The sequence below is a fragment of the Cervus canadensis genome, chromosome 19 (genome assembly GCF_019320065.1).
Source record: "Cervus canadensis isolate Bull #8, Minnesota chromosome 19, ASM1932006v1, whole genome shotgun sequence".
NCBI lineage: Eukaryota > Metazoa > Chordata > Mammalia > Artiodactyla > Cervidae > Cervus > Cervus canadensis.
The window spans coordinates 55,911,225-56,055,403 of NC_057404.1; the positions used below are offsets into that span (position 1 = coordinate 55,911,225).

The window sequence follows — 144,179 nt, forward strand, 5'->3', positions numbered from 1 at the left end:
CCCAGCCTGGAGATCCAGCAAAGGGACTGAGAATTCCCAGGGAACTTGACTTTGAAGGCCAGTGGGATTTTATTACAGAACATCCACAGGACTGAGGAAACAGACTCTTGGAGGGCACAGATAAAACTTTGTGTGCCCCAGGACCCAGGAGAAAGGAGCAGTGACCCCAGGAGAGACTGAGCCAGACTTGCCTGTGAGTTTCCAGAAATCTCTGGTGGAGGTGTGGGTCGACAGTGGCCTGCTGCGGGGTCAGGAGCACTGGATACAACAGCGCTGTCATAAGTCCTTTTGAAGGAGGTCACCATCACTGCCATTACCCCTACCATAGTTTGGCCTCTGGACAAACTACAGGGAGGGAACATCAGCTGAAAATTGGGTTACAGATTTACTGAGCATGGCCCTGCCCAGCAGAGCAAGACCCAGTTTTCCCCACAGCCAGTCCCTTCCACCAGGAAGCCTTCACAGTCCTCTTATCCTTCCCCATCAGAGAGCAGATAGAATGAAAAACACAACCACAGAAAACTAACCAAGTTGATCACATGGGCCACAGCTTTATCTAACTCAACTGAAACAATGAGCCATGCTGTGTAGGGCCACCCAAGATGGATAGGTAATTGTGGAGAGTTCTGACAAAACGTGATCCACTGGAGAAGGGAATGGCAAACTACTCCAGTATTCTTGCCTTGAGAACCCCATGAACAGTATGAAAAGGCAAGAAGATATGACACTGAAAGATGAACTCCCCAGTTGAGGAGGTCGAAGCCTAGCTTGAAGAATTTTGAACATTACTCTGCTAGCGTGTGAGATGAGTGCAATTGGGCGGTAGTTTGAACATTCTTAGTCATTGCTCTTCAGGATTGGAATGAAAACTGACCTTTTCCAGTCCTGTGACCACTGCTGAGTTTTCCAAATTTGCTGGAATATTGAGTGCAGCACTTTCACAGCCTCATCTTTTAGGATTTGAAATAGCTTGACTGGAATTCCATCACCTCCACTAGCTTTGTTCATAGTAGTGCTTCCTAAGGCCCACTTGATTTCACACTCCAGAAGTTCTGGCTCTAGGTGAGTGATCACACCATCGTGGTTATCTCAGTCATTAAGACCTTTCTCCTACAGTTCTTCTGTGTATTCTTGCCACCTCTTCTTAATATATTCTACTTCTGTTAGGTCCACACTGTTTCTGTCCTTTACTGGGCCCATCTTTGCATGAAATGTTCCCTTGGTATCTCTAATTTTCTTGAGATCTCTAGTCTTTTCCATTCTATTGTTTTTCTCTTATTTCTTTGCATTGATCGCTGAGGAAGGCTTTCTTACCTCTCCTTGCTATTCTTTGGAACTCTGCATTCGGATGGGTTTATCTTTCCTTTTTTCCTTTGCCTTTTGCTTCTCTTCTTTTCTTAGCTATTTGTAAGGCCTCCTCAAACAACCATTTTGCCTTGTTGCATTTCTTTTTCTTGGAGATGGTTTTAACCACTGCCTCCCTATATAGTGTTAGGAACTTCCGTCCACAGTTCTTTACACTGTATCAGATCTGATCCCTTAAATGTCTTTTTCACTTCCATTGTATACTGGATTTGATTTGGGTCATACCTGAATGGCTGAGTAGTTTTCCCTAATTTCTTTAGTTTAAGTCTGAATTTTGCAATAAGGAGTTCATGATCTGAACCACAGTCAGCTCCTGGTCTTGTTTTTGCTGATTGTATAGAGCTTTTCCATCTTCGGCTGCAAAGACTATAATTAGGCTGATTTCAGTCTTGACCATCTGGTGATGTCCATGTGTAGAGTCATCTCTTGTGTTGTTGGAAGATGGTGTTTGCTATGACCAGTACATTCTCTTGGCAAAACTGTTTGCCTTTGCCCTGCTCATTTTGTACTCGAAGGCCAAACTTGCCTTTTTCTGCAGGTTGTCTCTTGACTTCCTGCTTTTGCATCCCAGTGTCTTATAGCTGTCTTAGTTTTTCAAGCACAGGTTTTTTTTTTTTTTTTATTTCCTTAGGTAGTTTATTCCCAGGAATTTTATTCTTTTTGATTATAAGTGGGATTTTCTTAATTTCTTTTTGTTAGTTTGTTTTAGTATGTAGAAACGCAACAAATTTCTCTATGTTAATTTTGTACCCTTTACTGAATTAATTGATAAGCTCTAGTAGTTTTTTGGTGGCATCTTTAGGATTTTCTTTATATAGTATGATACCTGCAAGTAGTGTTAATATATTTTTTTTAACTGCTGCTTTTCCAATTTAGATTTCTTTTATTTCCTGTTTGATTGCTGTAGCTATGACTTCCAACACTGTTGAATGAAAGTGGTGAGAGTGGGCATCATTGTCTTGTTTCTGATCTTAGAGGAAATGCTTTCAGTTTTCATAGTTGAGTATGATGTTAGCTGTGGGTTATCATGTATGACCTAGCTGTGGGTTGCCATGTATGACCTTTATTATGTTGAGGTATATTCCCTTTGCCCACTTCCTGAAGATTTTTTATAAGTAGATGCTGAATTTTATCAAAAGATTTTTATTTATCTTTTGAGATAATCATGTGTTCTTTATCAGTTTGTTCCTGTGGTGTATCATATTAATTCTGTGGATATTGAAAACTCTTTGTATCCTTGGGTTAAATCCCACTTGATTGTGGTATATGGCCCTTTTGTTTTGTGTGGCTTGCTAGTGGTTGGTCAGCTCTCAGAGCTGCAGTTTTCTTTTGGCTGGTGTCTGCTCCTTGGTGGGTGGAGGGGGTTGGGGGCTGGGTCCTAGGGTCTTTGGCTTGAAAGCCCTGGGGGTTACAGGTCTATTGCCTGCCCCCCGATATCTACAAATTTTAAAGCATACCTTGTTAGGCTTGTTGTTGTTATTCAGTTGCTAAGTCATGACCAAATCCTGCGACCCCATGGACTGCAGCACGCCAGGCTTCCCTGTCCTTCAGTGTCTCCCAGTTTGCTCAAACGCATGACCATAGAGTCAATAATGGTATCTGACCATCTCATCCTCTGCTGCCCCCTTCTCCTCCTGCCCTCCATCTTTCCCAGCATCAGGGTCTCTTCCAGTGAGTTGACTCTCTGCATCAGGTGGCCAAAGTATTGAAGCTTCAGCTTCAGCATCCATCCTTCCAGTGAATATTCAGGGTTGATTTCCTTTAGGATAGATTGATTTGATCTCTTTGCAGTCCAAGGGACTGTCTAGAGACTTCTCCAACACCACAGTTCGAAAGCATCAGTTCTTCGGTGCTCAGCCTTCTTTCTGGTCTGGCTCTCACATCCATACATGACTACTGGAAAAGCCATAGCTTTGACTCATACGAACCTTTCTTGCCAAAATGATGTCTCTGTTTTTTAATACACTTAGTTTTGTCATAGCTTTCTTTCCAAGGGACAAGTGTCTTTTAATTTCATGGCTGCAGTCAGACTATCTACAGTTAATTTTTGAGCCCAAGAAAAAAAAGTCTGTTACTGTTTCCATTTTTTTCCCCATCTATCTGCTATGAAGTGATGGGACTGTATGCCATGATCTTAGTGTTTTGAAAGTTCAGTTTTAAGCCAGATTTTTCACTCTCCTCTTTCACCTTCATCAAAAGGATCTTTAGTTTCTCTTTGCTTTCTGCCATTAGGCAGAAATGCTTATCTGCATATCTCAGCTTGTTGATACTTCTCTCAGCAGGCTTGATTCCAGCTTGTGATTCATCCAGCCTGGCATTTCACATGATGTACAAACTCCAGGAAATGGTGAAGGACAGGGAGGCCAAGTGTGCTGCAGTCCATGGGGTCGCAAAGAGTCAGACGTGACTGGGCGACTGAACAACAGCTCTGCATAGAAGTTAAATAAACAGGGTGATGCCGGGAGCCGGCACACAAGATCCCACCCATGACAAGGTCATGAGGAGAAAACCTGACAGGCAAGGCGGATCAGGTTTTCAGGGATTCCGAAAAGCTGCCCCCAGCACTCACCTTAAAGATGATATCTCTTTCTGATGCTTGCTTCAATAGACTACTCCCTAATATCTGTGACACAGGCAGAAGGCCTTCCCCGATCTCTTCCCAAATAAGAATCAATTTAGAACTTTAATCAATAAGTTTCCCAGGTGGTGGTATTTTATGAGATTATCTAGGGTGAAAGGAATGTTTTAATTTAAACTCCTTTGCTGGTAGTTTGTTTGCCAAATGCATTTATGCTCTTGGTACTAATATGCATGATTGCTTATAATACCCTAATCATAAAATAGCATAAAGAACTTGATTATATAAGAGCCCTAACAGACATAGAGTCTTTTTGGGGGGTGAAGGAGTCCTATTGGAAAACATAAGAAAAATTATTCTAAAGGTGGTTATTGGGTTAACATTTGCTTGCTGTGTTTTTGCTCTTAATGTGCTAAGGTTGTGTTATAGAAACCATTGTTAATATAGTTATAGATCTAGAAAAATAAGAGCTTAGCCCTACTGTGGTAACAATGAAATGGTTGTTAATTGTCAGCCAGGAGTGCTAGGCAGAAGCTGCCTCACTGAAGCCACAGAGTCTTTGTGGGGTAAACTTCTTAGATAAACGCAACTGACAACTTCTGCAGAAGGATTAATTTTTGTGTTAACAAGGTTATACTTCTACTCTGTACTGCTGCCCTATGAGACTGCTACCTTTCAGTTAAGGTCACCACAGAAACAGAAAATAGGTTTACATTCCCCTGACTTGCATAAAATGTTAATAGGCCCCAAGGCCAGATAATGTACAAGACCTTCATAAGCAAAGAATATGCAGAAAACACCCTGGTTTTGTGAAGGACAAGCTGATGTAATGTTAAACTATCTTCCCCTTAGAGATGTACTAACTTAGGGTATAAAAGCCATGGTAAAAAATAAAGCATTGCCAAACCCTGCCAGTCCCTGCTGCACCCCCCGTCTGGTCTCTCTCTCTCTCTCTCCCTCTCTCCCTCGCAGACTTGGCCCTATCAAGGCTGGTCTCACATCTCTCTCTCTCGCCGATGCCGTTCATCCCGAGGGTACCCCCTGGATCCTGCCGAGGCTGGACCCCGGCAGGGTGACAGTATACAGCCTTGACATACTCTTTGCCCAATTTTGAACCAGTGTGTTGTTCCCTGTCCAGTTCTAACTTTTGCTTCTTGACCTTCATACAGGTTTCTCAGGAGATAAGTAAGGTGGTCTGGTATTCCCATCTCTTTTAAAGAATTTTCTACAGTTCATTGTGATCCACAGAGTCAAAGGCTTTAGTGTAATGAATGAAGCAGAAATAGATGTTTTTCTGGAACTCCCTTGCTTTCTCCGTGATCCAACAAATGTTGGCATCTTGATCTCTGGTTCCCCTGCTTCTTTGAAACCCAGCTTGTATTATATACATCTGGGAGTTCTTGGTTCACATGCTGCTGAGGGATTTTGAGCATAACTTCACTAGCATGTGAAGTAAGTACAACTCTGTGGTAATTTTATCATTCTTTGGCATTGCCTTTCTTTGGGATTAGAATGAAAACTGACCTTTTCTAGTCCTGTGGCCACTGCTGAGTTTTCCAAATTTGCTGACATATTGAGTGCAGCACTTTAACAACATCATCTCCTAGGATTTTAAATAGCTCAGCTGGAATTCCATCACCTCCACTAGCTTTGTTCATACTAATGATTTCTAAGGCCCACTTGACTTCATACTCCTGGACGTCTGGCTCTAAGGAGTGACATGTAATCACAGATGAAATCCTTAGCCATTTCAAGCTTGTTTCTTCATCTGTGAATGGGGCTAATAAGATGATTATGGTTACTGTGAGGAATGAATGTGGAGATGTTCACAGAGCAGCCAGTGCAGTTCTTGGGACCTTGTATGTATTCAGTGTACTTTCAGTTCAGTTCAGTCCAGTCGCTCAGTCGTGTCCAACTCTTTGCGACCCCATGAATCGCAGCACGCCAGGCCTCCCTGTCCATCACCAGCTCCTGGAGTTTACTCAAACTCATGCCCATCGAGTCAGTGATGCCATCCTGTCATCTCATCCTCTGTCGTCCCTTCCTCCTCCTGCCTCCAATCCCTCCCAGCATCAGGGTCTTTTCCAATGAGTCAACTCTTCGCATGAGGTGGCCAAAGCATTGGAGTTTCAGCTTCAGCATCAGTCCTTCCAATGACCACTCAGGACTGATCTCCTTTAGGATGGACTGGTTGGATCTCCCTGCAATCCAAGGGACTCTCAAGAGTCTTCTCCAACACCACAATTCAAAAGCATCAATTTTTCGGCGCTCAGCTTTCTTCACAGTCCAACTCTCACATCCATACATGACCACTGGAAAAACCATAGCCTTGACCAGATGGACCTTTGTTGGCAAAGTAATGTCTCTGCTTTTTAATATGCTATGTAGGTTGGTCATACTTTCCTTCCAAGGAGTAAGCGTCTTTTAATTTAGCTCTTATTAATTACTCACGTCACTGACATCAGAGTTGAAGAGGAGAGAGAAGGATACCTGTGTCACACCACTCAAAGCTACTCTCCTAGGTTTATGTATATTCATTAATAATGGTCCTGTTTTATTTATTTTGCTCACCAAGACACACTGGAGAACTTTTAAATTGCTTTTCTTGAGTACACTGTCTGACATGGCTTTATTTATTTACCTAATTCTTCCCAACTCACCCCCAAAACTTAGTTTTTTAGTGATCCATCCATCCAACTTTTTCCAAGACACTTTAACTACCACTCTCATTTCTTTTAAAACCTCAAAATACCTAAATAATGAATTCTACCTGGTAGGTAAGAGCATATGAAGTAATTTATTGATACTGGTTAAGATCCGTTATATACAGGTAGAAACCATCAAAATTGTACAGGGAACCATGAAGAATATTGATAAAGACAGTTTTACAGACAAAACAACTGGAAAATAGTCTTAACATACACAACATGTAATTATGAAAAAAACGTAGAACACAAATTGTTCCACAAAATAGATTCCAAGGTTATTTAAAAGTCTGCTATGCAAACCTTAAGTTGAAAAATGTTCAATGGGGTTATACTGTTTTTAAAAAATTAAGAATAATGTAAAAATTAAGTTTTTTTTTATCCCTTACTGTAAATGGGAGAGGAACTGAGACAACTTTTTACCCCAAATCTATACATTTTGAAAAATAATTTATATGTCCAGCACAAAGAAAGAAAATTGAGAATGTTTACAGTTTTGTAAACTATGCCTTTCATGAAATGCAAACTGCATAATTTTTTTAAAATTGTGCAATCAGAAATAGACTGTTCCCTTTAAGGTACAATTGTACCTCAATTGGCTTTATACCTGAGCACCAAAGCTGAAGTTCTAAAATGCCGTCTTGGAAAGCTATTCTGAAAATGAGCAAGAAATCAAAACTAGACTGTTACTATCCGGAGAATTAGGCACCAAGAAGGAGAGTGTCTCCTTAGAAATGCAGTATTAACAATAGAGCAGTTTCCGTTAATTAAGCAGCTGACAGATCTCTTTGTGAACACAACAAAGGAAATCCACGTAGGATGATCCTCCATAAAGTCCTTTGTCTTCTACCAGGAACTGTCGGAAAACCATTTCTGGCTGTTCTCGCTGCTTTACTATCGTCAGCTAAAGAAGAAAACAACAAGGCAGCCGGTTATAAACATTTTCCAAATGTGGCTCAATTTTGTATGCTTTGGTTCCACCAGAATTACATGTCTGTCTATGAGGCCTTGGAGGAGGATAGGAAAGTGCCTGTTACCCAGGGTGGAGAGAGGCGTTGAGCACAAAGCCACAAAAATCAAGACATGTGAGTGGCAACAATGAAACACAAGCAGAATGCCATGGAAATGGCTTCACAATGGCAGTGACTCGCTGAACTTTAGAGGACAGGGTAGGATTTCCTTAAGGATGTGGGAGTATGGTGTTAGGGAGCAATCTACTGGGGAACCGCGTGCCAAATACACAGTCCTGGATGGCAGGTAAATTAGCACACACTTCTAGAAGTCAGTGGGAGGTAACGAGTTTGGGTTTTTGTAGGAAATGTGATTCAGTGAAGGTGATGAAGGTGCATAGTGTTCATTAAGGGGATGAGGGAAACGAGACAGGAAGCAGCTAGAAGCATCTAATGTGGGAGACAGTCAAGACCTGAATGAGGCAGTGTAGCTGCAAAGGAGACAGATGAAAAAGATAATGTTCTTAAACTGAAATTAATCTTAAAATATTCAAAATAATTTTACACCGATTACATGTGGAAATGGTAATATTTTGGATAAGTTAATAAAACCTTATCAAAATTGTCATTTATCATTTTAATTGTGGCTGCTACAAAGCATAGGATTAATGTGCAGCTTGCATTATCGGACAGTGCTGCTCTAGAGGGAGAGACCTGTGGGGAGGAAGCCCAGAAAAAGGTAGTTTGTCATGAATACTCTCAGCTCTTCTGTTGACCCACTTACTCACTTCTACTTCAAGAAGTTAAAGCAGACAATCAGAATGGTCAGAATTTGATATCTATTGAGCTGTGTGTGTGGTTAATGGAGACAGATGTGCAAAACATTGTCTCCATCTACCACCTGTATAATTAAGAAGAACCAGGGCATCTTCTCTCACTTCCTTCTGCCTGGTGAAACCACCCAAAGTGCCTGCTGCTACCAGCTTCACACCAGCGAGGAAGGCACGTTCCATATCGTCTGGGTGCAGCTACCGTTTTGAGCCGGCTAGTCCCATGTGGATACGGACACACGTGACGTCTTGGCCGGTCCGTGCCAGGCCCTGGGAGCTGACACTGGAACAGCGGTGTGCAGTCATATCCCATCTGACGGGGGGAAAGAAACTAGCCCCTCTCGTGGGAACATGGCCATGGAGTTTAAAGCGTGCATCCTGGTGAGTCTGAAACCAAAGTAGTTTTCTCGAAAAGAGAAATTTACACAAGTAAATTGTCTTCTCCACCTTTTCCCAGGTGCCGCTAAGACTCTACCATTGTCTGTTATGGGAACACCAATGTGGGTTTGGCCTCAGACAGCTCAGGCTGAGACTGGGCAGAATAAAAACACCATGGAGGGAAGGATTTGAGGCCCTAATTTCCTTAGAATTTAATTGTTCTATGGAAATTAATGGAAGTTCATATTGCTCATCTGGGGGGTACTGCCATTCATGTATTTATTTTTTGGTTTAAATGTAGTGGTCACTGTAAAACCTCCTCTGATGTGTGCATCTGGCCATAATCTGAAGTAGGAAATAGAAGAGGGAATGAATTTCAACCTTGGAAGGAACTCATCTTTAAGGTAAAGGAATTAATATCCTGCTCTTGCATTTGAGTCTCTACAAAGCTAGATCATCCAGGACGTGGTGGAAAGTCTCTGCATTTAGAGAAGTGGTGGATGTGGCGTCTTGATGCACTGGTAGTCTCATGGGTACACCACACACGTCAGAGGAGAAAGTATATTGGGAGGGACTGGGAATCTGTGTGTTATTCCCTCCGATTCCATAGGGAGGGAAGCAGCTCTGGGGTGCAGGGGTGGGGAGGGGAGAGGACTGTAAACCGGTCACTGCTGGTCTGCACCCCAGGTTCCTGTGTGCCCTCTCTGTGGAAGGACTGGTCAACCCAACTGGTCTACATGGGATATTCTCTGGGCCATGTTACCAGTGCTTACAGAACTATTGTACTTCAAAATGCATTTTCATCTCTCACATTGCCTGTTTCACAGGGCACAGATAAATGACGGCAGTGATCAGCAGTATGCTGAAGGACGGGAGAGCGCCGGGGGTATAACTCAGGAGAACGCAGCTCGTCCTAAGGGGCAGATGAATGAAGAGAAGCCAAATGAAAAAGGTCAGTGAGAAAGAATCAGGAGAGTATGATGTCTTGAAAGCGGACAGAAGAGAAAAACTGAGGAAAGCAGTAGTACTCGGTCCTGCAAAGGGGTGGAGAATAAAATGTCTTTAGCAGTTTGGCAGTTCAGAGAACACTGGAGATGGGAAGAAGGAAATTACAAGCAGTTACTAACATTTCAGGAGGCATGGTGGTGTAATGCCTGCTATGCTTCTAGTGTTCAGTACAAACTTGGGGGATAAAAAGGGAAAGCAAGCAGCGTCTTGGAGAAGCAGCAGCTTCAAAGAAGGAAGATGTGAAAACAGCTTGTAAACTGGAAAGGAGCCAGTGGGGAGGGAGGATTCTAGGAAACACAAGAGGAAGAAGAGATACTTTGGAGCTTGGAGAACCATGAGCAGAGCAGGACTAGAATTTCAGTAAAGCATTTGGTTTAGGTAATCTGGGAATACACTGATAGAAATCTTTTTTTTTTTGTTCTCCCACAAATGTCAGACTGCCAACAGTGAGGTCTAAGAGGGCTGATTCTCTGAAAAACTAACTAGCATAATCGAGAAGGTAGCAATGCCTTCTGGTTTGATTTTGCTATCCTTGTCCCTTTTCTCCTCCTAGTCAGTCTGGACTCTTTCAAAGATACAAAGACTCTTTAAATGCGTTTTCATTTCCTTTGTGTGATCCATTTTCAAAGGCTGGAGAAAAAGATGTAAAACCAAGTGCACTGGACTGAACAGCCAGGACAGGCCTGTGTCTGTCGTGACCTAGCTGTGCGCCCTGACCTAGAGTGCACTCCTCCTCACGTCTGCTAAGCAGCAGGGGCAGCTGAGAGGCTGTGGGGGACCAGGCATCTCCTGGTTAGGCATTTCCTAACTTCTACTAAAGTTGACGTTTGCATGCATGCCTATCATGGTAAAGAACGTTGATATAAACTGACATAATATTTATGTTTCGGGGGAACAAGAGCCCCACAGTACCCTGGTTCTTGTAGAGGCCTGCCTGTAGCTGAGAGTTCTGCACCTCTGCAGGAAGTAGTATAGTAATAGACCACCGTCATCTGTACATTCCAGGCAACACTACTGTTGAGCTTGAAAAGGAAGACAGGGGTGAGTACTTGGCACTTAGCAACAAGGCATAATTTTCCTGACTTAACAGACATTTTAAATTCTTTTACTCACACTCAAAAAAAGCTTGGAAAGACTAAGATAACATAATTTTTCAGAGATAATAAATCAAAAGCTATAAAAGTCAAATGTAACAAATTATTTTATACTTCTATAATTTTAAGCATTGAAGGAAAAGTCATTTCAAAGACTTAATAATATCAATTGTTTCTAAGTTAATACTTAGTAAGATAACCCTTAGTTAATGCATGGTGATAGTTATTTTTGTATGTGTGTGGTTGACAGGTAGGTAGGTATACTCAGAGATTGTGAGTTTTCTTCAGAAGTCATGTTATAAAAATATAGGCCACGCGTTTTAAAGTCTGTAAGGAAATCAGAACACTTGAAGAAAGAAGAAAATCTCATTCTTACCTTCATTGAATATGGCCGCTTTTGTTGGATAATACCCATTATCATTCTGAGTGTTTGTGAGTATGGATTTCCCACCTCAGGCAATAATGTCTAAATTTAAGGAAAATAAAATTTAAGTTTCAGTACAACATTTAGCTAGAAGCAGAATGAGATTATTAGAATGTTAAAGTTAAAAAACATCCTTCCAAGCTGTTGGCTTAGTTCATTTACCTAAAAACAAAACATGTGAAATAAAAATGCGTTAAAAATGATTCAGCATAATTTGACACAAACAGTATATGATTTTTGCAAAGAATGTCAACTCACCATGGTTTTAATTCCTTTGCAAGATAGATATTTCAAGGCTGTGTTATGAGAGAAGGATGTAGTTCACTCCTTTAGTGGGTCAGCGGCAGGACCCTGAGGCATTACCCCACGTGGAAAATGCCATCCAAATACCACTGTGCCAACATTCAAACAAACCACCAAATGCTAACTTCTCAGAGGGAATGTAGCCTTTTAGATTTCCCTGAAATCAGGGTGATGGTATATAAGAGAGAGTACCCATTGCATGTGGCCCCTGGGGGCCATGAGAGGTCTGGACTTAGATTTCTCTCATTAAGACAGTAAATGTTAATGCGTACTTCTAAGCAAGGAGATACCAAGAGCTAAGACAACATCTGTGAGTTAGCCACTGGAAAAGTGAACTGGAACATTTTACCAAAAAGTCACACATCTCAGGAAAAGATCATAGCCAGTATTTTTCACAGGAGTTGTTAAAAAAAAATGGCAAGAAATTCATTATTTATATTCACATTCCACACCCTCTATGTATTCTCTTGACATTTAAGACTATTTTTTTTTATTTTCATTAAAAAAAAACCATAAAGTAAGTATACTTTATGTATATGTCTCAAAGCGCCAACTGCCTCTAAAAAGAAAGCAATATTTGTTTTTTTGTCTTACTTTTTGAAGAAGGTTGAGAAGAAATATGATGACATAAGCACAAAACTAGCAATCTGTTGCTTTGTGGTGGACAGACTTTGGCTACTTCATACGTATGTTCAACAAACATGCATTAACAGTTATTTTATATGTGAAATTTAAATTTAATATGTGAAACTTATATTTCATATATGAAATAAGAAGAGGCTTCCTTAAATTTTATATAAACCTTCGTCACACTCATAGTTCTTTGACCGTTGAATTTTAATTTTTAAGAAATTGCCTTTCTAATCATTCTTAATTTCAACCACATGCAAACATATTACTATTTCTAAATCTTCATCTTAAAACTAACCTCTTAATGGATACCTTTAACTTCTTTAAAAATATATTTTATTTTTTTTTTAAATATATTTTTACATTCATAATAGATATGCAGCTCTCTAAACTGATCACATATCTATTTAACCTGAAATTTTAATCTAAACTCCTCCTCCAGATGCTATGTGTCTTCCTTCATACCAGAAACTAAAGCCTTAAGCCATCTGCCAAAACGTGAGTGAGGACTCAGGGAACAAATTCTCTGCTGCATTCTGCATCTGAATTCATAAGGAATCCAGTCGAGCAGAAGAAGACAACCATCACAGCAATGGCGCTCACACGATGGTCTGCAAATGAGGTATGCAGTCAGTGTGATTCCCAAAGTATACTAGGAAAAGCAGCAATTATAGTTTAAGAGCATCATTTGTGTTCATTCCATATCAAATCTAAAATCTCTCCTGAAATAAATGAAACAGAAGGGCGCATAATTCGTTTTTGTGGGGTGGTCATATCTGTAGCTGAACGTGTATGACAGATTCTGCATCCTTGTGAATATGCAGTTCAGCACCAGGGATGAGCCCAGAGCCTGAGACCAAACTCACTTCCCACCTCTGCCACTTACTACTGAGAGAACCTGTCTCTACACCTCACTGGAGCTGTCTAGAAAATGGAAATGGCAACCCACTCCAGTGTTCTTGCCTGGAGAATCCCAGGGACAGGGGAGCCTGGTGGGCTGCCATCTCTGGGGTCGCACAGAGTCGGACAGGACTGAAGCGACTTAGCAGCAGCAGTATCTGTCTCACCGATTTGTTACAAGAATTAAATGAAACAGTGTATTTAAAGTATTTGGAGCACAGTGATTAACAAATAGGAAATGGTCTGGTAGTGTTGGCAGTCTCTATTAAAATCATATAATTTGGCTGTTGGATAATACTTTATACAAACAACTTTATGCTAGCTAATTGTTATTCATTAAAACATGAAATTCTCTTATATATAACTACAGACCTTATTGTTTTCTCTGTAATACATGGTTGCACATGAACAAAAAGCATTTAAGAATTTATTACTGCAAAACAAAGAAAAAAATATACCTACCATATCTGTGTTGACATGTGCAAGAGATGGCACGTTAAAGATCCCTTGAATCAGTTCTGGTGGGCTACTTACTCCCAACCATAAGAACATGTTTAGACCGTTCGCCAAGAGGAATATCCCTTCTTCTGAAAGACGGGTCTCAGAGCAGCGAATAGCAGCAGGTAATGTTGTGCTCTTGACATCCAGGGTGTGCTGCGAGGCAGAGGCCAGAGTCAGAGGCCCTCCTGCTCCCCCTCCTCTCACCCCCTCCCCCTCCTCCCTCGAAGTTCACATTCAACGCGTCCTTGCCCTGCGCCAGGCATCCTAGTCATCAGACAGCTATCCCCGCCTTGTATAGCTATACAGCCATTTTTTGGAGGAAAGAAAACACAGCAGGTAAATCTAAGTGTCTAGAAACTTAGACGGTGCTAAGTGCTGTGAAGCAGGGCAGCGGGATAGAGCCCTCTGGTGGTACAGTTTTACACAGGGGAGGCCAGGAGGTTTGCTAAGAAGGTAACGTCTGAGCCGGGCCGTGCGCACTCCGGATGGGGGCCTCGGGGGCAGAGGGCCTGAGGCGCAGGGCTTTCTCGGCCGTTCAGGGCTCCGCGAGGAGCCCGGTGTGGCTGGAGCAGAGAGTGAGAGAGAAATAAGCTGAGTCAGCCAGAAGGCAGGGGGGCTTCTCCGGAAAGGGGAAATCCTCAAGTGTTCTGAGGGGCGGAGGGCCATGAACCGACAGTGACTTGAGCAGCGTTAATCTAACTTCCGTGCCAAAAAGGGACTGCAGGGCCACAGGAGCCAGCGAGCAGGCTCGTCAGCAGAGGCGGCTCTGCTGGAGGCGGGGTGGTGGCAGTGGGCGTGGAAGTCTGCGTGTTCTCGGAAAGAAGAGCTGGCACGTGCTGACGGCTGCGATGTGGTGGGTGAGGACGGAGACAGCCAAAGGGTGAGCGTGGGCCTTGGGTCCTGAGGACCCGGAAGGAGAGAGGAAGACTGCCGGAGAGGAGGCCCAGCGCGCTCGGGGCGGTGCCTGGCACAGCCCACGGGGACGGGCTCCAGGCGCGCCAGCGCCGCGGAGCTCAGGGCGGTGCCGGCTGCAGACGGGAACTCGAGCGTCGGCGCAGACGGTGGCTGCCGGCCTGACTTAGGTCAGACCCCCGCAGGGCTGTGTACACAGACAGAAGCGTCCTGGGGCCTGAGACCCGGGGCCCGCACGGGAAAACGGTAAACCAGCAAAGGCGGCAGCAGGAGAGGCCGGGGAAGCAGAGAAACCGGGGAAAGAGGGCGCTCTAGAGGGAGAAGCTGTCAGATGCCGTGCCCATAGCAGAGGACTGCGAGCAGCCCACTGGGTTTATTAACATGTTGACCACCGGGACCTCGGCAAGGCGATCTTAGTAAGACCGTCATGTCCGTGTCCCCGAGGGTCCTAGCTTCTCTGGCAGAGTCCAGTTTTATCTGAACATCAACTATTTGAACGTACGTTAACTCTTCCTAACTGCACTACCAGTGAGAGCCTGGGCGTGAGCTTTGATCCAGGAGTCAGAAACCAGCCCTCGGCTGTCCCCTCTCTGATCCCGCAGTTATAACCTGCTTGCTAGGTCTCGGGGGGAAGGAGCCGAGGCAGAGAGCACGTCAGGGCTGTCTTCAGTAAAGAAGCAGAATGCATCACCAGGTAAACTCTGAGGGCATCTGCACAAGGCTCGTCAGAGCCATTCCGATTCAATGTGGTGACTATCAGGTAATTAATACACTGTCTAAAAACAAACACATGTGTGTTTATAAAAGTCCATACAGATACAGCAGTTGCCTTTCATGCCATAAAGTAGATTTCCTCAACTGAGGCTGGACTTCCTGACCATTCAGTGCCTAATCCGTCAAAGAATCCTAACCCGTCTGGGAATGAGGGCAGAGACACGGTCACCCAGCTGGAGCTGGAGCGCCCCGCCCCGAGGCCGTCTCAGGCCTGCGCGGCACGTGACACCAAAGTTTCTGGTTTAGAACAAACTAGGACTCTCTCCCAGACGTCTCTAGGAAACGCGCCACCATAACGCGCTTCCTACTTACTATGGGCAGAAGCTGCGGGTAAAAGAAGAGCTGCGAGTCAGCCACGCCCATGGTCATGACCAGCTGCCTCTGGTAGGCCCGCTCGTCCGTGGAGATCTCGGGTCTGCCGAGCAGCACGCAGTTCTTCAACAGGCTGTTCATGTACACCGGCAGGACTTTCATGGAATCCGGTAAGATCAGCTGGAAGAGAGAGACACCAGGTTCAGATGCTTGCTCTTTACTGAGAATCAAGACCCACTGCACTTTACCTGTAAAAGAGAAACATCTGCTTTCTGAGGTTGCAGAGAGGACGAAATGGCAACCCACATACATCCCCTAGAGCAGGGAAAGCAGCGCAGCTCACCGCGGGGCATGTGGTTCGGGCTATGCGTCTTACCAGCTGTACGCCTCGCGAAAATTCCGTACCCTCTCTGTTCCTCCATTTTCTCTTCTAAAATAATAGCACCTCTACTTCATGATCCTGGGGTGGTTAGGATTAAATTATTTCTAATTTGTGGAGCACTTATAGTACGGCCCATCACACAGTGTCATATACACGTTTATTAAATGAAATGTATAAATTATTTCCTAATCTGTATTACCAGCTTCTTTCTAGCTCTTGATTTCAAGAACAGCATTTCCAGCTGCCCCTGAGATCGCTCTTCCTCTGTGCTCTTCCTGCAGCTTACAGTCACAGACTCAGACACCGGAGGAGGGCTGTGTCACAGGTTCTACCCAAGCATCAAGGCCTCTGCAGAGGAATGAGCATAGTCCACGTGCAAGATGTCTAATGTGCACTGGGGATGATATGCATATAGACAGATAAACCATAATAAGGAAAATTCAAATTATAATACTGTTCAATATATATAGCAATTAAAACAGGAAATGTATTGTGACTTTATTAGGTATGTCACTAAATGATAATAGGAAAAAATCAAACTCCTACAATTCCACAAACATGTTTTTCCTCTTATGTTTCCTGTTTTAGATACTAGAGCTACTAGATGAACCCTAATTTCATTTTTTCTTTACCTTCAATTAGAACACAAATTCTCTCCATTCCTTTATAATCCACCTTTATAACCTTTAAAATCCACCTGTACCTGCTTCCTCTCCATCCTCTCTTTGGCTCATGTGACCCTCTGACTTCATTCTAACTGCCTCCAAGTACATACCATAATATGATGCTCCAAATAGTAACACAATGAAGCAATTCTAGAAACATGAGTAAAAAAATTACAAATAATTTGCCTTTTTGTTTAACCTTACCAACACAGTTTTACAAATATGGCTAAGAATCAGGAGAGATTGAGTGTCAGTTCTTTCATTTAACAGTAGGTCAATGAACAACAAAACATCCAAAAGAAAAGCATATACAGGAGATAGGTAACCTGCAAATATAAATATCTGGTCTATAAATTCATGATTTCTTTTTAGCTTTCTATTTTAACGAAGAAAAAAAAATATACACTTAACAGAACACATGCTGAAAAGAAAATTTCCCTTACGGCTCTGTTATTAATAGGATTTATTCCTCAAATCTCTTTATTATTGCTTCCCATGATCTTCTAAGTAAGAAATATGTAAGACAGAACTTTCTAACTGAGTAAGGAAAATATATTTTAGAACAATTCTACTTTGCAGTTTGTTTTTCCTCTCAACTTTTATCTCCTTTCAAAAAAACCAAAGACAGTTAGATAAATGCATGTTTCCTCATGTGAGGAAACGCTCTTAGAATTTCTTCTCTAGCATAAGCTTTTTTTTTTTAATTGAGAAATAATGTTTAACATTATATTAGTTTCAGGTATATAATATAATAATTGATACTTGTATATATTGTGAAATGAAAACAATTCTAGTTAACATCATCACCATAAAAGTTACAGAATTTTCCTGTGATGAGAACTTTTTAATATTTACTCTTGGCAACTTTCACACATGCAATACAGTATCATTAACTAGAGCAGCTATGCTGTGCATCATATCTCCGTTACTTGCTTATTTTATAACTGGAAGTTTGTACCTTTTGAGCCCCTTCACCCATTTTGCCCACCCTCCACACCTTCCTGCAGCCACCAATCTCTTTTCAGTATTTGAACTTGGTTTTTGTCTTTTAGATTCCCCATATAAGTGAGACCATATGGTATTTATCTTTCTATGACTTATTTCACTTATTTAGCAAAAAGTATTTTTATTTGACAGCATTTGGTACTGGAATATGTTTTAAGCCAAGGAAAATTAGGATTAAAAAAAAAAAATTACGATCTAAGGACACAAACCATGGTCATTGGAGCCAAGTGGCTCCAGGGCTATTTCTGGGCTAATTACCACCAGTTAGGCATCTTACCTGTTATGGATTAAAAATGTTCTTAGATCCCCATAGAGAAGCATGTATGTACAGTTTTTAAATATTATCTTGCAATTCACTGGCTGTTTCTTATTAATAAGGTCATATTAAGACAGTTTAGAAATTTGTTGCCCTAAATACCACAAAGAGCTGGGCCTGGCCCGTGATGACACTTTCAGGACTAAAAAGTCTGATTAGAGGAGACTATGGAGGGCAGAAGGAATAGAACAGAGAATGAAAGTAAGAAGGAAATTTTGTGATGAAGAAAAATGAGTTAAAGTGAAAGAAAACAGATAGTCAATGTTTTTGAGGTAGGGAAGAAAATGTGGTAACAGAGCAGTACTTAAAACCTTTCCTTGCCTCCCTGATCCTCTCCATAAATAGTGAAATTACTCCTGGGAAGAAAAGGTGTGAGTGAGGAGGGAGTGCAAATTCACATGAGTCCAGTTTGTCTGAATTTGGAGAACTCTGTGCTTTGGGTTTTGAAGTAACTGGTGTGGTAATGGAAAAAAAAAAACACTGTTACTTTCCAGTTAAGGTGATGCGACTCACCTCCTGCAGTCAGTGTACTCCCATATGATGTCATGTATTTAAGTTTGGGACAGTGCGTTGTTATATTTAATGAAAAAGGGAGCTACATTGCTTATGTAAGCTTAAAAAATTGTTTTAATGTTGTTTTAAATTATATGTCTTAACTCAGCATCTATCCTATGACCTGCAGAATGGGTGCCTCCTTAAATTTTGCACCTTAAGCTCCTCTTTTGCAACATCTTGTGCTGGCTCTGGCAATTCAGTAAAAGCATATCTCCTGAGGTCCAGTACATATAATGCAAGTACACAGCTCCTTAACAGTCTTGCTTGGATCAAGGAAACTTTGGGCTCTGTAGTATTGAATAAAACAGTGGAATTCCTTTACAGATTTCTCCATGGAAATTATTTCTTGCAAATGAACTATGGAAAGACCATCAAATTTGAAGTTACATTCTTTGAGAAGAACCTCAAGTCTAGCCATTCTGTTAAATAATGGTGTATTTTAATATATCATTGTTACTAACAGTATTATCATCTCTACATTTCCCCTATTCCCTGATGGAAAAAGGTATAGCTGAAATGTGCTAATGGAGAAAGAAAAATCTCCAAAAGAACAGGACTAATCTTTATCTACTTTTTTCAGAAACAGACTGGCATCAGAATGCTGTCACTCCAGAAATAAACTGTGCAAACAGATGATCTAGTAAGTAAAGGCAAAGCTTATAACTTTAAACCAGAAGGAACCGACCAGTTTTATTTCTTCCCTTAAGTAGGCAACAGATTTGTTTTTAACGTAAGGTTTTTTTGAATCCAGTTGTTTTAGCAAATAGACTTCCTTAGAGCTCACTAACTGTACCTGTTCTTCTTCAGCAAGTCCTCCTGACATGTGAGACACTCCAGACACAGAGCAATGTTTCCAGAGCTCCAAAACAGTGAGACTGGGGGGTACAGTGGTCCTGGCTGGACTGTACCCAGGAGCTCCTGGGGGGCTCTGTGTAGGATGCTCCAAAATGGGACTGACGCTGAGTTTACTGAAGAGGCAAATCCTCTGAATAACAAAGAGGGCTGACTCACACAGATCTAAGAGTTGCTTCTGTGATATCAGCAGGAGATGAAGAATGGATGGCTACTTTAATCCCTCTGGACAACAAAGGAATTTCTGTAAAAAGTCCAAACTAATAATGATCTTTTAATTTCCTGCATTACCCAGATTATGAATTTGGCCCCCAGATGTATCTCTACTATTGTTGTTGCTGAAGGGTTGCGTTAGGTGGACTTTCAAGTGTCACTGTGAACACGAATTAACCAGAAAGTCTCCCACCTGTTGCCATCTTCTTTGATTCTGTGTTCAGATGTTCAATACAGCTATGAAAAATGGCATCTAGCTATGATGGGAAAGATTACGAAAAAGAGAACAGATACAAAAATAAATGTGGGCCTGAGGTTCTGCGTTTTTTTTTCTTTTGTTTTTATGAGTCAGATTTATTTAAAAGACCTTCTAAAATTTCAAGTTATTAGCCAACTTTTTTCAAAACTCTTCATACCTATTACTAATTTTTTGTTTTTTGGCTGTGCAGCATGGGGATCTTAGTTACCCAGCCAGGGACCAAACCTGTGCCCCCTGCAGTGAAAGCATGGAGTCCTAACCACTGGACTGCCAGGGAGTTCCCTATTATTAACTATTAAATACAAAGAACTTTAGAATTTGTAAATTGTGTTTATAAAATATAGATAAGTCATTTCTGCCATTAGCTCGTGTCAACTTTGATTGTTAATATATCCAAAAAGTATTTAAGCTTCCCCATTTCACAATGTAATATTCATCTTCATATGCAAAAGAAAGCCTGATTTATATTGACATTTCTTACATATAACATTCTTTCGTTTTACATAATGTAGTGACTGTCAGCACAACATGCACACACATTTTGAGGTTCATGCATGTTGTAAGGCCACTAAGTTGTTTAATGTTGGCTGTAAAAATACCATGGGCTTCCCTGGTGGCTCAGCTGGTAAAGAATCCACCTGCAATGCAGGAGACCTGGGTTCGATCCCTGGGTTGGGAGCATCCCCTGGAAAAGGGAACGGCTGCCCACTCCGGTATTTTTGCCTGGAGAATCCCATGAACAGAGGAGCTGGGTGAGCTACAGTCCATGGGGCTGCAGAGTCTGACATACCTGAGCGACTTTCACACATAAAACACCATGGTCCCCCCAGTGGCATCCTCAGTCTTCTTGGTTACAGTTCACTGGGCAGCATCTCAGTGCCCAGACGACAGAGGCAGCAGAGCGCGGCATGAGCAAGTCCCGGAAGACAGCAGGTGACTTACCTGGCTGGCTGCAGACGGACTAGCACAGTTCTTCCGGTAACAGGCCAACATGTGGGCAGTCTGGTTAACCAGAATTTCCCGAATGACCTTCAAGGGTTGGTGTAGAACTGCTTTAAAAGCTGTTTGCACAAAACAATGAAAAGGGCGCAAAAAGTTTAGCTCAGAAATGGAGCCCTCCAAATAATAAAAGAACAAATTGCTATTATCTTCAGACCCCTCAGCTAGGAATAACAGCATTTTTAAATGTTAAAGTCATTGGATAAGGCTCTCCTCTTGATAAATATGGTTTAGCCAATGGAAAACAACAGCCTACCTATAACAAAAGGCAGGAAATCAGTCCAGATTCTTCCTCAGAATATTAGAAATAGGACTCTACTCAGAGAAAAGCAAGACCAGTTCACCATCTCAGATGCTCTGAACTCCTACAGGCTGGACTGCTCTTCTGAAGCTCAGTGTAGAATTTCAGCTGGGGTTTGGGGCAAGGAGGGGAGAAGGAGCCAGAAAACACCTCGGGCCCCTACCATTTCCTAATTATCTCGGTAAGGGTAATCCAGTTCAGTCTCATGTGAGGGACCCTATTTTTCCATTATCTCCCTGTGCCAGAGGGCACAGCACACCATCCTGAGTCTCAGGATCACCTTTGTCAATTTCAACTCTGTCGCCCTGGGAAGGACTCAGTGTTCTGCTTATTTGTCTAGAGCTAGAAATGCTGACTCTTATTCTTTACCCTCTGTTTTTATAAATTCTGAATTTACCCACCAGAAGGCTACACAATCCCAAGACCTGTTAGCTACTAACTTGGTTTAACCCACAAGGCTGCCTGAACCACTAAGCAAGGTACTCTGCACCCCAGGATTGGCAAAGAGTTACCTGACTTGGCGAAAAAGTTGACGAGGGCATCTGTCTCGCAGCTCTTATAGAGATCCGCCAGCTGGGAGCTGCAGTTCAAGGCCAGGTTGTGAATCCGAAGTCGTCTCTGACCGCCGACGGTTGTGTAGAGCACGGCGCACTGCAGAGGCAACATTGCGGGCGCGTGTTTCCTGGTGAGCACGTCCACCCAAGCTAGCCTGCTCTTCCTTACGTGCACATTTCGCTGGTTTAAGCTTAGGTTTTAATGGGGCTGTTCACATGTAAATACCTGTTTGCGTTTCCACAGCTAGGCTACACTTCCTAGCTTTGATTTTATTGCCAGGGATTCAGGTCCAGAAATAATACCTTCACATTATCATAGTCCTACTCCAGGCTCACTTCACCCAGAAAGAAACAGCAAGCTCTGGTGACAGGTTTTATACTAATGATAAATATATACATTTTGATAATGTGAACAAGTAACCATTTCCCCATTTCTGTGATTTTAAAATACATATTAATTACTAGAGTTCTTCCTCAATTTGATGTCAACCTCTCCCTTCTTTGAGGGTGATACTGTTGTCTGAAAACTGACCATTAGGATTTCTCCTGTTTTATGTCACAGTCTCCGTGGCTTCTAGTTAATCTTACTTGCTACAAAGCCATGTCCTGTGGACACTTGCTTCTGCCATGATGACCCGTCTCAGCACAGTGTCCGGCGCATGGCAGGGGTGCTGCAAACCCGGGGACTGGGGGCCAATGCCTGTCATCTGACCTCAAGTTTGTGGGCTCTCATGCAAACACTCCATTGACATCATTACTTCCAAGAAACAGCACAGGAATCAGAGTGTGCAGAATAAGCCACAGAGCCCTCCAATCTAGTGCCTTCCACCTTTGGACTTCCTTCTGGAAAGACTGGCACAGCCGATGGTCCTGGGAGTCTCCCCAGTGATCACTGTCAGTAACAAACTAAGCAAAAGCCAGGTGTCCACTCTGAGTCACCTGAATCAAGGCCCCGGTGTCTTCACTGAGCTTGTCATCATGCTTGAACTCCACGGTCACGGCTTTGTCACAGTCGATGGCTGCCATCTCTACGTCGGTGGTGTTGTTCATATAAATGCCGCCAAAGAAGTCAGTGGCTCTGAAACCTGAGGAGGAGGAAGGAAAATGAAAATTTTGTTTCTCCTTATTTTACTGTCGTTTTCTTTGTTGGCCTGTTGTTAGTTTCAAGAGGAAGCACTTATACATCAGAGACCAGAAAACCAGTATAAACGGAAAGTACCTGTGCTGGTACGAACCCGCATGATAGCATCAAATCCTATTTTCTTCTCAATATCGTTTCTGAGGTCATTCAAAAACTGCTGGCTGTCCAAGTGCATCTAAAAAATAAAGGACAATCATGTCCACCAGGTGGCGGTAAAATACTGAAAACAATTCTATTAAAAAAAAAAATCTTGATTAAAACCTAGTTTATCCAGAAATCTTAGGGTTCAGAAAGCCCTTTCAATGTTATTTCATTTGTGATCTTTGATCTTATCAAATCCCTTAGCTAGTTAACAATATAAGTACGTAGCTATGCAATTAAAAATAATTGCATTCATCAAAATAAAGATGATGAACATTTGTGACATTTGTTGGGGGAACACTCGTTCCTACTCCATGTTTCCATGTGGGGGTACACACACCAGAGGCGCCTCCTCACCCTTTCTCAGGTGAGGGCAGGTGACCTCTGAGTTTGGGACAAGGAGCCGGGCGGGCAGAGGTTAGCCTCTTCTGCAGCCTCTGGGGTGGGGGGCAGCCTGCAGGAGGCACGCACAGCCTGGCCCTCAATATTGGAGCTTGCAAGGGCCAGGGGTCCAGGAGACGCTTCTATCTGCGCCCACCCTGTGTCTGGTGGTCTCTGTCTCTCCGAGGGGAAAAGAGCAGCAAGTCCCACAGACCTGGGTCCCTTCCAGTGCTGACATTTCTGACCATCTCTTGACTCTCAGTTCAGGCTTGGAAGAGAGGGGGTACAATGAACTGACCCCTTCAAACCATAGCAATTTAAAACCAACACATGGTCACTTTAAAAAGCAATCTTAAATATACTGAATATAAACTTTTGCATAACATATAAACATTTTATAGAAAATATTATTTCCCTTCAACAGGGAAGCTTACACAGTGATATTCAAACCTGAGGCTGAATGAGCTCAATCTGTTGCCATACCTTAGGACGCAGGAGAGCAATTTTTTTTCTGTAATTTTAAAAAAAACTTCTTTGATTGGAGGATGATTGCTTTACGATACCGCACAACACCGTGAATCAGCCGTCAGTATGCTTACACCCCCTCGGACCTGAGCCCCCACCCACCCCGCGTCTCCCCCTCCAGGCCATCAGAGCCCGGGCTGAGCGCGCTGGGCCCCACAGCAGGCCCCGCCGGCCGCGTGTTTCACGCGCGCTCGTGTGTCTATGCCAGTGGCACTCCCCCATTTCGTCCCGCCCTCTCCTTCCCCTGAAAGCAATTCTCAGCCACCGGTCCGTCCTCTGCCCTCGGCTCGAGAGTTCACGTTTGTCGGTTGCCCACGAGGGGGCGCAGCTTTGAGGTCCAAGCGGCAGGAGGAACCCGGGGAACAGACGGCGGGCATTTACCTGGAAGCCGTTGTATTTGTAGAGCGTGCCCCCCGTGAGCTGGGGCACGAGCCCCAGGGAGGCCACGTCCACGTACTGGCTGGGGAAGAGGAAGAGGGTCACGCAGCAGCCGTGAGCCACGCAGTCTTTGGCCAGAGAGTCGTAGACGTTGGTCTGAGGCTGGAAAAGGATCTGAAGGAAAGGGCGCACAGAGGGGGAATGAAGCCCGCAGAACGTTTCTGCTGTTAGCGTCCACTGCGTCCTCCGGGCTGAGGAAGCGGGCCGCGGTGTGCCCAGGGGGGCGGCTGTCAGCGCCCCGTGTGCCAGGCGTGCGCCACGTCAAGTGCACGCACGTGCGTGGGTCATCGGACCCCGACTCCAGGGACGCTGACGCCGCTGCCCTCCCTGCACAGGCCGAGACAGGCGCCTGTCCGGGGTCGCGGGGCCCCGGCTGGATGCCCGTCTCACAGTTCACCCTGCGCCCTGACTGGGTCCCAGGGCAACAGCTCAGAGGGTTTGAGCAAAGCGTATTCTGAGCCCCGGGCACGCCAGGACTGCCGTCCGAGGGGGCTGTCCATCACACTCACCCTCTACCTGACCTTTCTGCATTTCCCCCCATTTCTCCCCTCCTCTTAACAGTCTTACCAAGCAGTGTCTTACATGAGTTATACATGAAAAAGCTTGAGATTTTATCTTAATGTAGATCAGATATCCCTTTCCCTAGGAATATACAGTTTCCTAAAGTATTTACAATTCACAGTCTTCCTTACAATGTACAGTACCCCGGATTTATACATTTAACTTTGCCCCCTTTCCTACACAAATCACACATGCCCTATCTCTTTATTCCCTTGTAAGAACTGACATATGGACATTTCAAAGGGCAGCTGTTTACATATACCTTTTCTTTGTCCGTATTAATCATTTTTTTGTCATCTCTATTTTTGAGTTTCCCTGGTGCTTCTGCAGTTGGCAAAGAGGAATGGAAGATGAACAGCTTCCCAGGACAGTCTGCTGCCTTTAAAAAAAAAAAAAAAAAGACTTCGGTAGGAAAGTTTTATAGTAAGGGACTCTGAAAAATAAAATATAAGTCCTTTCTATGAGCTGAGCACTGTATACATCTCATTAATCCTCACAATAACCTTGTGCCTTATATAGACTGGGAAACAGGCTCAGGGAGGCTGAGAGATCTGCTTCAAGTCAAACAACCTGTAAATGAAAGAGACTATAAATATGCATACATCGGCTGCACTGCAGGGCTTGCAGAATCTGACTTCCCCAGCCGGGGACGGAACCCAGGCCCCAAACGGTGACAGCATGCAGTACCAACCCGTGGACCACCGGGAATCCCCGAAGAGCCAATATTTAAGTGTAGGTCTCTGTACCATGTTTTAAACACCTATTAAAATGATGTGTCCCAGTAAAAATACTTTCTCCTTTAGCCAACAGAAGTCTTTCAGAACCAGGTGAATCCCAAAAGTAGAAGTAAATAATAAGATTCCCAGGATCCTGACGGAATAGAAGCTCTTCTTTGAAACCGTCAGTAAACAGATGAAATCTGAACTGGTGCCCCGAGGAGGAATGCACAAGAATGCAGCGGTGCTGCAGCGGCGTGAGACCCAAGGAGCAGCTTTCAGGCAAGAGGACAAAAGGAAAGAACGTGGGATCACGATGACCCTGCGACCTGTAGTCCTTGGGAAGTAACAGAGAGCCCAGGTGGGCGCTGTGAATGTCGCCTCAGCATCAAGATTTAAAATCTTATTTAGGGAGCTGAGAAGTAACCTGTGAGCAAAACTTACTGCAAGTAAGTAACGCGGGATCCTGCCCCTCTGCGGTCCTGCCTTTCTCCAAGTCACCTGGGCACATCGCTGCCTTGAAATGAAGGCAACCGTTCTGATCACAGAGGTGGCTTTTCTCCCTGTGACGCCTGAAGGCTTTCCATTACAGGGTAAAGTCCCCATCCCTTTATCTGGGCAGGAAAGCCAGGAAACAGTGGGATGTGTTGCCACCAATATTTGCTGTGTGCAGCTCTGCCCCAGACCTTTGCACACATTTCTTATTTCATGCGGACAACCTGGGGAAGAAGGTAGTGTGGGCTGCATGTTAAGGTCCGGAGAACCGAGGCCCATCCAGCCTGGCCCAGGTCACAGAGCATGTAAAAACAGTTCCCAGGCCCTTTGGAGCTGAGGCTGAGTCTGTTTTCCAGCCTAATCTTGCCCTGACCATCCCCTCCACTGGAAGTTCTAGCCCTCCCTGCTTTCCTGGAGTATACCATATGCTTTACACACCTCTTTATCTTTGCACATTCTGTTCCCTCTGGCTGGAGCACATCTCTCCCTCTCTGTGACCTGGAGCGGTGTGTGCAAAGATGGGGTTCAGTGGCACACGCGTTGGGCTGGGTCAGCTGCAAAATGTGTTGTGAACTTATTGCTAATAATAAGGTATGTGGGTTTGTGACTAACTTCCTCAAAAAGCAAATGAAGAGAACTCACGGTGAGCCCGGTCCTATGTGTCTGACCACGTGACTCTGATGCGCTTTGTGGACGGGTCCCAGGGGGTGGGTCCCAGCTGACACCCTGGGAGGGGGTAACCCATGCCCCGTCCCATCTTCGCTGTGTGACTCAGTATGAGCAGCAGCTTTACTGTTGCCCGAGACTTCTATTGAAAATTACTGACAGACACAGCATTAATGCGGAGGAGGGAAGGCTGCCTTCTTCTCATGGACAGTGGCCTCCACATGCAGACACCACACAGGAGAAGCAGGCGGTCAACACTCTGGCCAAGAGACACACGTTAGCTCCAATAACCAAAGCCTAGAAGAATTTCCAGTGATACTGATAACAACACATTAAAGGCTTTGAAATTCTATGACTAAAGTTTTTTCATTTTTATCACTTTTACAAAAGTGTTTTTTTGTCTTAATGCAAGTAGCAGAAAAGGTATAAAACTTTTCTTAAAGGTCTGTCTTCTCCCTGACTTTTCTTGCCTCACCTGCCCAATTTCCCTAAGGAATTTATTGTCAAAAATTCTTCTATCCGTCTAGATCTTTGCTACTCATGGAAGGATTATAATTTTATACCACAGGAGTTAACAGCATGGGTATGGTTCCTGTCTGCAAGGGTTTAGAATTCCAGCCATTTTATTAGCTAAATGACACTGGGCAAAATATTTAATATGTTGAGGCATATTCTCTATGCCTCAACAGGGCTTCCCTTGTGGCTCAGCTATCAAACAGCTGCCTCCAATGCAGGAGACCTGGGTTGGATCCCTGGGTTGGGAAGATCCCCTGGAGAAGGGAAAGGCTACCCACTCCAGTATTCTGGCCTGGAGAATTCCATGGACTGTATAGACCATGGGGTTGCAAAGAGCTGGACATGACTGATCCAGCTTTCACTTTCATGCCTTAATTACCTAATTATATGACATAGGAAACATCATAACTGTTATACAAAAATACTGAGAGAATTCAATTATCCAGGACATGGTATTAATCGTAATTACACATACATGATTGCCTAGTTAATACTACCCATTGAGTAAAACTCTGAAGGAAAAAAGATAAAGTATAATATTAGGGAAAAAAATTAAGAAGCCATATTTATCTTTTTATTTATATATAATGGCTATTAATTTCAGACATAATTTCATTAATCACATCCTTAAAAAAATCTTTTATAGGTAGCAACAAAAGAAAGAGCTCCTATGGCTTTATACGCTTTATGTCCCTACAAAATGTTATGTTTCTACCAGAATCTGGTTGTGCCCACATGAGGGTATCATACAGGATTAGACGAGTGACATGCCATTCTCGTTATGATGGAAACAGGCTGACCTGGAGAACCCATTGTTCAAAGTTCAGCTCCAACGTCCTTTCTTCCGAGAGAGGTGTTATCGTCGCCCTTGGCAGAGCTGCTTGCCTCTACCTCTGCCCCACTCTGCTCTATAGATGAGACTTTTCTAGAATTCATGAGCCTTTATGATTCTGCTGTCTTCCAGGATCTCCGGTCCATGAGCAAGGCAGGCCTGTGACTTTCCTACCACGGGTTTCTCCAGCCACACCGCCGCCCTGCCCCTGCCTCAGGTCTGGCCCCTCACCCTACAGGTGCCCCATGAATTCCCGTGGAGGGAACGTGGTGACAGCATCTTGAAACCAAACGGAAGCTTTATGAAGACGACTGAGAGATGGACTCCCCGCATCTAATGGTGTACTTGAAGCATAACCGCTCAAGGCCATTTCCCTCCAACTTTTTTGGCAAACTCTGTTTATCTCGTTTTATGGGAAAGTGAAAGCTAACTCAGAAAACTGCTCTGAGGCCAACTTGAAAGACGGTGCCAGCAATTCACATACAGTTGGATTATGAGTGTCAGATTTTAAAATAGATGCAGATTTTGAAAGACTATATATATTAAAAAAAGACACTACGAGTACAAGGTGCTGTCGACACGGAAGCGTGTACAACAGAAAATAGAGAACTGAAGACTCTGGCTGGAAAGTGTGTGTAAGAACGTCCCAAACAGTCCCTTTTTATCTTTGTGACAAACCTGCACATGTTTTATGTCCATTTTTGTCTTCCGTCTCTGCTTCAAAAAGTTTATTACAACTAATTATATATAGCTTTGACTTGGCATCTATCTGATAGAAGGTAAAGCTATAATTCAAGTGGGGGAGTCTGGTTCTGCGGCGTCTCCGCTCGGACACAAAGAACAAACGGTGTGCTTTGCTGTCCTCTCAGCTTCTCCTCCTGCGCAGGGGGGATGAGACCCTGGGCCCCGGCCTCCGGGGAAGAATACTCTGAGCTGCTCACTGACCTGCCGCAGACCTGGACACTCCAGAGGCACTCTTTGCTCTCCTCCCCACAGCTTTTTGGGAACATCAGCAATAAACATCATGTCTTGTATTACAGAGTTACATCTCTTCCACACACTGTAAGCAACTTAGAAACAGGGACAGTAGTCCTAACACTGTCTCATAAAACACAGGCATTTGGTCAATCTTTGCTGATTGAAAGAACAAGTGAACGAATGATGTGGTCTCTTCAATATTTAGATACTACCCTGCAGATTCTCAAAACTGTTAGCCTTCAGCCTGATAATGACTTCAGGCAAGATTTTAGTACCCTTGTATATGTATATACAAATTTAAGTCTGACTGATTTTTAGTCACACAGAAGCTGAAAGATGATGAGAGAGTATGACTGTCAGGGGCAGCTGAACTATCATACACACATTAGACATTTACACACTTTTACACAAACACACATTTACGCTATTTTTTCTTCATCCGAACCTGATAAAGTTGCTTGAGGCAGACAGTATAACCCACAGACAAGCTCCAACTGTACTATAGTAGTTTCTGCTCTTATACAACAAATTATAATCACCTGGTATCTTCCTGGGAGATGCAGAAGAAATATTTTTCATTAGTTTGTTATTTATAGCAATAATCTATTTGTAAAAAAACTTTTGATGAAACAATTAAAGGCACATAATAACAGAATTCCTAAGGCAAATGTAAGGAACTAGAAATCAGTAGAAAGGTCAGGGAAACCGGAACATCCACCCTAAGCAGTATTAGCAGTTTTATTGTAGTCAAGGCTAAAACAAACTATGAATTAGAACGCTTATCACAACTGACTCTAGGAAACCAGCTAGTGAATCTTTTCTACATGTTAGAGACTGAATCATTCAATAATGTCTCCACTTAATGTTCTACACAAGAAAGAAACTGTCTTCATTGTGTTCTTTCTTAATTTAACCATTAGTTTAAAGCATAGAAGAGCTTCCCTGGTGTCTCAGTGGTAAAGAACCTGCCTATTAATATAGGAGACACGGGCTCGATTCCTGGTCAGGGAATATCTTCCTGTGCCACGGGGCAACTAAGCCCCTGAGCCCGGGATCCAGAGCCCATGTGCCACAGCTGCCGAAACTTGGGGTCTGCAACAAGAAAAGCCACTACAGTGAGAAGCCTGCACCCTGCAACGAGAGTAGCCCCTGCTCCCTGCAACTAGGGCAGCAAAGACCTGGCACAGCTAAAGACATAAATTAAAAGTAAATAAAAGCAGAGACTAAGACATTAAATCATAGTTAAATGAAAAGCACTCTTAGTCCAAGTGTAATGTGAAGCTGGAAGGGTCAGGTATGCAATTTTCTGCAGAGTTAACTTAATGTGAGGATATTCTGAGAGACTGCAGAATGAGTAGCAATTCTTGATGCTGGTGGTTCCGAAATACAGATAGTCAGTAAACTGTGGAGCTGATGAATCAGGATCTCTGGAAGTGGGGCCAAAAGTTGTAGTTTTAAAAAGCACTTGCCCTTTAAACACGTGACTGCACTGACATTAGCTGGGGCGTGGCCGCCTCCTCGTCCTTCTGCAGCCAAGGGGCCTGTGCAGGGTTGGGGCTGGGGGAACCTGGCAGCAGGCAGGGGCAGGAACTGCCACCGACAGCATGTCCAGCTCTGTCGTTTTGTAAAGGCAGCTCCTCATCTTCACAGAAGGACAGTTCTTTACCTTCTCCAAAAGGAGTTCATTCTACTTTGTAAGAATAGTGTACTTATTAACTTTGATTTCTGATTAGTTATATTTAGAGGTTCGTTTCTTCTCTTTAAACGTCAGTGGAAAGGCATATGTTACTCTAACATTAAAACTGCAAGCATAATATAAAAATAAAAAGGAGATGGGCTGAAATGAAGTGGCCTCTGGTAACGGACGGGCAGCTGAGAACATAGTGCAGTCGGTGTGGTGCTGAGTGGCCTCCAGAACACCCTGCTCACTAGGGACACAGTGGTTTCCGTCCTGCACACTCTGGACACTCTGCACACTCTGGACACTGGAAAGCACGCACACAAACTGCTCCCTACATTTTTTTCTTTCTAGGAAGCTTAGCAGCCTCTAGACCTCGTGTGGACTGCCAGTGCAGAAGCCACTGTGACAAGACAGTACTGCTCCCTTTTAGAAATGATATATGGGGTTGAACTGGGATTCTGTATGCATATTTTAATGACGCCTGTATTTTCTTTTATGGATGAAACTTCCTGTGTGTGTGCACGCCTGTCTTTTTAAAAAAATTATTTACTAGCAACTACAGAACTAAGATCATGCTAAGATCTGGTCCCATCACCTCATGGGAAATAGATGGGGAGACAGTGGAAACAGTGTCAGACTTTATTTTGGGGGGCTCCAAAATCACTGCAGATGGTGACTGCAGCCATGAAATTAAAAGACGCTTACTCCTTGGAAGGAAAGTTATGACCAACCTACATAGCATATTAAAAAGCAGAGACATTATTTTGCCTACAAAGGTCTGTCTGGTCAAGGCTATGGTTTTTCCAGTGGTCATGTCTGGATGTGAAAGTTGGTCTGTGAAGAAAGCTGAGTGCCGAAAAATTGATGCTTTTGAGCTATGGTGTTGGAGAAGATTCTTGAGAGTCCCTTGGACTGCAAGGAGATCCAACCAGTCCATCCTAAAGGAGATCAGTCCTGGGTGTTCATTGGAAGGACTGATGCTGAAGCTGAAACTCCAGTACTCTGGCCACCTCATGAGAAGAGTTGACTCATTGGAAAAGACCCTGATGCTGGGAGGGCTTGGGGGCAAGAGGAGAAGGGGGTGACAGAGGATGAGATGGCTGGATGGCATCACTGACTCGATGGGCATGGGTTTGAGTAAACTCCGGGAGTTGGTGATGGACAGGGAGGCCTGGCGTGCTGCGATTCATGGGGTCACAAAGAGTCAGACACGACTGAGTGAATGAACTGAACTGAACTGAACTGAACTAAAAGAAGAGCCCTTGTGGCTCAGCTGGTAAAGAATCCACCTGCAATGCGGGAGATCTGGATTCGATCCCTGGGTTGGGAAGATCCCCTGGAGAAGGGAAAGGCTACTGACTCCAGTATTCTGGCCTGGAGAATTCCATGGACTCTGTAGTCCATGGAGTCACAAAGAGTCAGACATGACTGAGCGACTTTCACTTCACTTAAAGAAGAGCCACTCTGTGGTCTTAACTAATGATTTACTGGCTTGCGATTCTCCACTCATCTTTCCTCTCAGGCACGTGCACGTGAATATACTGTTACTCCCAGGATGAACTCATTAGGGTAGAAAGACCTGTAGCATCATGTATAACTTATCACATATCAGGAAATTTACATATGAATTTCTAGACACCTTATCGGAGGACAGAATAACAACAACTGCAGAACTTTCAAACTGAAACAGATATTTGTCTTTAGCACTGTGGAATAAAATAGGAATTCCTAAAGTCTTTCTGTAGTCCCAACAATGATCACTGCTGGCTTCCACGGGATGAAAATTAACATTTCCAAATCGCTTTCGGATATAAACTTTATCTTTAATTTTATGTTAAATTAACATGTATTGAGGCTTTTTGAGGGATATCTGCAAGTCTTTGATCTCATCACTAAATACTCTGAAGATCAAAAAACCCAGGCAAGCATCTATACTGGAACCAGACTAAAACGTCTGGTCACAAAATTTATGTGGAAGTAGTTCATAAACTTAATTCCGTAGGGTTGTTGTTGCTGTTTGTTATTATTGCTAGCCATTTATCTTAAAAATTAATTTAAATGTAGCTTTAATAATAAGATTAAAAAACCAATTTCAGGAACTAGCTGTCTAGACCAAAGGTGACTCCTGTGCTAAGGTAATAATGATTAAGAGTGAAGCACTTTCCAACCATTCTGCCTTCCTCAAATCACTGTCTTTATTACGACGACAATGACCAGAGTCACTTTGGCCCAGCTTCCCAAGCAGAGACATGCCAACCCCACACCCACGACGCGTTCGGGAGGCCCAGCAGCATCTGCTTCTGCCACTGACTAGTCACGACTTTGCCCCTGCATGTTTGAAAACCCCAAGGAAGGAGAGAAATGGGGGTTTTCCTCTTCATATCTGGTAGTTCAGATGTTGCTGCAATAATTTAAAAATAGATCACATAAAGTTCATATGAAAGCCAAAGGGAGGAGCTAAACTGGAAACCCTGACAGAATCAGTTGCTCGGATGCTAACAGCGCTGGAATGTAAACGCTGGGAGCGAGCTGCGGTCTGGCCATTTCCTCCTGAGATTTGCGGGGAAGTGGGGAACAGCCTCCAGCAAGCTGCATGCTTTAATGAAGGCTGTATTTTTTTCATGGATGAAACTTCCCGTGTGTGTGTCATTTCTAAAGTTCACTTACTACCAACCACAAGAGGCTTCTGCTCACCTTTAGGGCTTCCATGCCAGCCTGGATGACAGGGGCAAAGACGGTCTCATTCTCGTTAGAGTCTGCAAACATCTCTGGAATCTGATCCAATAAACTGTAAGAAATGAATGAGCAAAAGGCTTTAAATACTCAGCATATTTATAACACACATCAAGAAGTAACTCACGAGCACATCGAGGCTAAATACATGTGGTGTTTATTTTACACTGAACGCCTGTGCGTGAATCTCACAGGTCCCTCCTCAGGGAACGATACCCTGGCGTGGTTTGGCACCAAAATTCATGATTTGGTTGGAACATTTACAAAAATCATGCTCTTTATAAATGGTACTTTTCTATTTACCACATTTCTGATCTCTTAGACTATGAATTATACAACAGTGGCTACATCATCAGTGAAAATGCTGATCCACGCACAGGAAATAACTCCTGTGCTGCCTCTCCAGCAAAGAGAAGGGATGGACAGGGCTGAGTGTGAGTACTAAATCATTCCTCGTTTTAGACACTGGTCTACGCTGAGAAGAGACAGACCTAACATAGAGTTTTATAATCCATGTGTTAAAACCCCCTTGTTAATGACAAAGCAAGACATATGTGATTGAATCAAGACATGAACAGACAGACAAGTGGCCTGGGTCTCAGTTATAAAGCACTTGGTACTTGCTTGTGGATCACAGACTGAGATTCTTGATAGTTGACAAGGAAACCATCCAACAGAGGAACAAAGACCTCGCTGACGTCGGTCACCACCATCATCTGAGGCTGGGCCAGGTTACTCTTCACATTGAAGAAATGCAGAACTTTGTTATATGTGATGAAACCAACTCGAATTGCAGAAGTTTCTTCTTGATCTTCCCTGTGAGAGGGGTGGGGGGAAAAGTTTGAGGCTCTTTCATAAATTTATGAGAGAGGTCTCTATGAGAAATCCAGTCAGGAATTTAAGTTAAAAAAATTCAGTAAGGAATTCCATAAGCCATATGGAAGATATGTTTTAAAGTTTTGTTATCATTTACCAGATGTAGATAATACTGATTCACAGTGGTGGGGTGGGGGATATTTCAAAACTAAGCAAGTTGATAAAAAAAATTCTCAAAAATCTAGGTAAGAAAACAAATAGATATTATGAATTTGTTTGTATTTTTCTAACATATTTATTCTCAAGCCATAGCAATTACGAAGTACTCCACCCCCGCCCCCACCACCATAAACAAGCTAGGCTTATTACATTCTTTATAAACAAAGCTCTGAGAAGTCACCAGAAGGTCACAGTAACAGATGGCGTATCTGAAGAGAAACACACGTTCAGATCACAAACGGGACAGCTATTTTATCAAGAAGGGACCTGCTCCTCCCGTGACTTGTCTTACACATTCTCAAGACTCAACAGGAGATGGGCTAGGTTTTGAAAGTTATATACCATATAATGGAGAAGGAAATGGCAACCCGCTCCACTGTTCTTGCCTGGAGAATCCCACGGACAGAGAAGACCGGCGGCTACAGTCCACAGGGTTACAAGAGTCGGACACGACGTGGCGACTAAACCACCAAACCATATAAACAAACATACAGGGCAAATACGTGAAACAACCACATCTACGAATTGACAATGAAATTATTAGGTAACCATTTGTGCTACTCACAAGTAGACAGTAAAAGCAATAAGGACTACAGAATTGTAACAGAGCATTTAAAACTTTTTGCAAAATTCCAGGACAAGGCTCTACTCTTCCTGAAAGGAGTATACAGGCACGAATCTTCTTACTCAAGTCTGTATTGAGTAAATTTATAGCTGAGCGGTCTGGACTCCCATGTTTTCCCTCTTCCTCCCTCCCCCTGCTGCTTCCACACCCCTTTCTAAAATAGCACACCCGGACACCAGTGATGCTCTTCCAGATAATCAGCAGTCGACATAACAGCGCTTAAGGACTGTGTTAAAGCCACAGGTGCCAGTGTCTCTGACCCTCAGACGTCAGCAAACATTCTGCTCAGGGAGAACTTTTTTGAAAAAGAACCTAGCGTGCTTGCTTTCTGAACCTTGCACGTGGCCTAGAGAGCTACCTGAGTACAAGAGGAAGGAAAATGGAATGACGTGAAGTTCCAACCGCTGGTTCCACCACAGACATCCCAGTTTCCTTGATGTTCCAGCAGAGTACAGGCTGACCCCTGACTTTAATATTCTCTTTTATTTTTCTGTTTACTTTGCTGATGGCATTGGCTCTTCACTGTGGCCTTGATAAATGAGTGGGCAGTTTAAGTAGATCCTTATAATCTCTTTCACAAGCACTTGGTAAATGTTTGTATTTTGGACTCGCAAAATTTTTGGAAACAGGAATCCTTCTCTTTTGTAACTACACACACACAGACTCTCACGCACATGCACACCCCTCCACATCCTAAACTGCGTGACATCAGGCAACCAGTGACGACACTCTACTGCATCCATGTGTTCCCTCTTCCTTCCCTTTTCGTTAGACTTTTACTCCTCGAAGCCAAGCACAAGTCCTCCTTCTGTGAAACTTCCCCTGATGCCACCAACCAGAAGTTATTTCCTTTTCCCAACTTCCTACAACTCCTTCTCAGTTGGCTCTTGGTAGAGAGTGTCTTTCAGCTAACATTTCCTGAATCCTTGCCTATAATCCAATAAAGGTCAGGGCTCAAGGCTTCTGCTCTCTGCTCTCAGAGGGCCTAGCACAACGTGGGGAATTAGAGGTCTTGTTGAGGACGATTATCATGATGGTGAAACACGTGTTTGGGATGGCAGGTTAGAGCCCAGACTGATAAACTGATTGTATCTTTTCCCAGCTCCAGGTGAGTGATGTTGCATTGGTAGCTTAAAATCAGCCTCCTGGAAGTGTTTACACCACAGGAATGAGCAAACAATGCAAATAAAGGCTTTGCTTATTTCAGAGCAGTTTTCCAGCACATCATTGGTTAAGCTCCTATTTCCCAGTAAACCTTGTATTACATAAGAGAAAAATGTCCAGCAAATCATGAAGGGCATTTATTCTCTTTTAATAGTTAACTCGGAGTCAGCCAAGGCAAAAGACACAAAAACTATAGAGAAGAATCTGAATTGCTATTCCCCATTGGCCTTGGACGTTTTTAGTGACGGGAAAAGAGTATCCTGGGATTCATAGGGTTCACTTAAATTCTAATTAACATTTTTTATAAATATCTAATCAGGACATCTCACATTATTACAAAATATTAGGAGCAGTGTTTTCATTGGAACAGTTGTTTTTAAATTTAAGAAAGAACTATGCTAAAATTTTCTTTTTCAACAGGATAGCTGCCTTGATAAACCATATCCAGAAGAAAATGGAATCTGTCTCTCCTTCATGTTAATTCTATACCAATTCTGTAAAGTTATAGACAGGATATCATAAAGAACAACGTGGTTTGTTCCCTTTTTCAGTGACCCTTTCCCTCAACACTCGCCGCTATTATAATGGAATGAATCTGACAGAGCAACACCAGAGATATCAAGTAACCTGAAGAACTAGAATATTCCAAAATCAAACATTCTGAACAGATTAGCTACACCAGCATTAGACACAAACAACTCAGAAAGAAAGCCAAGAGTCTGGTCTGAATAACAAGCAAAACACTTCAATCTTTTCTGTCCTTTTCCGGAAAAGTCACACAGAGAGGGCTGCCACCCTGGCCACACCAAAGATGCAAATTCAAAGTTCAAGAGTAAGGAACGGGCTTTCCCTTCTCAAAAGACTAGCTGAGAGATGGACATACTTTAGACACTCGTGGTCGTGGTGGATTAGTCGCTCAGTCGTGTCTGACTCTTGCGATCCTTTGGACTGCAGCCACCAGGCTCCTCTGTCCATAGGATTCCCAGACAAGAACACTGGACTAGGTTGCCACTCCCTCCTCCAGGGGATCTTCCTGACCCAGGGACTGAACCATGTCTCCTGCATTGCAGGCAGATTCTTTACCACTGAGCCACCAGGGAAGACCCGACTTAGACATTAACCAAGACTTATACTGTGCTTTAGAAATGCTCTTGGGCATATTACCTGCTTTAATTCAAAGAATTAAATCAAATTGATGGCAATCATACCATCAAAAATATAGTTATACACATGCACACTTACATACAGCCCAAAATAGATTTCATGGAAGAAAAGAAAAAATAGATTTGTTTTAATCTAAGAGATGTGCTCAGTCATGTCTGACTCTTTGCAACCCCACAGACTGTAGCCCTCCAGGCTCCTCTGTCCATGGAATTCTCCAGGCCAGAATACTGGAGTGGGGTACCATTTCCTTCTCCAGGGGATCTTCCTGACCCAGGGATCGAACCCACATTTCTTGCGTCTCCTGCACTGGAATGGTCGCTCAGTCGTGTCTGACTCTTTGCGACCCAATGAATTATACAGTACATGGAATTCTCCAGACTAGAATACTGGAGTGGATAGCCATTCCCTTCTCCAGGGGATCTTCCCAACCCAGATATCGAACCCAGGTCTTCCACATTGAAGGTGGATTCTTTACCAGCTGAGCCACCAGGGAAGCTCATTTTAAAAGATAAAGAGAAGGTATTCTGGCTTGAATAAGAACTTTTACGAGAAATATTTGAGAAGTGGCAGGGAATAGCCAGCAGTATCTTTTTATTTGTATTTTTCTCCTATCTTTTGCCAAAGTCATATGTCTGCTCCAATGGTATATAAAAGTTATGATGACACCTAATAGTGTGATTTTATAATTTTCATCAATAGGTTACAAGCTTCATATCAGCAGTGTGCTGAAAAGGCACATGGTGAAGGGACTAGTCATGTGAGAAAGGAATCTGAAGCAGTCTGAGAGAAGGGGAGAGACTGTTTCCAGAAATCAGTAGCTTCACACTTAAAGCAAGCAGAGAAGAAGCATACCTCAACATAATAAAAGCCATATATGACAAACCCACAGCAAGCATTACCCTCAGTGGTGAAAAATTGAAAGCATTTCCCCTGAAATCAGGAACAAGACAAGGGTGCCCACTCTCACCACTACTATTCAACATAGTGTTGGAAGTTTTGGCCACAGCAATCAGAGCAGAAAAAGAAGTAAAAGGAATCCAGATAGGAAAAGAAGAAGTGAAACTCTCGCTGTTTGCAGATGACATGATCCTCTACACAGAAAACCCTAAAGACTCTACCAGAAAATTACTAGAGCTAATCAATGAATATAGTAAAGTTGCAGGATATAAAATTAACACACATAAATCCCCTGCATTCCTATACATTAACAATGAGAAAACAGAAAGAGAAATTAAGGAAACAATACCATTCACCATTGCAACAAAAAGAATAAAATACTTAGGAGTATATCTACCTAAAGAAACAAAAGACCTATACATAGAACACTATAAAACACTGATGAAAGAAATCAAAGAGGACACAAACAGATGGAGAAATATACCGTGTTCATGGATTGGAAGAATCCATATTGTCAAAATGACTATACTACCCAAAGCCATCTATAGATTCAATGCAATTCCTATCAAGCTACCAACAGTATTCTTCACAGAACTAGAAAAAAATAATTTCACAATTTGTATGGAAATACAAAAAACCTCGAATAGCCAAAGCAATCTTGAGAAAGAAGAATGGAACTGGAAGAATCAACCTGCCTGACTTCAGGCTCTACTACAAAGCCACAGTCATCAAGACAGTATGGTACTGGCACAAAGACAGAAATATAGATCAATGGAACAGAATAGAAAGCCCAGAGATAAATCCACATACCTATGGACACGTTATCTTCGACAAAGGAGGCAAAGATATACAATGGAAAAAAGACAACCTCTTTAACAAGTGGTGCTGGGGAAACTGGTCAACCACTTGTAAAAGAATGAAACTAGAACACTTTCTAACTCCTCAAGTGTGAAATTGAGATGTAGTATATTAAAGCAGCCCTGTGAGAGGTCTGTGAACAAAGACGTCATTTTCGGCAGAAAGCCCATCCTTGTCAAATGTCCCTGAGAACGAGGTAACAGAAACTGTAATCAGAACCGCTGGCAGGCAGCAAGGCCTTTTTTTTTTGGCCCCATCTTCATCTTGCTCCCAGCTCATTCTTCACTGCAAGCTTCAGTTTGAAATCACCTCAGTGTTTTCTTAAACATCCCCACTGCTTTTCCAAACCATCTCCTTGAGAATACGATGACTTCAGCTTCACGGATACAAACAGAACGGCTCCTGGGAGGTCCGGCAGCAGCGCTCACTCAGCTGAGCCTCACTCACAGGCACCACAGCCCCAGCCACACGTGGGGCAGAGAGAGGAGGGGGCGCCCGAGCGCTCATGGAGCCCCGCGGGCTGTGGGCAGCCCACCCCGCAGAGCACCCCTTCCGGGACAGAGGCTGCTGGTGTTCAGGGTGGGGGGAGGGGCGAAGAGATTAAGGCTGGTGCACACACTAGGTTTCAGACGGTCTTCCACAGCCGCCTTTTGTCCTTAAGCGCGCCTTCCTCCCATAAAAAAGGCTTTCTCCCTGCTCCAAGTCTCCTTCCTAGATGCTAGTTCCAATCCTAAACAAGCTAGTTTGCAGTCGATAAAACATAGTCATGTGTGCTAACACACTTTCCATCTTTCCTTTTATGCACTCCCCCTGCAATGACAAGACAAGTGATGTACGCAATGCCCTTAAGTCACAGGTCACAGAGGCAGGAAGGCTGCCGAGGGGCCAGACGGGGAATCAGAAGGACAGAAGGAAATTTGGCCAAAGAGCCGCGATGGCTGCCATGAGATGGCAGTCAGTTTTCCCGTGTCCCTTAGAAATCCTACTGCACCAGCAACTACCTGTTTCCACTGGAAAATCAGTGTTTTTGAAAAGGGAAAACTGACTGCCAAGGCTTTTCCCACCACACTGCTGAGATTTTCCTTACAACTTAGAATGCACTTTTTAAGATCAGCTTTTGCTTAATTATTTGTTTGTTTGTTTTGGCTGCACCAGGTCTTAGCGACAACATGCAGGATCTTCGCTCTCGGTTGGGACACATAAGGTCTTGATTTTCAGTTGCGGCATGCAAACTCTTAGTTGCGACATGTAGTTCCCGGACCAGGGGCTGAACCCGCGCCCCCTGCATTGGGAACACAGAGTCTTAGTCACTGAGCCACCAGGGAAGTCCCTGGAATGTGTTTTGAATGTTGCTTACTGTGGCATTATTTCTTATCAGTTTTGTCTCTTTTTCTTCGTATAAAAGAGCACTCTGACTCTCTAAGGATTATTTGGCGCTGTTTAAATAATTATCTAATGTCCCCATTAGCAAAAAATCTCAATGGGCCATTCAGCACTTGTTTTCTGGCCAACAAATTAATTCAGCAATATTGTGTAAGCTACAGAAAAAATGGAAGTTCCCTTACTTCGGAAGTCTCTCCAGCACGGTTTTCAGTTCTTCACATATGAGCTTCACAAGTCCATTCTTGATATTACTATACGACACGTCAATCATGAAGATGAAGGCTGGTGGGTTGGGAGGCTTATTCTTCTACATGAAAGCAAGCAAATCACACACACTTTATAAAGTACATGCGTTTCATAATCAAATTAAAGCCCCCAGGAACTCTAGAAGGTCATCAGACCTCTCCTTTAATATTTTATGATATGACATCTGTGGAATCAAATCACTTTCTAGAACAGTCTCTGACACTATAAAAAAGGTAAAGGCTGTTTATTTTCCAGGCTGTGACCTGAGTCCCACTACTGAAGTAGACAGGATTATGACAGCTAAAAGAGAAGGTTCACTTTTGCAGGGCTCAGAAGGCCTTATGACCACAACTGCCCAAAGGTGAGTACAGTCTTGTGGGGGCCTTGCTTACAACCCTCTGCCTCAGGGGAAGAAATGTGTCTGGAACCCTGGCAGACTGTGCCCTCAAACAGTACAAAACTACAATTAGTGTTTGTTTTTGAAACTGAGGTTAAACTTCATAAACTTGATATCATCATGTTCAACTCTTCCTTTATAAGCTCTTTAAGGATATAAAATTACATACAAAAATATAATTGTATACTTGAAAATTTATACTGTATTATTAAATACTTACCTGTCCCTTACGTACTTATGGTAAAAAAAAAGTTGAATACTGGGTCTTTTTTCTATTTGCTTGAAATAATCACTGTAACATAAAGCAGCTGCTAAATATGTTTTGTAGCTTTTGGTCCCTTTACTGGTGGGTGTTCAAACAGCTCTTAGCAAGGGATTCATCAGTTGGATTGTACAAAATATTTAGAAAATATTTAGAACCACAGGCAAACATCTTTTGTGACACTAGAGAATAAAGTATTAAGGCTAATTAAATCTTAACTTTAGGATAAATGAAAAATGTTCTAAATTATATTTTAATTGCTACACTTATAAAATTAGGTGATAATATCTCCCAATTATCTTAGTAACTCATCCTATATCCACTATAGGGTTAGATGTAACATTTCTCTAATAAAAGTCATTTGTTTAAAAAAAAAAAAAAGAAAAAAAATTGCAGGACTTAAAAACTACCAACCTGATTATTTCATAGTTTTGCCACATCCAGAATCAGACCAACAAAGAAATATAAGAACTCTACTGGACTTCCCTGGTTGTGGAGTGGTTAAGAATCTGCCTTGCAGTGCAGATGAGACCAGTTCAATCCCTGGTCGAGGAAGATCCCACCTGCCTCGGAGCAACTAAGGTCATGCACCACCATTGCTGAGCCCAGGCTCCACAATGAGAAGCCCGCTCACCGCAACCAGAGAAAGCCGGATGCAGCAACAAAGACCCAGTATGGCCCAAAACACAACAAGTCAGAAAAAGAAAGTAACTCTACTGCTGTCTACGCGAGCAATTTTTATTGCAAATTTCTCGATTTCCACATAATCTAATTCCTAACATACTTATGCTGATTTACACAGAATTAAAACCATCATTCCCACTGATTAGACCAAAACCTGTGACCAAGCCAAATATGCCCTACCATTTTTACCTTCTCTCCCAAGTTCAGCATCACCAGTTCCCCACTGAATATCTTCCATTATCTCCAATCTACACATTTCTATGTAATGCATCCCTCTAACTTGTTTTTTGCATCTTCTTCATCCTCATAACTTTGTGTGTTAGACACTTCAGTCACGTCTGACTCTTTGCAAACGCATAGACTGTAGCCCACCAGGCTCCTCTATCCATGGGATTCTCCAGGCAAGAATACTGGAATGGGTTGCCATGCCCTCCTCCAGGGAATCTTCCCAACCCAGGGATCAAACCCAGTCTCCCACATTGCAGGCAGATTCTTTACCATCTGAGCCACCTACACAAAATTAATATGTCACTCCTTTAAAGTACATTGCCTTCCAACAGCTGTTATCAATAACATCACTACACATCAACCCAAAGGCTTGGAAACATGAAATTAGATGTGACACTTCCTTTTCTTTCCATCAAGTTCCATCGATTTATTCTTTCAAAATGCTTCTTTCACATGTTTTACCCCATCGCCCTCTTAGCCACTGGGAAGCTTCTCACCTCTGGCCTTAACACCTATACTGGCTCCATCACTGGCCGCCTCCACCCACCACTCCACCCAGTCACTCCAGTGTGCTTTGCCCAGCCAAGCTTGGCAATGGATGGACTCTATACTGGATCATCTCACTAAAAGTGCTCTCTTGAAGCTCACAGACCTCCTGGCTGCAAACCACAGTGACCTGAAACAAAATCCAGCTCTCATCCTCATTCTCTGTCTCTGGCAGACCACCTTCCCTTTTTCAGCTGCTGAGGCACAAGGTCTCACTTCCTCTCCCACTTGTCCGATCTCTTCCTCTGTTTCTCACTGTCTTACCTTTTCCAAAGGATAGCTTCTTCGCTCTCCTTACCACATGATCCAGCATAGAATCTCATTTGCTCATTTTTAACCAGCACCTCTCTATCGGCGACTCCTCAGGTTCTCTCCTCAAGGTCTGTTTCCTGAGCTCCCAACCAGCCTTCCAGTCAACTACAGTCCAGCCCGCCTCCAGGGCAAGGCCCCACCAGCATCTTACACTCAGAAGTGTAGACAATGCTTCTCCCACTCTGGCTGGCCTTCTATAAGGAACTTACAGAAAGCATGATCCTCTTAAATAATCTGGGCTTCACACCCTCTTTCTCTCTGGAACTGTCCATCTCCCTTACTAGCCACATGGAGTTAACTGTGAAGCCCTCTGAGGCTCCTTCTAGTTCCAGTAACCAAATTTGGACCCTCATTTTCTTTCCTTTTAAAATTATTTTCAATAGTAGTAAAACACAGAAAATAATCTACCATCTTAACCATTTGGGCTTCCTTGGTGGCTCCGTGGTAAAGAATCTGCCTGCTAGTGCAAGAGATGCTGGAGACTTGGGTTTGACCCCTGGGTTGGGAAGACCCCCTGGAGAAGGAAATGGCAACCCACTCCAGTATTCTTGCCTGGCAAATCCCATGCACAGAAGAGCCTGGCAGAATACAGTCGATGGGGTCACAAAAGAGTTGGACACAACTTATCGACTAAACAAGAACCACCGTTTCTAAGTGTAAACTCTGTGCTATCAAGTACACTCACATTGTTGTGCAACTGTAACCACTATCCACCTCTAGCACACAAAACGGAAACTTCATCCCCATCAAACAATCATTTACCATCCCCTCCCCCCCCTTGTCCCTGTGAACCACTTTTCTACATTTCTAATTTCTGTCTCTATGAGTTGAATTACTCTAGGTACTTCATATAAGTAAAATCATACAGTATTTGTCATTTATGCGGCTGGCTTCTCTAAGCATAATGTCCTAACAGTCATCCATGTTAAAGCATGTGTCAGAATTCCCTTCCTTTCTAAGGCTCACTAATACTGCATGTTATGTACATACCACATTTGTTCATCCATTCATCCATCTATGGATACCTGGGTTGCTTCCACCTTTTGGCTATTGTGATTAACGCTGTTAAGAACACAGATGTACAGATCTCTCTCTGAGACTCTCTTTTAAATTATTTTGGGACTATACCCAGAAGTGGAATTGCTGGACCATTTGGCAATTTTTTTTTTTTTTTGAGGAATTCCTAAATGACCCTCATTTTCTCTTGCATGTTAACTGGTTAACTACTGTATTAACCAATCTCCCTCCTCTCAGGACATGGACTGCTGTCAGAATAAACTACCCAAGGCACAGTACAGACCCCAACACTGCTCCTCTGAGGACAGGCAGCTGACCAAGTCCCCAGAGTTAGCACAGAGCCTGGTCAGAAGAGCGCCCAGTACTGTGCCACACTTGAACGAACGTGTAGATGGGTGGGTGGATTAACACCAACAATTCCCTCTTAGCCTTTAAATGTCCTCATGGCCTACTGAATTAATAAAATTCTTCAATGGCCTGGCATTTGAAACTCCCCATAATATTCATTCAGCAAACATGCATAAAAGCCTAAGAGATCAAAGCTATGCCAAGACTAGTGGAACATAAAAGGATGGTCTGGTCTCAAAACAACTTCCCAGCTTTACTTCCTATCATGCCCCAAAACACATTCCTCCAATTTAAGTGTTTGCCATTTTCAAAACATTTTCTATCCAGAAGTCACAATCTAGTGGGCCTGGGCCAAGAAAAATATTTCCTTGGCTGGAAAAACTATTTTGTGTGGCATAGTGTTTTTAAAAAATATTTGAATGTGCCTGTGTTTTGGGGGAAAGAGGAATATACTCTCCAATTATTCCAGTCCCTCTTCCAGGGCCCCATCACTCACCTGCAACGCCCACCTCACCCCCAAAAGTGCTAACTCGCACTGTTACAATAGCTAACTCGCACACGACTGAAGTCGTGTGGACTCTGTGCGACCCTACGGACCGTTGCCTGCCAGGCTCCTCTGTCTGTGGGATTCTCCCAGCAGGAATGCTGCAGTGGGCTGCCAAAAGGAACTGGATAAGCTGCAAATACACCTGAGAAACTGCTTCTGCTCACCGCCTAGTTTCCCCTTCCGTCTTCACATGTCCATCCTCTGCTCAGATGTCACTTACTTTCTAAAGCCCTTCTTCAATCCTCGCCAAATCAGACATGATTGCTCATCTGTCTTCTCATGGCACTCTGATTATTCTACTCTCACAGCATTTCCATTTGGATTTATAATGATGTACTTTTCTTATCAGGATTCTACGCATGGTAAGGACTGAGATCGGGTTCATATCCTTGCTAGTTTTGGAATTACAACCAATGAGCCTTGGACATACTAGGTATAAAATAAATGTGAAAGTGAACCAAAATTAAATGGGGAAACTACATTTAAAAAAAAAATGAGTAGTTTGGAATGAAAGTTTACCTTCCAGGTACATTATATGTGTACATAGATATATTCCGTAAACTTCGAACTAAAAAACTTTCAGTTATGAGACAGAGCTGGGTCTTTTTTTTCTAGGAAAACTCCACGGTGATTTTGTAAATACATGCCAACATATCCACAGCACACAGATAGGGAACAGGGGCTGTGTGGTCACGCAGACGTGGTTTCCGCTCTGGCCCCATCATTTTCTATATGTAGGGCCTGAGGTTGGCACTTAAGGTCTCTAGGCCTCAGTTTCCCCACATCATGGTGGTAACTCACCACATGAGTTCACTGGAGAACTACATGATACGATACAGAGAAGGCACTTAGCACACAGCATCACACACAGTGAATGCTCATGAGTGTTGATTTTAGCATCTAAAGTTGGCATTAAGATAAACTAACATGAATAGTAAAAATGTGATTTTGTAATTCTCCTTTAAGTGCGTATGGTGTTAAAAAATACACATACAAATTAAAGATTTTTTTTAAAATGTGGACCATTTTTTAACATCTTTATTAACTTTGTTACAATATTGCTTCTGTTTTTTTATGTTTTGGTTTTGGGCCATGAGGCATGGAGAATCTTTAGCCCCCTTACCAGGAACAGACTCAAACCTCCTGCATTGGAAGGCAAAGTCTTAACCACTGAACCACCAGGGAAGTCACATACAAATTAAATACACTCTTTTTCATCATCCAAATCCCTAAGGCAATTCATTATTATACTTCATTTACATTTTAAGTTATACTTAAATTTTAAGATATTAAGAGTATCTTTTTATTATGAACCTTATTTGGAATAATGAACAGAACATTAAGCTTACTAAAAAAAACTCTTCGAAACGTACAGTTTTTATTTGGTTCCTTGCCTGCTGTGTGAGATTTCCCATCAATTAGACGTCTGGAGCATTTCCACATAGCAGAGTTTGAAGATACTGAGACTTTTGTTCCCAGAAATAGATTTGACTCCCTGCCTAGGTTTCTACTAAAAAAGCAGAAAATAAAGATAATCTGGCCTTTTTGGCAGAGAACTGGAAACTCGGAGCATAGTTAGATTTATACTCCAGTTGCAAAGATCAGTGAATAAATTTTCTGGCACTAGGTTACAATAGCTTTAGTATATTTAATTAGAACTTCAAATGTTTATGTTCTACCTAGTCCTTTTCCTTCAGTCAGTAACAGTTAAAGGACAAATAAACTGTCCAAAAGCAATTGGTACTATAGGACATCTTTTTTGTGTGAAATAAATCATCTGTACCAAAAAATGTTTTTATGTTTTCCCTAAATATGTTCAAATGCTACACTTAAAACTACTAAACTATTAACTCTTCTCTGATAACTAGGTCTATGTCATGTAGTTAAAACCTCATATTGCACACTAAAATGAATGAAAAAGGTATATTCATTGGAAAACATTTTTAAATTCACTCAGTTGAAAAAGCTTCTAATTAGGAACAATGTTCTTTGTAATTTTTACTAAACACAACATAGGCTGGCCCCCTAGGGAACATCTAGGGAAGACACCTGTGGGTCAGAGGCTGCTTCCTGAGGACTGGGCACTCAGGAGCACTCATTTTTGGAAGGGGAAGTAAGTCAGAATGACTGTGTGTCTTCAAGTCTACACACAGCACTTCAGATACAAGCTGCAACTTGAAGTGACATCCAAGATGTTTTCAAATCACTAAAGAATTTTAAAGACCTGCAAGATACCCATCATGATGTCACTATCACTAGGAGGTTGGGGAAGGGAAACAGCTGGTCCTGGGAGTAGTGACACCCTTGCAAGTTCATTTCCTCGTCCACTGACTCACTATCCATCCATCCACACACACTCATCAGCTGCCTACCCTGCAGCAGGAACTGTGGTAGATGCCGTAAAGACGGCTAGGACAGGGCTGGTCTGGCGGTCCAGTGGTTAAGAGTCCACCTGCCAGAGCAGGGAACCCGGGCTCAATCCCTGGTCTGGGAAGATCCCACGAGCCACAAAGCAACTGAACCCGAGGGCCGCAGCTGCTGCCTGGGCCCCCAGCAGAGAAGCCAGCACAGTGAGGAACCCTCACATCCCAACTGGAGAGCAGCGCCCACTCGCCGCAACTAGAGAAAGCCCTGTGAGCAACGAAGACTCAGAGCAGCCAAAAGTGAATTAATTAAATTAAAAATGTTAGTATATTAAAAAAAAAACATAGCTAGGACAAGATTCTTGTTCCCAATGATATCAGAATCTAGGAAGAGGGAAAACATAGCAAGATTTAAACTCTATGGGGATAACTGCTAAAACAGATACATGGACCAAATTATGTGGAAGACAAATCAGAACATTTAGTAAATAACAACCACAATGACGTCAGAGAAAGTCAGATGAAGTCAGAGAAACACTCACATAAAATAAAATTTCAGCCAGAGATTAGAGAATAAGTAGGAATTTGCTGGGTGGGATATGCAGAGCTGTAACAGGAGGATGAAAATGTAGTCAGGTCAAAAGAATATCTTAGATACAAGCATGGAGTTGAGCAGAGGAGTGATCCTTTCGGAGTATGGGAGCCAATTTTGTACAATTGAAGATGCAGCTGAGGTGGGAGCTAATGGTCTTACAAGGAAATAAACTTTTGAATTTCATTTTTTAGATTGAGGCAGTAGGAGGAGTCTCACAGTTACATTTTAAAGCAAGGAAACCAGAGGACAGGATACCAGGCTGCTGAAATAACCTAAGGGCGATTCTGAGAGTCTAACTCACTGTGGTGACGGCTGAGTAGAGAAGAGAGCTAGAGAAACACGTCAGTAGTCTTACTGACCATACTGACTGACCTTCAGCCTCCAAAGGGAGATTCTTTGGGGATGACTGACAAAACAAACAAGGCAGAGGTGCAGTAGGGAACTGCTGCATTAGGAACCTAGCATATTCTCTCTTTAAGGGACATAAAAATGAAATTATTATTTTTTTCTTCCTGTCACTGCAGTGGATGGTCTGGCTATTTAACCACGTTAACAGCCTAGACGGCTTGATCTGTGTCTTAGGGATTTCTACTTCCCCATGGCACCACTCAAATGCTTTGGTTGTGAGTTAAAGTCAGGTCATTAAACATGAAAGTTATTCACTTGTATCTGATATCCATATATAAACACTGGAAGTCCTGGGAGCACTTACCCTGCAGTAATCCAAAGTAGCAACATATTCATACGATCCTAGAGATAACTCTGGCTTCTCATAGTGGTCCAGTCTTCTTCCAATGTGGTCCAGATGTTGGAAATAGAATGGTGGAACTAATAAAAACAAAATAGGAAAGGGAATCTTTTGTTTTTACAACACAGACAATTTAGTAAGTTCTCAAAGTTTATCATGGGAGGAAAGGAGTTAGTATGAGAAAAAAAAGCATTTTAAAGCTGGAATGTAGCATATTCTAAAAATCCACTAGTCTTTCTTTCCAGTCTTGGAAAGATATTTTCTAATATATCTTCCTGACCCTTCTGCAAGTTACTGATGACAAAGAACATTAATGGTCTGGATCATTACAGAGAAACAGCAGATAAAAGCACGGGAGTTTTTAAATCGTCACAACCAAAAGTTAATTCTCCCTATTTAAGGACTTTTTCTCACAGGAATTCTAACTTTTCAAACTATTCAAATTTTCAATAGCCCAGCAAATATACATTGGTTATTTGGACTATGCTGTTAGCTCTAATGTTTATTATCTTTTAATCAGAGATATCTTCAGCCACAGGGAGTTTGCACGGTAATCTTTAATGTTTGGGCTTCAGAGTGGAGACGATTACTGTATTAGGGAAAGACTACACCATGAGATCTCAGCTGAGGAACTCTTAATTTGATTCAAATGTCTAAGAAGGTTAGTTCTGGCTAAGCCCTGGAAGTCCTCCAACAGGGCAGGAACACTTATGACTCACACACTGAACTCTTGGACAAATATGGCCTGGTATCTCTGTGCAAACGACCTCTGCTGCCTTGAGAACAGGGCTGACTGTTAAACCACTGACAACAGAAGTATTTGGAATAACTAGCTATGCTCTGGTTTTAAGCATTTCATAAAGAACAACATTTTCGTTTGCAAAACCATGTAACTAATGACTTGTTTTAAAACCAATAGCTCAGTATTCTTTATTTTTAGTTGTGAACCAGCACATGGGTTGGACTTCCCTTGTGGCTCAGCTGGTAAAGAATCTGCCTGCCATGCAGGAGACCTGGATTCAATCCCTGGGTTGGGAAGATCCCCTGGAGAAGGGAAAGGCTACCCACTCCAGTATTCTGGCCTGGAGAATTCCAGGGACTGTGTAGTCCATGGGGTCAAAGAGTTGGACACGACTGAGCGACTTTCACTATCACTAGCACATGGGTTACAACAGGGCAGTTTTCTTTGTCTGGACATAAGACAACAGTCACTGAGGCTTGATTTTTTTTTTTTCCCCTATTTTCTTACTATATTGTGGCCATTTCTTTTAAAACAAGTTTTATAAGATTCCCTTGTACATAAAGATCTCTGCTCTTGGAAATTCAGTGTTTTGAAAAGATTGTGGAAGTGGGAAGCTGACAGTCTCAGCTGGGCTAAGAAGGCTATGATGGCTTTTAATTGCTCTTCTGTTATGTTTAGCACACTCAGTTACTTAGTCGTGTCGACTCTTTTGAGACCCCATGGACTGCAGCCTGTCAGGCTCCTCTATCCATGGAATCTTCCAGGCAAGAATAGATGAGATGGATAATGTGGCACCAGCTGTTCTATGATGTATGGGTGGTACTTCTACACACTTTCTATAATTTATTTTTATTCACACATCTACATGTAATTGGTGAAAAAAAATTCCCCTTAAAATCAATTAGCTTTATATTTGTTAGCATTTAATATTATTTGTCATGTTTCATAAACCAGATTCAAGTCCTCCCATAAATTACACATGGCCACATGACACTCGTCTTCCTGCATGTCTTTGGCCTCAAGCTCTTCCGACTGAGAGAGAATCTCTGACATTTCGAAGGAAAACAGAGTGAAACCATTTGACTATGCCTGCAAGGTTCTTTCTAACAAACCTCTGCCTTCTTTAAACCTAAATGAAGAATGTAGGCGCCAAGGTAAATCTAAGCGGGTCTGGCTTTCTTGCAAGAACAAATATTAGAATCTAGTATTTTTGCCGACGAAGGTCCATCTAGTCAAAGCTATGGTTTTCCCAGTAGTCATGTATGGATGTGAGAGTTGGACCATAAAGAAAGTTGAGCACCAAAGAACTGATGCTTTTGAACTGTGGTGTTGGAGAAGACTCTTGAGAATCCCTTGGACAGCAAGTAGATGAAACCAGTCAATCCTAAAGGAAATCAACCCTGAGTATTCAGTGGAAGGACTGATGCTGAAGCTCTAATACTGTGGCCACCTGATGTGAAAAGTAGAGTCATTGGAAAAGACCCTGATGCTGGGAAAGACTGATGGCAACAGAAGTGGGTGACAGAGGACGAGATAGTTGGATGGCATCACTGACTTAATGGACAAGTTTGAGCAAACTCCAGGAGATAGTGAAGGACAGGGAAGCCTGGTGTGCTGTAGTCTATAGGATCGCAGAGTCGGACACAACTTAGCAACTGAACAACAACAACGATATGAATAACCCTATTAGAAAATGAACACAACAGCTTCCCAGGAGTGGACACCCAAGGGATTCCCTCGGGTAGAAACACAAGAACTTCGTGTGTTTTCCTCTACCAGGAAGTGGCAGGGCCTTTTAAGGCTTCAAGCTGACACTTTGGGTGTGAGGCCAGAGAGTCACACAGGAAACAAAGATCCCAGATGCTCTACGTGAACGGATCCTGGATGGATTTCTGATCACCTTGTGAAGGAAGTTGGGGGCTGGAGTGAACACGCTAGGAATCCGGTGACCCTGTGGAGGCGTGATGAAGATTATCCAGGAGAGGCCTCTGCCATCTCCTAACTTTTCCCCCCAAAACGAAATCACTTGGAAGCGTGTGCTCACAGGGTTCCTGAGATCCAGGTCCCAGGGTTGTGTGGGATTTGGTTGCAGATTTCATGAAGGACAAGCGATGGAACAAGACCTTCCTTAGAAAGAGCAGAAAAGGTGGAGAAGCAGCGGAGCCCGCGCGCTCTAGTATACCAGGGTCTGCCGAACAGGTGCCACCGCTGCAGGGCGCGAGGCCTCCCAGGGGGCCGGGGGAGTCCTCGAGACACGGCTGGAAGCCAAGACCCCACTCCGCAGCACGCGGCTTCTAAAGGTCTTTCTGAGGAGGCCTCGCTGTCAGTCTCCTGCACTGGGGGCCGGGCGAAGCCAGGGCTGTGTGAAGGGCGCACGAGGAGGCCAGCGCCGCTCGCCCGCCAGAGCCCGCCCGCGGCCGAGGGGGCAGGAGGGCCGCAGGCGGCTCAGACCCGGCGGGCGCCACTCACCGTCGTTCACGCAGCTGCAGAAGCCACACTGGTACCTCCTCCCTCCTTCGATGAACTGCATGAACGGGCACATGTAGGCTTTGCACCTGTTGCATCGGACTGGTCCAGCCTCCCCATGGTTTACCAGGTAGAGGGGCGTCTAGAGGAAGCAAGCAGAAGCAAGAGACACGTGGGCACAGCGTTTCCAGGCTTCCTCAGAAGTCCTACAGCTGTAGTCACTGAAATGTGAAAACTCCGGACTCATTAGGGAACTCCACTCAGTGTCCGCCAGGGGAGTAAGGACGCCTCTCTTGAGACTGTGTGGAATTCAAGGCAATACCCAAACAAAAATTACTTTAAATGCATGTCCAGTGTATAAACATATTTGTACATTTATGTATATGTGTATTGACCAATGTGTGTGAAGACAGAAGGAGAAAAAAAATACAGTGATGATACCCTGAATATTCACTGGAAGGACGGATGATGAAGCTGAAGCTCCAATACTTTGGCCACCCGATGCAATGAGCCGACTCGTGGGGAAAGACCCTGATGCTGGGAAAGACTGAAGGCAGGAAAAGGGGGTGACAGAAGATGAGATGGTTGGATGGCATCACCGACCCCATGGACATGAGTCTCAGCAAACTCCGGGAGACAGTGAAGTACAGGGAGGCCTGTACTGGAGTGCTGCAGTCCATGGGGTTGCTAAGAGTTGGACACGACTTCGTGACTAAACAACAGCAATAATACTTAATAAAGCTTATGCTGAAGATGTCCTGGATACCACGTATCACACATCTTGCTAAGTTTGTTCTTTAACTATAAATAAAGAAGGGAACTGGGTCTGATTTTAAAAGCACTAGTTTGCACATCGGCATGCTGCTTAGATAATTCCACCCAATATACAAATTATTTCTTCAAAACGGCAACTCTCAAGAAACCTGCAGTGCTGTTCACTTATTCAGGCAAGGAGGCTGATCCTGCCTTTTCCATTTCTTTATCCCGTGACAAAACGTCTCATGAAGGAAGTACTCTCAGTGCAGCAGGTCATGCTTTGCCAGAACAAAAAGAATAAATATTTCAACGGCTTCTTCCTCATAAACATGTGTAGAACCCATTACACATCCTTTACAGCTTGAAAGTGAAAAAGCTCAGCGCTGGAAGTCCGCCTGCTCTCTCAGCACTTCCAGCTTTCAGGACAAAACCACAAAGATTCTTCTTGTTTTTATAAATCTCCTTAAAGATAACATTTCTAGAAAAGCTTGACAATACAGGGTTTGGCACATCAACTAAGTTTTTCTTTAGAGAAACAGATGTAAATAAAGCAGACTGCTGCTTAATGGAGACTTGAAGAGCAGGAGGAAGGTGGCGATGAGGTGAGGTCATAAGGCCATTTTCTGCCATTTTCTCAGGGGAGAAAAGAGAGAGAGGAGAGATCTACAGTCTGTCCCTGCCCAGACGTCCAATGTGGAAGCTAATCTGCTGAGGTTTCAGAAACGAGTTTTGAGACCTCAGAGCAGGGAAAAAACAGATAATATGATACATAAAAGAATCAGGGAAAGGATAAAAAAATACATTCAGAATCACTAGGCACTGTCCTCTCTCCCATCTCTTGCTTCAAGGAAGCCAGGAGATGGATTCAATTTTCCCGTTTCTGGCCTCTCCTGGTCTTAGCATGGGTATGGCTTTGGTGTCTGAGTCGTCAGGTTGTGAGAAGGATTCAACGAAGAAAAAGTGAAAGTGTTCTCTCTCAGTTGTGTCCGACTCTGCCATCCCACTGACTGCAGTCCACCAGGCTCCTCTGTCCAGGGAATTCTCTAGGCAAGAATACTTCTCCAGGAGATCTTCCCGACCCAGGGATTGGACCCAAGTGTCCTGCATTGCAGCCAGATTCTTTACCATCTGAGCCACCGGGGAAGCCCCACACAGTTAGGAGGCCATGTGCAATATAGAGTATTAAGCCTGGCATAAAATTATTGAATAAAAGGTATTTAACTGTTGTTGTCATATCTGTACAGAACAACCTTTCCTCTCTTAAAACCACTCATCTCAAGAGAGTGTGTATATTTAATAGGAGGGTTAGAGTTTGATAAGTTTGAGATAGGCCTGAGTTTCTAAAGGCATTTATTAATATAAATATTTAAATTAGCTAATGTGTTAATATGAAATGTTATCGTAAAAATTATTTAGAAGACAGGGAATCCACCTTTCAGGAGATTTTGATACCATCCGATGCTTTAAAAAGTTGAGAGGCCCACTAGATTTTAAAATTCTTCTATGAGTTTGATTTGCATACACATGTGCTATGCTTAGTCACTCAAGTCATTTCAGACTCTACGCAACTCCACAGTCTGTAGTCTTCCAGGCTCCTCTGTCCATGGGGGTTCTCCAGGCAGAAATACTGGAGTGGGTCACCATGGCCTCATCAAGAGGATCTTCCCAACCCAGGAATCAAATCCATGTCTCCTGTATTGCAGGATTCTTTACTATCTGAGCCACCAGGGAAGTCCTTGCATACACTCAAGGAATGCACACTATATATGCATTCAAACACAGACCCATACAATACTTTCTCATATACACTGTTTGTTTGAAAGGCATTAAGTGACAAATGTGTGTTGTCTTCAGCTAGAAATAATAAGAAATAATCTGAGGGCAACAAAAGGGAAGCAAATGAGAATATGACATACACTTATGGCTGATTCATATTGTACAGGAGAAACTACCACGCCACTGTAAGGCAATTACACCCCAATCAAAAAAAGATGTGGGTTTAGGTCAATGAATGCAGAACCAGAAGTGAAAGACAACAAAAGGTAATGATAATGCAGCTTTTTTCTGGGTCAAAAACCCAGTCATCAGTCATTCTCTGGGTGCTGCTGGGTTCTACAGCTTTAACCTCAGAGATGAGGAGCAGCTTTCAAGAGAGTTACACTAGGGTTAAAGCCTCCAACATACATCAACTCCAGCCAAGTGTACTTCTCTCATCCCTTCATCATTTTCAAAGAGCTCAAAAAGTCTATCATCAATTCCCTGAGATACTTTAGCAACAAAATCTGATGCAATTATTTGCTAGACAAAGCAGAGGTAATGGAAATTAACCTTATTTTTTCTGATATGATTTACTCAAAGGCAGGCCCAACCAAAAATTACTGTGAAATTGTCGGCAGCTACCATCTAAGCATTCCATTCCGGGCAGATTCAAACTTGCAGAACTGAAAATGAGTGTCTCGTCACAAACTGGAATTGAGTAATGACTGTATCGAGGCTGTGAAACACACATGCATTTTTTTTCAATTTTCGCTCTTTTGGAAACTGAATGATGGATAGGTAAGGGAAGGACTGCAGACAATTGAGGTGACGGTAAAGAATGTTAAAAGCTTTTAGACTGTTTACATTTTCTTTCTGGGCACCAGCACAAGGGTTTCCACATCACACTGTCTCACCTCATGTTTCTCAGGCTGTGCTGAAGGCCATCAGAGACTTGCTTTGCTTTCCCCAGATGTCTGCTTATCTGCTCTACAGTAGCATGCATGAGCTCATAAACTGCTAATCTCACTTGTAGTCTCAGTTCAACTTTAGTGTATACGGCTTAGGAAAAAATCAAATTACTTTCCAAAAAGTCCTAAGTTTCCTTTCTCTTCTTCTTAATAAGGACATCCTATTACACTTACCTAAGAAATATCTTCAGATTTTGCAATTTTGTTTATAAGTGTGTTTTTTACTCTTTTGGCCTCTAGTATATTCCTGCCTGCTCTTTCTTTTCTGTTCTTTTCTTAAATGGAAAAAAGTGAAAGGATGGAAAGCCTCACTCTAAAACCCTCATTTGGCTCTTCTTGGCTCTGGTCCTGTGTGGCCTGAGTTTATATAACACGAAACTGATGGTGATTCTGGGGAAAGAAAGACAGAGAAGAATAGTATCTGAACCCCTGGTTTGTATTTTTGATCTACCAGGCTTATGCCAAATACTTTATTGGTACTAATTTTAACTAAGATCCTTTAGCTGAATAAAAGGTATCTCCTTTTTATGCATATATAACATCACAGTCCATTTGGACCACAAGAGAATATAATTCATGGAGAAATGAGGTTCAGTGTTAAAAGTTTTGAATACTATTCCATGTAAAAGGAGTAGACAACAAAATGTGTCAATCAACAACTCCTTGGCACTGCTAATGCAACCTTTAAAGTTTTCCTATATTTATATAGCATTAGTTTCCAAGTGTTCCTGTCACTCCTTTTAACATCTGTACATTCAGTGCTGGGTGTGGTGTGTCTTGATGGGGTATACAGTCCAGTGGGACGGAAAGACATTAAACACAGAAACATGCAATTAAAAGAGCAATGTAGGAGCAGAAAGAATACTTGGGAAATCATCATTAATAAAAGCAACATTAAAGTATTCACAGATTGTAACCCAAAACAACAACAACAAAAATAAATGCTCAAAGAAATGAAGCACAACCGAGAAAGGTCCGACATGGAGAATTTTGACAAAGTTTATGGCCGAGGTACTTTTGCTTTGGCATCTATAACCAAAGTCTGAATACACAGGTCTTTCTGTATAGACTCTTAGTTTTAGCAAAGTGATAAATAACAGAAGGTAGCTATTATAGCTGCTTATACCTTTAAGCTGCCTATGAAAAAGTGAAAGTCACTCAGTCGTGTCCGACTCTTTGCAACCCCGTGAACTATATGTATACAGTCCATGGGATTCTCCAGGCCAGAATACTGGAGTGGGTTTCCATGCCCTCCTCCAGGGGAATCTTCCCAACCTAGGGATCGAATCCAGGTCTCCCGCATTGCAGGCAGATTCTTTACCAGCCCAGCCACCAGGGAAGCCCTTAAGCTGCCTATAACTACACCTATAAACTAATTACACCAAACCTGGAAAATGAAGAGAGTACGAAGGTGTTCTTATACCACAGATCCACTAGGTGGCATTGTACAACCAAAAATTAAAACTATTCGCTCACGTAATAAAACACTCAAGATAATTATGTTATACACATTTTATGTAGCTATCACCACAGTTAACTGAATTTATGTCAGTTGTTACCGTCACAAAATTAAGAAACTTATACTGTTCTTGAGAGAGTCTTTGATAATGGTTAAAAAATATTCTGGTGAAAACAAACTGTGATTAAAGATGAAATACAGGCTATTTCAAGCATGAACTACATAGAAATTACAGACTGTGCCAAATTTACTGAACAGGAGAGTGGAGAAGAACCTTTTTTAAAGGTTTCTAATCCTCTCCCAACCTCCGTGACTACATGCAGGAAAATGGGGCCCCGCAGGGACTAGCGGCCCCGGCACACGGGATGCTGCTGCCCGGGGCGGGGAAGCCGGCCCTCCGGCGGCCGGCACCCACCCGCTCCCGGCGCCGGCTCGCGCTCTCCGTCCGAAGCAAGGTAAGGACAGTGAGGCGTGAGGCGCGGGGCTCGGCCGTTCCCTGAGACGGAGGGCTGATCCTCCTCCTGCGGGAACATCCAGCCACCGGCAACGGTGCGGATGAGGGAAGACACAGCCCAGAGCGGCCAAATACGGAGATTCCAGGAAGATGCTGACTTAGGAAGGTGTTCCTGCCCGTCGCCGGGACGTTCCTGGGTGAAAACAGTCCCTCTGCCTTTCGCCTACGCTCTAACACAGGCACGGACATACACACAAGCTCACTCTTAACCACCTACTTTCCTCCGTCTTCTAATGCTTGTTTACTGATTCTGAAAAAGAGACACACTTTGCATTTTCAATATATACTTCTCTTCCTTTTTTCTCTCCTGTTTTCTTCATGAGAAGTCTCCAGGACAGCAATCACTGTCCTGGGACTACACAGTTGTCCCCACACAAAGAATATTCAACTTTACTAAGTGCCTGAAGGAAATAGCTAGGCTAAGTAACTACTAGTAATGGGAGAGAGAGTTTTGCCTACAGTGGTTCCTCAATCAAAATGTGGCTTGATATAGGATCATATTCAATATCAGACTATACTCCCTAGTAAATTACTGTAAATATATATATCTCTAGCAGCAAAGGTACAGTGTATTATCAAATGTGATCCTGGCACACAGCTACTTCTTTGGGACTGGAGTGCTGCTTACAGTTTGGGTCTATTTCAAGAGAGTTTCAGTTAGTGATTTGGATTAACCAGGGGATATAAGTGGAAGCATGAAAACGGTATCTGAAAAGATAATCCAGAACTTGTGATGAACAACTACCCTTTAAAAATGTTAAACGTTCAGACTATCAAGCACACTGGAAGACAAGCAGAGTCGGATTTCCAGAGGATTACGCCCAGCAGTTAAAATGAAGAGAGTCTGTATCAACTGTGCTTATTAAAGATATTTCTATAAGAAAGAGAAATGAGAAGCTTGTGTGTACTTTCTATTTTTGGCTTCACCACGTATGCCGTTCGGTCAGCCTGCACCCACAGAAAAGGAACAGGGCAGTGGGGTGCTCACTGTACACACGTTTTCTCAACAGCAGTACTATTTTGTTGGACTTTTTAAAATAACAAATACAGCATGAAAGAATAATATTTTTTGAATGCCTTTTAAAAATCATTCTTCTGAAAAGAAACTGAGCCTAGTAATAAAACACTCAATGTCCTGAAGAAACTGTAAGAATATATTTATACTTTTTAAAAGTGTTTTTAGTTGGCCCTAAAACTTTGTGTTTTCACACTTCTAGAAAATTAACCTCTTGCTAGTTTGTGGCACTTGAGAGATTATTTTCAATTTTTTTCCTCTTTAATAATGCTACTGAGTAGTCATTTATTGGGAAAGATTGAAGGTAAGAGGAGAAGGGGATTACGGAGGATAAGATGGTTGGATGGCATCACCGACTCAATGGACAAGAGCAAACTCCGGGAGATGGTGAAGGACAGGGAGCCTGGCGAGCTGCAGTCCATGGGGTCGCAAACAGTCTGACACGACTGAGCAAATGAACAACAATAACAACAGTATAATATTGTATGTAATGTTATAGAACATTTACTCTTGTTATTACTATATCAAGAACTTATATTGGATTTTAGCATGTCCTTAATTTGGAAACTGGTCTTTTTTCATTTGGAGGGGGGTTGTTTTTTGTATCTATCCAGCATTGATAAATCCTGATTCAAATTTATAATATATGCAAGATCATAACTATCATCTGTATGATCTGTGGTTTAAAATGCTTTCATGTATATAAAAATCTCATGCTGCTGAGATGTTAACAAACCTGGGTGTGGGAATTATCATCCTGTTGTTCAGAAGGGAATGGACATCAGTGAGGAACAATGATTCATTCACCCAATAAACTGCAGAGCAGGAGCTTGAATTCCCGTTCATTTCCTGTGCTATACATTCAGAAACTGCCTGCAGATTGCTTTGGTAGAGAAGCACATCGATTCGGAGAAAGCTGCCCATCACCCATGGTCCACCACTTGAACCAAGCCCTCAGTGGTCCCTGGGACCTGTGAAGTGTCTCCTCTCTCTCTCTCTCTACAGGAGCTATTTTATGTCTTCAGTTCCACTGAATCCTTCAAATAAGCTCTCTTCCCACCTCCCTCAGCAGATAATTTCCCCTCCTTGCTCACAAAGGAAAACAAAACCTCAGATAGGAACTCCCATGAACGTACCGGCACCTACTTAACGTTTGCTTTTCTCCCTCCTGTCACAATAAGAAGAGTGTCCCTCTCTCCTCCTGACATGTTCTCCGGGACTTTATCTAAACCGGGACCACGTCCCAACTGGCCCCTCAGCACTGGCTCAGGCATTTCAGGGACCAGGTCCCAACCAGCCCCTCAGCACTGGCTCAGGCATTTCAGCTGTGTGTTGCCACTAGGCCTTGTGTCTGACAATACCCTTCACAATGCTTTACTTCTGAGCATCACTACTAAATTCTCAGACCCATGCCTTACAGGCCTGACACCTTTGCTTGTTTAATTGGTGTTCCTCCTACAGCGCAATACCTAGAGAACAGGCAGTCGACAGTTTTTGAATGAACAAACAGAATATCTACCAGGTACCCGCAAATATGTGGTCCCAAGCCCAGGGCAGTTCATGATAGATGCTAAACGAAAGGCAGAAATAAAAGAAGAAACCACTCATTGGAAGAGGGGGGCCGGTAAAGGATTCTTTCACAGAGGCAGGGAGTTACGAGGAGCTGCATTTCCACTGAGGACATAACAGTGAGAGCACAGAGCTCAGGAAGAAAAGCCTGAGCTGGGGGAAGGTGGTGGCCGGCAGGCAGGAGCCAGGCTGAGCTGAGAAGGAAGATGAACAGGAGGGCTGGAGGGATTCTAGGGAGAAAGCTCAAAGCCAGGCAGAGCAGCATACCCTGACTGCTCAGGTCTCCCTCCTTCCCCGCCCCACTCCATCCCTCTCCTCCTCTCTCACCTCAAACCAGCTGGGATCTCACCTTTCACAAAACTAAAGCAATGGAATGGGAAGAATGATTGGTACTGGTTTCCAAACCTGCTTATAAATTAGTAAATTCTTTACAATTACCGTGAGGAATTTTTAGAATTTGTTTCATCATCAACTGTATTTTATTCAATCCCTAAAATCTCTTTTAAAAATAAACTCAAAAGATGTTTGAATATTACTTCTAAATTTCTAACTAAAAAAAGTCCATTCCTTAACTGCTTAGGTAAACCTCAGGTTCACCACTGATCCCAAGTGGCGCACGTTTCAGAAAAAATTCTCAATGAATGCTTGTTGAATGGATGACAAGAAAAAGAGGGAGGGAGGGAGGGGGAAAAGGAAAAACTGAATGAAAAAGAAAAATGAGGGAAGAAGGAAAATACAGAAGTCACATTTGGATATATTTTCCAGTCTTCTCATCACAGAAGATCAGGTCTGGGTGTGAAAAACCCTAGTATGTTAGGTTCATCCCAAGGTACGCAAAAATAAGTAGACCGGGAGCCTCTTCTCTTGGAATGGCCAACAGCATCTTAAAGCAAACACAGCTGTGACTTTCCTCCCAGGGCCCTCCGATGCCGCGAGGCTTTTCAGGGGGAAGGTCAGGTCAGACCATACGCTGAAGTCTACAAGAGGGCTGCTTGCTCCTGCTGACGGGGCACCCAGGGTTTCAAAGGGAAAACAATTGTCAGTGCAGTTCAGAGAGCACCATCACATCAGTTTACCTGAATGGAAGTCATAGTTCATGACAAAATTACAAACCATGAGAAATAATTCTTAGGCAAAAAAAGATGGTCTTTTTGGATTGGATTGTGTTGACGTAGTCTTTCAAGTTACGGGTATATTTGCAAAGATCAGTGCTACTGTTCTTACTGGAACACATGTTGAAAACTTGAGTAAGACATTCCGTCTCAAGGAGCTATGTTATTCAGGGATTCTATTTTCCCACATTTTTTTTAAACTTTGACCTATTATAATTTATCTTTGGTCCCTAAGGAAGAATTATATTTTGTTGTCTGATTATAGGCCACTGACTGAAGCCATGTTTAACTGCTATAAGAACACACAGTGGTCCACAGATAATGAAAATATATTGTAGACTTAAAAACCCTATGAATCAAGCTTGTTTCTTCCATAACAAAATGACTGGCAGTTTTTTGTTTCTCAGAAAAATGTACAATGCTCCACTTTAAACATGAAAGTGTTAAAGATAATAAGCTCAGAGGCCAACTTCCTTTGTCTTTCTGACAGAATTACAAGTTAGCCAAAGTCTTCCCTCCATTTATCTCACTTCTTTATGGCTATGGAAACACTTCAAAATATTCCCCCGCCTAAGCATGAGCCCAATCTGTATTTAAATGACACCTTCTTAATCAGGTCTACTGTCCACAGTATGCAATCTGAAACCTGCACTCCACCTGCTTCCCCAGGCTGCCCCAATCCCTGACCTACTCTACTTTTTCCTTCCTCCATTTGTTCAATAATTTTCTTATTACTAGGTTCACTGTCTTTCTTCTTTCCATTAAAATGTTAGCTCCATGAGGACAGAGATTTTTGTCTGTATTGTTCACTGACATATCCCAGGACCACGAAGAGTATGTGGCACAAAATGGGTAAAGAGTAAACATTTGCTGAATTAAATCTTCATTGAATAGGATAGAAAGAAATAAACCCATGCACCTATGGTGGCTCAGATAGTTAAAGAATCTGCCTGCAATGCAGGAGACCTGAGTTTGATCCCTGGGTTGGGAAGATCTCCCAGAGAAGGGCATGGCAATTCACTCCAGTATTCTTGCCTGGAGACTTGGATGGATGGAAGAGCCTAGTGGGCTATAGTCCATCGGATCGCAAAAGAGTCGGACATGACTGAGCGATCTCAGACCAGACCAGGCCTATGGTCAGTTAATCAATGACAAAGGAGACAAGAATCTACAAGAAGAAAAGACAGTCTTCAATAAATGGTTCTAGGAAAGATGGACAGCTATGTGGAAAAGAATGAAATAAGAACATCCTCTAACACCACACACAAAAATGAACTTAAGACAAATTAAAGACCTAAATGTAAGACTGGATACTAAAAAATTCCTAGAGGAAAACATAGGCAAAATGCTCTTTGTTATAAATCACAGCAATATCTTTTTGGCTCTGTCTCTGAGAGTAATGAAAATAAAAACAAAAATAAACAAATGGGACCTAATTAAATGCAGAAGCTTTTGCACAGGAAAGGAAGCTGTAGACAAAATGAAAAGGCAACCCACAGAATGGGGTGAAATATCTGCAAACGATGCAACCAACAAGGGATTAATTTCCAAAATATACAAACAGCTCATATAACTCAAAGTCAAAAAAAAAAAAAAATACAAAAACAAAAAACAATTAAAAAAATGGGCAGAAGATCTAAATAGACATTTCTCCAAAGAGAGACAGATGGCCAAAAGGCACAAGAAAAGATGCTCAACACTGCTAATTATCAGAGAATGCAAATCAAAACTACAATGAGATTCCACCTCACACGAGTCAGAATGGCCAATATCAGAAAGTGTACAAATAATAAATGCTGGAGAGGGTATGGAGAAAAGGAACCCTCCCACCCTGTTGGGAATGCAGATTGTAGAGCCACCATGAAGAACAGTACGGAGGATCCTTTAAAAACCAAAAACAGAGTTACCATATGATCTGATCCTGCAGTCCCATTCCTAGGCATATATCTGGACAAAACTCTAATTTGAAAAGATATATGCACCCCATTTTCACAGCAGCACTATTTGCAAAAGCTAAGACATGAAAGCAGCCTAAACGTACATCAAAAGATGACTAGATAAAGATGTGGTACATATATACAATGGAATATTAGTCATGAAGAATGAAATAATGCCATTTGCAGCAACATGGATAGATCTAGAGACTAGCATACTAAGTAAAGTAAGCCAGAGACAAATATCATATGATATCACTTATATGTGAAGTCAAAAAAAAAAGATACATATGAAATACAAGACAGAAACAGACCCACAGACACAGAAAATAAACTTATGGTTACCAAAGGAGAAAGGTAAATTAGGAGGTTGAGATTAATATATATACTCTACTATGTAAAAAACAGGTAACCAATAAGGACCTACTGTTTAGCACAGGGAATTACACTATTTTATAATAACCTATAAAGGAAAAGAACTTGATAAAAATAGATATATGGGTGCATGCATGCTAAGTCACTTCAGTCGTGTCTGACTCTTTGCGACCACATGGACTGTAGCCTGCCAGGCTCCTCTGTCCATGGATTCTCCAGGCAAGAATACTGGAGTGGGTTGCCATTTCCTCCAACCCAGGAATTGAACCCTGAACCCTGAGGCTGCTGCACTGTAGGTAGATTCTTTACTGCTGAGCCACTGGGGAAGCCCAGATACATATATATATTCAGTTCCGTTCAGTCGTTCTTTGCGACCCCATGGACTGCAGCACGCCAGGCTTCCCTGTCCATCAACAAATCCCAGAGCTTACTCAAACTCATGTCCATCGAGTCGGTGATGCCATCCAACCATCTCATGCTCTGTCATCCCCTTCTCCTCCTGCCTTCCATCTTTCTCAGCATCAGGGTCTTTTTCCCTGAGTCAGTTCTTTACATCAGGTGGCCAAAGTATTGGAGTTTCAGCTTCAGCATCTGTCCTTCCAATGAATACTCAGGACTGATTTCCTTTAGGATGGACTGATTGGATCTCCTTGCAGTCCAAGGGACTCTCAAGAGTCTTCTCCAACACCACAGTTCAAAAGCATCAATTATTCATGCTGAGCTTTCTTTAGAGTCGAACTCTCACATCCATACATGACCACTGGAAAAACCATAGCCTTGACTAGATGGACCTTTGTTGGCAAAGTAATGTCTCTGCTTTTTAATAAGCTGTCTAGGTTGGTCATAGCTTTTCTTCCAAGGAGCAAGCGTCTTTTAATTTCACGGCTGCAGTCACCATCTGCAGTGATTTTGGAGCCCAAAAAAATAGTCTGCCACCGTTTCAATTGTTTCCCCATCTATTTGCCATGAAGTAATGGCACCGGATGCCATGATCTTAGTTTTCTGAATGTTGAGCTTTAAGCCAACTTTTTCACTCTCCTCTTTCACTTTCCTCAAGAGGCTCTTTAGTTCTCTTTCTGCCATAGGGTGGTGTCATCTGCATATCTGAGGTTATTGATATTTCTCCCGACAATCTTGATTCCAGCTTGTGCTTCATCTAGCCTAGCATTTCACATGATGTACTCTGCATGTAAGTTAAATAAGCAGGGTAACAATATACAGCCTTGATGTACTCCTTTCCCAACTCTGAATCAGTCTGTTTTTCCATGTCCAGTTCTAATTGTTGCTTCTTGACCTGCATACAGATTTCTCAGGAAGCAGGTCAGGTGTTCTGGTATTCCTATCTCTTGAAGAATTATCCACAGTTTGTTGTGATCCACACAGTCAGAGGCCTTGATGTAGTCAATAAAGCAGAAGTATATGTTTTTCTGGAACTCTCTTGCTTTTTCAGTGATCCACTGGATGTTGGCAATTAGATCTCTGGTTCCTCTGCCTTTTTTAAAGCCAGCTTGAACATCTGGAAGTTCACGGTTCACATATTGTTGAAGCCTGGCTTGGAGAATTTCGAGCATTACTTTGCTAGTGTGTGAACGAGTGCAACTGTGTGTTAGTTTAAGCATTCTTTGGCATTGCCTTTCTTTGGGATTGGAATGAAAACTGACCTTTTCCAGTCCTGTGGCCACTGCTGAGTTTTCCAAATTTGCTGGTGTATTGAGTGCAGCACTTTCACAGCATCATCTTTTAGGATTTGAAATAGCTCAACTGGAATTCCATCGCCTCCACTAGCTTTGTTCATAGTGATGCTGCCTAAGGCCCACTTGACTTCAGATTCCAGGATGTCTGGCTCTAGGTGAGTGATCACACCATCATGATTTTCTGGGTCATGAAGATCTTTTTTGTACAGTTCTTCTGTGTATTCTTGCCACCTCTTCCTAATATCTTCTGCTTCTGTCAGGTCCATACCATTTCTGTCCTTTATTGAGCCCATCTTTGCATGAAATGTTCCCTTGGTATCTCTAATTTTCTTGAAGAGATATCTAGTCTTTCCCATTCTATTGTTTTCCTCTATTTCTTTGCATTAATTACTGAGGAAGGCTTTCTTGTCTCTCCTTGCTATTCTTTGGAACTCTGCATTCAAATGGGTATATCTTTCCTTTCCTCCTTTGCCTTTAGCTTCTCTTCGTTTCTCAGCTATTTGTAAGGCTTCCTCAGACAACCATTTTGCCGTTTGCATTTTTTTCTTGGATATATATGTATGAATAACTAAATCACTGTGCTGTACACTTCAAACTAACAGAACTTTGTAAATCAACTGTATGTCAATTAAAAAAAATCCTTGTTTAAATAAATTGATTCTTCATTAAAATGGACACTGCTCATCATATCACATAACAATGTATTATTGCCCTCATTATGTACAAAACAACTGAAAAATCCCTAAAATCCATATGTGATTATACAATTATATAACTAACTCTGTATATAAGGATATCACAAGAGTCAAATTACCATTTTTCTTTTCACAGTTTACACCTACAGAAGCTCTACATTTATCCAAGATTATCTGAAGTTTTTTATATGAACTGCTTTTAGAGTGGGGGAAAAAACACAGGACTGCAAGTTTCACACAGTCCGACCCGCTGTCCTTGGCACCACTGGAGGGCAGTCCCGGGCCCCAGCCAGTCTGCTTCCAAGTAATGAAGAGAATCATCTTTTGTGAGTTAATCTGATCTGGGAAAACATACAAAGCATCTGGAGGTAAGACTTGAAAATAGGGTTGTACAAAAAGTTTAGAAAATTTTAATTTAAAAAATGTATGTGACCAATTTGAAAGCAACTGGAGAAATAAATACCTTTATATATTTATTATGCATGAACAGTGAGCTGGAAGGAGAAGAAAGATGATTCTTAATTTATCAAATAAGTAATAAAAACTGATAAATATGAGCTAAGAGTCTATCCTTTTTCTATAGGAAAATGAGAAATATAGATGAAATTATAAGTTTGAAGTGTTTAGATAAAAGAGTTTTTCAAAACTTTTTAAACTATGGAAGAGAAGACAGTATGGAATGTACCAAACAAAAAGAAATTTAAATCTCATTCCCATGTTAAAGACTATGACATGTGTCAATTTACCTCCAGAAGTGCAGTTCTGGATTAAGAAGAGTGAACTCTGCAGTAGATGAATTCCATGATATCTGAATACACTAGAGTTTATTATTATGGCTCTTCTGTTTTACCATACCATATGGCTCTTCTGTTTTCTTTCTGTATTTTGCAGACATATTGTTCAAAAAGTCAAACATGCTCTTATTTTCCCAAAGAATAACATTTTAAAGATTTTAATCTCTTTTATGTCTCATTTATCCTCCCCCACCCATACACAGACACACACACACACACACACACACCTTCACTTTATAGTGAGATGATATGAAAAGAAACACTAGAGGGAGAATAAAGTGAAACCTAAGTTAACCTAATGAAGTTTACTGTCCAGGAAAATTTTTAAGCAATTGTTATCCTAGTTGGCACAATTTGGCTCCTGGATTGTCAGCTCCTTCTTAAATTACCTTGGAACTTGTTCAGTACCAAATGCAGCGTTTCTTCGTAACGTGGGTGCTCAGTAGGGGTTTGAGCACAGAAAATCTTGTCACCTACAGACTGGCACCTGCTATCGACCTCTACAAGAATTAAACCGTGCTGCTGCGGCTGCTGACTGCAACAGCCCTGGGAAGGAGTGCAAGGTGGAGAGCAGAGAAGAGGCTCTGTGCTCTGGGAAAAGCCAGCAGGACAGGTCTTCAGATAGGTATTTTCAGGAGCCATGAGCTCAGTTCTTGTATCTTCTGGTATCTAGAAGAGCACTAAAATTCTCCATGGTGATGAGTGCTCCACATGACTACCAGAAACCTTCACTAGACCAGCGGACGCCCCCACTAGACCAGCACACACCTTCACTAGACCAGTGGACACCTTCTGCCCAAAAATATGTGCTTGATGCGTGCACTCCCCCTTCACCAAAATCACGTATATACTGGACTTCCTCCCATCTCTTTGAGGCAGTTTCTAAGAGGTGTCTGAAATGCTATCTCCCAGGCTATGGTCCTTATTTGCCAAATAAAACTTAACTCATAATTCTCCTATTGTGCATTTTTTTAATGTCAGCAAACTCATCAAATTACCTGCTCTCAAACTTCCAATTTACTTCCATACACAAATGATATCATGTAATGAAACTATCAAATTAAATATTTATTTGGCACAAAAATTTCTCAGGAACTGTTTTAGGTCTTGCGAAATGAAAGAGTGAGAAAAAATTAGAGGTGGTCCCTACCCTCATGGAATCTAACGGGAGAAAAACAGGACTCAAAAACATAAATACAAAATACAAAACTGTGATACACAGTACTAGAGCTCCAAGGAGTATAATGTGGGGAATTCTGGAAAGCTCTCCTGAGGAGGTGACCATGAACTGAAATTTACAAGATGAATAGGAATTAACTAGGCTAAAACGGCAGGACAGTGAGAAGGAGGTTGAGGGAAAATTATTCCAGCAAGTGCCTGTGAACACCTTATGAAAAAACAAAAGCTAAAGAAATGTTTATATAATTATAATGGTGGGTGTTTTCCATTTGAATAGTAAAAAATAGAAAGTAGCAACATAATATCAAATGACAGAGACCATGCAACATTTCTTTTAAAAAACATAAATAAGTCGCTCTTCCCTTCTTATATGAACACAAGTTGTGGCATCCATGTCAGTTTGCTCCTTCTCACGTGAGACAGATAATTAGCATCACTGGACGGGTCTGACGGTCCCTCTCTTAGATGTGTACACTGCAGGTGAATGCAAGCTACCACAGCTTTCATACTTCTCTTCCTTGCACATAGTAGACAGCCCAAATCAATGAATGTTAGATTAAATGAAATTTTCCAAAGAAGAATTTAGTACTGCAAACAGTGGTAACTAATGATAAAGACATCCATATCTCATACCAGCTTATTTTTAAATTGTTAAGTGGTGCTATAATTTTATGAGAAAAGTGAGGTCCACAAAATTTATGGAAAATTTTTCAAGGTCAGCTTGTGCACCCAACTTCATCTGACCCCCAAACTCCGGCCCAAACCACATCACCCACGTGATGCTCGCCTTCTGCCAGAGAGTCCCTCCCTAATCACTCACGCACCAGACAAGCTCGGGTGTCATTTTCAAATAGTCCATGAAACAATTCCAAACTACAGGTTTGCCCAGGCTCTTTTTCTTCCTTCCTTAAAAATAGGACTTTATTTGAAAAAAATTTTTTTAGCCTTTTATTCAGTGAGAACTTGTTGCTCAGGAAACTTTCAAATAAAAATATTTAAATTTTTTACTTTCTCATACTTTACCACTGAGAGGACACAGCAACTACATAAACTTCAAGTCCCAGTATTACTTAAATACCTACAAAACATAACTGGAGGCAGAGGTCATCAAGCAGGGCACACAGATGTATTTCAATGATTCTAAAATCCCATCGAAGCCTCCAACTTATCATGACATACTGCTAAGAAGTCACTGTTAGTAAGACATACTCCTACTTTAGAAATGTTAAAATCTGAGAAAATGCGGGCCTTAGAGTTGATAAAAATGAGAGTGAGAGGCTCTAAAATACTTCCTCAGCTGTGGTGGCTCTCTGTGGATGCCCAGGGTTCCACAGCCAGGGAGCCTGGTCTTGGACACTGCACATGTGAAGGGAATGTTTCATGCAAAGATGGGCACAATCAAGACACAGAAATAGTATGGACCCAGGAGAGGCAGAAGAGATCAAGCAGAGGTGGCAAGAATGCACACAACTGTACAGAAAAGGTCTCAATGACCCAGATAACCACCATGGTGTGATCAGTCACCTAGAGGCAGACATACCGGGGTGTGAGGTCAAGTGGGCCTCACTATGAACAAAGACAGTGGGGGTGACGGAACTCCAGCTGGGCTATTTCAAATCTTAAAAGATGATGCTGTCAAAGTGCTGCACTCAATATGCCAGCAAATTTGGAAACCTCAACAGTGGCCACAGGACTGGAAAAGGTCAGTTTTCATCCCAATCTCAAAGAAAGGCAATGCCAAAGAATGTTCAAACTACCACACAATTGCATGGTAGCATGCTAGCAAAGTAATGCTCAAAACCCTTCAAGCTAGGCTTCAATAGTACATGAAATGAAAATTTCCAGATGTATAAGATGGATATAGAAAAGGCAGAGGAACCAGAGATCAAATTGCCAACATTTTCTGGATCATAGAAAATGCAAGAGAATTCCAAAAAACATCTACTTCTGCTTCATAGATGACACTAAAGCCTTTGACTGTGTGGATCACAACAAACTGGAAAATTCTTAAAGAGATGGGAATACCAGGCCACACTACCTGCCTCCTGAGAAATCTGTATGCAGGTCAGGAAGCAACCGAATCAGACATGAAACAACAGACTGGTTCCAAATTGGGAAAGGACTCAAGGCTGTATATTGTCACCCTGCTTATTTAACTTATATGCAGAGTACATCATGTGAAATGCCAGGCTGGATGAAGCTCAAGCTGGAATCAAGATTGCTGGGAAAAATATCAATAACCTCAGATATGCAAATAATACCATCTTAATGGCAGAAAGTGAAGAGGAACTGAAGAGCCTCTTGATGAAGGTTAAAGAGGACAGTGAAAAAGTTGGCTTAAAACTCAACATTCAAAAACCTAAGATCGTGGCAACCGGTCCCATCACTTCATGGCAAACAAATGGGGACAAAATGGAAACAGTGACAGACTTTATTTTCTTGGGTTCCAAAATCACTGTGGACAGTGACTGCAGCCATTAAATTAAAAGATGCTTGCTCCTTGGAAGAAAAGTTATGACGAACTTAGACAGCCTATTAAAAAGCAGAGACATCACTTTGCCAACAAAGTTCCGTATAGTCAAAGCTATGGTTCTTCCAGTGGTCGTGCACTGGTGTGAGAGCTGGACCATAAAGAAACTGAGTGCCAAAGAACTGATGCTTTCAAACTGTGGTGCTGGAGAAGACTCTTGAGAGTCACTTGGACTGCAAGGAGATCAAACCAGCCAATCTTAAAGGAAATCAACCCTGAGTATTCACTGGAAGGAATGATGCCGAAGCTGAAACTCCAATACTTCGCCCACCTGATGCGAAGAGCAGACTCACTGGAAAAGACCCTGATGCTGGGAAAGATTGAGAGTACGAGGAAAAGGGGGCAACAGATGTTGGATGACATCATCGACTCATGTCCATCATCATGGAGCAAACGCCAGGAGACAGTGAAGGACAGGGAAGCCCGGTGTGCTGCAATCCATGGGGCTGCAAAACGTCTAACACGACTGAGCGGCTCAAAAACCACAACACTCAGTTGCCAGGCACCAGAGGTCATAAAACCACACATGGATTCACTGAAAATCAAACCAAGGAAAAACGCTTTCTCTTTTCTTGTTTCTCCCAACATAATTCTCCATTTAATAGAAGAAATATTTATATGAATAATTTCAAGATTGAAAAAATAAGCGTGGTGTATTTAACTTTCCAAACCGTAACTTAAAATAGGATTCTAACCACCTTTGCCCTGACAAATGTGACAGCTCTGCGTGTCTGCTGTAACACCATTCTAAAAAGGGGTAACATTCTGCGCTCCAGCTGCCGAGCTTTATTTCATAGTACTTTCTCACAGCAGTATACAGACAGCGGCCAAAATCCTTAAGGGATGAGATTCAGTTTCTAAAGTAACTTTATAAATTAAATATTTTAAATCTTATGTTCATAATTCTATTTCTACATGAGTACATACAACCTATGTTTCCAAGTTCTTATGTTAATACTTTTAAAATACTGCATTAAAGCAAACAATTTAAGGTTATAATGCACATGTTAAAAATAGATTCAGGCTTTGGAGGCTTTCATTTTAAAATAATTTGAGATATAAGTCTTTAAGTTCTTTAAAGGACACAGTCTTATGCAGTAATCAGTTTTACTTCAGAGCATATTTATCACTAAAGCTAGCTAAATCGGGCTTAGATATAAAAACGCATAGTTTCACAATCTTCATGTACTTTTGAGGTAAATAATATACTATAGGTTTCTTATACTAAAAGCATAATATTAATGGAACCCCTTTGGGTTGGGTTGTTCAATATGTTCACATGAATTTCTAATAACATACAGGATGTGTGACAAATACATGGTAATCCATGCTGAAAATCTAGTAAAGAGTGGAAAAGGAAGGTAGACGTTAGCCTTCGAGATTTACAGAACGTCAGAACCAGGCTTCTCCCTCCTGGGAATGGAAGCTAAGGTCACAATACCAGGCAGAGCACAGACCTGCAGTCAGTCCCCGCCTCCTGGCCCAGCGTTCCACATAATGCTTACATCTACTGTGCTTTGGAGAAAGTAGTCAGTTTTCTAACATGGTTTCTCAAATATCTTTATATGATCAAAAATTCTTCCTAGGACTTCCCCAGTGGTAGAGAGGATAAGAATCCAGCTGCCAATGCAGGGGCCATGGGTTTGATCCCTGGTCCGGGGAGATGCCACATGCCATGGGCAGCTCCTACGCCTGTGCTCCGGAGCCTGGGAGCCGCAGCCAACAAACCTCGGGCACCCAGAGCCTGCGCTGGGCAATGAGAGAAGCCCCCGCAGGGAGCAGCCCGTGCGCTGCAAGGAAGAGCGGACCCCGCTCGTCACAGCTAGAGGAAGAGATCCCCACAAGCAAAAACTAAAAAAATATAAAAATTATTACAATAGTCTTCCTACTTACTTTCCTGTTCTGCTCTTTAAAATGAACCATAACCTCTCTCATTGGTATGACAGAATATATTGGTGTCACATTAATAGGTGATAGAATACATCGACAATCTCTCAAACGATTCTTTTTTCTGTATTCACACCGTTTGTCAGAAGCCTAACATACCTAGAGAACTCAGCCACTGTTCTGAAGTTTGGTTTGTCTTTGTCTTTTAAATGTCCGTCCAGCCCTCAGGAGAATGCATCTGTTCGGCCAGGACCTCCACGGTAAGCCCAGCCCACTGCCGCACTCTAGATGGTCTTTGCCTTCAAGGAGCACCATGCAGTAACTTGAAATAAAAAGACTTCAGCAAAAGAGGTCTAAGGTGGACATGTCAAGCTAACCCACAAGTTTGCAGGAGCAAGAGATCTCTGAGAACAAGAAAAAGGAATGTTATTTTATGTGTTTAGTAAATAAAACCTCAGTAAGCCAGATATTGCTGAAAGAACTTGGAATTTGGAACCTTGATTTCCAGAGCATTACTTATTAGCAATGATTTTACTGTATGATTTTAATTGCCCCATAACCTGGAGAACTTCTGCATCTATAAAACGCGGATAATGTCTTTTTCACAAGTTGCTGGCTTCCTTTTAAAAAGTTTACACACAAACTACAACAGTGAGGCAGACTTTCTTCCCTTTGATGGATTAAACAGCAGTGGAAACACTGCCAAAACTCTGCCCACTCATGCCAGCAAGACAGGCTGAGGCTAGTGCATGGCCAAGCGAGGTCTTCTGTAGGTGATGGATGTGGATGTAATGTGCTGGTGTTCATTTACTCTCTAACAGTCTTTCCCTTTTTTGTTAACCCCATTTGTCAGTTCACTGACATTCAACCCTTTTTCTTTCCAACGGCATATTCTTCATATCCACCAAATCTATCAGACTATTTAATAACAGTACAAACTGCCTTATCCATTAAGTCATACTCAGTTCAGTTCAGTCGCTCAGTCATGTTAGACTCTTTGTGATCCCATGGACTGCAGCACGTCAGGCTTTCCTGTCCATCACCAACTCCCAGAGTTTACTCAAACTCAAGTCCATCACGTCGGTGATGCCATCCAACCAATTAACCTTCTGTCGTCCCTTCTCCTCTTGCCCTCAATCTTTCCCAGCATCAGGGTCTTTTCAAATGAGTCAGCTCTTCGCATCAGGTGACCGAAGTATTGGAGTTTCAGCTTCAACATCAGTCCTTCCAATGAACACCCAGGACTTATCTCCTTTAGGATGGACTGGTTGGATCGCCTGCAGTCCAAGGGACTCTCAAGACCTCTCAACACCATACTTCAAAAGCATCAATTCTTCATGCTGAGCTTTCTTTAGAGTCGAACTCTCACATCCATACATGACTACTGGAAAAACCATAGCCTTGAATAGATGGACCTTTGTTGGCAAAGTAATGTCTCTGCTTTTTAATATGCTGTCTAGGTTGGTCATAGCTTTTCTTCCAAGGAGCAAGCGTCTTTTAATTTCACGGCTGCAGTCACCATCTGCAGTGATTTTGGAGCCCCCCAAAATAAAGCCTCTCACTGTTTCAATCATTTCCCCATCTATCTGCCATGAAGTGATGGCACCGGATGCCATGATCTTAGTTTTCTGAATGTTGAGCTTTAAGTCAACTTTTTCACTCTTCTCTTTCACTTTCATCAAGAGGTTCTTTAGTTCTTCACTTTCTTCCATAAGGGTCATGTCATCTGCATATCTGAGGTTATTGATATTTCTCCCAGCAATCTTGATTCCAGCTTGTGCTTCTTCCAGCTCAGCGTTTCTCATGATGTACTCTGCATGTAAGTTAAATAAGCAGGGTGACAATATACAGCCTTGACGTCCTCCTTTTCCTATTTGGAACCAGTCTGTTGTTCCATGTCCAGTTCTAACTGTTGCTTCCTGACCTGCATACAGATTTCTCAGGAGGCAGGTCAGGTTGTCTGGTATTCCCAGCTCTTGAAGAATTTTCCACAGTTTGTTGTGATCCACACAAAGGTGTTGATGTAGTCAAAAAAGCAGAAATATATGTTTTTCTGGAACTCTCTTGCTTTTTTGATGATCCAGTGGATATTGGCAATTAGATCTCTGGTTCCTCTGCCTTTTCTCAATCTGGCTTGAACATCTAGAAGTTCATAGTTCACGTATTGCTGAAGCCTGGCTTGGAGAATTTTGCTAGCATGTGAGATGAGTACAACTGTGTGGTAGTCTGAACATTCTTTGGCATTGCCTTTCTTTGGGATTGGAGTGAAAACTGACCTTTTCCAGTCCTGTGGCCACTGCTGAGGTTTCCAAATTTGCTGGCATATTGAGTGCAGCACTTTGACAGCATTAAGTCATAACTAAGGTACAACTTCCCTGAACCTAAACTCCAAAGAATAAGATTATTCCCACTTTTTCAAGCTGTACAAAAATTAGTTATGTCCAAGATTTTCTACCTGTTTTAGACAAGAATAACTGGTCTTGTTTTTCCCTGTGTCCCTAACGTCCAGCTAAGTTCCTACAAAGTTAATAGTTGATTATAAATCAAGTGAAGTTTAAAGTCTTGGATAAAAAATTATCTGATTAAATCAATAAGAAAGGAAATTGCTTTGACTATTATATCCATTTCTAATCTAAGAAAATTACACAGATACTCCTGAATCTATTCCCAAATGGAGTAAAAGTTTCTGCCATCTGTTTTATAGGTGAAATTACTTAATTTCATGTATAATTAGATGATGTATGTACTTGTCCAAAATGTAAAATTTCCTATTTTAAAGAAAATGAAGAACTAAGTATAATTTTTGCCAGAAATCTACTATTTCTACCTTAGTTCTTAAAATACAACATAAAAAATAAATTCACAGGTTACTAAGCAAAATAGCCTACAAGATAATTGATTACTTTTGCTGAATAAATACCTCATATTTAATTATATTAAATACAGTAATGGGTTTCACTTAAAACAAATACCAAAAAAGTTAAAATTTATGGTAAGGAGCATGAAATATTAAACAAAGATGACACAGATACGTCCTTGGAAAGAGTGTACATCTCCAAAGCAAATGCTCACAGGGAACATTCTCGGGGAGTAACTGCTTGGGTTAGGTTTATTTTTGTAGTCCGTTGCTAACACAATGACATGCTTTAAAGGTTCTGTCAAACAACAGAACTGACTTTAAAAAAAAAAAAAGCTATACTAAATAAATCCTTGTGAGAGATGCCAAATCAGGGTATCTTGAAGGATATCTTTTTTTTTTTTTTCTTTTTTTTTTGGATACCTTTTTTTAAATTGCAGCAATAGTGGCAATATTAGATAAGGAATAAAATCCTAAACTTTTACTATACCTAAAAATAAGTAAGTCATTTATTCTAGAGGAAAAGAAATTAGGATGCTATTCAGAAGGAGGATAACAGTATTCATGCAATCCATTTTCCTTCAAGAAACAAACTTTAAAACTCATTTCCTTGATTACAGGTTATAAATATAACACATCAGGAACTCCCTGCTGGTCCAGTGGCTAAGACTCCACGCTCCCAATGCAGGGGGTCCAGGTTCAAGCCCCGGTCAGGGAACTAGATCCCACATGCCACAACCAAGATCTGGTGCAGCCAAATAAATAAATATGTTTTAAAAATCAGCATACCCCTTATTTTCTGTTATTAACTATAACTGTTTAGCTTTGGGCTTCTGACATGAACTAAATAAATGATAGTGCCATTTATAGATATGCGGAAGAATGAACAGGTTTAGGGTGTAGAGACCAGAAACTCACTTCTGAACATGTTAAGTTTGAGGGTTCTAAGAGGTACCCAAGGAGAGATTCTAGAAAGGCATTTGGGTATGTGAAGGGGGGTCTACAGATGTAGGAATGAGTGTATGAGAGCAATAGTATAGTAACCTGGCTTGACCTGGACCGCCCGGCTTGGAATCCCAGCTCTGTTACTTAGTAGCCGCTGGTCTTAGGTAACGTTTGTTAGCTACTGGTCTTAAGAGTTATCTAACTCTGTGCCTCAGTTTCTTTATATCAGAAATGGAGCAATAAGTAGGCTGATGTGAGAATTAAGTAAATGAACATATATTTAAAATGTCTAACTGTGCTCACTAAGTGCTTTATAAGTTATGACTATTATTATTCTCATCAGGAACTGTTACAGATGATACTTAGTCTTTGGGGGGATACAGAGTCTAAGAGAAAAAAGAGGAGACCCCGAGTTATTTTCAAATATCTTTTGATACTGATTTTTAACATAATTCCAGAGAACAGACTCTGCATGATTTCAGTACCTTTAGACCACGAAATTTTTGCACTTGTTTTATGTCCCTGGATATACTGGATATATCCAGACACTGGATACACTCCGTGTCTCCCAGTTTATCCTGCTGCTGTGTGAAAACTGCATAAATCTTAATTACGTTGAATTGGTTCATGGTGCTTTTCCGGTCTACTATATCTTTCTACTTTTCTGTACATCCATTCTATTAATTTTTGAGAGTTTGATATTGAAACTCCAACTAAAAATCTTAATTTATCTACTTAAAAGAATAATTGCAATGTATAGTGGAACTATATATAACTTTGTTCTGTATTTTCCAAGTCTCCTATAAATGTGTTATCATACTTTCATACTTTAAAAAGTAAAAAAGGAAGAGAAAAAAAAGAGGAAACCCCAAACTCAAGCCTTAATGAACCCCAATATTAGAAGTCAGGATGGTAACAAAAGGAACTAAAATGCTCCCTCCCTGTGAGGCCGGAAAAGACACACCAGGAGGCTATCACGGGAACCACAGAGGGAAGGTGGCCAAGAAGGCCTAGACCCTTGGTGACCCGGACTTTCATCCAGCCAGTGGCGGAGTGGAGTGGTGATGGTATGCTATACCACCATTTATACATTTATTTTTTTAAAGGATGGATATTGATATGCTTGTATATGCATACTCATTTCTAGAAGGAATCACAAAGAATGAGTAAAAATTATAAGGGTGGGGCGGAGGGGTAGGAAGGAAACTTTTTCACTGTATACCACTTTCATTTTTTGAATGTTTATATTTTACCTCTTTAAAAGTAATTGGTTCATTAAAAAGCATAAAATACTACATATTGTTATAGACACACGTATATGAAGTCAAATATATAAAACCCACATGTATAGGCAGGACACACGCCAAATTCATCAGTGTTTGTGCCTCGGGTGGAAGCGGAGAGGAGAGATCCTGCGAAGCTTTAATTCTTAGAAAATTATCTTAAGCCAACACAACAAAACGTTAACATTTGTTAATGATGGTGGCATGTACACGGATGTATTATTCACTAACACTTTAAATTTTGTTCAAAGGATCAAGATTAAAATTTAAGAAATCCCTCTCACAGATACTACTACACTGCAGTCAGAACTGCTAAAATTAAAAAGACAACAGTAACAAAGGTTGGAGAGAATGCAGGGCAACTGGAACTCTGATACCATGTTGAAAAGACTACAAAATCATATAACCACTTTCGAAAATGGTCTGGCAGTTTCTTATAAACCTAAATAAACATGTATCCCCATCAGCCAACAATCTACTCACAGGTATTAATCCAAGAGAAATGAATACGTATCCATAGAAACACTTGTACTAGAATATTTATAGAAGCCGCTTTATTCACAAAAGCCAAAAAGCAGAAATAGTCAGATGTCCATCACTAAAAGAGCAGATAAACTGATGGGGCTTCCTAGGTGGCATAGTGGTAAAGAATTCACCTGCAATGCAGGAGACTCAGCAGATGTGGATTCGATCCCTGGGTCAGGAAGATCCCCTGGAGAAGGAAATGGCAATCTACTCCAGTATTCTTGCCTGGGAAATGCCATGGATAGAGGAGCCTGGAGGCTACAGTCCATGAGGTCACAAAGAGCTGGACATGACTGAGCGACTAACACTTTGACTTCCACTTATGAGCAATATATTAAATTTCTGGGACCATCACAGAAGACACCATCCCTAAAATAAGCAAATACTGCATGTGCTTCTCATTTACAACTATGAGACCATAACTGCACGTAAGACTGGCTTTTAGGAACAACCCAGTGCCTCTTCTATGCCTGACTCTAACCCAGTTCACTGTGCTCTCAGAGGAGACGGCGGCATTCTGCTGCACCCATAGAAAGACTGAGTGGACATCTCAAGGGGGATGGAAGCCCCTGTGCACGTGGACACTGCCCCTCTCCTCTTTCTTCCTTCTCTAAGCGGTCACACAGCAGCCCCCTACCCCGTCCCAGCTGGCGAGACAGGCCCGAGAAACAGTACAGATCTGGTTCTCTCTCAGAGAGGCTCTACTTCTTGCTCAGGTGCTACTAAGTAAGCATCAGGTCATCGATCTCAAAGGATCAGAGCCAAGGTCAGGTTTAACTTGGGAAAAGCCATCTATGCTTCAGCTTTTAGTGAGCAAACAGAATCCAGAGCTCAGCCTAATTTACTGGACCACTGCAAGGAGGTCACAGTCAAAGCTCCAGTCCGAGTAAGGCTTTCCTTCAGCTCCCACCTGACCAGCTTTGCCATAGGACCTTGTGTCTGTCTCCACGCGCATGTGGGCACCCGCTATCCAGGGGCAGCTACACAGAGTGGATGTCCTAATCCCAGGACCCATGAACAGCATCTTAACATCGGAGATCTTAAATGCACACCACTTATCTCTGTCGCCACCTAACTATAAACAGGGGGCTTCCCAGGTGGCCCAGCAGTAAAGAATCCTCCTGCCAATGCAGGAGACATGGGTTCGATCCCTGGGTCGGGAAGATCCCCTAGAGGAGGAAATGGCAACCCACTCCAGTATTCTTGTCTGGAACACTCCATGCGAGGAGCCTCGTGGGCTACAGGCATGGGGTAGCAGAGTCAGACATGACACATAGCATACAGCATAACAGCTATAAATAGGGCACACCTTTCTCAGCTGAAAGATACAGATTGATCTATCTCATGCTTTCTAACGCTGCTGAGTTTAAACAGAGGTTTATGAGCATCTTGGCCCAGTGATTACTAAAGCAGATGTAGTAAGACCCAGGACCTCAGGCTGCATTATCTTCCTTTTACCAGAGCACCTCAATGCTGCAGTACTGAGCGAGGGCATAAAGACCTCACGAGAGGTTTGGGTATCTGTCCTTTTCTGACAGTCCGTATTTCCTGTATATGTGCATAGCTGTTGTGGTTGAGTCACCGGTTGTGTCCGACTCTCTGCAATCCCATGGGCTGAGCACGCTAGGCTTCTCTGTCCCTCACCATCTCCCAAAGTCAGCCCAAGTTCATGTCCATCGCATCGGTGATGCCATCAACCCATCTCATTCTCTGATGCCCTCTTCTCCTTCTGTCCTCAATCCTTCCCAGCATCAGGGACTTTTCCAATGACACAAACCAGGGGCTTCCCTGGTAGCTCAGCTGGTAAAGAATCCACCTGCAATGCAGGAGACCTGGGTTCAATCCCTGGGTCAGAAAGATCTCCTGGAGAAGGGCTAGGCTAACCACTCCAGTATTCTTGGGCTTTCCTGGTGGCTCAGACAGTAAAGAATCCACCGCAATGCAAAAGACCTGGGTTCAATCCCTGGGTTGGGAAGATCCCCTGGAGAAGGGAACGGCTGGCTACCCATGCCAGTATTCTTCCCTGGAGAATTCCATAAACAGAGGAGTCTGGCAGGCCCATGTGCATTGTTACAATAGGCCAAAAAGTGACCTCGCCCATCTGTGCTTGGAATACAGGATGCCAAAAAAGCACAGTGTATCAGATTTTTTTCTTTTTCCTCTTAAACTTACTTTTTAAAAATTGGAGTTTAGTCGCTTCATCATGTGTCAGTTTCTGTGGTACAGCCAAGGAGTCAGCTCTCTCTATATATTAAATAAAATGTATGTACATGTACATACACCCTTGTTGTGGGGTTCTCTTCCCATTTAAGTCTCCACAGAGCAGTGAGCAGAGTCCCCTGTGATGTATGGCCGGCTCGCCTTAGTTATCAGATATTGGTTTACTTAATGAATTGAATGATTACGTGTTTTTCATGCTCCAGTTTTCTGTTTACGATACAGAAAAATATACAGGAAAATAATGACAAAAGAGGAATTTTAGAGTTATTGAATTACTGAATTGCTATTTTCATCACTTACCTCATTTGAAGGGATCGTGGCAAAGGGCGTGATGATGGCGGCCAAGGGGATCTGAGCTTGCTTGGCCATCTCTGATGTGCAGGGCAAGCAGTACGTGGTGCAGCGGATGTACCGGGGGCTGGCGTTGCCTGAAATGGTCAACAACGCAGACTTAAAACCTGCCCTGTGTATTTAAGCATTTATAAAGGCACGTCTAGGTAATGCATTGCCTTATTTGTAAAGCTTCATGGTTTCTAAAAAATAAAAAGGAACACTGTATAATTTTATGACCATGACCTATACTCTAGGCACATTATAGTTTCTTGTAAAATAAGACATTAAATACTGCTGCAAAAACGTAAACGATTTTAAATTATTTTCCGTAAGCAGGGTATTAATACAGCCACTCAGAGATTCGAGAGGTATTTAGATCCAATGGGAAAAGTAAAGCAAAGACACAAAACAAGAATAAAATTTCTTCTTCATCCTCTCCTATCAATACATCTGTTTTGAGAAAGGTAAGCATTTGTATACCATTTCATAATCAGCTAGTTATACTGTGTCAAATAGAATTCCGTTTACCATGTTTTCCTCCTTAACTTATAATTCAACTTAGAAATTAAAATTCTATTTATAATAGAAAAAAATTTTTAAAAACACCCGAATCTATTTTTAAAATAGACCAAGTTTCCAGATCAAATATTTTTTTCATAGCATGCATGAGTATTAAAACAATATCCATGGAAATGGTACTGATAAACTTATTTGCAGGGTAGGAATAGAGACACCCAGAGAACAGACGTGTGGACACGGTGAGGAAGGAGACGGTGGAGCAAATTCAGAGAGTAGCAGTGGAACATGTACATCAGTATATGTATACATACAGTATACATACAGTGTATACTGTATACATATATACTAGATAGCTAGGGGAAAGCTGCCGTGTAACACAGGGGGCTCAACCCAGTGCTCTGGGAAAACCTGGGGGTGGGATGGGGGAATGGGGAGAGTCAAGAGAGAGGGGGTACATGCATACTTATGGCTGATACACGTTGTTGTGTGACAGAAATCAGCACAGCATTGTAAAGCAATTATCCTCCAATTAAAAATAAATTAAAAAAACCCAATATCCATGGCATGAATATTTTTAAATCACTAGAATAACTTATCTAAAATAAACTTAACAATTAAATCATAATATATTTTGGCAAAAGAACCTAATTATCAAACGAGTGTGTATTGATTGTCTGCCTATTCTAGATACTGTCCTAGGTGCTTCCTTGTAGAGTTTGTGTTCTTGCAGGGAACACGGACAATAATAGACCTAAAAAACCCCAATAAATTACACAGGAGCTTAGAAGATGACAAATGTTATGGGAAAAAAGCACCTCTGGGGGAGGGGGAGGGGTACCACAGTGGGAAAAGACTGCAATTTTAAACAGTTATAGAATTGATCTTCTTCAAAAGGCATCATTGGAGCAAAGGCTGCCAAGTGGGATGGGATCTGCCCGCAGATGTCCGGGGACAGCGTGAGCCTGGGCTGGTGAAGGAACGTCAGGAGGCCTGTGAGGCTGGGATGAGGCAGTTGGGGCAGCTGGCAAGGAATTCAGGGACGGCACAGAGCCCAAATCAGCTCGATGCAGGTGACCCCAAAGCTTTTGGCCTGAGGGATCAGAAGCGTGAAGTTGCCACGAACTGACCAGAGAAAGGCTCCGGGAAAGGAAGGGGTTTTTATTGAGCCCAGTTGAGTGGTTGAAAACCGGGCACCTGGCTCCGGGCATGTCCATCTGGAAAATCTATTAGGCGATCAAGCAGTGACGCTGAGTAAGCAATCAGACACACGCGTCTTGGCGCTGGGATGAAAGCTGAGATGGAGAAACACATTTGGGAGTTCTGGGCCTATAAACAGTATGCGGAGCCAGGAAACTAGATTAAAAACCACAAAGTGGCCAGAGAAGAGCTGCGTGAGGACTGAGCCCTGAGTCCTCCGACATAAAGAAGCCAGGAGACACGGAGAAACCAGAAGGACCAAGAAGTGTAAAAATGAGGGCATCTGGGCGTCCTGGAGGGGAAGAAAGTCCATCAGGGAAGAGGCAGGACTGTCTGTGCAGGCGCTGACGCCAGGTCAGCATGACCGCTGGGGGCAGCGGGGCTGGAGAGCCAGCAGAGACTTTCCGGGGAACGGTGGGGTGAGGAGGAGGAGGGCAGGGAGGCCACGCACAGTGAGTTTAGGAGAGAGAGGCAGGTGATGAGTACGCAATAATCCTTCCAAGGGTTTTTAATATATTTACTTTAATTGGCAGATGATTACAATACTTTACTTTACAATGATCTCTGCCACAGGAACCTATGTGTGCCCCCTCCCACCTCCCTCCCCACCGCGCCCCCCAGACTGTCAGAGAGCACCAGCTTTGCGCGCCCTCCATCACGCAGCAATCCCACGCTGCTTAGCCACTGTACCTGCGGTGACACATATGCTTAAACGCTATTCTCTCAGATCCCACCCTCTCCCTCTCCCACCGAGTCCAGAAGTCTGTTCTTCACGTCTGTGTCTCCTTTGCTGCCCTGCACGGAGGAGCACCCAATAGCAAAGAAAGGGGGGAGCTAGTAAAGGAAGTAGATCGAGAAAACATTGTTTAAGACAGGAGAAGGCTTTGTAAAAGACGGGAGTCACTATGTAGAAAGAGAACTCTTAATGATGTGCGAGAGAGGGGGCAGACAGGGTAGCAGTACACTTGAGTGGCACACAGTAGGAGATTTCAGCTGCAGCACGTTTATGGCCAAGAGTAGGAAGGCAGAGCACAAGGCCCTATGAGGAATGGGGGCTGACATGATGGTGAGGATCCATGGAAGTTCTCTTCTGATTGTGTCCTGTTCTCAGAAGGGAGGACGTAACAGCCAGCTGAAAGGAAAGGATGAGTGGTCACTCTGCCGGGCCTGCAGCCTCTCAGCCTTTCTTTGGCCTTTCTCTGGCCACGCCTCACTGCACAGGTGGGTCGAGAAAGAGGGGAAGGCTGGACCTGAGAAGCTGAGCTTCCTTTCATATTTAATCTATTATTTACACATTTTACTGTTTGGGGGGACCAGAGAGAAATCTTGATTTTTACATAAAAATTTTGATTTTTATATAATGGCAAATAATTCAAACAGAAATAAATTATTCTGTATAACAAATTAACACGTCTGTAGGCTGAATCCAGTTTGGGGGCCCCGCTGCAGAGAGTGTGATAAAGGGGGAAAATGTGGTACTAGCAACAAGGGTAATAATAATCAATGCCAATGGATTAGGTATCATTCTAAGATTGCTACATGTAAATTCATTCTAGTCTCATAATTGCCTATGAGACTGATACCCTACGATCCCATTTTACAGAGGAGTAAACGGAGACACTGGGAGCTTAAGTGACTTACCAAAATCAAAGGGTTAGAAGTGGCAAAAGTGGTATTAGAACCTATCACAGTCTCTCCGACATCCCAGACAAGTTGGGTCCAGGTCATGAAGCTGTGAATTTGGACAAGAGTTAAGACCAATCCTGTTTTCCCCTGGGCAATAATGGGACATTTCTTAGCAATGCATGTGTGTGTGCTCAGCTGTGTCCTGCTCTTTGTGACCCCATGGTCTGCAGCCTGTTATGTTCCTCTGTCCATAGGATTTCCCAGGCAAGAATACTGGAGTGGGTTACCATTTCCTCCTCCAGGGGATCTTCCTAACCCAGGGATCCAACATGCGTCTCCTGTGATTCCTGCATTGGCAGGTGGATTCTTTACCACTGAGCCACCCATATGATCAAATAAATACTGAAGAAAATTATTCAGAATGTACTAGATAGCTTCTGGGGGAAGGAAGAAAGATCAGAGACAGGTAGAGTCCAAGTGAATACTGACATAGGGTAAAACAAGAGTTCTGACATCAGGAATAGAAGAAAAAGAAATATTAGGTAATAAATTAAACATGCTTGAACCCTTATTAGTGTATATTTCATATAACTTAGATAAAACCTTCCTTCTCATCATCACACAATGTTACACATAGCGGGAAATAAGAATTTTTGAATATTTTAAAGTGTATTTTAATTTTTCTTTGTGCTCAACTTTCACTAGTTAACACTTCCAATAATACATTGAAATTGAGCAGTTGTTATCTTTAAAAATCTTATTTTTTACAATGAAATATGCACATGAACAAGTTTATGAAGGTGACTAAACAAACTTGTTAAAGAAGCTAATGCACACAAAGAATAAATTTTTAAAAAGCAATGAAGAATTTATTTCTTAAGCAGGTATGCAAAAGTGGGGCATGAAAGGTGTTTATAGAAGATAATTAGCAACCTTGGTGATTAAGATCCAAATCCCTTGATATGCTTAATAAAGAAACTTATGGGATAAACTGACTAAAAAACATTCAGTAATTTATTCATTCAACAACTATTTATGAAGCTAATCCCCAAGTTAGAGGCTTAGAGACAGCAGAGCGAAGCCTTTGGCTTTAAGGTCTGGTAGAAGAGAATGCTGATAAAGCAGATAATTGGGGGCGTCCCTGCTGACTCGGTGGTAAAGAACCCGCCTGCCAATGCAGGAGACCCAGGTTCAGCCCCTGATCCGGGAAGACCCCACGTGCCACAGAGCAGCTGAGCTCGTGCGCCACAACTGCGGAGCCTGTCCACTAGAGCCCAGGAGCTGCAGCTGCCGGGTCCACCCCTCAGGGCCTGCAGTGAGCAGGCCACAGTCAGCGGCCATGCAGTGAGCGGGCCATGCAGTGAGCGGCCACGCAGTGAGCAGGCCACAGTGAGCAGGCCACACAGTGAGCAGGCCACACAGTGAGCAGCCACGCAGTGAGCGGCCCATGCACTGCAACTGGAGGGGAGCCCCACTTGCTACAACCAGACAAAAGCCCGGCAGCAATGAAGACCAACGAAGCCAACAATAAATAATAAAGTAAATAAAGCGGACAACTGCAACATGGCAGGTAAGAATCACAGAAGAGCAAACTGATTACTAAGTGGCCCAAGGGAGGCAACGAGTTTGACACACGGGTCACAGGTGACCAAGCAAGGGATGCACTGCTTGAACAAGATCTTGTGGGGCAGGCGGAAGCTCAGAATGGAGGGGGAAACAGAGTCTTAGATCAGATCCTGCAGCCAAAGGCAAAGAAGTGACATTCTTAAAGCAGGTGCGCCCCTTTATTGGCTTCTCCACCACAACCAGAGAAGTATGGCAGCAACAAGCCCACGGGCCGCAACTAGAGAGCAGCACCCCCATGACATCTACAGACAGAAACCTCACAGTGATGCAGACCAGCAGAGCCACAAAGCAGTAAATAAAAACTGTAACTGAAAAAAGTCGTGCTAGGGAAATTGGACAGCTACGTGGAAAAGAATGAAATTAGAACATTCTCTAACACTAAACAAAAACAAATTCAAAAGGGATTAAAGACCTATTAATAAATATAAGACTGAACACTAACTATAAAACTCCTAGAGGAAAATACCAGCAGAATGCTCTTTGACATAAATCGCAACAATATTTTTTTGGATCTGTCTCCTAGAGTACGGGAAATAAAAACAAAAAGAAACAAATAGAACCTAATTAAACTTACAAGCTTTTGTACAACAAAGGAAACCATAAACAAAACAAAAAGACAACCTACAGAAGGAAAGAAAATATTTGCAGATGATGCAACCAAGAGGGATTAATCTCCAAAATATACAAACCGCTCTATACAGCTCAATATCACAAAAACAAACAACCTAATCAAAATATGGGCAGAAAATATAAACAGACGTTTCTCCAAAGACAGACAGGTGGCTGAAAGCCCACATGAAAAGATGCTCAACATCTCTAATTATTAGAGAAATGCACATCAAAACTATAATGAGGTGTCACATCACACCAGTCAGAAAGGCCATATTAAAAAGTCTACAAATAATAAATGCTGAAGAGGGTGTGGAGAAAGGGGAACCCTCTACTCTGTCAGTGGGAATGTCATTGGTACAGTCATTATGGAGAATAGTATGAAGATTCCTTTAAAAACTAAAACTAGAGTTACCACTTGGCCCACTGATGTCCCTTCTTGAGTATATATCTGGAAAAGATGAAAACTAATTCAAGAAGATACATGCACCCAATGTTTACTGCCGCATTCCTTATAGTAGCCAAGACATGGAAGCAACCTAAATGTCCATTAACAGATGAGTGGATAAAGATGTGGTACGTATATATAATGGAATATTACTCAGCCATGAAAAAGAAACAATGCCATTTGCAGCAACATGGATAGACCTAGAGAGTGTCATACTAAGTGAAGTTAAGTCAGAGACAAATATTATGTCACTTAAATGTGGAATCTAAAATATGACCCAAGTGAACTTATTTATAAAACAGAAATAGAATCACAGACATAGAAAACAAACTAACGGCTACCACAGGAGAGAGGAGTGGCGAGCGATAAATTAGGAAGTTGGGAGTAACACATACATGCTACTATATATAAAATAATCCACGCTGACTACTGTATGGCACAGGGAACCATGCTCAATATTTTGTAAGAACCTACAATGGAAAAGAATCTGAAAAAGAAAATATATATAAAACTGAATCATTCTGCTGTACACTTGGATCTAACATGATACTGTAAATCAATTTAACTTCAATTAAAAAAAATTTACAATTTTAAAAAGTCTACTAATCAGTAACAGCAAATAAGCCAGAGAAAGGGGCTTTACAGCAAACGGGTGTGACTTGCCCAACTGCAGGGTTCCCTCCGTGCCAGGCGGCTCTCCGTTCTTGCCAAGGGCTGGGCTGCAGGCTGTGGAGAGCTGATGATAATCAAGACCTTGCCACCTCCTTCCCCCTCTTTCCACTCCTTCCTTCTACGCTTCCCCTGTATGGACGATACGACCCAGCAGTTCCACTCCTAGGTAAACATTTGAGAGAACTGAAGGAGGGATTCACAGAGACGCGTGTGTACCAGTGTTCGTGGCCACAGCTGTGCACTGTAGTCAAGAGATGGAAAAAACCCGAATGGTCTTCAAAAGATGGACAACAATGGTCTTCAAAGGATGGACAACAAAATGCAGTATATACTAAGAGTGAGCATCCTTCAGCCTGAAAAAGGAACGAGCTTCTGACTCACGCTGCAGCATGGACAAACTCTGACAATATTATGCTGAGTGAAGTAAGCCAGACACAAAGGACAGATGTCACACGAATCTGCTCACACGAGGCATTCAGAGACAGAGCAGAACAGGAGGCACCAGGGGCTGGCAGGGTGAAGGAATGGGGAGCAGCGGTTTACTGGGTACAGTTTCAGTGTAGACTGATGAAAATGTTCTGGAAATGGACAATCATGATGGTTGCACGACACTGTGAACTGTATACTTAAAATCATTAACACAGCAAACTTTATTTTATGTGCATTTAACCACAATTTTAAAAAATCACCTCTATGTTAAAAAAAATACAAAAACAACAAGCTCTGCAGGTGCTGCTCCTTAACACATGCACGCTCTCCCACTGCCAGACCTCAGCACAGCCGCCTCTGCTGGCTGCCGACCTTCTCTCCCAAGCTCCCCACTTGTGTCCCGGCCCACACCTGCTCACCTGGGGCTCAGCTTAGTGGCCCCTGCTCTCGCAGCACAGGCTGGGCTAGTTACCGCATGTTTAAGTCCCCACAGCAAAATGAGTTTTATCCTTATAATATTACCATACTATTATAATATTAATATTTAGTTATATCTTTTTCCTGCCAGATTGTGCACGCATTTAAGAATAAGACCATGGGACTTTTCTGGCAGGCCAGTGGTTAACACTCTGCGTTCCCAGTGCAGGGGGTACAGGTTTGATCCCAGGTCAGGGAACTGAGATCCTACATGCTGCACGGCATAGCCGAAAAAAGGAAAAAAAGAACAGAACTGCGTCTTTCACTTCTGAATTGAGGCAGTAGGTGAGTTGTTAAGAGCATGGCTTCTAGCATCAGAATGCTGGGATTCAAATTCTAGCTTTGCTTCCCATTAGCTGAGTATCTTGGTAAATGACCTAAGCATTCTGTGCTTTGGTTTCACACTGTAAAATGAAGATGAGATTAATGCCTATCCCAGTAAATTACAGAGAGGATTAAATGAATTAATACACATAAAGTATTCAGAAGACATCTTAATGCAAAGCAAACACTTAATAAATATTAACCACAATGGTAATAGGTACTGAATGTTTGCTGAATGAGTAAGTGAATGAATGAATGAACAAGTATGATCCTGCTCTAAGTAGCTCATAGCCTTGTAGGAAAGATGACCCAAACCACAGTAAAATTTAATGGAACAGAGTTATAATAGGAGTGTCTATGAAGCACTGTGAGGGAAGAAATTGGAGGAGATTTCTAAGGGAAAATTAAGTTGAGTTTGGAAGAACTAGGAATTCCCCAACTAAAAGGGTTAGAGTTATATATACCAAGTACATTTATTCAATAAATATTTGTTGGGTGACCATTATGTTCTAGATACCAGGTGAATTTCTAGGGGTACAATGGTGAACAAACATAGTACTAATCTGTTGCAGAGATAATAGCACAAAATGAGAATCGGTGACATGAGGAGAAGGGGGTGAGTTTAGTATGGCTGAGGCAGATGTATAGAAAGAAACAGGGGAGAGATGAGGCTCGTGAGGAATATTCATTAGGCCTGTAAAGAGCCTCAAACTAAAATATTAAAAAATACAAATGTAACACTTACTATTAGGCTGAAACGAAACTGCCATTTTTGTAGGTCAACAAAACAGAAAAAATCAGCAATTTCATATAGCTCAACCTACCAGGTCGTAAGTACTGAATAAATATGAATTCATTTAACAAGTTTGGATGGATTCTGTTAAGTAATCAGGAACAAATCACTTTTAGTAGAGGAAATGAAGTAATCTGAAGTCTGTTTTAATAGTAGTACCTCTAACAGTAACATCATCTGTAATCTATATCAACCCCTTCTACAGGTCAAGACCCCACGTACGTATAAAGATACTTCCAACATGCACACCAGTCAGTCCTGAAGGAAATCAATCCTGAATATTCACTGGAAGGACTGATGCTGAAGCTGAAGTTCCAATACTCTGGCCACCTGATGCAAAGAACTGACTCATTGGAAAAGACCCTGATGCTCGGAAAGATTGAAGGCAGGAGGAGAAGGGGACGACAGAGGATGAGACGGTTGGATGGCATCATCAACTCAATGGACATGAGTTTGAGCAAGCTCCAGGAGATGGAGAAGGACAGGGAAGCTTGGTGTGCTGCAGTCCACGGGGTCGCAGAGTTGGACACGACTTGAGTGGCTGAACAACAACGCAAGCATACAGACACAGACACACACACACAGTCACCTTTAATCCTCACACTGGCCCTGCAGGGCAGGTCTTAGTCCTCACATCTCACAGAGGGCAACACTGAGGTTCAGAGGGGTGGGGTAAGCAAAACTCAGGATGGTGAGGAAGAGAGCCTGGGTGTGCATGCAGGTGTGCCAAACTCCCAATCACAGGTCCTTCTGCCTCACTGGTCTGCAAGCTCTCAAAAGACCGTGCTGGAGGCAGAACCCAGGATGGACTAACAAGAGGGGGGCCCACCAGGAAACTGGCTGACTCGACAACTCTGAGATGAGACGACACGCCTGCTTGCGTATCAGTGTTATATTTCTAGAACTGAGTATATAATCCATTAAGTTCAGAATCTAAGATGACGCATTGCACCAGGCTGTATTTTAACTTGCCATAAACAGAATAATATATTCCCTGATTAAACCTGCACAAAGTTTAACAGAAATAGGAAACTGATAGCAAACATGGGATAGAGTCAGTAGAGACAGCTCAGCCTCTCCCCATCCAGTTCTAAAATGGGAAACCAAAGCCCAAAACATTAAAGGACTTATTTAAAAAATGTCACCAGGGCTAGAACCAAGTCTGCTGGCTTAATTAAACAGTTAATTCCCTACCATCCGTTCATGCCACCCTGCCAGGTTCTCACTGTAGTAAATAAATTAAACCAAAGTAGGGCATGAACAAATTTAAACCCATAAATTAAAATTTAAAATTTTCTTAAACTTGTAGATTTTGACAAGAATTCAGCTGACAGTACCTTCTCCACACTCGATTAATGACAAATTAGTTCCTGTTACCAGCTATAAAGGGGTGGCCCATCCGTGACAGCATGACTGGAGGGTATCAGTGCATTTGCTTTAAGGAAAAAAAAAGGTGAGAAATACTAAGACCTCAGTCAGAAACGTAACTGAGAGAAGAATACCTTGGTCTTGTATGACACAGTCTGTCGTGACCAGTGGCGGGATCTGGCCTCTGGCGTTGGTGGCATAAACTTGTCCCACTCTGCTGGCTCGGTCACTCTCGATCACCTGGATCTGACAGTAAGAGATCAAGGGCACGTTAAAGTCAGTTTAGACTTCTCAACATTTCCCTCTCATTACACACACGCACACACACAGGCATTTTCTAAATCCTTTCAGCTGATTTCAAATCAAACTCTCATTGAGAATCCATCATATCTTCAGCCTCACTTTTGTTTACTTTCACAACCTTAAGCCACTAGCTTCCAAATTCTATTCTGTAATACTCTTGAGCTCCAACTCTGATCTTTCAGGGAAATCTATTTTTATTCAATTTGTTTCTTGGGATCACAGGTAACAGTTCTTTGGGAAAGGATTCTCACTAGAAAAGAAATTGAAAATAACATTAAAAAAATACTTTCTGTAGTTAAAGGAAACTCTAAAAAGCTAAAAATAATTAAATTCAGAAGAAATTATTTACAGCATATAAATTAAAGAAGCCCTGACTTTTCTCCTCAAATCCCTCTTAATCTTTACTTGGCCTTTCAAGTTTCCCCACCACATCCCTGCTTCTTGCGACATAAGAAACAAACAATATCAACTGTTCCCATATGGCTTTTGCCTATCATGTACAGATGAGAAGAAAAGAAAAGTCCGAAAGTTTTGTCCTCTAATTTGGAAACACCTTATATTTCTCTACTAAAACATTTATTGATGAAGATATAGGCACAAAATACTGTCCTGTTGTAACTTTCCAGGGACTAGTTGCAAGGAATTCTTAAAAAAAAAGGGTCTTTCTCTTTCTCTTCTCCCTGCCCTCACTTCTTCCTTACAGGGTAAAAGTGGCAAAAAACTAAAAAAAAAAAAAAGGAAGGAGTAAAAATTTAGAGGGGAAAGAGGGGAGAAATGAGATGAGCATTCAGAGTGGAATATTTACACTGGAGGACGTGCAGTTTAAAGACACTATTAACGTGAGGGGAGATCAAGAGTAGAAGGCAGAGGAGAAGGATGTGGAGCTCACCTCCTCCCACACACATCAAAAATACATCTACATGTGGGAGAATTCTCAGAGAGTACTAACGGAAAGCTGGCAGAAGACCTCTTACACAACCAAAGCTGCAGGAACGATCCCCCTTGTAACTCGGTAGTACCAAAGGATGAGGATGGGGAGGAGCAGTCAGCACAGGCCTGGTGTCCCTGGGTGGTAAAACTGTTACTATATGCAGATGACATGATACTCTATACGGAAAACCCTAAACACTCCATACCAACACTATGGGAGCTAACAAATGAACTCAGGAAGGCAGCAGAGTACCAGACTAACATATGGAAATCTGCTACATTTCTTTAACAATGAAACATCAGAAGGAGAAAGGGAAATGGAAAGACATCCATCTCTTGGATTGGAAGAATTAATATTGTTAAAATGGTCATACTACCCAAGGCAATCTACAGATTTAATGTGATCCTTATCATATTGTCTGTGGCATTTTTCACAGAACTAGGAGAAATAATCGTAAAATTTATATGGAACCACAAAGGACCCAGAATTACCAAAGGCAATCCTGAGGAAAAAGAACAAAGCAGGAAGCATAACTTTCTCAGACTTCAGACAACACTATGAAGCTACTATCATCAAAACAGTGTAGCACTGGCACAAAACCATACATGGATCAATGGAACAGAACAGAGCCCAGAAGTAAACCCACACACCTACATTCAGTTAAATCTTCAAGAAGAGAAGCAAGAATATACAATGAAGAATAGTCAGTCTTTTCAGAAAGTGGTGCTGAGAAAACTGGATAGCTTCATGTAAATCAATACAGTTAGCACAATTCTTCACACCACATGCACAAATAAACTCAAAATAGTTTAAAGACTTAAATATAAGACATGACACCATAAGACTCCTAGAAGAAAACATAGGTAAAACATTCTCAGACACATATTGTAGCAATATTTTCTTAGCTCAATCTCCCAAGGCAAAATAAAAAAAAGCAAAAATAAACAAATGAGGCCTAAGCAAACTTAAGAGCTTTTGCACAACAAAGAAAACCATAAATAAAACAAAAAGACAACCTATAGACTGCAAATGATGTGACTGACAAGAGGCTAATTTCCTAAATATCCAAACAGCTCATACAGCTCAACATTAAAGAAACAGACAAGCCAATCAAAAAATGGACAGAAGACCTGTATATTAATAGATAATTCTCCAAGGAAGACACACAGATGATCAACAGGCACATGAAAACATGCTCGACATCACTAGTCATTTACAGAAATGCAAACCAAAATTACAATGAGGTAAATCACCTCACACTGCTCATTATCAAAAAGTCTATATATAATAAATGCCAGGGAGGGTGTGGAGAAAAAGGAACTCTCCTACATGGTTGGTGGAAATATAATTGGTATAGCTACTATGGAAAACAGTGTGGAGGTTCCTCAAAAACTAAAAATAGAGCTACCATATGATATGGTAATGCCACTCCTCAGTATATATATCTGGAAAAGATAAAAATGAATTAAAAAAGATACAATGCACCCCAATGTTCATAGCAGCACTATTTACAATAGCTAAGACTACTGGAAACAATCTAAGTGTCTACAAGCAGATGAATGGATAAAGAAGATCCTGTACATACTATATATAACAGAATATTATTCAGCCATAAAAAAGAATGAGATATTGCCATTTGCAGCAACGTGGACAGACATGGGAGATTATCATACTGAGTGAAGTAAGACAAAAAGACAAATATATGGTATTGCTTAAACGTGGAATCTAAAAAATAATACAAATGAATTTATTTACAAAGCAGAAACAAACTAACAGACACAGAAAACAAATTTATGGTTACCAAAGGGGAAAGGGAAGAAATAAATTAGGAGTTTGGGATTAACATATACACATCACCATGTATAAAATAGATAAACAACAGGATTTACTATATAGCACAGGGAACTGTATTCAGTGGGGAAAAAAATCTGAAAAATATGTGTAACTGAATCACTCTGCTATGTATTTGAAACACAATATTGCAAACCAACTATATTTCAATTAAAAAAAACTACTACTAACACGAAAGCTGTCCTTCCCTGAGCTCTGAAGCGTTACCTGCTCCGTTTCCCTCCCATCTAGCCCAACCATATCCTAGGTGGCACTGATATCATTGGTTTCTACAACATATCAGAGAGATTTAGCCTGCTTTTAAATCCACACACTTCTCTTTAATTTCATAGGATTTAAACTCTTACTCAATTAAGGGTACTGAATATGCTCCAAACGCAACTACTGTAAGACACAATGAGACTAAAAGCTACCATGGGCAAAGAAAAGAAGCAAAGAGAAAAATCAAACCCCGGTAATTACACTCTGCATTTCAACCACAGGGGTCATCTGGTTTCTTCAAAACTGGAGGAGCTTTTCTACTATCAACATTTACTGTCATCATTTCAACCAATGAAGTGTCAAATATGAAAGTGAGGTAAAAACCACAATAATCTATATATTGAACATAGATAGCTCTCAGTCTCAAAACAGACTATGCTTCCAGAAAGTTTGTTTTAAATTAGCCATTTGCAACTTACAAAGCACTGCCGCCAAAGAAACAAGGACAAGTGGTAATTATACACTTCTAAATAAATACACATCTTTGCTAGAATACTACAAAGAGATCTAGAATACTACAAAGAAAGTAAGAAATATAACAGTTCTAGTAATTTCTAAACATATAGTTTTTATTGGATTAAGCAATGGTTTCTTTCTTTCTGTTAGGAGTTGTTTTTTCTTTTTAAGTTGAAGCATAGCTGATTTATAATATCACATTAGTTTCAGGTATACAGCAAAGTGATTCATATGTATATATTCTTTTTCTGATTATTAAAAATAGAGCTTTTATTTAAACCTCAAATCCATGTTCTCGGAAAACAGCTTAGACATAAAACACCACAGAGAAATCTCAATAGAGGTTTTGAGTGTGCCTCAGTTCTTAAAGGATTTCAGCTTGATTGACAGTAACTCCTGATAATGCTAATGCCACTTCAAAGTTTATGGATTTCTTTTTCCTCCAGAAGATGTGCCACTAGAATTACTTTCACACTTCTCTGCTATGAATAGAGTGCTCTCATAAAATAGAATCAGGAAAGAGAAAAAAAGAAAGTGATCTTCCTGAGATAAATGAAGAAGACAGATAAGGGAGGCAAGATAACAAGATGCATGTGCACCGCTAAGGCAGGCTGCTTAAAGCAGAAATATCTGCACTTTGGCATGGTTAGAGAAAGAGGGGGACAGGAAGAGCTCAAATTCTGGATAATCCTCCCGCTGATTAGAGAGTGAGGAAGAGTTTGATGGTGATGCCAGTGTCCTCAACTCCAAAAATGTGGATTAAGACCACCATCTGAAAGTGTAGTGAGCCCTTAGCTCAGGACTGGCATGCAACAGATCAGAAAATATGGTTTCACATCTTTCTTTCCAGAAGGAAGAATTAATTTAGTTAGCAAAAGCATTCTACTTTGGTAATAAGAACATAAACAGGTTCCATATGGCATTGCTATTTCACTACTTTTAAGATAGAAATACTATTGGACTGATTTGTATGTGTATATTTTAGGAGTCTGAAATAAATCACAACATATACTGCTTATTGCTTTTGTTGTTAACATTCATTCAACAAATATGTGAGGGCATACTCTGTACTAGGCCCTGTTCTGTGTGCTAGGGACACAGCAGTGAACAAAACCAAATCCTGGACCTCCTGGAGCTGACATCCTAGTTTGGAAGACAGGAGATAAGTGCATAGATAAGATACAGCCTATGTGAGGTCATAAGTGCCATGGATACGAGCGACGCGGACAAGGGTGCAAGTGAGATCAGGGATGAGCAATGGGGCCGTGAAGGAAACACAGAACTGAGCCACGCTCTGCATCTACGTCGGGGAAGAGATCTGGGCAGAGGGGACCACATGAGCAAAGGCCTGGAGGCAGGAGGACAGCTGGCTGAGGAATACCAAGGAGGCTGGTGTGACTGACGCGATGGAGAAGAGCAGGGAGGGCCCGGGACAGAACGGTGTGTGTGTGTATGTATGTAGCTAGGTCACAGTACCCAGTTACAAACGCCAGTCCAGATCTTGCTGTGAAGGTATTTTTTAAAAAATACATGATTAGAATTTAATCAGTAGACTTTGCGTGAAGCAGTGGGTGGGCCTCATCCAACCTGTTGAAGGATGAAGAGAAACAGAGCAAGGTCCCAGGAGGAAGAGAGAACTTTGCTTCCAGACACCTTCAGACTCCAGCTGCAACATCAGCTCTTCCTGTGTCTCCAGCATGCTGGCCAGTCCAGCAGATTTTGGTCTTGCCAGTCCCCAACAATCAAGCAAACCAATTCTTTAAAATAAATTTATTTCCATATAGAGACATATATCCTAGTGGTTGTTTTTTGTTTTTGAGAACTCTAATATAGTGGACATTTTCTGGGAGGCTGTTCTTGAAAGGCCATAAGGGATGGATTCCGGGGCACAAGTGGATGCGACGGCCTTGGTCAGGAGTATGGACAAGCTTATTCACCCTAACAGCGGGAAGAGGGGTAAACGGGCACAGACACGGGGAGATGCAGAAATGAAGCATGCAGAGCTTCTCTTTGCATTTCTTCTATTTTCTCAGAAGCAAGGTGATCATTAAAGAGTCAGAAAAGGGAAAGGTAGTATCAGAAGTTCCAAGAGAGAAGAAACGACAGTCATCCAGGGACATGGAAGGGGGTCAGTTGAAGTGGGTGATGGTCTCCAAACTTGCTACACATTGGAATTAATGGAGAAAGCTTGAAAAGCCCCAAGGCCCAGTACAATTAAATCATAATGTGGGGGGCTGGGAGCAAGGCATCCGTGATTTTAAATGTTCCACCAGTTAGTATTTCACGCAGCCAGGTCTTAGAAAACACAACTGAACGTTCACTTTAGTTTGCTGCTGCTGCGAAGTTTAGTGACTATGATTTCAAAGTGAGACCAGTCAGCATGGCATGCATCTTTCTCGAGTTGTCTTCAGCATCCACAGAGTAGGTGGAAAGTTAGTTTAACAACAAATGGGAATTTTCTAGATGAATTCAGTGGAGGGAGGGGGCAAAGGAATTCAGAGAAGAAGATGCTCTGGGATGCAAGGGACAGATTTTAATTACGGATCATGTAATCTAAGCTGCTTAAGAGAAGTGAGAAGATGGAGGTGACGTGAATCAAGAAAAAGTGGTAGATTGTAAATCCTGGTGGGTGAGTATTATGGGAGTTTGAGTCCTAAAGGGAATGAGCTGAAAAGATGAGAGTCAGTGGTTGGAGCATGGAATGTTTTCAACTGAGACTTTGAAGATACACAGTCACTGGCAATGACAGAAAGACTAGATGTGGGGCAGATGAAAAGCACATCAGAAGAAAGGAAGATCAAGAACTGAGAGACACTGGAGATGGAAGAGTCTACAGACGGATAATAAAATTGCTAGTAACTGTAACAGAAATAGTACTGGAGAAATTAACAACAAAGCGGGAGTCAAAAGCATCAGAGAATGAAGTGAAATGAACTAGAGAGTCTGTAGAAGTTACATACAAGCAGAGAAATAAGAAGTTAAACTGTCAATCACATAAATACATCATGATACTTCTTCAAGTGGAATAATTTAATATTGGGTTGGCCAAAAAGTTCGTTTGTGTTTTTCCATACCATCATACAGGAAAACCTGAATGAACATTGTGGCCAACCCAATAATAAGCTAGAAAAGTAATGGCTGGAAATAGGATCATCAATAAGGGCACTCACTGCATATAGGGCTTTCTCGGGGGCTCAGAAGGTAAAGAATCTGCCGGCAAAGCAGGAGACGCAAGTTTGGCCCTTGGGTTGGGAAGATTCCCTGGAGAAGGAAATGGTTACCCCCTCCAGTATTCTTGCCTGCAGAATCCCATGGACAGGGGAGCCTGGTGGGCTACAGTCCATGGGGTCACAAAAGAATCGAACACAGCTTAGTGACTAAACAACAAAAACACTGCATATAGCAAAAGAATTGATCAAATTAAGAATTTTGAGAGCTGATGCTTATTCTAGACTATCTGGTGGACCCTAAAGGGAGTCACACGAAACTTATGAGAAGGGAGTCACACGAAACTTATGAGAAGGGCACAAGCAGTTTTGAGATCGAAACCTGGAGGAAAAGACACAGAGATGAGGGAAAGGTGATGTAACAACAGAGGCAGAGACTGGAATGATGGGACTACAAGCCAAAGAATGAAGAGACACGAACAGGCTCGCTCACGGAACTTCTGGAGGGAGCACAGCCCTGCCTACACTGACTTCAGACCTACCACCTCCAGAGCTCAGACAAGAAATCCCTGTTGCTTTAAGCTACCGAGTTTATGGTACTTGGCTACAGAAACCACAGAAAATGCACAGACCATCCTCGACCAAGACTCCAGCCAAGCCTCTAGCTGACCCCTCATGCAGAAAGCAAGCCAAAATCAGTCAAATCCAGCCCAGATTAGCAAGCCTGCCCAGACTCATGAGCATGAATAAATAGTGCTTGTGAGCTACTAAGGTTTCTGATGATTTGTTAATATAAAAGTTAGGTTATAAAAATATAAAATATAAACATAGTACCTCTTAGTGCTCTTTAGTCTCTTTCTAAATTTTTCGACTCATGTTTATAAAACCACTTCAAAGATGAAAGTTAACTGTACACAATTTCATTTCTTACTCCAAAGGAGTTTACATCCCTGCTCAGAGCCATAAGACTTCCAATTTCTGAGGCAAACATTTACATCCCTCCGCCATTGACATCAGGCTCTGATATATGACTTGCTTCAGCCAAGGACAGGTGAATGATTTTGACATGTGTCACATCTGACTGGAAGCTTTAAGAGCTACTGCACCTTTTAACCGGTTTTCCCCCTTTTCTCCCATTGTCATAATAATACATGTCCCCAGGAGGGATGCCCCTTCACTCTGGATTCTGGAGTGATAAGGGCATACGGAGCAGAATCTAAAATCAAACTGCAGCTAATGCAGCTTACAGGTAACCTAGGTGATAAAAAAATCTTTGTGGATGTAAGCCAAATTGAGGACTGTTTGTTATGCAGACTAAACCTAATAAAGCTGCCTGATACAGTTACTAAAGAGTACTCCTCTAGAGAAAATCACTTTGGTGGAGGAGAGTAAGTTATAGCTCTGATTTTATATAAAGCAGTTTTTAAAAATATGTAAAATACTTTGTACTCTCACTCCTATGGGTATCCTGAAAGGATCTTTTAGTTTCTGAAAATAGCATTTTTATATAGAATATATTCTTACTACAAATGAATCATTAAGTATCAATAAATACAGCTGATGTACATGAGAATAAACATCAATGGGTACTGCCAAGATTACATGACACCAGAGAAGTCCCCAGAGGCTGCGTCTCTCACAGGCTGAGACCTCTCGTATAGCATGACGCCCCCTCCCCACCCCGTACATACAGAGGGAAGCGAGCCTTGTCCATGTGATGGCACTGTGCTTGGACGATAAAGGACAGGGTAAACGCTGACAAGCTGAAGTTTCTGAGAGTACAGAAGAAGAGTGGGTTCTTCACGGAGACGGAGAGCAGAGCACTTACGGGGCTGGGGACGGAGTCGGGATCCAGCTTCTTCTGGGGCTGTGGCGGGCCGGCCATCTGTGCAGGCCCCCCCGGGAAGCCTCCCGGGTAGGAGAGCTGGGCCCCTGCTACCGGGGGCCCGTAGTTGGCTGCTGGGAAGAAAAGTGAAAAAGAAGTGACTATAAGCCCAAAATGCAGACGCAGGGCTCACTGGCAGTATTATGCTGTTCAGTCGAGCATGCTGCATTTTTCATATTAAATAAGGCAGGGAATTAAAAGCAAAAGTCTGCAGTTCCCCTTGTCTTTTTACTTGTTACACTATTCAAAAACAGTAAGGGATAGATGTCCAGTACCATTGGAACAAACCTGATTCCCAGCTAAGGGTACCCCCAGGTAACCCAAGGCGACTTTACCCTGCTGTGCCGGATATCCAGGGCCCAGGGTCTGTCCTGGGAGAGGCGCGGGCTGGTACTGAGCGTTCGGAGGAGCAGGCCCAGGGAGCCCGTCTGGTCTGTGCGTTGGCGGAGGCAAGGGTGAGGCCCCGGGACCGTTTAGCGCAGTGGGCGGCGGGGGGAGAACCTGAGATCCAGGCTGCAGGATGGACGGCTGTGGAGGCTGTGGAGGCCCCTGGACTGACGCTGCCGACGCAGGGCCAGGCGGGCCCTGGGTGGGGGGAGCAGCCCCTGAACCTAGGCAGAAACAGAAGACCGGCCTGTGTGAACACCACCCTCCGCAACTCTCTCACCTCCACCACATATACACAACAGGGACGCTTCTCTTCCCCAGTAAAGCAAGAAGGCACCCTTATACAAGTCACTTTTTCCCCCACAAGAAGAAATCATCTTTTGGAAAGTAACACAAATCCTATTTGGGGTATTTTATACAAGCGAAGAATTTTAAAAGAGCTACATTTATAATGATAGAAAATTAGAGGGATAAATTTTAACTCAGTTGCATCTACTTTTCAGGATACATGGCATTAATTATCATGAAAAGTGGACTGGAAGCCTGGCGTGCCGCAGTCCATGGGGTCACAAAGAGTCAGACACGACTGAGCAACTGAACTTTGTCTGGTACAGAGTATAGAAAATCATACAGAAGAAGAACATTTTTTACATAACAAGCATTATTTACTCAGGGCAATAAATTATTTACATCCTGTGCTTGTCTTGATAGAATGGACTTTGGAAGTAGGAAGAAATAAGGAAGGAGAAGGGACTGGCAACTAAAATCCTATCCAGTCATATTTGAAATTGTAGAGCCAGATTACTTTTTCCTTTCCCTGATTATGTGAAACTGAGTTGCAGCTTTGAAGACTTACCCATTTTGAAATCAGTAAAAGGAAATATTCTAAGGGGAGTTTCACTGATACTTTTAAGAAACCAACTATAAGTAATGAAAACATTTGACATCAAGATCAATGGCTGACCCTGCAGTTGTTGCAGTGAACATTTCCATGGCTCCTAAAATAGCCAGCATTTCTACTGATGTACATCTCAGTATTGTAACTGTCTTCTCTCCTATTATTCTGTTCTGCCTCACAACATCTGAGCTTCCATTCCTCACATGACCTAACTGCAGAATTTAAAATGGACTGTGAAACAGAGTATTATATTTTTGATTTGTGGGCTTCATAATAAACACAGAGTTAAAACTTACATTTCTTAAAGGAATTTCACTCTTCTAATGTTGACTTGTGAAGTTTTGTTTTTTTTTTTAATTGGTCTAGTGTTGAATGTAAGGCATTCTGTGGATCCTTCACTTACCCTGAAATAAACGGCAGCATGATTTGGAAAAAAAAAATACTGCCATACATAATACAGATAATTTATATGAAAATGTCCAAAACTAGTTCAATATGGTATACCAGAGATATGTCTATTTTGAATCTGAGGAAGAAGTTTCTTACTAAAAATACTCATGAGACAAGGCGGTCAATAAGCATGAAAAGTGAAACTGTTACCGTAGCTGTTAATGTGCATAGCACCGAGCTGACCGCCCAGCTGGGCCATGGACGCAGTGGACCCTGGACTTGGATACGACGACTGTGTCGAGGGCGAGTATGGTGGGTAGGAGGGGGCCGCACTGCTGACAGGTGGAGGGCCAGGGAATCTGAGGGAGAAAAGGGGTGTTAATGTCATATGCAAATGACGTACACCAACTGGCAAAGTTAAATCAGCCCGTCTAGTGGGCACTAGGAAAACGACTCATATTATATGATACACCTTTAACCTCAACGTGAACTCAAGATCAATCGTGTAGCACCATCCCATATTTATGCTCACATGCTAAAGACATCAAGACACTTAGCCAAAAAAAATAAAAAATCTAATGGTAATCACTTAACAAGTTGTGGAAATCAATTTAGGAAGCTGAGTCCATTAGAAATCATCTATACTAGGGCTAATGATCAATAGGACAGAAATCAAGAAAACTAAAATGCTTCGTTGACTGTATCTTTATGATCACTTAGAACTGAGTTTTTGAGAACTGTGTTAAAGATACGCTTTGTAAATCCTTGCTTCATAAAAAGAAATAATTGCATTTCTTTCAAAAAATTATGCTGTCTGTTTCTTAAAACTCATTCATGGGGTTTCGTAGATATATGAAACACGTCCACTCAGGCAGAATGTACATATGCTACAGAATGTATTAGCGGCTGCAGCGTGAGGTACAGTAAGAGGGTTTGGGCCAACCAGAGAAGGCGGGTAGTAGTATTCACTCTTTTGAGAAAAACCATTTCCCCAACATGTTCAGAAATATTTCATAGATGTTAACAATATTTTTTAAATATAAAAATCCTGTGAATCATTTTTAAAGAGATAGTACAGACAGGATTGTTTCAAATAGAAGCAGGACAAGCACCCTCAAGTATTTTTTAACAAAAGGTTAAAGATTTAAAATACAGAATGAGAGACCGAACAACCATTAGCTATTACTTTTTGACCCATAAATGCCAACTTATCATTCATTGCCTAATACATATCCTAGGAGTTAGGCATCAGAAATTCACAAATTATTTTTCTGATCAACCAAACTCTTAAACAGATTAGATTTTTTAAATTAATGAATTTTAACTGGAGGATGATTACAATATTGTGGTGGTTTTTGCCATATGTCAACATGAATCAGTCAAGGAATATTATCAACTTAAAAGTAAAAGTAAAATAGTACTGAAAGGATAACTTTTATTAAATAACTTTTTAATAAAAATATTTTTAAAAGCTCTGACATACATATGAAAAGATTAACAAAACATCTTAAACATACAAAATGGTTTAATATTTTTCAAGTTTCATTACTTTCCTAAATTAGTTTATTCAAGGCCATGTGGATCTCAGAGCTTCAGTGAGAATCCAGGCCTCTGATTCCTAACCTAAAGACTTGCTGTGTGAGCTGGGAGAAGCCACGTAATTCCTTGTAGCTCTCAGTTTTCAATCCATAAAGATGGAACAATCCTTTCCCTGCTCTAAATACAATGTGGTTAGAATTAAAAATCATACAGATTTAAGTATTTCTCACTGATTACTCCATTTACCATGTTTCTTGCTGAAGAAACATTCAATTACTTTTTTTTTTTGCAAAAATGAATTCTATTTCTATATACTAGCAACAAACAATGAGGAAGTGAAAGTTTAAAATACACCATTTATAATACCATTGAAAAACATACAGCATTGGGAATGAATTTAACAAAATAAGTGCAAAACCTCTATACTAGAAGATATAAACTATTGCTAAGAGAAATTAAAGTAGACCTAAATAGAGGAATATACTTGTTTATGAATCAAAAGATTCAAAGTTATTACGGTATCAATTCTTTTCAAGTTAAATCTATAAATTTAGCACAATTATAATGAAAATTAGAATAGATAAGCTCCAATTACATATTTTAATTAACTGTTTCATTGAATGTCAGGAGAGGTAATCAAAAAGAACCATAAAAGATTATAACCTGAGGATTATAAAATATCAGAAGTGAGCCTCGATTTCACCCTAAACTTCTCAAGAGGTGACTCAGCTGTCTGTGGTCTGCTCAACCTCAAACACTTTTCATCTTCAAGTTAACAACAAATTGCCTAAGGAGTGAGTGACATGCTGAAGTTTATTAGAATCTGGAGGTAAGGTACCAAATTTTTCAAGATTAGATGGATACAAAATCTAGATTTTTAAATACTGAGCCCACTGAATAAAATAAAAGCTCTGCCAAATTGTCATTGCTTTACACATACACACAAGAAAACAACTATGTGTTTCTCTTATTTTTCTTGTTTTCTACTTTTCCACTGAAGCCAATTTCTTAGTAGATTCACCCTGATAATAGCTTCAATTTGGGAAGACGAGTCTCCTTCCCACCTTCCCTTCCATGTAATTTCCCATTTCTTGGGTCAAAACAGAACACTTACAATTAAATTTTCCCTTAATGATTAAAAAATGGAACTTTAGGTTATAGATTTTGTATAAGAAATTAATCCCACCCAGCAGTAACACACTGTAGATAACTTTAGTACCATTTACAATTTTAAGACATTTATTCTGCCTCAGCCAATCAAAAAGCCAAATGACTAGGTATGATTTTTAAGTTTTAGGAAACTTTGAAATAGCAATATTTAAAAATAAAAATTATGATTTTAAAATTTAAATCAGCATAATGGCTCTGAATTGATCACGTTTTTATTCAACAGTTTAGATATGGCAAAAAAAAAAAAAAAATGAAAAGACTTCTAGGATGGGTCCTCTCGGGACAAATGACTCCTTGAAGTGCTGCAATCATCACACAAAGGCCACGGGTGACCTGTGCTCTCTGACAAGCTGGAATGACTCACCAGCACAGTCCCGGGGCCCTTTGCCCTGCACTGAACTGCAGACACAGAAATGCGTCCGGGAGGCTACGGAGTCTCACCACAGAGGCTTAGCCCGAACACTGGACCTCTCCGTTTTTTTTAACTTTGTAGTTTGTGTTAGGGTATAGCTAACAAAGTTGTGACAGTTTCCGGTGAACAGAGAGGGGACCCAGCCATACATACACACGTATCCCTTCTCCCTCACACCACTCCCCATCCAGGCTGCCACAGACCCCTAAGCAGAGCTCCCTGCGGTATCCAGTAGGTCCTTCTTCAGTTATCCATGCACAGCAGTGCGTACATGTCAACCCCAAACTCCCTAACTATCCCTTACCCCTATCCTTCCCCACCGTCAACCATAAATTCAGTGTCTATAGCTCCTTTTTCAGCCTTTAATTCAGTGTAAGCTGAAGCAACGGAACAGTACAGGAGGAGAAAGAGATGGGGCAAAATCTGTCAGTGTCTCCCTAGGAATCACAACACAGGCAGATTCCTCAACTGAGCCGTGAGAGGCAGCTACCCTGAGCTAGCAGGCAGGGCAAGCAACAGACCAGAGACTTTCCAAATCCCGTGGAGCGGGTGTTGATAACGGCTAATGCACATTGCCTTTCATGGGCGCTGTGCGAGGTTCTCTGCACGGACTAATGACCAAAATCCTCACCAGCACATCTTTACTGTTACACCTGTGATTAGGAAACCAAGGCACGCAGAGGCGGAGTAACTTGTCCAGCCAGAACTGCCTGAGCCACGAGGATCGCACACGCCCGACCTTAGGCTCTGCTACTCATCACTGGCAGACGCCGTGCTGAGCGCACAGCCACGATGCGACTGATGCCAAGTCCGTGATTCACCTGGGCTTCCCCAGTGGCTCAGAGGAGACCCAGGCCAACCCCTGGGTCAGAAAGATCCCCGGGCGAGGAGAACGGCAACCCACTCCAGTGTTCTTGCCTGGAGAATTCCATGGACAGAGGAGCCTGAGGGCTACAGTCCATGGGGCTGCAATGTGTCGGACACAACTGAGTGACTAACACAGACACGTAACCTAATTCAAGAAAACAAGTGGAAACAACCAAAAAGTTCAAAGCAATCTAGGCTATTTCTAGTGACTCAAAATTTAACTTCAAAGTGGCTGTTCTACTTTTGCATTTCTTTAAAAAAATAATCTGACCTGCTTGACAGTTCACAACAATGTACTTCTCCAGAACTTCTCCCCTCTATTCAGGACTGAGAATTCTATTTCCTCATTGTACAAGTGAGGAAAAGGAGATCTAAAGGCCTAGGAATGTCTCCAGAATCACAAGGCTAATGAACCAGAGGTAGCATCTGGGTTCAACCTTTGTGTCCTCCCCTCAGGCCCCGCTGCTACACTGTTGAGACTGGGGGCCGGAGGGGCAGGTCCTGAATTGGGGCCTTGGACTTCTCGCTCCTTGTTCAAAGCACAATCCCATGGAAAGCAAATTACTTAGACTCACTCATCCAGTGATCCCTACAATAACCTTCACTGCATCTCAGAGCTACCATTTCAATGGAAAATGTTATCAGAACAAGAACCAGGAGATGACGGCCTCATGAATGCCCTGTCAGTGATGATTTAAAATGTGCCAGAGGGAGCTTCCCCATCAACAGGGACTAGGTCTCCTTGAAAGGGTGACCCAAGGACCTCACCATCGGCAGGGTCCAGAGTCCTCCAGAGGGCCTACTTCCCCCCCAACCCCAACCCTGCAGCCTGACAACCTAGGAAGGAACCTGGGAAACAAAGCCTCTGGGTAATCACTGAACAAATTCCAACGTGAACACTGTCTACCACTCAGCACGGGGATTCTCAACAGCAACACCTCCCAGGACACACGACTCCAGCCGGGAAGGTGTGAGGTGGGTCCCCCCCAGGGCACAGTCCCAAGGGGTTGCGGGGCTCCCAGCACGTCCCCCATCTCACACCTTGGCTTGTCCAGGCCCGCCTCCCACTTCTCCCTTCCTTAATTTATAAACACAAACAGACTGATTTCCCGGGTTGTCTTTAGTATCCCCCCGCCTTTCGAGAGTCCTGCACTGGCATCCGTGTGCCTTCCACATCAAATCCACAGTCTTCACCACTGGCCGCAATCTAATTTAATTTTTTAAGTATTTATTCAGCACCTACTGGCACTGAACTCAGTTCTGTAAAGGACTTGAGAACAGATGATTTAAAATTTCACTGGAGAACATAAACCACAGACATCTGAAGGAATTAGAGATTAATACAAAACACTGAGGTGAACATGGGCTTCCCTGGTGGCTAAGTGCTACAGAACTGACCTGCCAATGCAGGAGACGTGGGTTCAATCCCTGGGTTGGAAGATCCCCTGGAGAAGGAAATGGAAATCCACTCCAGTATTCTTGCCTGAGAAATCCCATGGACTGAGGAGACTGGTGGATAGAGTCCATGGGGTTGCAGAGTCGGGCACAATTTAGCAACTGAGCATGCATACACAGAAGATGAATATAACTCCAAACTAAAAGCTACTGACACAAGGAATTTTCATTTTTTTTTTAACAGTATTGGTACTTTATTTATTAGTACTGGTATTTCAATGTCCTAACTTTTGTAAACACTTTGTTTCCTTACAGTTTACCAGTAGATCCTTTCGAGGCATCAAGAGGTCAAAGTTTCCATCGACAAACCTGCAAGTGCAGAAGGGACCCGTGAGATGATTTCGGTAGATTACACAGATGGGGGTTGGACTCCAGCTCACCTTTGTGGAGGAGGACCTTGCGCATGAGCTCCGTTCTGGCCAAACTGGTGGGGTCCAGGAGGCGGATGGCCCTGAGGCAACATCCCCCCAGGGGGAGCCGCCCCCAGGGGCCCCGCCGGCTTTATCATGCCTGCAAGGGAAGGACAGGAGCTCAGAAGAGGGTGAACGTGCAGGGAGACAGGACACGGAGGTAACAGGTCAAAAGTGGAAAACGAGGGGCGGAGGGGAAGAACGGGTGAGAACAGGCTCTCCTCCACACCTGCCTTCACCAGCACAGACTCACCCACTCCGGGCTGCAGCATCCCTGTCTGACCGCCAGCGACAGGAGCATAGGCATCACTTTAACGCTAACCAGAAACTAAGACAGAAGCAAACCTTTGTGTCTGGGAGAGAGGCACCCAGACAGAAACACACTGTCAGATAAAGACTGCTAGAGCACACACTGCAATAGGCCGCTGGGGATCAGACTACAAATCTGGGGAGGAAACAGCATGGGGAGTCACAAAGCATAGTAATTCTAACTACAGGGAAGGACCTCTGAAGACGCCCGAGGTTATAGCATGAGGAAAGTGCATGGAGAACAGCATCTGTTTCTCCCACGGATCCAGGGCACGGACCTCAGAGCTGGTAATTTTTCCAGGATTCCACGGGCTGGGTGATAAACAGCTGAGGGGCTGCTCATGTCACCCCAGCTTCTCACACAAACTACGAGACCACACGTGATGGGGATGCTCCCAGCAGTGCCCGTTTTAATTTACAAGCATCTCTTCTGCAACGGAGATCTTTAAAAGTTTCTCTTTAAAACTGTTCTCAAACATTTTTTCTCTCCTTCTTCTAGAGAAATGGTGGGACAGGAGACAAATCACTGAGCTTGGGTTAGAGCAGTGTGATGCCCCATCCAGCCATGCTGGGCAAGAAGTTTATCTCTGTGGGCCTCAGTTTCCCCTCACTGCAGAAGGAAAGGTTCAGACTTGATTGCTTGTGACACCCCTTTCAGACTTCAAAAAAAGAGAGAGAGAGAGAAAGTACATTTCTTCTATGTGTTGTCCCTACTTCCATTCTGCTTGTTTTTGCTCCAGACCTTTCAACGTTTTTTCTTCTAATTTTTATTGGAGTATAGTCTGTTTACTATGTTGTGGTAGTTTCAACAGCACAGCAAAGTGAATCGCTTACTATACATACACCCACTCTTTTTTTAGATACTTTCCCCATTAGACCATTACAGAATACAGTAGAGTTCCCTGTGCTATAGAGTAGACCCTTACTAGTCACCTATTTTCTATATAGTAGAGTATACATGTCAGTCCCAGTCTCCCAGCTTATCCCGCCCCTGCCCTCTGGTAACCACAGGTTTGCCTTCTCCCACGTGCTTCACTTTGACCCCCTTTTCCTCTCTGGCACCATCACCAGTGACCTCCTGGCTGCCCTGTGTGAGCTCTTCCATTTGACCACACGACGGTATTTCATACTCAACGTTTCCTTTCTTCTTTCATCTTCCGAGAAAGCTTATTCCCTTAGAGAGTAAGGAAAGTGACTCAACGACCCTACAGTGGCCCAAGAAGAATTTCTTATGTGGTCATCACAACCCTCTGAGGGGCATGCTCTCAGATGCCTGGGTAATCCAGAATGAAACACGGCCAGGGAAGTAGTAGTATTCATGAACAATATTAGTGAGAATTATACAAAGGTTTCTTTTCTTAAAACTGAATTCCTCAAACTTAAGAAAAAATTTATATTAACTTTACCATCACAGTTTATTTAGCCATTTTCCATATACCAAGAACAAAAACAACAAATATTATTCTTACTTTTACATACAGTTTATACCTCAAATCCAGCAGAGTTAGAAAAACAGGAGACTTACAGCCACGCAGACTGGAGTCTGCATTCTTCCTGTATCACTAAACACCTGTGACCCTAAAAAGATACTTTTTTCTTTCAGAACCTAAACTTTTAACACTATACCATGGCAACAGTGTCCCCTGTCTCTGTGGATCATTCTGAGAATTAAACTAGGTAATGGGCATAGGAGCATCCAGAACAATGCCAGATAAATAAAGGGAATCTCCCAAGAAATCTTAGTTTCCTCACCCTGGTCATACCCTTTGCTCCCTTTTTTTTCAAGGATTTATCAATATATTCTAACAAGATACATATATCATAATTATATGCACTCCTGTATTTTCATTCTTAAAACATTATTTTGGATAAAAATAGAAAATCTACAATACTAGCGCTAATGCAATAATAATTAAAGGCATTACAAGAAACCAAAGATATTCTCATTCCTCAAATAGGTAAGCAAACAGCAGTTTCATGGCAACCCTCACACAGCACCAAAAACTAGTTCTCGGAGCTACTCATGTACTGGTATTTTCATGTGTACATGAGATGCACATATTTATAAACCTGTTTCTAAAAACCAAACCAAACCAAAAACAGTTCTTACACACTCAAGCAGAAATGTCTCACAGAAATCTTACTAAAAGATTCTTTCCCTTTTATTTTTGGAAATCAACTTGGTAGCAATGATTCAAATTCATTCTTGTTCAACATACACTCAATGTGCCTCTAAGGCACTTGGAGCTCTTAGGGAAGAGACAGCCATGTAAACAATTACAGCGCCTGGGGACAAGAGTAAAACGCAGAGGAACGACCTGACACTTCCCATGGGAATCCAGAAAAGTTCAGAGAGGAAGGCCTGCTCGAGCTGAATCCTGAAGAACCGGCAGGAGCTCTTAGCACAGAGATAGGACAGGGGATTCCAGGCAGGAGGCAAAGCTTAAGTGAAGATCTGAGAGAGCGGGGTGTGATCAGGCAAAAGGCGAAGTGTCGGCAGACGGTGTGGGGAGTGGCCAGAGCAGAGGCTGTCCAGGTTGGCTGGGGTCAGACTACAAAGTCCTGGGGGCCATTTGGACTCTATTCTCAGGGCAAAGGAAACCAGTATCACTATTATCTGCAAAGTCATAGTCTTTGGTCACATACCTGGCATTTTCATAAGTGATCAGAAACAAAGAGAAATCAGGTTATGTGAATTTCAGTATGAGAATTTTAATAGGAAAGCAAAACCATACCATGAGAAAGATCTAACTATGCTTATGCTCTCTTGAGGAGGGTGAAAGAAGAGAGTGAAAAAGCTTGCTTAAGACTCAACATTCATAAAACTAAGATCAGGGGATCCGGTCCCATCACTTCATGGCAATTAGATGGAGAGAAAGTGGAAACAGTGACAGATTTTATTTTCTTGGACTCCAAAATCACTGCAGATGGTGACTGCAGCCTTGAAATTAAAAGATGTTTGCTCCTTGGAAGAAAAGCTATGATGAATCTAGACAGCATATTAAAAAGCAGAGACATCACTTTGCCAAAAAAGGTCCGCCTAGCCAAAGATATGGTTTTTCCAGCAGTCATGTATGGATGTGAGAGTTGGACCATAAAAAAGGCTGAGCAGCAAAGAACTGATGCTTTCAAATTGTGGAGAAGACTCTTGAAAGTTCCTTGGACAGCAAAGAGATGAAACCAGTCAATCCTAAAGGAAATCGGTCCTGAATATTCATTGGAAGGACTGATGCTGAAGCTGAAGCTCCAATAGTTTGCCTACCTGATGCAAAAAGCCAGTTCTCTGGAAAAGACCCTGATGCTGGAAAAGATTGAGGGCAAGAGGAGAAGGGGGCAGCAGAGGATTAGATGGTTAGATGGCATTGCTGACTCAATGGACATGAGTTTGAGCAAGCTCTGGGAGACAGTGAAGGACAGGGAAGCCTAAAGTGCTGCAGTCCATGGGGTCACAAAGAGTCAGACATGGCTGAGTGACTGAACAACAATGCCCAAAGAAAAATAGCTAAAATCATAAACTGGCCTTTAATGCAATGACATTTTTTACAGACTAGCTTACACAATACCAAATCTAATTCCTTTCTGGCTTGCCTTTCCATGTGGTCCTGAGCTGGAAAGATGGAATCTCCGTTTCTTAGACTCCCTTACAGACTGGGCTGCCATGTGCTCTAGTGACGGCTCCCAAGTAGAAAGGCAATGCTTACTGGATGTTGGCTCCATGACCGTAGAGTCGCCTGGTTCTCTGACTCTACTATTCTCTTAGCTTCCTGATACCCTTTTACAGATGTTTTTCTAGACTGATCTCTGACCAAAACAACATCGCAGGAAAGCGTATCTTGGATTTGGCCCTGGATCTGACAAACTGAAACCAAAATTAAAAACCATTTGAGAAAGGAAGAAGTTTATCTAAAATAAACAAACTCCCTACTATGTGGGCCGAACCATAATGACTCATTGCTAAGGTGCTGTGGCTGGTGCTATTCCTACAAGAGTTCACCATTTATTAGAAGCCTCACCACAGCCCCCGGTTCCAGGACATCAACAGTTCCTGCTGCTCAGCTTCTAGACAAGTGGTCCTCCACCAAGGGTGATGCTGCTCCTGAAGGGACACTTGGCAAGGTCTAAGACTTTCGGTTTCTACGTCTTGGGGCCAGGGGTGGGAGTAGAAGAGGGACCACTGCTATCTGATGATGGGTAGAAGCCAAGGATGCTATTAGAGGCCCTAGGATGCACAGCACGGCCTCCCCCACAACAAAGAATTAGCTGACCCCAAATGTCAACAATGCTGAGGACCCGAAACTGTGCTCCAGAAAGCAGTGTGCCCGCTGATTCCCTGCTCACACTCTTTCCAATGTGGACTATAACTAAACAATATACGTGACCCTTCCCAGCTTAAGATGCTTCACTGCACCCTACTGTCCTGAGAGCCACGGTGAACCTCCTGCAGGTCCGCAAAAGTGTCACCTCTCCAACCCCAGGGACCTGCCTCCCTATTTGGCCGACCCTCACTCATCTTTCAGGTTCTTCCTTCCAGGAAGAGTCCCTTCATCCGTAAGCCTTGGTTAGGTGCCCCTGCTGTGAGCTTCCATTCCACCCTCTACTTCCTCAAAACGGTGTTTCCCCTGCATTGTCACTGTCCATTTCCTTAATGCACATCCCACTAGACAAGTCCGTACTATAAGGACGGAGCTTGGGTTCATTTTACTCGGTGTTGCATCGCCACAGGTATTTTGCTTACCAAATAAACCTGCTGCATGGTTACTGCACAGGACTAGCATCACATAACAGGCACAAAGGACAGTGTGGTATGTAAGAAATAGAACCAAGACGGGGCGCTGGCCAGATCCATGGTAGAACAGACAGTTCAAGGAGCTACAGCCAAGTTCTCTGAGTCTGTCACCAAAAAAAAAAAAAAAAACTAGAAAAGAAGAAGGTACGTGATGACTGAAGACTAAGAGATCTAAGGTCATTCAGCACAGAGAAAGATAGGCTCAGGTAATTTAGTGACAGTTTTAAATCATTAAACAAATATACCACAATTTACAGAAAGGTATGTACACAGACAGAGTCTGATGGCCTGGTATCTGAGAACTGATAAGGACAAAGAGGTTGAAGTTAAAGCATGAAGGATCTAATCCAACAAATGGTGTTTTACCACTGGTGAACACCTGAGTACTCTGCTGATGAATGCAGCAGCTGGTCGTTCACTCATTTCTTGAATGAGCACTGTGTGAGGACCTTTTGAACTGTTCAGGCACATCTATTACACACAGTGTGGTAACTGGCAGCAAAGCCACAAAGGGCTTGGAGAACACAGGAGAAGAGGATCTAGGAATAAGCTTGAGGAAGAACAGGAAGTGGTCAGAAATGTCAGCAAGACCCACAGGTGAACCGAGTCTGCAGGAGGAGGCTAGGGCACACGCTAGGGGAAGGACGGGGTGGAGGCGCTGACCGGAGGCACAGACCAGCTTTATGCAGGTGCCAGAAAGGTCTGAAGCAGAAGAAAGTCAGAATCAGATTTGCAGGCTATAAAAGTCCCTCCAGCACAGACCACCTCAGCCTCCTGAGAAACCTAAATGCAGGTCAAGAAGCAACAGTTAGAACCGGACAAGGAACAACAGGCTGGTTCCAAATTAGGAAAGGAGTACTTCAAGGCTGTATATTGTCATCCTGCTTATTTAACTTACATGCAGAGTACATAATAAGAAACGCAGGGCTGGATGAATCACCAGTTGGAATCTAGATTGCCAGGAGAAATATCAATAACCTCAGATATGCAGATGACACCACACGGCAGAAAGGGAAGAGGAAATGAAGAGCTTCTTGATGAAAGTGAAAGAAGAGAGTGAAAAAGCTGGCTTAAAGCTCAACATTCAGAAAACTAAGATCATGACATCCAGGCTGATCACTTCATGGCAAATAGATAGGGAAACAGTGGAAACAGTGACAGACTTTATTTTTGAGGGCTCCAAAATAACTGCAGATGGTGACTGCAGCCATGAAATTAAAAGATGCTTGCTCCTTGGAAGAAAAGCTATGACCAACCGAGACAGCATATTAAAGCACAGAGACATTACTTTGCCGACAAAGGTCCGCCTAGTCAAAGCTATGGTTTTTCCAGTAGCCATATATGGATGTGAGAGTTGGACCATAAAGAAAGCTGAGTGCCGAAGAATTGATACTTTTGAACTGTGGTGTTGGAGAAGACTCTTGAGAGTCCCTTGGACTGCAAGAAAATCAAACTAGTCAATTGTAAAGAAAATCAGTCTTGAATGTTCATTGGAAGGACTGATGCTGAAGTTGAAGCCCCAGTACTTTGGCCACCTGATGTGAAGAACTGACTCATTGGAAAAGACCCTGAAGCTGGGAAAGACTGAAGGCAGGAGGAGAAGGGGAAGACAGAGGATGAGATGGTTGGATGGCATCACCGACTCAGTGGACATGAATGAGTTTGAACAGGCTTCAGGAGTTGGTGATGGACAGGGAATACTGGCGTGCTGCAGCCCATGGGTTCTCAAAGAGTTGTACATGATGAGTGACTGAATGAACGGAACACAGGACTGGACTGTTTGGAGAAAGGCTGGAGAGAGGATGCGGTTAGGAGACGTTAGTCATCCAGGTGAGAGGTGATGGCTGGAGCAAGAATAGTGACTACTGGGTAGAAAGGAGGAAGCAGGTAGAAAAGATTTTCAATTACCCCCAAAAGAATCTGGATTATAGAAGGTAAAAGGGAGAGACTTTTTAAAATAGTGAAAAGTTCTATTTAGGTAGCTGAATGAATGATAGCTGCTCGGTGAGTATGGAATGCCAGAAAAAACATGCTTTATGAAAAAATATACTGAGTTATTTTGGACATGATGAGTTTGATATATCCATGTAAACAGGTTGGCAACTGAAAATACAGATCTGGAGCTTAAGAAAGTCACCTGGGCTGGCTGAGAGACCAGCCCTTCATATGGAATAACACAGTTAAGGGAAAAATCTACAGTGAGGGGGGAAGAAGGGTGAAGTCAGAACAGAGAAGCAGAATCAGCACCACATAAGGGTCATGTGGGGAAGTGGGAACCCCTGAGAGGAGCTGTCCAGAAAGCCACCAAGAAAATTAACGAAAGGACAGTGTCATTGAAACCAAAGCAGAAAAGAGTTCTGTACACACAAAAGCAGTAAACGGTGTCAAATTCAAGAGCACAAGACAGTGTTTCTGCCTGTGGTAACAGGAGGTCACTAGCAACCCTAGTGGGAGAAGGGGAAGGCTGGACGGGGCCCAGGCGATGGGGCAGGGAATACACCGAGCCGGGGAGAGCCGCGAGGCAAGGGTGGGTGTGAGGGAGTAGGCTGAGGACTTTAAGAGATGGCTGCAAAGAGAAGGCGGAAAAGTGAGGAACACTAAACGTTTCACTTAGGTGTCTATTCAAGTTTGCTGCTGTCTTCTCGAGGGACCCCCGGTGTGAATCCCAGTTACACCACCAGCTCTGTACTTTGGATAAATCATGGTATTTCAGACATCCAGTTTTCTTAGCTGCCAAATAGGGCTAATAATCTACTGAACAGCATTGAATGACGGTTAAAGAAAATTATACACATAATTCTTTTAGGACCAGCTTATGATACATGGTAAGCAGTCAAAAAAAGAGTAATGCATAATTATCATTATATATAAATGCTGAGGGGGAATGAACCACCAGACAGAAAAGAAACTGGAGAAAGATGGGTTAAATGGTTCCAAAGGACCCAGATCTAGAAATGTCATGGGGAGGACTGAACCCGGACAAGATGACGATGCCTCAGCTGGAGGTTTTTAAAACCTGGACTAAGTCAGAAGAGTGACTTCCCACAGGAAATTCAGTCTCACAGCATCTTCTGCAGCAACTGTGCGTGGCTGCTAGCATCAAGGCTCCCCAGAGGCTTTCCTCACCCCTAGCTGACTCTGCAATCCACACAAGCTACCCAGCAAGGCCTGGGTCCTATATCCCTGAGTCAGTCCTAGTAAACCTCAAGAGATACTCAATTATTTACACACAGCCCTGTTTCCCCAAGGATTTGAGTGGATTCCTCAGAAGTCCCAAGAACTGCCTTTCACAAATGTTTTTAGGGAATCTGGGGTCATCAGCACTGAAACAAGCTATTATTAGCCTCCCTGCTGACCCTGAAACTTGGCCCCTCAGGGCAGCCCCTAGACAAAGGGAGGTGATCTTACTACGTCAGCTGCCATGAGAGCAACAGGAGTCCCACTCCATGACTCCTCCCACCTCTGCTCCAAAAACCAAGATTCCTTGCTGGGTACCATATTAGGGCAACCAATATTATTCAATGACTTTACAGCAAGACCATGTTTTTCTTACTATTATCATCACTGACTAAACTTCAGCATACAAATCTAATGAGATTTTTTCAATATTAGTTAGTGTATGTATATATTCAACATACATATATTTAGTATATAGTATATATACATATACATATGCACATGTATGTGTATGTATATATAATTTGTGGGGGTTTTAGTGTTTGTAATAACCTCACACTACCAGTTAATAGCAAGAGCAAGTCTAACAGTAAAAACAAGACACTCAGGAAGTGTCTTTGTTTTCATCTATATTTAAAAAATAAACTCCCCATGCAAAAACCACAGTGATAAGGCAGGTTTTTCCAAATAATCCTATAAGCTCAAACCACTGCATCGTCTATAATTACCATTCTACTCTTCCAAAGCTGCTCTTTCAGAATATCTTATGTCTCCGAGCTTGAGATTCAATAATCACACATGAGTCAAAATAACGCGCCTTACCTGGTGAAGAAGCTGCATGAGACGGGCCCCCATAGTGCCCATAATGTGGGGTAGAAAGGCCAATTCCAGGCTGGGGCTGAGAATAGGGAGGTGTAGCCACATAACCTTGCTGGCTCATTATTAAAATATCATTCCAAGGAACAGTTCTATAAAAGAACCCTGGAACAGAAGGAAAAAGAAAAAACATCAACGCAAGAGTTTGAGTCACTTAATGTTATTAAAAACATAAACACTGTTAATAAATGTTTATGATAGTCTGAAGAAAGGTACAGTTATCAAGTGCACGAGACAGGTTCATATCAAACAATATCACTTTTCCCCTAAAACGGCTCTAACCACAGCTCTATGGAACTCAGTAACTCACTTCCATAGCCCTAGGCAAATGCACAGGCATTAAATCCTGAATACCAGCTGCCAATCCCTCTTCCATTGTAAGCCTAAATGGTGTCACAGAGACTTTGTCTCTCATAAATGTACCTACTGTCTTCGTGCCTTTTGTTTCCATGGCCCTGTTTCAGCATAGAGCACGTCACTGGCAATAACCACGTCACTGACTGACCAGCAGACTCGCCAGTAGCCTGAAATCGGATGTTTTGACTTGTGTCATTTTAGTGCTATCCTAACTAGTAACTTTAACCAGGCAGTTAGGATAAAAAGGGAAAAAAAGTCCCACAGATATAGTAGAAAATAAGTTGATAATGGACTGATTTTACAAGTCATATATTGAGGAAGCCAAGTGGCAGCCTACAACTATTTGACAGCTGTCAGTGGTTTCTCAGGCAAAGATGACAGACTTTTCTTCTGTTTTAAATACCACACCTCTAAGAATACATGCACATATATTTAAACAATGAAGGGGAAAAGTCCAATTGCACATGTGTTTAAGCACACACGCACAACTCACAAATACAATAGGTCCATCTTGATTCTACTCAGAACCAAAACATGAACATGTTTTAAAGCTGACATTTTCTCCAGGTTTCATAAAAGAGACATTTCATAGAACTAGTCTTAAAAAGAAAAGTTGGACAAAGCTCTGAATCCCAGCAAGAGAAGTGGGTTTACACTACACGTCTGCTCATACTTAGCTGTGTGACACAGAATAAGCGGAAGAACCTCTCGGAGCGTCAGTTCTCTCTTACAAAATGAAGCTTCTAAAGCCTTTCCAGATAAAAAAACAATTCTACAATTTCTTCCCACTTTCTCCACCCAGCACTGGAATATTTTTCCTTTTGCTATTTTATGATGCTATCTTTTAAACTATAAGGTCAGTGAAACCGGCTAAGGTTTGAAACATATTCAGGAAACTGCATTCATTTGGTTTCAATTTCATGTTAAACTATACGATTCCAAAATGAAAGCAACTGGAGTAAAAATACTGTAAGATCACTTTATTCTCCTTGGAAGCGGAGATCTAAAGAAGAGGAGTGATAGGCCCCTGGGTCCACTGTGTGACTGAACACATCTTCCCTCCTCCCACTTAGCGGAGACAGACGTGGCAGCCTGAGCTTGGGTCAAGCTCATCCAACCAAGCGCATTTAGGAAGTCAGCAGCAACACACCTACGCAGCAGCCTGTTGCTGAGTGACAGACGAAAGGCAGGGATGTTCGCTGCAAAGAGCAGGAAGCAGCTGGGTCCCTCTTCACTGGTCCTGGCAGGAATCTGCTTCCTCACTCAACCCAGCCTGCCACGTCAAACTTCCTCACGCTGGAGCACCAAGTTACAGAAGCCTGACTCAGCTTCAAGCGGCAACATGGCAGAAAGCCACTTGGCACGAGCAGGCCGAGCCTCAAAATCTGGGATTCCAAGCCCAGGACAACCCCCCGCCCGCTGTCACTCCGTTCTCACCAGATGCACGTCTTAGCCCGGACCCAGCTGCGATTCGGACAAATCAGTTTCACTATCAGGCTGTCCTGACGCTTGAAGATACATTTGCCATTATCACAAAATGAGTATTTCCAGCATTCCCTCCCTCCAAGGAAGGGGAAATTAAGTTGATACAGAGATCAGAAAACCGCGGGCAGTAACGCTGGAATACCGTGGCTACTGAGGACCCTAACCAGGGAGTTTCAGCATCCCCAGACACAAAGATAGGGGCGCAGGGGCGGGTAAAAAATGCCCACGCCCACCGCCCCCCGCCCCCAGTATTAAACTACACGAAAGGGCTGAAGGAGCAAAGCAGGAGGTCTCCTCCGCTGCCCCGCCACGCGTGGGCATCCCGCCTCTCGCCACCGCCCCACCGCACCCCCAGCCTGGCACCGCACCCCGCCACAACTGTGTCTGGGGAAGGGTCCCGCCGCAGCGCAGCCAGGCTGGGCGCGGCATTACCTGCTCGGCGCCCGCCCGCCGCCGGGCTCTGCCCCCACTGCCGGCTGCCCGGTGACCCCGCTCCCGCGGCGGCCGCTGCTCCCGCCGCGCCTCGCCTCGCCTCGCCTCGCGCCGGCGTCCCCGCAGGCTGGTCTCGCTCGCCGAGTTGCTGGAACTGCCACGTCAAAGCCTCTCCCGGCGGCGCGCCCCCGGCGCCGGGCTCCGACCGGCGGCCGCGCTCCCGGCGGCGCGCGCGCACAGACGCGGCGGGGCGGGGCGGGGGCGGCTCCCGCCGCCCGGCGCGGCGCGCGCACCGGCTGCTCGTCCTCCTCTCTTTTCTCGTTTCTCCCCTTCCTGTTCTGTGTGTTGGTTCGTTTCCCTCCAGCAGGTCAAAGATATTAACGCTGTGGCTAAATTAGAGCCACATTTTCACCGTGGAATCCCGTAGGAAGGAGGGAGTTTGTATTGAGGGTGCATTCATTCATTCAACAGGTTGCAGGTTCAGCTGTTCATTCAGTACGTATTACTTGAGTCATAATAATATTTACTGGTAACAAGGATGCTTATAATAATATTTACTAGGATATTTTGGGTACCGCACTGCAGACATGGGAAGGTACACGCTTCGGGATCTCGAAGATACTGCAGTCTACAGGCGAATCTGGCACTTTGCAGAGACGTGATGACTCACTCCGCGTTGCCCTCACTACAGAGGAAGGAACGCCCAAGGCATTCAGCGCGCCCAAGTCAGCGCGGCGCAAAAACGGAGGAAAGGACGTCCCAGCTAAAAGTATGGGAGGAGGGGTCTTCACCAAAGCTAGGATTGCTAGATTTCTGTGTATTTCTTCAACGAATGTCTACATATCCGTTGTCTGTAAAGTAGGATGGCTGATTCCACCCCCAAAACAGGGATCGCTACATGTTTAAGCACTCAAGAGTTATGAGAGACAGATGAGAAAGGCAACCTATGTGAGACGTGGAACTTGACCTCTCTCTGTAACCTTAAAAATCAGTACCATCTGGCTGCTTTCTCACAACCCCCCACTGCTAAATAGGCCTTCAGCCAATCCAAGACTTGGTGTAGCTATCACTTTGCTCAAACTTAGAAAAGGACCACCAGACCAATGTTTTGTTTTCAATATACACTTTCTTCTGGGCAACAAGAAAGTGAAAGCGACTTGACAAATTCCTTTTACTGATGATATGCTTAGGTAAAAACTTGCGTGAGCATGATGCTTCTGCTGAAATGCTCCATGAGTTTGGCAGGCATTTTATGTTGTTCCAGCGTAGTGAAGACCAATGGTCCCTTTCCCCATTTTACTTTTGTAAGATGTTAACGTGTGGTTAACCTGGCTGAACCTGCCTACATCCAGTTCAACACTGGTCAGGTTTGAAAAATCTACAATGAAAATTTTGTTTTACATTAGGTTTCTTATAGTCTCAATATGATGGAAATATCTGATGGAGTTTAGGAAGCTCTACCTAAGCTGAAGCAGTGCAATTTGTAAAAGCAATTTAAAAAAAAGTTTTCATATCACAACCATGTCACAATGTAGGAGAGAATCACTTGGAAATGGGAACACAGTGATAACTTGGTTAGCTTGCAGCTCCTGTAAAACCACAAAATCGGATTTGTACATTTGATCTCTCCCCTTGCTCAGGGCACCAGAAACAATTTGCGGTTTCAGTTCTACAGTTTTGAATTCCTATTTAAAGCTGGGAAGAGTTTGAGAGAGATTGATATTCAACCAAATATTTAGTGAGGACTGAATTCAACCCAATCATTTTGTTGATTAAAAAACTGAGGCTTGGGAAATGCAAATGACTTACTAATCTTAAGAGTCAGTTGGAAGTCATGCCTTCTGATTCTAATTCCAAAGTTCTTTTCACCATATACTCTTCTTTTTGGTATTACTCTGATGTCCTATTCTCTATTAACTGGCTCTGCATTTTTCTCATGTTACTGCTTTATATTCAAACTTTCAAATGACTAAAAGAGTAATTAACCACACAAGTCCACCAGTGCCTGTAGTTACTGATCACAAATCTCTTTTTCCCTGTGATACAGATGTCTGGTTTCAGTCCCCCTTCCCTTCTCATGGCCCCTAGTGCCCATGGCTTAAGTGACTAACTTCTTATCTTACTCCTGTGGTTGAGACACTGACCTTCACGAGACCTGAGGGTCAGCCTGGATTCCCAGCCCTCCTGGGTTTCACTTGAGCTATTTCCACCTGAGATCAGCTCTGATGTTCCATATGTAATTAACTTGGTCACCCTGGTAACCATATCCTATTGAAAGGTGAAGTCTGTGTGCTGGTGTCCTGTGTTCTTAAGGTCTTTCTGTTCTAACTTTAAGGGGAAAAGGAGGAAGAGAGTCAGCTCTGCAAAAGACCATATAGAAAGAAGAAATTTCCTGACAACACTCAAGGTTCTGTCTGATAGGTGGCCTTTGGAAAGTTAGAATTATCATGCTCTAAGCATTTATGTCACTTAAGAAATTTGGAGATTTCTAATTCCAAAGCTACAATTTGAAGAAGCTTTTTATTTAAAAAAGCTGAAATGGTCACGATCTGGACTTTGTTAAATACATGGAAGCATAGTAAATTAGGCCATGTTAAGTGGGGCTGGGGAAAGGGTACATGGTGGGCTAACAACCAATAACAGTAACAATAAAGTTCAGGTGTTCATCATGCCCCAACACCAAGGTGTTTCTGGAATTTTTTTTTTAAATAACGGCTTTATTGAGCTATAATTGACTATTACCATAATTTCTACTGATAGATTTGCCTCTGCTGGACCTTTCATATAAATGGAGTCATATAACATGTGGTCCTTTGTGACAATCGTTTTATAAGTTCATTCATGTTGTAGTATGTTTCAGTACTTCTTTTATTGCCAAATAATAGTCCATTGTGTAGATAAAGCAGATTTCATTTATCCATCCATCAATTGATGGACATTTAGGTTTTGTTTTTGTCATTATTTAGTCACTAAGTGGTGTCCTACTCTTTTGTGACTCCATGGACTGTAGCCTGCCAGGCTCCTCTGTCCATGAGATTTCCCAGATAAGAATACTGGAGTGGGTTGCCATTTCCTTCTCTAAGGGATTTTCTCAACCCAGGGATCAGACCCCTGTTCCTACCTGCATCTCCAGCTATTATGAATAATTCTGCCATGAACATTTATGTAGAAGTTTTTGTTTGGATATATGTTTTCATTTCTCTTAGAATTTTAATTCTCTAATCAAGTAAACAATGTACTTAAAAAAAAAACCCAGACAGTCTCACTTCAAAGGCTATGCTCTTAGCATATATGCAATGTTGTCACTCTATATGAAATTTTATTTTTAAAATAAAATATGCAATGTCACCCCCCACAAAAAAATTACAACTGAAACCAGTTGAGAATGTAACCCACCAAAGCTGATTCAAGAAGAGACAGAGAAAAATGTGACCCAGGACTTTCACCCCTAGGTAGAATCACTTTGTGAATATCTCAGCATCTTGTTCCAAGTGTCCTGCATCATTGATGGCTTTGGCCACAGAGTGGGCAGTGTGACACTACACCGCCAAATCAGCAAGGCTGGAGCCGAGGGAAAGAGGGGAAAGTTGTGGGACAGGAGGGTCAAGAGGGGAAGGAGATGGTACTTTAGGCCATTTTAAGAACTTGGTTTTTATTCTGATTTTTTTTAAAGGGGTCATTTCAGGTTTAAAACTGAGGAATGACAGGCTATGACTCACTCCCCCCTACCCCCTGTTTTTTATTTTTACTTACATGGAAGGTAGCAGATCTTCATAGAAAATCTGGTGTTTGGCAAACAATGATTTTACAAAGTCTGTGAGATTTTAGGCCTCAGAAATTTATCCTTCAATCATTTGATTTCTAATAAATTTTCTTGATGATGACTAAGGTTTGAGAAGGAATGCAAATATCCCTGTAAAAAAAAACCTACTATAACAGTAGGAGGAAAACTGGGTTGTGACGACTGCATGGCCATAGTTCTGCATTCATAGATCACCCCTTACTCATGCCACATTCCTGGTGATTTGATTTTCCAACTGATGAATTAAATGAGATAAGACTGTTTTTATTGCACTGCTTTTCTTGATATAAGCAAAGAAGATATGAGAACAGGCACTTAAGAGGTGCTGCTGCTGCTGCTAAGTCGCTTCAGTCGTGTCCGACTCTGTGCGACCCCAGAGACGGCAGCCCACCAGGCTCCCCTGTCCCTGGGATTCTCCAGGCAAGAACACTGGAGTGAGTTGCCATTGCCTTCTCCAACTTAAGAGGTGAAAGAAACCTGATTTTTATGTAACAAAATACTTATAAGGAAGGTACTCTCATCTTCATAACATTAAAATATTATTATATGATATTCTATCACAAATCTTTCCCTTTTTTGGTATTAAGACTGAATCGAGAAATAAAAAGCACCTGGTAATTCACTAAAATAGTTGTGAAGTAGTAAATAGAAATGGTACTCACAATCTAATTGAAGTCGATGCTTGAATATATGATCATTAACAAGAAGAAATGATTTTCTTTGATTCCTTCCTCAAATCCACTTACTTGATTACCTAGAAAAATAATGCAATTCTATATTGTTAATTACAAATTATAGTATCAGAAATTTAGATCTTGGAATATTATATTTGTGACAGAGACTGCTTTTTTTATACTGTTCATAGGGTTCTCATGGCAAGAATACTGGAGTGGTTTGCCAATCCCTCTTCTGCTGCCAAACCTAGACAGTGTATAAAAAAGCAAAGACATCCCTTTGCTGACAGAGGTCCATCTAGTCAAAGCTATGGTCTTTCCAGTAGTCATTATGGATATGAGAATTAGATCATAAGAAGACTGAGCACTGAAGAATTGATGCTTTTGAACTGTGGTGCTGGAGAAGACTCTGAGAGTCCCTTGGACTGCAAGGAGATCCAACCAGTCCATCCTAAAGAAATCAACCCTGAACTTTCATTGGAAGGGCTGACGCTGAAGCTGAAGCTCCAGCGCTTTGGCCCCCTGATGCAAAGAGCCAACGCTTTGGGAAAGACCTTATGCTGGGAAAGATTGGGGGCAGGAGGAGAAGAGGGTGACAGAGGATGAGATGGTTGAATGGCATCACCGATTCAGTGGACATGAACTTGGACAAACTTTCAGAGATTGTGAGAGACAGAGAAACCTGGTGTGCTGCAGTCCATGGGGTTGCAGAGTCAGACATGACTTAGCAACTGAACAACCACCACAGAGACTGCTAATATTTCTGGGATACTCTCCATTCTTATAAGTTTCAGCTGGTGTGTGATTACTTAGCCAAAGATCGCAGCCCCAGCCTTTCTGACAACTGGTTGTCATCTTGTGACTCACTGACCAGAGTGGAGATCATGTGTGCAATTTCTTTGTCTCATCTTTAGACCTTTCATCCTGATTCTTTCACCTTCCTGCAGGCTGAGACGTAGACATGGTAGTGGTCAAGCCAATTAGCCATCTTGATGAGGATAATCCTCTAGGAAAAATTAAAGAAGAAACAAGAAAAAAGGAACTCTGGTCCCTGCATATCTCCATGAACCCCATGTCTACGTCTGAACTGTTACAGGAGGCAAAAACAAACTCTAGTTGAGCCACTGATTTTGGGTAGAGGGAGGGGACCTCTTCCAACAAATAATTATATGTTTTAAATTAGTATTTTTTAAAAATTAAGTAATATCTATAAATTGTACTATCAGAAATAACAGATAGGCATATATGCTAGAATAACAAAGGGACTATGGATGAGACTGAATTAACTAAATATGCTTTTCGCTTCTCTTCCTTTCACAGCTATTTGTAAGGCCTCCTCAGACAGCCATTTTGCTTTTTTGCATTTCTTTTCCATGGGGATGGTCTTGATCCCTGTCTAATGTACAGTGTCATGAACCTCTGTCCATAGTTCATCAGGCACTCTGTCTATCAGATCTAGTCCCTTAAATCTATTTCTCACTTCCACTGTATATTCGTTAAGAGATTTGATTTCGGTCATACCTGAATGGCCTAGTGGTATTCCCACTTTCTTCTATTTAAGTCTGAATTTGGCAATAAAGAGTTCATGATCTGAACCACAGTCAGCTCCTGGTCTTGTTTTTGCTGACTGTATAGAGCTTCTCCATCTTTGGCTGCAAAGAATATAATCAATCTGATTTCGGTGTTGACCATCTGGTGATGTCCATGTGTAGAGTCTTCTCTTGTGTTGCTGGAAGAGGGTGTTTGCTATGATCAGTGTGTTCTCTTGGCAAAACTCTATTAGCCTTTGCCCTGCTTCATTCCATACTCCAAGGCCAAATTTTCCTGTCACTCCAGGTATTTCTTGACTTCCTCCTTTTGCATTCCAGTCTCCTATAATGAAAAGGACATCTTTTTGGGGTGTTAGTTCTACAAGGTCTTGTAGGTCTTCATAGAACCATTCAATATCAGCTTCTTCAGCATTACTGGTCAGGGCATAAACTTGGATTACAGTGATATTGAATGGTTTGCCTTGGAAATGAACAGATATCATTCATCATTTTTGAGCTTGCATACAGGCACTGCATTCAGACTCTTTTGTTGACCATGATGGCTACTCCATTTCTTCTAAGGGATTCTTGCCACAGTAGTAGATATAATGGTCATCTGAGTTAAATTCACCCATTCCAGTTCATTTTAGTTTGCTGATTCCTAAAATGTTGATGTTCACTCTTCCCATCTCCTGTTTGACCACTTCCAATTTGCTTTGATTCATGGACCTAACATTCCAGGTTCCTATGCATATTGCTCTTTACAGCATCGGACCTTGCTTCTATCACCAGTCACATCCACAGCTGGGTGTTGTTTTTGTTTTGGCTGCATTTCTTCATCCTTTATGGAGTTATTGCTCCACTGATCTACAGTAGCATATTGGGTACCAAAAGACCTGGGGAGTTCATCTTTCAGTGTCCTTCTATCTTTTTGCCTTTTCATATGTTCATGGGGTTCTCAAGGCAAGAATATTGAGGTGGTTTGCCATTCCCTTCTCCAGTGGACCATGTTTTGTCAGAACTCTCCACCATGATCCATCTGTCTTGGGTGGCCCTACGCGGCATGGCTCATAGTTTCACTGAGTTAGACAAGGCTGTGGTTCATGTGATTAGATTGGTTAGTTTTCTGTGATTGTGGTTTTCAGTCTGTCTGCCCTCTGATGGTAAGAGAAACCCAAGTAAGACGGTAGGTGTTGTGAGAGGGCATCAGAGGGCAGACACACTAAAAACATAATCACAGAAAATTAGCCAATCTGATCACAGGACTACAGTCTTGTCTAACTTAATGACACTAAGCCATGCCGTGTGGGGCCACCCAAGACGGTCGGGTCATGGTGGAGAGGTCTGACAGAATGCGGTCCACTAGAGAAGGGAATGGCAAACCACTTCAGTATTCTTGCCTTGAGAACCCCATGAACAGTATGAGAAGGCAAAATGATAAGATACTGAAAGAGGAACTCCCCAGGTCGGTAGGTGCCCAACATGCTACTGGAGATCAGTGGAGAAATAACTCCAGAAAGAATGAAGGGATGGAGCCAAAGCAAAAACAATACCCAGCTGTGGATGGGACTGGTGATAGAAGCAAGGTCTGATGCTGTAAAGAGCAATATTGCATAGGAACCTGGAATGTTAGGTCCATGAATCAAGGCAAATTGGAAGTGGTCAAACAGGAGATGGAAAGAGTGAACATCGACATTCTAGGAATCAGCGAACTAAAATGAACTGGAATGGGTGAATTTAACTCAGAAGACCATTATATCTATTACTGTGGGCAGGAATCCCTTAGAAGAAATGGGGTACCCATCATAGTCAACAAGAGTCCGAAATGCAGTACTTGGATGCAATCTTAAAAACGACGAATGATCTCTGTTTGTTTCAAGGCAAACCATTCAATATCACGATAATCCAAGCCTATGCCCCAACCAGTAACACTGAAGAAGCCAAAGTTAAATGGTTCTATGAAGACCTACAAGACCTTTTAGAACTAACTCCCAAAAAAGATGTCCTTTTCATTATAGGGGACTGGAATGCAAAAGGAGGAAGTCAAGAAATACCTGGAGTAACAGGAAAATTTGGCCTTGGAGTATGGAATGAAGCAGGGCAAAGGCTAATAGAACTTTGCCAAGAGAACACACTGATCATAGCAAACACCCTCTTCCAGCAACACAAGAGAAGACTCTACACATGGACATCACCAGATGGTCAACACCAAAATCAGATTGATTATATTCTTTGCAGCCAAAGATGGAGAAGCTCTATACAGTCAGCAAAAACAAGACCAGGAGCTGACTGTGGTTCAGATCATGAACTCCTTATTGCCAAATTCAGACTTAAACTGAAGAAGGTAGGGATAACCACTAGACCATTCAGGTATGACTTAAATCAAATCCCTTATGAATATACAGTGGAAGTGAGAAATAGATTTAAGGGACTAGATCTGATAGAGAGCCTGATGAAGTATGCACAGAGGTTTGTGACATTGTACAGGAGACAGGGATCAAGACCATCCCCATGGAAAAGAAATGCAAAAAGGCAAAATGGTTGTCTGAGGAGACCTTACAAATAGCTGTGAAAAGAAGAGAAGTGAAAAGCAAAGGAGAAAAGGAAAGATATTCCCATTTGAATGCAGAGTTCCAAAGAATAGCCAGGAGAGACAAGAAAGCCTTCCTCAGTGATCAATGCACAGAAATGGAGGAAAACAACAGAATGGGAAAGACTAGAGACCTCTTCAAGAAAACTAGAGATACCAAGGGAACATTTAATGCAAAAATGGGCTCAATAAAGGACAGAAATGGTATCGACCTAACAGAAGCAGAAGATAGTAAGCAAAGGTGGCAAGAATACACAGAAGAACTACACAAAATATATTCACAACCCAGATAATCACAATGGTGTGATCACTCACCTAGAGCCAGACATCCTGGACTGTGAAGTCAAGTGGGCCTTAGAAAGCATCACTATGAACAAAGCTAGTGGATGTGATGGAATTCCAGTTGAGCTATTTCAAATCCTGAAAGATGATGCTGTGAAAGTGCTGCACTCAATATGCCAGCAAATTTGGAAAACTCAGCAGTGGCCACAGGACTGGAAAAGGTCAGTTTTCATTCCAATCCCTAAGAAAGGCAATGCCAAAGAAGGCTCAAACTACCGCACAATTGCACTCATCTCACACGCTAGTAAAGTAATGCTCAAAATTCTTCAAGCCAGGCTTCAGCAATATGTGAACTGAGAACTTCCAGATGTTCAAGTTGGTTTTAAAAAAGGCAGAGGAACCAGAGATCAAATTGCCAATATCCGCTGGATCATCGAAAAAGCAAGAGTTCCAGAAAAACATCTATTTCTGCTTTATTGACTATGACAAAGTCTTCGACTGTGTGGATCACAATAAACTGTCGAAAATTCTGAAGGAGATGGGAATACCAGACCACCTGACCTGCCTCTTGAGAAACCTGTATGCAGGTCAGGAAGCAACAGTTAGAACTGGACATGGGATAACAGACTGGTTCCAAATAGGAAAAGGAGTACGTCAAGGCTGTGTATTGTCACCCTGCTTATTTAACTTATATGCAGAGGACATCATGAGAAACGCTGGGCTGGAGGAAGCACAAGCTGGAATCAAGATTGCTGGGAGAAATATCAGTAACCTCAGATATGCAGATGACACCACCCTTATGGCAGAAAGTGAAGAGGAACTAAAAAGCCTCCTGATGAAAGTCAAAGAGGAGAGTGAAAAAGTTGGCTTTAAGCTCAACATTCAGAAAACTAAGATCATGGTGTCACGCGAGTGTTTGCTCCTCAGTTCTTTGTTTCGTCACAACAAAGATTTGGAGTGATGGACATTAAAGCCCCTCGGCGGGTCACAGCTCTCGTAGGACAGACTGTGTTATAGCTCTTAAATAAATCACTGTTACAGCTCAGTGTTACAGCTCTATTTATTTAGATGATAGCAGGAAAGTCCATCTTCGAGGTGTGATCGCACTTCGATCCAAAGACAGGAAGAGAAGAGCGCCCCATCTTGTGGGAGAGAGAGAGAGAGAGCGAAGAGGGCTTTGGCTCCTCTTTTTATATGTTTCTCTGTCCCTGGGCCTATCTTATGTAAATTGGGCCTGGACAGGAGCGTTGTTTGTTTTACCTGAGGTTCTCACTCCAGTCCTCGGACCTTCCTTTGTTCTATTTTCGAGGGCTTTCCCTTCCACGTCTTTTATCCACCGCCATTTTGGACTCTTTTTCCCTATTCTAACTACCTAACAATGGTATCTGGTCCCATCACCTCATGGGAAATAGATGGGGAGACAGTGGAAACAGTGTCAGACTTTATTTTTGGGGGCTCCAAAATCACTGCGGATGGTGATTGCAGCCATGAAATTAAAAGATGCTTACTCCTTGGAAGGAAAGTTATGACCAACCTAGATAGCATATTAAAAAGCAGAGACATTACTTTGCCAACAAAGATCCATCTGGTTAAGGCTATGGTTTTTCCAGTGGTCATGTATGGATGTAGAATTGGGCTGTGAAGAAAGCTGAACACCGAAAAATTGATGCTTTTGAACTGTGATCTTGGGGAAGACTCTTGAGAGTCCCTTGGACTGCAAGGAGATCCAACCAGTCCATTCTGAAGGAGATAAGTCCTGGGTGTTCATTGGAAGGACTGATGCTGAAGCTGAAACTCCAATACTAGGCCACCTCATGCGAAGAGCTGACTCATTGGAAAAGACCCTGATGCTGGGAGGGATTGGGGGCAGGAGGAGAAGGGGACGACAGAGGATGAGATGGCTGGATGGCATCACGGACTCCATGGGCATGAGTTTGAGTAAACTCCGGGAGTTTGTGATGGACAGGGAGGCCTGGTGTTGCAAAGAGTCGGACACGACTGAGCAAGTGAACTGAACTGAACTGAACTGAACTGCCCTCTGATGGAGAAGGATAAGAGGCTTATTTAAGCTTCCTGATGGGAGAGACTGAGGGGGAAACTGGGTCTTGTTCTGATGGGCGGGGCCATGGTCAGTAAATCTTTAATCCAATTTTCTGTTGATGGGTGGAGCTGTGTTCCCTGTGCTATTTACCTGGGGCCAAACTGTGGTGGAGGTAGTGAAGATAATGGTGACCTCCCTCAAAAGGCCCCATGCATGTAATGCCACACTCAGTTCCCCCGACCCAGCAGTAGGCCACGCTGACCCACGCCTTCACTGACGACTCCGAACACTCAAGGGCACGTCTGGGTCAGTCTGTTGTGGGGTCACTGCTCCTTTCTCCTGGGTCCTGGGGCACAAGGTTCTGTTTGTTCCCGCCAAGAGTCTATTTCCCAGTCCTGTGTAAGTTCTGGCGGCTCTATGGTGGGATTAATGGTGACCTCCTCTAAGAGGGCTTATGCCCCACCCAGGTCTGCTGCACCCAGAGCCCCTGCCCTGCAGCAGGCCACTGCTGACCCAGACCTCCACAGGAGACACTCAGACACAGTCTGTTTCAGTTCCTTTGTAAACCTCCTTCCAAATTTGCTTTTTTAAAGATAAGACAACAGGCTAAGCCCCACGCCACCAAACTAAGTCTTAATTACAGTTTGGGCTCTCTCAGAAATGCAGTCTTAAACCAGTCATTCAGGAATTGCCTGGTCAGCAGTAGAGAGGTAATCTACCTGACTGACCCCTACCATGCCCTAGAGGAAAATAACTCTGCAATAACCAACTTGCTTTTTCCCTGGTATGACTTCCCTGTTTCCACTCCCTTCTGCTTATACAAGTCTTTCATTTTGCACAGTGGCTTACAGCTCTTTTCTATCTGCTAGATTGGATGCTCACTGATTTGGGGGACTTGAGCCCAGTAATGAAGCAAGTCTCTGGCAGGCTTATCTGCACCTCTGATATCACTTGAATTCAGGGGGTGGCAAATACAGCTATGATGTTGCTACTTAAGAATTTTAATCCTTTTTAAAATGGGCTATGAATAACCAGCTATGTTAATATGAAAGACTAGAAATGTAGCTCAGTTTGTGGGGAAAAAACCTCTCAAAACAAAATACTCCTGTGATATAAAACAATTTCAGATCTATCAGAAATTAGATTTCAAAAATATTCAGGGAATTCCAGAAATACAAAATCACTTGTGAAAAAGTTTTGAAAGGACATGATGCACACATGGCTATCATATATGCCTTATAAACCTTGGCTCTTTGCTTGCCTGTTTGTATCTAGAAACACTGGTAGTATTTCATGTTGTGGAGAGGAGATACCAATTAAGGATAGTTTCAGGAACAGATTTCCCTGTAAAGTGTTACTATTAAGAGGAAAATAAATATGTTACTTAAGTCAATATGAAAAGAAAGATTCTTAGAGGAAATGGATCTCTAGAACAATGATGAAAGGTGAATTTGTATTCTTTGTCGATGGAGCAGAAAAGGACATTCCTGGATGAGAAAGCACCTGAACAAGAGCATGGAAAATTAAAACAACCTGGCGACATTTTGAGAACAAGTTCTTTACTATGCCTGAATCAAGGAACATGTTCACTATGGGCTGAGGAGGGCACCTGCCAAGTATTAAGAATGGAGAAGTGATCAAGGGCAAGGTAATGGATGGCATTTTATGTTCCACCAAGGTATTATAGATCTTGGAAAGGTGCATCAGAGGATGTCACAACAGGGAAACATAATTAGATTTGTTGTTTTTGTATTATTGACTTTAGCAACAATATGGAGGATGGAACGGAAGGTTGTGAGACTAGAGCATAGCAATGGTATAGAAAAGAAAAGCAAGAAACGGGGGTGATGTAAGGGGATAGGACTGAACGACGCTAGTGGAGGAAGGTGGGGTGAAGATTAGGGCGACGCTGTTCTTACCTGAGTTATTTCTGAATGGGGGGTGGGTGCCAAGAAAGAGGATATAAGGAGGGAGTGGTTTCTGGGAAAATGTCTATTCCATCTTAGGTTTATTGCTTTCAAGATGTCCAGAACATATAATTCTGGAGCTCAGGAAGGATGGTGAGATAAATACCTGGGATTCAACAGCCGCAAAGTGAAGTTGCAGTCTTGAAGGTGGACATGACTGTTGAGGGAGACATACAGAATGAGAAGAGAGATCCAAGGGCAAAACCACTGGGAGCATCGATGTTTATGGAATGGAAGACAAAGAAAAGCCGGGGGGAGTGAGTAACAAGAGAAGCAGGAGGATGGCGCTTTCCCTACATTTCAGCCAACTGAACTCATTACTCATTATTTCCCGAGAATAACAGATGCCTCCCTGTTTCTAAGCCTTTACGTATGATTTTTCATCCTTTCAAAAAGAGTTCCTCTTTAAATTCTACTTTTCAGAGTCTAAACTAGAATATCAGCTCTTCAGGGAAAACTTTTCCTATCATTTCTGCCATAATCTCTTTCCCTTCTTTTCCCAATAGTCCCAGTGTCATGAAATTAGATACAACTGTTTTACAGGTGATCTTTCTACATTGATTCTTTTTGAAATAGCAACAAGGCTGTTACATGTCAATGCAAATAGTATTTTAATGAAAAATATATTTTTTCTAAAACAGACCAATTTAGTGAGAAAAGTAGCATTGTTTTACACTTGCAAACCTCGTTAATACCTAGATTAAGAGGAAACAGCTGGATTATCATAAACACTTTTGTATTCAATCTATTGTGATTAGCTGTTTTGGTTGAGGGACAGGAAGAAAACAGCCGTATAAAGACAAGAAGTTGGAAAAAAAGGACATATTTAATAGCCTTTTCAGAAAATTGTGGATATTCTTTCTTTTTTAGATATACACCAAAACTTAACAAGGGGTTGTTTCTTAAAGTTTAGTTGTAATGTGGAATCTGAAACCATATTAATACAATTTTCAGACATTAGAATCCATTTGTCTATCTTGCAATTTGAATGAACATTTTCTACCCATGAGAAATTTCTGTAATATGACTTATACATTTGTCATTTGGAAAATACTGATCCACTGAGTTATGCAAGTCCTTGAAATGTTGACACATTTCATCATCACATATGCTCATATTACTATCATATTACCAATCACATCAGAAAAAAACATTAAATATGGGGAACTGTCAAGCTCACAGTATTGGATACAATTCTTCCAGTTAATAGTTTTCACTCAAAAGCTCAAGTTTTATCACTGGAAGCAAATACTGCGTTATTTTCTTCAATGCAAGAGTCTTCATTCATTCACAATTATACCATTCTACTCTAAATGTGAATCTTTTGTATATATACCTTATCCTTCCTAAAGGTAAGAGAAAAGAATAGGCTTAATTCTTATTTGTATTTTCCTATCAGCTTATAGGTCAAGTTCCTGAGCTTAGTAGGTCCTCAACAAATATTTGTGGATTTGAACTGAATTTATTTCCCCAGTGAATTTATACTTTAGGGTTTTCATATGCCCCAGTATACCTGAGACAATCTGCATTCATACCTATCCCCTCATACCACCCACTTTAAGATATTTTTCTCTAATTTAAACAAGTAGAGTTCAGCGTTTTTCTGGAACTCTCTTGCAAGAGATGGAGAAGGCAATGGCAACCCACTCCAGTACTCTTGCCTGGAAAATCTCATGGACAGAGGAGCCTGGTAGGCTGCAGTCCACGGGGTTGCTAAGAGTCAGACACGACTGAGCGACTTCACTTTTACTTTTCACTTTCATGCATTGGAGAAGGAAATAGCAACCCACTCCAGTATTCTTGCCTGGAGAATCCCAGGGATGGAGGAGCCTGGTGGGCTGATGTCTATGGGGTCGCACAGAGTCGGACTCGACTGAAGCGACTTAGCAGCAGCAGCAGCAGCTTGCAAGAGAGTTCCAGAAAAACATCTATTTCTCCTTTATTGACTATGCCAAAGCCTTTGACTGTGTGGATCACAACAAACTGCGGAAAAGTCTGAAAGAGATGAGAATATCTGTAAGCAGGTCAGGAAGCAACAGTTAGAACTGGACACGGAACAACAGACTGGTTCCAAATCGGGAAAGGAGTAATCAAGGCTATATGTTGTCACCCTGCTTATTTAACTTATATGCAGAGTACATCATGAGAAACACTGGGCTGGATGAAGCACAAGCTGAATCAAGATGCCGGGAGAAATACCTCAGATATGCAGATGACACCACCCTTATGGCAGAAAGTGAAGAACTAAAGAGCCTCTTGATGAAAATGAAAGAGGAGAGTGAAAAAGTTGGCTTAAAACTCAACATTCAGAAAACTAAGATCATGGCATCTGGTCTCATCACTTCATGGCAAATAGATGCGGAGACAGTGGAAACAGTGACAGACTTAATTTTTTTGGTCTCCAAAATCACTGTGAATGGTGACTGCAGCCATGAGATTAAAAGACGCTTGCTCCTTGGAAGAAAAGCTATGACCAACCTAGACAGCATATTAAAAAGTAGAGACATTAATTTGCCAACAAAGTTCCATCTAGTCAAAGCTATGGTTTTTCCAGTAGTCATGTATGGCTGTGAGAGTTGGACTATAAAGAAAGCTCAGCAGAAACAATTTATGCTTTTGAATTGTGGTGTTGGAGAAGTCCCTTGGACTGCAAGGAGATCCAACCAGTCCATCCTAAAGGAGATCAGTCCTGAATATTCATTGGGAGGACTGATGCTGAAGCTGAAACTCCAATACTTTGGCCACCTGATGCGAAGAACTGACTCATTGGAAAAGATCCTGATGCTGGGAAAGATTGAAGGCTGGAGGAGAAGGGGACAAGAGAGGATGAGATGGTTGGATGGCATCACCGACTCAATGGACATGAGTTTGAGTAAACCCTGGGAGTTGGTGGTGGACAGAGAGGCCTGGAGTGCTGCAGTTCATGGGGTCGTAAAGAGTCGGACACGACTGAGCAACTGAACTGACTGACTGACTGAGGGTTCAGTGTTGTATTAAAATAAGTGAGGGAGCCAAGATGGCAGAGGAATAGGAAAGGGAGACCACTTTCTCCCCTACAAATTCATCGAAAGAACATTTGAACGCTGAGCAAACTTCACAAAACAACTTCTGACAGCTAGCAGAAGACATCAGGCGCCCAGAAAAGCAGCCCATCATCTTCGAAAGGAGGTAGGACAAAATATAAAAGATAAAAAGAGACACAAAAGAGCTAGGGACGGAGACCTGTCCCAGGAAGGGGGTCATTATAGAGGAAGTTTCCAAACACCAGGAAACCCTCTCACAGGCGGGTCTGGGGGAAGTTTTCAAATCTCAGAGGGCAACCTAACTGGGAGGAAAAATAAATAAAACCCACAGATTACATGCCTAAAAGCAACTCCCAGCAGAAAAGTACCCCAGACGCCCGCATCCGCCACCAGCAAGTGGGGGTGGAACAGAGAGGAGCAGGCGGCATTGCTTAGGGTAAGAACCGGGCCCGAGTGCCCTGAGGGCAATCGGAGGGAGCTAACGTGAGATAGCAACTTGAACTGTGGCATAGCAAGAGAGAGAGAGAAAATTAACCAGCCCGAACACACTGCAGGCCATTCGCAGAACAAAGGGTCTGAGCAAGTCCAGAGAAGAGCTAGCCGGCGGCGGACCAGCCCATCCCCGCCGGAGGCAGGAGGCAGGGGGGAGGGGAAAGGGGCAAACTCAGCCCTAGAGACGGCACCCCCTACCAAACTGCAGACAGGCTTCCAGTTTCTAACCAAAGACTTCCTGAGATTCTGGATGGTCGACATCCACCAGGAGGGTCACGGCTAAGCACAGGGCGCAGGCACCCGACTGGCGCGGGCGGAAACTGAGGCTGGGGCCGCGTGGGGGAGAAGGCGCACCGCACCCGGGGAGAGTGCGCCCGTCAGGCTCCTGGCTGCCTGAGCTGCTGGGAGGGGAAGGCACAAAACGCAGGCGCAACTGAGTCCGCGCTTTTGTGGAACACCTGAGGGCTGGAACCGCGCGCAGCGCAGGGCACGCTTCATATAGAGCAGCCGGGAGCCTGAGCAGTGTAGACGGGGAAAGCACACACCCGTGAGCGGGGCAAACCCAGTGTGGCCGGAACACTGTAAGTGCTCCCCACACACAGCGATATCTGCCTGCAGCGCCCTGCCCTCCCCGCAGAGCGACTGAACAAGTGAACCTAAACAAGAGACCACCTCTGCCCGCCTGTGTCAGGGCGGAAATTAGACACTGAAGAGACCGGCAAACAGAAGCCAAATAAACAAAGGGAACCGCTTCAGAAGGGACCGGTGCAACAGATTAAAATCCCTGTAGGTAACACCGACTACACCGGAAGGGGCCTGTAGATATCGAGAAGTGTAAGCTGGAATGAGGAGCTATCTGAAACTGAACCAAACCCACACTGGCCGCAACAGCTCCAGAGAAATTCCTAGATATATTTTTACTTTTTTTTTTTTAATTAAAAAAATTTTTTTCTTTTCTTTTCTTCTTTTTTTACTTTTTCTTTTATTTTCTTATAAAATTCCCTATTACTTCCCCATTACTCCTTAACTTTCATTTTCATTTTCATATATTTTTACTATTTTTTTAATTAGGAAAAAAATGTTTTTTCCTGTTTCAATTTTTTTCTCTTATTTTCTTTTAAAGTCCGCTATTACTCCTCTATTACTCCTTAATTTTCATTTTCACTTCACTATAACCTTGCAAAAAGGGAGAAGTCATATTTTTAAACCAAACTTCATATATATTTCTAAAATTTTTTGTATTTTTGTTTTTAATATTGTATTTCTAAGAGCCTAACCTCTACTCTAGATTTTTAATCTTTGTTTTTCAGTATTTGATATAAATTTTGGACATTTAAGAATCCAATATTCAGTTCCCATTTTTATGCAGGAGTGTGTTGATTACCCTCTCCCACTTCTGACTCTCCATTTTCTACTCAGAACACCTTTATTTCCTCCCTTCCCCTTCTCTTCCCAATCCAATTCTGTGAATCTTTGTGGGTGTCTGGGCTATGGAGAACACTCTGGGAACAGACAGCTGCGTAGATCTGTCTCTCTCCTCTTGAGTCCCCCTTTTTCTCCTCCTGCTCATCTCTATCTCCCTCCTCCCTCTCCTCTTCTTCATGTAACTCTGTGAACCTCTCTGGGTGTCCCTCACGGTGGAGAATCTTTTCACTATTAACCTAGAAGTTTTATTATCAGTGTTGTATAGTTGGAGAAGTCTTGAGACTAGTGGAAGAAAAAAACTGAAATCCAGAGGCAGGAGACTTAAGCCCAAAACCTAAGAACACCAGAAAACTCCTGACTACATGGAACATTAAGTAATAAGAGACCATCCAAAAGCCTCCATACCTAAAATAAGTGAGGACTGTTTACAATAGCCAGGCCATGGAAGCAACCATCGGCAGATGAATGGATAAGAAAGCTGTGGTACATATACACAATGGAATATTATTCAGCAATTAAAAAGAATGCATTTGAATCAGTTCTAATGAGGTGGATGAAACTGGAGCCTGTTATACAGAGCAAAGTAAGTCAGAAAGAAAAACAGCAATACAGTATATTAATGCATACATATGGAATTTAGAAAGATGGTAACAATGACCCTATATGTGAGACAGCAAAAGAGACACAGATGTATAGAACAGACTTTTGGACTCTGTGGGAGAAGGCGAGGGGGGGGGATGATTTGAGAGAATAGCACTGAAACACGTATATTATCAAGTGTGAAACAGATTGTCAGTCCAGGATGGATGCATGAGACAAGTGCTCAGGGCTGGAGCACTGGGAAGACCCAGAGGGATGGGATGGAGAGGGAGGTGGGAGAGGGGTTCAGGATGGGGAACACATGTACACCTGTGGCAGATTCATATCAATGTATGGCAGAAACCACCACAATATTGTAAAGTAATTAGCCTCCAATTAAAATAAAATAAACAAATAAATAAAATAAGTGAGGATCAATGTGACAGGCCTTTATTTTGTACTTGTAATTTCTGCAATAGTCTCATCGAGAAGTTGAAGACTAATATTCAGGGAAAAGTATTCTCAGTTTAGCGCATATGAAGACAGTTTTCTGGTTGGAGTAAACCTATTCCAGAACATCGCTAAATACAAAATAACTAACAGCTGCTGCACAGGACATTCTATGGAGTCTTAACTGATAACCTGATGTGCACTTGGATTCAAGTGGGAGGAACAGTCTAATCCTTCTGGTTTCGGGGGTGGAAGAAGAAGTTTTCAACACAGTTGTCCAGTACGGTCTATTTGGTGTTCTAGCCAATTACGCCATGGCCCATTCTACAGGTTTCAAGATGTAAAAAACTGCCACACTGCTAGTCAGCAGGGTCGTTAAACGCGTGGGTAATGACAGATTAGGTGTCCATAAATATGTTCAGGAAATAGAGGTTGGTTACCGTATTGGGTATTGACAGTGGTCTGAATGCTCTAGCTGCAGCAGTTTTGTCAGTACCCTTAAATTTTTCTTACATCATTATCAATGCCTTTTTTAAAAATTGCGGTAGACTCTCTTGCCAGTAATAGGCAAAAGCCAAAACTGTTTCATGAAAAATTAAGTACTGGGTTTCTGTTTCTCAAAAAACAAAAGATAATGTTGAAGGTATAACTTACAAAAATTTAAAATTTCCCATCCAACAATGGGGCCATAATCTCTGAGTTTGTGAAAACTAAAAGTGTCTATTTCGAAAGTTAATGTTATTTTCAGACAATTGTTCCCAGAGATCATGATTTAACATGTGCAGCTGCAGAAGTTACATGTCACTCTGTGAAGCATGACTTTCTATTTGGATCAAATCATTTTATGGCTATACTTTGCTCATTTTAAATTCCCAGTTTTCTTAGGATTGTATAAAAAGTGAAGTGATAACTATTTGTTAGTTCCACTAACAGAATAACTTCATAAATACTTAAATGATGAGAATCTTATAGTAACAAATAGAAGGGGAAAAAGTTGAAGCAGTAACATATTTTATTTTTTTAGGCTCTAAAATCACTGCAAACAGTGACTGCAGCTAAAAAATTAAAAAATTTTAATTTTAATTAAAATATGCTCCTTGGAAGGAAAGCTGTGATAAACCTAGACAGTGTAGTAAAAAGAAGAGATATCACTTTGCTGACAAAGGACTGTAATTTCCAAGCTATGGTTTTAGATCTGAACACCAAAGAATTGATGCTTTCGAATTGTGGTGCTGGAGAAGAGTCTTGACAATCCCTTAGACAACAAGGAGATCAAAACACTCAATCCTAAAGGAAATCAACCCTGAATAGTCCCTGGAAGAACTGATGCTGAAGCTGAAGCTCCAATAATTTGACCACCTGATGCGAAGAAGAAATGCATTGGAAAAGATCCTGATTCTGAGAAAGATTAAGGGCAGGAGGCGAAGAGGGTGACTGAGAATGAGATGGTTGGATGGCATCACTAAGTCAATGGACATGAATTTGAACAAACTCCAGGAGACAGTGAAGGACAGGGAAGCCTGGCATGCTGCAGTCCTTGCGGTTGCCAAGAGCCAGCCGTGACTTAGCAACTGAACACCACCACCAATCAGATGCCACAAATAAAAAGCAGCCAATTAAAAATAGTTCAATTTTTTCCCCATACAAATCATGGAATCAAAGTAAAACTAAAGTTCATTCTGTCAAGATAAAGTGTTTGACACTTTATATAAGGTTAAAGACCTTAAACATTTAGTTCAAAAGTTCTACTTTGAGATAAAATTATTTGCTTTATACAGTAGTAAAATGAACACAAATTTTGATGGACAACTTTGTAAAAACATAGTAAAAACAATGCTCCACCAAATTAGGAAATATGAAGAAATGTGCTTATTGTATTGGTTGTGGTACATATAAATTTTATAACTGCATCCCAAAAGAGCTGTGATGGTCTAACAACTGAAGTAGAAGATATAGTCATTAAATTTTATAAATATTTTGTATAGTGCAGTTAGAGTTACTGAACTGTATACTTTTTTTTTTTTTTAACAAATTTGATGTTGAAATAAAAAATAATTCAGATGCTGTGTGGAAGTACACTCTGTCTCTTTGCTACATGATCAAATATTAGAAGTGCTTGAGCCCTTAAGGAAGCTCTCTGTAAATCAATCTAAGTGCAATACAATATATTAAACTCACTTTTTTTTTTTTTTTAATTTTTTTATTAGTTGGAGGCTAATTACTTCACAACATTTCAGTGGGTTTTGTCATACATTGATATGAATCAGCCATAGATTTACACTTATTCCCCATCCCGATCCCCCCTCCCACCTCCCTCTCCACCCGATTCCTCTGGGTCTTCCCAGTGCACCAGGCCGGAGCACTTGTCTCATGCATCCCACCTGGGCTGGTGATCTGTTTCACCATAGATAGTATACATGCTGTTCTTTTGAAACATCCCACCCTCACATTCTCCCACAGAGTTCAAAAGTCTGTTCTGTATTTCTGTGTCTCTTTTTCTGTTTTGCATATAGGGTTATCGTTACCATCTTTCTAAATTCCATATATATGTGTTAGTATGCTGTAATGTTCTTTATCTTTCTGGCTTACTTCATAAACTCACTTTTAAGTACTGAAATAATCCAAGTTCAAAAGGTGGAAGATTTGATTTTAAAATTAGATAATAGAACTTTGGGGGCGTCTTGAATGTCCTTTGATTATGTTCCCACCTTTGTTCAGAGATAAATTGTCCTCGCTAACAAAATAGAATAAAATTTTAAAAACTTTACATTTGGCAAAACATTTAAAAGACTCCTATAGAGACAGAATTTGACAAATTTAGTTTAGTAAAACATGTAATGAATAAATACATTCTGAATGGGCTTTCCAGGTGGCGTAGGTGGTAAAGAATCTGCCTGCAATGCAGGAGATACAAGAAATGCAGGTTCGATCCCTGGGTCAGGAAGATCCCCTGGAGAAGGAAATGGCAACCCACTCCAGTATTCTTGCCTGGAAAATTCTATGGACAGAGGAGCCTGGCAGGCTACAGTCCATGGAGTCGCAGAGAGTCAGACTGAGCGACTGAGCACACACAATATACTCTGAATGGAGGCACAAAGAAGGCACCTGTGAAAATATCTTGGCTGAAGTATTACTATGTCTCAATATAATGCAATTAAAATGAAAAATATTCTCAATTTAGCATTATTTTTATCTGACCAGGTATCTCAGTAACTGTTGAGAGTTTTCATAATTAAAAATAGTCTGGTTAAAATAGAAGAAATCACCTGAAGATAGCAACAATTTCTAATTTATTAATGGTAATAAATCTTCAAAGGCAACAGAAGTGTTGAACCAATTAGGGTAAGGAAGTGTCAACATTCCAGAGAAGGATAAGAAGCTGAAAATAGTGCCTCTGCCCAGAGAGGGGACTACTGTGGGAACAAGAAATCAGCAGCGCCTTTGTTGATCTCAAGGAGCCAGGGCAGTAATTCTCAACCAAGGGTAGTTTTGCTTCCAGGGGACATTTGACGATGTTTGGGAACACTTTTGATTATCGTGATGTTTTGCTATTTGCTATTGGCAAATGATTTGCTATTGGCATCTAGTGCATAGAGGCCAGGATGCAGCCAAACACCCTACAATGCACAGAACAGCCCTCCAAACCCAGCAAAAACTATCTGGCCCAAGATGTTAATAGTGCCTTGGTTGTAAAACCCTGGACTACAGAAATTGGAGGCTTAGAACCTAACACACACACACACACCACAGAGTGTATATAACTCTTATTCCTGGTTTGGTTCAGACATTTTCTAGGAATCATTTTGTTAGATTCTTTCCATCTCAGCTATGGAATTTTTCCTGCACCTATTAAATTCAACACAAGAAGTGTTCTGAATCATCTTCACTCCCTCAGGTCCCAGTCCCACCATGGCCACATTCATCCTCAGAAAAGCACCTCACCAATTACCTTAATGATCTGGTTAAGATCATCCTACAAATGCTGTGTCTACTTCCTTTCTGCACATTTTCCCCCCCTATGATATCACTCATTCTTTTCCATCTTTAAGAAAATGTTTCCTATTTATCAAGGAAATGCCTTATCAGTTCTCCTTTCCCCCATACCTCTCCTCAAAATCACTTTTTCATTTTTTTTAAACTATCCAATGGGAATTTTATTTATAAAAAATAAAGCAAATCCTAAACTCCTGGGGACAGAACCCACGGCTTATATTTCTCACAGCACTTACCTTGCTCAGTGCCTGGTACAAATAAGAGCTCTGTAAGTTCATTTGTAGGATGAATGAATTTATTTATTCACTCATTACTTTTCTTCTTTTCCTTGCATTTTATCTGCTCTTTTATTTGTTCTTGGGACTCAGTAATACTTTTCATATCATTTTCAATAACAGAGCTGAATAAATGCATACTGACCTGACTTGAAAAGAAAAATGGAAACAGAAAATCTTTTAGCAAATTGGACCCCAAATCTCCCAGTGAGTCACAAATTAATCCAGTGAAATGTTCTGCATGTTTTTGGGTGAGGGAATTCTATCCTGGACAGGTCATACTCTCTCACTAACCTCGGGTCTGCTCGAAGGAAGATTCCTCTAATCCAACATCCTGCAATTTTAATTTAATTATAAGACAAGTTGTGCAAGTTAAGTTGGACTTTAAGATGACTTAGCAGAAAGTCTCTGCTTTGATAACCAGATGCCATCTAGAGTATTAAAAATGCCTGCACCAAGCCTATCAGAGACAGAGCCAAACAAGCTGGGATGACTTATTTAAGGTGATGTCAGGAGTGATATCATTCTGTGTCATTTGGGGTTAAACTTTAATTTCACACCTTTAAAATATAAAACAACATTTGCTATTTGCATGTCAAGTAGACAGTCTAGCCGTCTTTACTCTTTTTTCTTATTTCTTGAAATGCAGCTTATTTTTAGGTCTTCCAACTCATCTTTCTTGTCTTTTACAGCTGTCTGATGTCCCCACACAGATTCCAACTCTTTCCAACCTCTGCTCTCCTATCCTGTCACACTTCGCTCTATGGAAATTCAAGAAGCAAATGCAAAGCCTCCAAGAACATTTGATTATACATCCATCCCCCATCCATCCATCCATCCATCCCCCCACCCCCCCATCCATCCATCCATCCATACCCCCAACCCCCATCCATCCTTCCACCCATCTACGCACCCATCCATCCCCATCTATCCATCCATCTATCCACCTGTCCATCCATCCAGTCAGCCAGCCAGCCACCCATCTACCCATCCATCCATCCATCCACCTGTCCATCCATCTATCCATCCATCCATCCACCTGTCCACCTATCTATCCATCCATTTACCTGTCCATCCATCTATCCAGCCAGCCACCCATCCACCCATCCATCCATCCACCCATCCCCCCATCCATCCATCCACCCATCCACCCATCCATTCATCCACCCATCCCCACCCATCCATCCTTCCACCCATCTACCCGCCCACCCATCCCCATCTATCCATCTATCTATCCACCTGTCCATCCATCCAGTCAGCCAGCCAGCCAACCATCTACCCATCCACCCATCCATCCACCTGTCCACCCATCTACCCATCCATCCATCCATCCGCCTGTCCATCCATCTATCCATCCATCCATCCACCTGTCCACCTATCTATCCATCCATTTACCTGTCCATCCATCTATCCAGCCAGCCACCCATCCACCCATCCATCCATCCCCCCATCCCCCCATCCATCCATCCATCATCCACCCATCCACCCATCCATCCATCCACCCATCCCCCCATCCATCCATCCACCCATCCACCCATCCATTCATCCACCCATCCCCACCCATCCATCCTTCCACCCATCTACCCGCCCACCCATCCCCATCTATCCATCTATCTATCCACCTGTCCATCCATCCAGTCAGCCAGCCAGCCAACCATCTACCCATCCACCCATCCATCCACCTGTCCACCCATCTACCCATCCATCCATCCATCCGCCTGTCCATCCATCTATCCATCCATCCATCCACCTGTCCACCTATCTATCCATCCATTTACCTGTCCATCCATCTATCCAGCCAGCCACCCATCCACCCATCCATCCATCCCCCCATCCCCCCATCCATCCATCCACCCATCCACCCATCCATTCATCCACCCATCCCCACCCATCCATCCTTCCACCCATCTACCCACCCACCCATCCCCATCTATCCATCCATCTATCCACCTGTCCATCCATCCAGTCAGCCAGCCAGCCACCCATCTACCCATCCATCCACCTGTCCATCCATCTATCCATCCATCCATCCACCTGTCCACCTATCTATCCATCCATTCATCCACCCATCCCCATCCACCTGTCCATCCATCTATCCATCCATCCACATGTCCATCCATCTATCCAGCCAGCCAGCCAGCCACCCATCCACCCATCCATCCATCCATCCCCATCCCTCCACCCACCCACCCATCTACCTGTCCATCCATCCATCCACCCATCCATCCACTCAACAAATGTCCATTAATCATCTTCTATGTATAAGCCATTTTACTTGTTTTGTGAGGACAGATCAAAGGAAATCAAGTTATTGTTTCTATTCTTCAAGGGACATTTAAACCTGTAGGGAAGATTGAAGCAGAAGGGGGAATAGGAGAAAGATGGAGATGATACAGATAAATATAAGACACATAGCCTACCAGGTCATCAGTTCAGTTCAGTAGCTCAGTCATGTCTGACTCTTTTTGACCCCATGCACTGCATCACACCAGGCCTCCCTGTCCATCACCAACTACCAGAGTTTACTCAAACTCATGTCCATTGAGTCAGTGATGCCATCCAGCCAT

At 42.4% G+C, this 144,179-nt stretch overlaps 1 protein-coding gene across 4 annotated transcripts; it reads right to left on the reverse strand.

The window, feature by feature from the left end:
- Nucleotides 1-6,721: 6,721 nt before the first annotated feature.
- Nucleotides 6,722-118,678, reverse strand: SEC24D (SEC24 homolog D, COPII coat complex component). Of its 4 annotated transcripts, none has more exons than XM_043438807.1 (23): nucleotides 118,491-118,678; nucleotides 116,163-116,321; nucleotides 107,039-107,168; nucleotides 101,426-101,574; nucleotides 99,876-100,151; nucleotides 99,484-99,611; nucleotides 90,821-90,932; nucleotides 80,566-80,693; nucleotides 52,200-52,338; nucleotides 48,953-49,068; nucleotides 40,878-41,002; nucleotides 34,194-34,385; nucleotides 33,531-33,624; nucleotides 25,215-25,331; nucleotides 24,335-24,505; nucleotides 22,985-23,081; nucleotides 22,705-22,850; nucleotides 21,724-21,862; nucleotides 20,854-20,972; nucleotides 15,665-15,844; nucleotides 13,628-13,819; nucleotides 11,285-11,374; nucleotides 6,722-7,552 (listed from the first exon to the last, which is right to left on the reverse strand). In XM_043438807.1, exons 2-23 carry the CDS (start codon nucleotides 116,278-116,280, stop codon nucleotides 7,412-7,414), a joined length of 3,099 nt encoding a protein of 1,032 aa, XP_043294742.1. In that variant the 5' UTR covers nucleotides 116,281-116,321; nucleotides 118,491-118,678; the 3' UTR covers nucleotides 6,722-7,411. The 4 variants fall into 4 exon arrangements, with proteins under 4 accessions (XP_043294742.1, XP_043294739.1, XP_043294740.1 ...); XM_043438804.1 differs by having other exon boundaries at nucleotides 99,484-99,614; XM_043438805.1 differs by lacking the exon at nucleotides 118,491-118,678 and adding an exon at nucleotides 118,011-118,031 and having other exon boundaries at nucleotides 99,484-99,614.
- Nucleotides 118,679-144,179: the final 25,501 nt, after the last annotated feature.

Excerpts from the sequence above, each read along its gene's own strand:
- SEC24D (XM_043438804.1), bottom strand. The coding sequence starts at position 116,280 with ATGAGCCAGCAAGGTTATGTGGCTACACCTCCCTATTCTCAGCCCCAG. Across the intron at positions 107,169-116,162 it reads TCATGCAGCTTCTTCACCAG|GCATGATAAAGCCGGCGGGG; the intron begins GTAAGGCGCGTT and ends CTTCCCTTGCAG. Across the intron at positions 90,933-99,483 it reads CCGACTCCGTCCCCAGCCCC|ATCCAGGTGATCGAGAGTGA; the intron begins GTAAGTGCTCTG and ends TCTTACTGTCAG.